At 48.4% G+C, this 135150-nt stretch overlaps 4 protein-coding genes and 1 pseudogene across 5 annotated transcripts; 1 reads left to right on the top strand and 4 right to left on the bottom strand.

Annotated features, from left to right (window-relative positions):
• Positions 1 to 53400: 53400 nt before the first annotated feature.
• LOC117066909 lies at positions 53401 to 56405 on the bottom strand (annotated as a pseudogene).
• LOC117066910 (glycine cleavage system H protein, mitochondrial-like) lies at positions 55137 to 55757 on the bottom strand. The gene has a single exon (XM_033182839.1). The coding sequence runs from the start codon at positions 55689 to 55691 to the stop codon at positions 55170 to 55172; it is 522 nt and encodes a 173-aa protein (XP_033038730.1). The 5' UTR covers positions 55692 to 55757; the 3' UTR covers positions 55137 to 55169.
• Positions 56406 to 90045: 33640 nt separating the features above from the next.
• Positions 90046 to 94756, bottom strand: SOST (sclerostin). Its single transcript, XM_033182838.1, has 2 exons — positions 94537 to 94756; positions 90046 to 91807 (listed from the first exon to the last, which is right to left on the bottom strand). Exons 1-2 carry the CDS (start codon positions 94754 to 94756, stop codon positions 91386 to 91388), a joined length of 642 nt encoding a protein of 213 aa, XP_033038729.1. The 3' UTR covers positions 90046 to 91385.
• A 7929-nt stretch (positions 94757 to 102685) lies between these two features.
• Positions 102686 to 117223, bottom strand: DUSP3 (dual specificity phosphatase 3). The gene is made up of 3 exons (XM_033182835.1): positions 116977 to 117223; positions 112910 to 113136; positions 102686 to 106362 (listed from the first exon to the last, which is right to left on the bottom strand). The coding sequence occupies exons 1-3, from the start codon at positions 117099 to 117101 to the stop codon at positions 106157 to 106159; spliced, it is 558 nt and encodes a 185-aa protein (XP_033038726.1). The 5' UTR covers positions 117102 to 117223; the 3' UTR covers positions 102686 to 106156.
• Positions 117224 to 117566: 343 nt separating this feature from the next.
• Positions 117567 to 122816, top strand: CFAP97D1 (CFAP97 domain containing 1). Of its 2 annotated transcripts, XM_033182836.1 has the most exons (6): positions 118214 to 118518; positions 119058 to 119128; positions 119726 to 119844; positions 121139 to 121262; positions 121796 to 121852; positions 122306 to 122748. In XM_033182836.1, exons 1-5 carry the CDS (start codon positions 118395 to 118397, stop codon positions 121850 to 121852), a joined length of 495 nt encoding a protein of 164 aa, XP_033038727.1. In that variant the 5' UTR covers positions 118214 to 118394; the 3' UTR covers positions 122306 to 122748. The 2 variants fall into 2 exon arrangements, with proteins under 2 accessions (XP_033038728.1, XP_033038727.1); XM_033182837.1 differs by lacking the exon at positions 121139 to 121262 and having other exon boundaries at positions 117567 to 118518; positions 122306 to 122816.
• Positions 122817 to 135150: the final 12334 nt, after the last annotated feature.

The following is a 135150-nucleotide window of genomic DNA, read 5'->3' as shown; positions in this document are numbered from 1 at the left end:
CCTCCCGAGTAGCTGGGACTACAGGCGCCCGCCACCTCGCCCAGCTAGTTTTTGTATTTTTAGTAGAGACGGGGTTCACTGTGTTAGCCAGGATGGTCTCGATCTCCTGACCTCGTGATCCGCCCGTCTCGGCCTCCCAAAGTGCTGGGATTACAGGCTTGAGCCACCGCGCCCGGCCTATTTGTATTTGTATTTATTTATTTATTTATTTATTTATTGAGACGGAGTCTTGCTCTTTCGCCCGGGCTGGAGTGCAGTGGCCGGATCTCAGCTCACTGCAAGCTCCGCCTCCCGGGTTTACGCCATTCTCCTGCCTCAGCCTCCGGAGTAGCTGGGACTACAGGCGCCCGCCACCTCGCCCGGCTAGTTTTTTGTATTTTTAGTAGAGACGGGGTTTCACCCTGTTAGCCAGGATGGTCTCGATCTCCTGACCTCGTGATCCGCCCGTCTCAGCCTCCCAAAGTGCTGGGATTACAGGCTTGAGCCACCGCGCCCGGCCTATTTATTTTTTTGAGATGGAGTCTCACTCTGTCACCAGGCTGGAGTGCAGTGGCGCAATCTCGGCTCACTGCAACCTCCGCCTCCCGAGTTCAAGTGATTCTCTTGCCTCAGCCTCCCAAGTAGCCGGGACTATAGGCACGCACCACCATGCCCAGCCAATTTTTAACATTTTTAATAGAGACGAGTTTTCACCATATTGACCAGGCTGGTCTTGAACTCCTGACCTCAGGTGATCTGCCTGCCTTAACCTCCCAAAGTGCTGGGATTACAGGCATGAGCCACCATGCCCGGCCCTGACAGGGCTTTTGTAATGCTCAAATAATATGATCCAAGGGTCAGAGTTGAGTAAACTACAGAACACAGTCCTTGCATTCCACCCCAGGGGCCCAATAATGAGGTCTTTCTCTAAATCTCAGAAAACACTAAGCTAAGGGAGGTAAGTTCTGCAGATGGGTTTTCTCGTGTGTGTGTGTGTGTGTGTGTGTGTGTGTGTGTATACACATATATATATATTTAAACCTTTGGTGCTCTACTTGTCTGCTACCAAGATTGTAGGCAGATGACTGAAAAATGTAATACACAGAATGACCTGCATAGAAACCTGGCTTTTGGAGGTCACATGACTCAGTTTCCTCAATTGTAAAGTAGTGGCTCACTGTACAGACACTCAGTAAGCACCCGGCAAATGAACACCTTCCAGGGGTTCTGGATTGGAGTCAGCTGTATAGAATGAAAACAAATGGCAAAAGGGGAAACACAGAGTTTATTATTCTCCCCCATAAAAAAGGCCGGAGGTGACAGTCCAAGCTGCAATGGCCTCTCCTCCAGGCACTGTCTCTCTACTTTGCCCCCCTGCGGCACCTTGTTCAACTGGCATGTCAGCATTCCAAATAGCATGAAGGAGGAAGGACAAATGGACTCTCCCCATCTCTCTGTCCACCACCACCCACCCTCCCCTGTTTAAAAAATAGACATGGGGGCTGGGCGTGGTGACTCACGCCTGTAATCCTAGCACTTTGGGAGGCCGAGGCGGGCAGATCACGAGGTCAGGAGTTCGAGGCCAACCTGGCTAGCATGGTAAAACTCCGTCTCTCCTAAAAATATAAATATTAGCCGGGCATGGTGGTGCGTGGCTGTAATCCCAGCTACTCAGGAGGCTGAGGCAGGCGAATCACTTGAACCTGGGAGGCGGAGGCTGCAGTGAGTCGAGATCATACCACTGCACTCCAGCTTGAGTGACAGAGTGAGACTCCGTCTCAAAAAAAAAAAAAAGAAAAAGACATGGGGTCTTGCTATGTTGCCCAGGCTGGCCTCAAACTCCTTTCCTTGAGCGATCCTCCCGCCTTGGCTTCCCAAAGTGCTGGGATTTATAGGAGCGAGACACAGTGCCCAGCCTCTCTACATTTTTTTATTTGTTTGTTTGTTTGTTTGTTTTTTGAGACAGAATCTCACTCAGTCCCTCAGGTTGAAGTGCAGTGGCATGATCTCAGCTCACTGCAATCTCCACCTCCCAGGTTCAATTGATTCTCCTGCCTCAGCCTCCCAAGTAGCTGGGACTATAGGTGCATGTCACCACGCCTGTCTAATTTTTGAATTTTTAGTAGAGACAAGGTTTCGTCATGTTGGCCAGGCTGGTCTCAAACTCCTGACCTCAAATGATCCACCGGCCTCAGCCTTCCAAAGTGCTGGCATTACAGGTATAAGCCATTGTGCCCAACCCTCCCTGCCCTGTTTTAAGGAGGGTCCTGTTCAGCAATTACTCTATAGACCAATTGCCCAGAACTAGATACTTGGCAGTGAGGAACTGCTGGGGAGGCTGGGAGATTCAGGCTATAGGCACCTTGGTGGCCCTGATAACTCTTTTATCGTCTTCTTCTTCCCCATCGGAACCTGTTCTCAAGGAAAAGAGCTAAGGTAGGGCTGCCAGATAAAATGCAGGGTGCCCAGGTAAGTCTGTTCCAGGAAATATTTGGGACATAGACTAAAACATTGTTGTTTGTTTATCTGAAACGCAAATTTAACTGAGTGTCTTTTTTCCCCCTAAATCTGGCAATCCTAATCCAAGGCTAAACTCACTTTCAGGACACAGAAGGCTCTGGCCTTACCTTTTGAGTCAGGACATTGCACTTTGACAGAAGGCTCTGGAAGGAAACTTTAAAGGGAGCCTTCCAGAGGGAAATGCGGTGTTGGGTAGGTCTGCCTTTGGTTATGGGCTTTCTGGCTGCTGCTGGAGGAGCCCAGGGTCCCCCAGGAAAGCCTTCTTTGGAGGTCTTTGGAGAGAGACAAAGCAGAGGGGTGGAGGAAGGGCGGCCCAGGTGGAAGGAGTGAGGACAAAGGTGAGTGCCCCTGGGCAGGAAGTGCTGAAAGAGAGAAGGAGGGAGGCCACCAGGCCTGGGCCTGGAGCCAGCCTGGGAGACTCCCAGCCGCCCACTTCTCTGGGCCTCCCTTTTCCAGCCCCTTGCTTTCAAGGCAGCAGTGCCATTATTTGGGGAAACCAGCTAACCAGATAGGACAGCAAACCGGGGATTTATGTGGTGTGGGAACAGCTCAGGTTTCCCTCGCTGTTTACCCAGCAGTATTTTTTAAAACAGAAATCAGCGTGCGGGTAACCGCAGCTGTGACTTACTAGCTCTGGCTGTGAGGGCTGAGGTGGGGGGAGTCTCTTCAGAGCCCTCTGCCCACTGACCTGGGAGCTGCTGAAGGAATGTGCCTCTCCCCAACCCAGGCCAGGTGGAGAAGGTGGCCCTGGGGAAGGTCCCAGATCACTGCCCACCTCACCCTTCCCCTCGCAATGAAGGCCAGCATCTCTGGGGCAGGTGTGATGATGGTTCAAGGTCTAAAGCTTTAGAGATCAGTCAGTTTAGGGGTCAGAACCCATGGAGCCAGGCAAGTAAACACAGGTTCCCCAAGCCAGCTGGGAGACACCTGGGTGCCTTTGATGGGAGAAAGAGGGGGCCGACAGCTACTTGGCACTGGCCAATTTTCCCTTGCATGAACATGGGCCCAGTGTAACCAACCGTATCTGTCCATTTGTCAAAAAAAGCCGTATTTCCAGATTTTTTTTATAGACAACCTGTCAACTTTTAAATGTTGGCAATGAATTTAAAACACTGCCGATCCATTAAAAGCAGCCCAGAAGCAGCCCAGTGGCACGACTGGTTCTTGGAATGCCAATCTGCAATCTCTGATCTTGCCCAACTCTCTCTGCTCCCCATTTTACAGATCAGGACGCTGAGGCCCAGAGAGGCCTCGGGACTTAGCCATGGCTGCATCAGTTGTTACTGGGAATGCCATGAGGCCAGGACGCCTGCTATGTATTCTTTGCCCAGCCTAGCAGTTTGGCTGGCTTGGCTACGCCAGGGGTCTCACCAAGCAGTTCTCAAGTGTTTCCTGAGCGTCTCTCATTTGCATAGACATGACATTTACAAATACATCCATCATCTACTTGATTCTGGCAATGACCCTGAGGGAGCAGAACTGGCATTAATCCATTTTTTTAAACTGGTGAGAACACTGAGGTTTGGAGAGGCTGGTGACCTGCCAAAGTCACAGTCCTAGAAAGGGCTGGAGCCAGGGCCTCCAATTACAGATCAAGGGTTTTTCCACCCCCAAACTCAGTCATCTCATAAAAATGTCAGGCTCCTTGGGGAATACAGCTTGAGATGAATAATCAACTCCTCCTAAAAGGGAACCATAAATGGATGAGATACTTGGGTAAACTGAATATTCTTTGTAACTTAAAGTTAATTGAAAATCCATAGGTTATCAATTTTCCAAGCAGGAGAATAAAATAGAAGGTATTTCAAAGAGCAATTATAGTAGGCATGGCTTAATCTTTCTTTGATGATTCTGAAGGCATTTCAGGGGAATGTAATGCCTTAGGGCATCATTATGAACACCAATAATTACTGTGTAGGGCTGTGACGCAAATGCTCATCAATCCCCTCCTGGCTGTCGGGGTGTTTTGAGAGAGGATCACACAGGGAGTGTGAGCGTGTGCCTGTCTGTATTCCTCGCTGCTCTCTCTGCCTTTGTCCATTTCAGGGTGCTGTTGTGGAAAATGCAGTGTCCCTGGAAGGGGGAGGTCACTTGACCTTAATGAGCTTCTGCTTCTTTAGTAAAATGGGGATAATGCCGACTCCTATACTCACTGTCAAGGTTTTGTGGGGCTCAGATGTCAGTATCAGAGCAGGAAGAAATTTTAGATCACGATGTGCACCAGCTTCATTCTGCCATGGAAAAATCTGAGGCCCAGAGAGGTTAGGGGCCTCGTCCAAGGTCACCCAGCGAGGGAGGGGGTGCTAGAACCTGGGTTTTCTGCTTCCTAACCTTTTTCCTGAGTACAACACTAAGGAAGAAAAAGATCTGGAGGAACGGAAAGAGGAACACATGATTACACATGCAAACAATACTGGGGTCTCTCCGGTCAGAGAAGAAAAGGTCTGATCTCCCAGCCTTGGGAGAGGGGCCATCCAAGTCCTGGAGGAGGTGAGCCCCTTAGTTCAGGGCTGGGAGGAGCCTGGGGGCAGCAGAGACCCCGCTGTGAGGTTTATAGTTCCATGAATGTCAGGGCTTTTTAAAATGTGGCAATTTTAAGTGTGCAGCCTCCCAGGGTCTTTCTTCTTTTAATTGAAGAAATAAACCATGTCCCCTAAGGCCTGAGGAGAAAGGCAGGTGCAAGGCTCACAGGGGAGAGCAGCAGCCTAGAAGGGCTCTGTGTCATGGAGAAGTAAAACATCCCAGAAACAGAGAGCAGAAGGCCTTGGCTGAGTCCCAGGAGAGGCAGGACACCAAGGATGCACACCCATAAACACACACGTACACATATGTATGTCTCCTCCCTGGAGGCTGAGAGTCCCTAAATACAGCAGGTGCCTGTGGGCCACACATCACACAAAACTGAATACAGGCAGGCTCAGGGCACCAGCACACACGTATGTCCTTGACAGATGCCCTTAGAGATGCTACTAAGCATGTGTGTACCTTCTCACCCACATGGCAGAGCCCCTGGATCTGGGCAGAAATGCCAAAGCAGGGGCAGGCGCGCGCGCACACACGCGCACACACGCACACACGCGCGCACACGCGCACACACACCAGCACAGCCACAAAAGCTCAGTCCACATCCAGCATTCCTAACACACACACACAGCTAGACACACTAGGAGACACATCAGGACAATGTTTCCACTCCCGCTCCCATACACATATGCATGTCCACATTCAACAGTGGGGTAGAGTCTCATCAGTCCAGACTCGCAGACAGCTGGACACAGAGGTGATCTCTGAAACTCAATGTCTACACACCCTGGTCTTTGTTACCCACACACACACATTGAACTGATGTCTTCAGCCTTTGGTTATTTTTGGTTTCTTCTGAGCTGGAGTTTCACTCTTGTTGCCCAGCTAGAGTGCAGTGGCATGATCTCAGCTCACTGCAACCTCTACCGCCTGGGTTCAAGTGATTCTCCTGCCTCAGCCTCCCAAGTGGTTAGGACTACAGGCGCCCAGCACCACACCCTACTAATTTTTGTATTTTTAGTGGACGGGGTTTCACCATGTTGGCCAGGCTGGCCTTGAACTCCTGACCTCAGATGATCCTCCTGCCTTGGCCTCCCAAAGTGCTGGGATTACAAGCGTGAGCCACCGCACTCGGCCAAGCCTTTGGTTATTTTGAAAGATAAATGTGTGGTTACATTTTCTTTGTTTTTTTCTTTTTCCTTTTTTTTTTTTTGAGACGGAGTCTCTCTCTGTTGCCAGGCTGGAGTGCAGTGGCACGATCCTGGCTCACTGCGACCTCTGACTCCCCAGTTCAAGTGATTCTCCGGCCTCAGCCTCCCGAGTAGCTAGGATTACAGGCATGCGCCACCACGTCCAGCTGATTTTTGTATTTTTAGTACAGCCGGAGTTTCACCATGTTGGCCAGGATGGTCTCGATCTCCTTAAATCATGATCTGCCCGCCTCGGCCTCCCAAAGTGCTGGGATTACAGGTGTGAGCCACCACGCCCAGCCTACATTTTCAAACAGCAATAGCATTAGCCTCCTCTGTCAGTTTAACCCACATCACAACTCCCACTGTTGGCACCTAAACAGTTAATTTCCCAGTTTATGGGCCTTCAAAGTCCTGCTCTAGTCTCTGGAGGAACTTTCGCCTACAGAGGAAGGTGTAAGGGAAACTAGTTCATGGATTTAGGTAGAAACATTTGCGGTGTAGCTTTCACATAAAGAGGAGTGAGAAAAACTGATTCATGGATTTAGATGGAAACATTGTAGTATGAACCCGACGGAGGGTCTGGGATCGCCATCTGGTGGTGAGAATTAGAACTGCGGCACTTTCTGCAATGTGCCCTGGCCAGAAAGCTCTACCTTCCCATAGGACCCACTTCTAACCCTAGAATGGGAGAACTGATGGAGGTGTCAAGACACTGTGGTTCCACAGCTGCATGCAGGCACAGGGGATAGGAAGAGAGCTACCTACAGGTTACTAAACCATTCCCTTTTAAAACAGCACCAGGTTTATCTCTACTCTGTGCTACCATTTTCTAGGTTTTAAGTAGAAGATATGTGAGCACCCAGTGGGCTGGATGGCTGTCCCTGCTACAAGTCTGTGATGTCTCCGTCCAGTGGCAGAGCTGGAAGGCAGATGCTATCGGGGCTGCATCTGCCTTGTTCACCAGCATAGGCCTAAAACCATGGAGGAGGTGCTTCGGCTTAGATCCCCACTTGGCCTGTGTGTGCAAGAGGCTTTCAGGCACCTTAACACTACATTTCCAACCAAACCTCCTGATGATTCTTTCAGGTTCTCCGTTTCCAGGTAGATTCACTTCTGTAGATTTATTTATTTATTTATTTATTTATTTATTTATTTATTTTTGAGGCAGGGTCTGGCTCTGTCTCCCAGGCCAGAGTACAGTGATGAAATCTCGGCTCACTGCAGCCTTGACCTCAACTTCAAGTGATTCTCCAACCTCAGCCTCCCAGTATCAGGGGCCACAGGTGGGCACCATCACACCTGGCTAATTTTTGTACTTTTTGTAGAGACGGGGTCTCACCATGTTACCCAGCTGGTCTCAAACTCCTAGGCTCAAGCAATCCACCAACTTTGGCCTCCGAAGTGCTGGGATTCCAGGTGTGAACCACCATGCCCAGTCCCTGACTTCTGTAGAAGTTTGTATTGTTTACATCTACTGTATGCAATGTACAAGATGCAGTCAGGTGTCTGGATGCACCGGGGGTTCTGGCATCTTATAGACTTGGGTTTGAACCCCAACTGAGCCATTGACTGGCTGGGTGACTTTGGGTGAGTTTCTAAACCTCTCTGATCCTTAAGGTGGTAACAGTATCACCAGTGAAGTTGGTGCACACAGCAATGCCCACACTGACATCTCACAGCACCCAGTAGGTCACTGTGGGCATGATAGGATGATGGTTCACTGTGCCAGCCCTGAAGGAGTTCAAGTGCAGAGAGGAGACAGTGGTGGGCCCAGACAGAGATTCTGAGTCGCTACTGAGACTGGGTGAGGGTAGTGGGTGCGTGGGAGGACATATCGCCTGGCAGCCCAGGGCTGGAGTCCACACTCATGATGGGGCAGCCTGGTCTGCCTCTCCTGCAGGAGGCTTTCAGGCAGGCTTTTCCCTCCAGAATGCACGAATCAAGTCCTCTCAGGACCAATCTCAATTTCCTTGTGCTGCGGGAGCAGGCTACTCCCAGAAGATGTTGTTGCAAATGTAAGAATCACACGTCAATCCACAAACTGGCATTGAGCGGCTACCTAGGAGATCAAAGAAACTCTTACCTCGGGAGCTCCTGCCAGGGCTCTTTGGGAGGTCTGGCCAGCTCTGGAGGAAGAGAATGAACTTGGGGAAGGCGTGGAACAGATGAGGACGCAGGCACTGCGGTTCAGAGAAGAGAGGTCTCCGGACAGGGCTGGCCTGGGCAGGCCCAGGGAGGGTGGGGCTGGAGCAGGGACTTGAAAAAGGGAGAGGGCTCAGGAGACTCAAAGGAGGAGAAAAGTGTGTGAGCAGTAGGCAGGGTGTCTCTCTCTGTTTGCGTGTGTGTGTGTTTGAGTGTGTGCGTGCATGCCTGTGAAGGGCTGGGAAAGAACAAAGCAAGAGAGTACCCAAGGCATCCTGAAGCCAGGGCAATGCAGAACAGGAACAAAGCAGTTTGGCTCAAGGGGAGAGTTCTGACGGAAAGCAAGGAGAGAGAATGTTAGAAGGGCTGAGAGCCAGAATGCCCGGTATGGGGTCCAGAAGGCAACAGAGGGGCTGATGTTGGTGGCGGGGTGGGGAGGAGTGTTCATGGGGAACTGGGCAGCTCCAAGGATGGGCCGGAGGAGGGAAGGTCCTAGAGGGGGTGGTGGGAGACAGGCAGTTAGGGATGGGGGGGGTGGGGGAAAGAAATGCTCTGGGAGGGCTGCTGCAGGCGGGGAGGGGCAGGCAGCAGGAGGCAGAGGGTTGAGCCTGCAGAAGCCTGGAGCAGTCTGTAGCTTTCTAATGCTTCCTAGGGAATTCTGCTGCTAAGTAGCCATGGGTTCAACAGGTCTCTAAGATTTGCCTTGAATTACTGCCCGGAGGCCCCGAGGTCTGGGGTCTCATAAATTCAGTTGGGAAGGCACACCTGTGTCTGAGTCCGAGCAGCCCAAAGCCCCCAGTATTGTCACTGAACAGCTCACTGAACTTGCAAAGCAATCACATCCCAGCGCAGAAGAAAGAGCAGGAGGGCAGGGTGGCCCCCAGCTCCCTCCCATCCCGGGGCTGGGGAGAGACACCTCTGGCCTGAAACTCCTCGTGGCCTCTAACAAGTCTTGCTCTCTCTCTCTCTGTCTCTCTCTCTTTTAATTACTGTCTCCCTCCTTCCTTCCTTCCTTCTTTCTTGGGAATCAGAAAAGAAACCTCAATGCCTGGCTTTGCCCCTCCCTGGCTGTAGTCAAACCATGTGACATTTAGACATTTCAGAGCCTGCTGACTCCTGAGGCTGGAGACAGCATGAAGTCAAATGGGCTTGGCAAACAGAAGAGAGGGGCAGTTAACATTCTCTGCAATGCTCTCTTACTTCCCCTGTTTGAACACCCCTCCTACTCGGACACAGACCCCCAACCCCTGTGCCACTGCGCTCACTCCCACCTTGGAGGGGTCAGACTGTGGTGAAAGGTCAAGGTGAAAGGTCATGGTGATCCTATTGCTGCCACCTCCCTGGGGTGAGCAAGATTCTGTGGTGGCTCCAGCTCTCATGGGAGACCCCATGGCAGTCCACAGAGAGGCTGTTCCAGGTTCCAGAGAGGTCACTTGGTGTGACCTGGGAATCTGCATCTTTTCTCTGCCAAAGCAGGGCATTGTAGCAACTGCAACTGGGTCCCAGTCCTCAACAAAGTCCCTCCAGTTCCTGCCGCTGTCTGCAAGGTTTGGTCATCTGTCCCTGCACTGGGGAAGAGTTTGCATTGTGAATCTTGCCTCCACCAGGGAAGGCTGCCCTGGGGGCCCTCCTTGCTCCAGAGTGCATCTGGGGGCCAGACCTGTGGACCCTCACCCTTGAGCCTCATTTTATTCCTCTTCAAACAAAGCCATTTCTGGTAAATAGGTTTGATGGGTTTGGCAGCAGGGAAGGCACAGAACCTTTCAGGATTAGCAGGCTCATGACAATTTCTCTTTAGGCAAGAGAGAAAGTTGAGGAGGAAAGACTGGCAGGGCTTGGAGAGCTGGAAAGGAAGAAAGGCCCTACAGGCCTGGGGATCCCATATCTGACCACCGACTCCAGCCCCCAACTCTCAGGGACTCTGATTTGATATTCTTATTACCACAGAAGCTGCATGTATTTGTATATCAATTCCCTTTCCCATATCGACACGCAGGGAGGCTTCTTAGTTTTGGATCAACCAGAGATCACCAGTGTCTGCAGGGTGCTCAACCCCTGGTACCTTGGTCACTCTAGGCAGCCTCCTAGATGTGCCCCTTAGGATAGGTTTTTGTTTGTTTGTTTGTTTGTTTTGAGATAGAGTCTCGCTCTGCTGCCCGGGCTGGAGTGCAGTGGCCGGATCTCAGCTCACTTCAGCTCACTGCAAGCTCCGCCTCCCGGGTTCACGCCATTCTCCTGCCTCAGCCTCCCGAGTAGCTGGGACTACAGGCGCCCGCCACCTTGCCCGGCTAGTTTTTTTGTACTTTTTGGTAGAGACGGGGTTTCACCGTGTTAGCCAGGATGGTCTCGATCTCCTGACCTTGTGATCCGCCCGTCTCGGCCTCCCAAAGTGCTGGGATTACAGGCTTGAGCCACCGCGCCCGGCGAGGACAGGTTTTCTGAAATGGCGGAGGACGACGCCCCCGCCCCCGACCATGGACTCAGGAGTCTGGGGCATACAAATCCTGCGATTTTACAGATGGGGAAACAGAGGCACGGAGAAAGTCTCAGCTTTCCCATGGCCCACTGGGGCCAGAACCCAGGTCGCAGTACAGGGACAACCACCTCCTTTTTCTCTCCTGGCAACCAGCCTGAGCTCGCTCAGCGGGTGTGGGCTGCTGCTATCCAGAGCACCCTGTTTCTGGATGCAAAAGAAAGGCCCAGGCAGTGTTTGGCCCTCATCTGCCCACAGACTTCGGCTCCAGGGCAGCCTCCGAGAGAGAAGTCTTAGGTCCCAATGGTCCGAGCTCTGCGTGCTGAGAGTCTAGAGGCTGCAGTCTCTTAAGCCGAAACCAGCCCAGGCCACACAGCCGCCTTCCCGTCGGTCTCTCACTGCCTTGGCGGGGCGCTGGCGCCCTCTCCTGGTCAAGTCTCGCTCTGCGTGCAAACGCCCGAGAAATCAGCCGGAAGCTCCCTGGGACCCCACAGGAGTGAGGACCCACCTGGATTCACTTTGTCATTTTTTAGCTGCATGACCTTGAGAAAGCTAATGAACCTCAGAGCCCTACCTGTGAAGTAGAAATAATGGCGCCTACATTTCAGGGTCGGTGTAAGGATTGCATAGAATACCACATAGAAAACACCCAGCGCATTGTAGGTGTTTTTAATGGTAGCGATTTATTTTTATTATTATTTTTTTGAGACGGAGTCTCGCTCTGTCGCCCAGGCTGGAGTGCAGTGGCGCGATCTCGGCTCACTGCAAGCTCTACCTCCCGGGTTCAAGCCATTCTCCTGCCTCAGCCTCCCGAGTAGCTGGGACTACAGGCACCCGCCACCACACCTGGCTAATTTTTTGTATTTTCAGTAGAGACAGGTTTCACCGTGTTAGCCAGGATGGTCTCGATCTGCTGATCTCGTGATCCGCCCGCCTCGGCCTCCCAAAGTGCTGGGATTACAGGCATGAGCCACCGCACCTGGCCGGTAGCGATTATTAATAATGCCCAACTCACATGGTGAGATAAGATCTGAGAAGCCTCCTTATAAAGGTAAATGATAACCAAGTCTTGTTGCAAGACAGCTGGTGTATTACTAATACATCCCAAGGTGGTAGGCCCTCTGGGGACTGTCAGGAGACAGCCTCTGTTTTAATAGGAAATAAAACAGAATCTGCTCTGCTTCCCTTTTCTTCCTTTTATTTACTGCATTAGAAAACTTTCATTTTATTTATTGCCTATTCTGGGGGTTGAGAGTGAGGGGAAGGCATGACTCCAGCCAGGTAGGATACAAAAGTATCTCACCTCCCAGGAAGGGTTTGAGGACCGCCCTTCTGGCTTTTAGAGAAGGGCAGCTGGCTTCTGCTGCTAATGATTTGGATTTGGCTTTTAACAGAACATCAAGGTGAAAGTGAAAGGAGCTTTTCACTCCTTGGAGAGTCAAGAGGGTGTGGGGTGGGACCTCCAGGAGGAGTGAGCGAGGGTGCTGGTGGGATCCCAGACCTAGGAATCAGATCTGGGGAAGGGGTCTGCAGGGCCCCTCCATGAGTCAAGAAAAGCTGGTGGGTGGACAGTGAGAAGGACACTGTTTGCTGGAGTTGTCCCAGCCAGTGGCTATGACTTAGACTGTCCCATGGTGTGTTCCCAGGGTCCTGTCATTGGATGGTGGGATGTTCTTTTTTCTTTTTCTTTTTTTTGAGACAGAGTCTTACTCTGTCATCCAGAGCTGGAGTGCAGTGGCACAATCTCAACTCACTGCAGCCTCCACCTCCTGGGTTCAAGCAATTATCGTGCCTCAGCCTCCCAAGTAGCCGGGATTACAGGCGTGGGCTACCACGCCTGGCTAATTTTTGTATTTTTAGTGGAGATGGAGTTTCTACTCCATCGGGCTGGTTTCCAACTTCTGGCCTCAAGTGATCCGCTGCCTCAGCCTCCTAAAGTGCTGGGATTACAGACGTGAGTCACTGTGCCTGTCTGGATGGAACATTCTGCTCTTTCTGCATCCACTGCCTACCCATGATGTCTTGGGACTCCTAGAGCCCTAAAGGAAGACCCTGGACACGCCGGAAGGTGTGGAGAGGAGTTCTCACACTTGCACTTGGGAGGAGAGCTCAGGAGAAACAGAGGCTGGCAACACCCCTCACACACTGGTCCTCTGGAGGGTCTTATTCAAGGACTGAGTCCACAGAGAGGAAAGGGTCCTGTCTTCATCTGAACTGCCCAGCAAGCAGTCCCACCCCAGGGGGGGTTCTGCAAGGTAAGGGAGGGGCAGCTAGCTAGGTGAGGGGCTGAGAGAGTAGGGAGGGGTTAGAGGGAAGAAGAGAGCGAGAGGGAGAGGGAGGGACTGAGCCGATTCTCAGCTCTTTGACCGTTTGCTGAGCTCTGTCTGAGTGGACAGATGGTCCCAAGTCAGGCCACACCAGAGTGGCCTTTCTGCTCCCCCACACCCTGCATTCCTCAACATTGCTGGCCCCAGAGAGACTTTCCTTCAGAGAAGAAACGGCTGGCGAATGGTGAAAGACGCTGCAGAGAAAAGAAAGCACAGCTCACTGCCCTAGGAATTAACATGATTTAGGAGACCTGCAGGTCACCCCCTCATGACTAAAAGCCATCCTAGAATGAAGGTTTGTGGCTATTTCTAGGCAAAACTGTCTGATAAGATGAAATAGCTCAAGTCCTGACCATTAAGTCATGAAGGCCATGGCCATCGTAAATTTCATCTTTCCAGCCCTCTGGCCTGCATGCAGTGCAGCCCAGCCAGTCGGTGGCAGCCACCTTGGTAGGAAGGGCCCTCATCCTCCTGGCTGTGCCCCAAGGACTGGGCAGGCTTCAGTGCCAAGGATAGTGTGAACACTTGAAAGCCGCCCTGTGTGTTTATTGTTTTCCCTGGGTGATCTAGAATTACTCCCGCTCTCTACCAGCTCAAATCCTCCTCAACTTACATCAGACAAGATGGCCCTGCCACGTACCTGTCAGATCACTTTGGGCAGGTCAGTTCATTTTCCTGAATCTTTACTTCTACACCTTAAAATGTGAGCAATACTATCTCCCTGGCAAGAATGTTTGTGAGGGTAAAATGAAACTTCAATAATCACGGGTGCATCCTGGAGTTCTTTCTTACAAGGCGTGCCCCCAAATCTGTCCCCTCTTCCTGAGGATGCCCTTCCCCTATTGTGTCCCTGGCCATTTCCTACCCATCCTCAAGGGCCATGTCCCCAGGGGGGTTCTCCTGACTCACTCAGGCACATTGGATCTCCTGCTTACCGATATGACTGCACACAGGTGCAGGAAATGGCTGTTTGCTTTGCATTTGAGGAAATCGGAAAGGGAGATGTGGTAGGGAAAGTAGTGGTTAGGGGCACTTTCAGACTGAAAGATGTGGATTGGAGAATATGGGATTATTGGAGTTGAGGACACAGCTTCTCTCCTCTCCAGCAAATGGGGAAAAGACCCTTCTGGACGCTAAGCCTGCAATTCCACTGGGGGCCACCAGGTGTCCGTGGTGTTCTGGGGCAGTTGTAATGAGAGCGGGAGCCCATGAAACCAAAAGCATTGCTTTTTAAAATTCAGCACTCTTCAATCACTGTTAATAAGGTTAGCAGCGCAGTTCTTGCATCTCCTGTCCTGCCTCACCTTGCAATGATATTCATTGGCATTCCTTTCTTCCAAGAAACCACCTAGGAGGCTTGCAGGAGATATCTCTGGTGCTGGCTGTTCCTGCAGTCTGAAAAGCCAGTTAAGATACAAACATGTGAGAGGAGGACACTGCTTGAATCTGCTTTCATTTTTAAAAAAGTTTAATTATTCACAGACTTTGCTTCTTTCTAACTAGTAATGTGACACCTGTGATGCAGTTCAAGATTGTGTGTGGTGACCTTGTAGTTGAGAAGCACTGAGCTAGTCATGCCAAGAAGGTTGCCCTCCTGGGACTGGCAAAAATTCCAGCCAGGAGGCCATCTCTGTCAGGCTTCTCCTGACTATCTTTTTGGAGAAGCAGCAGAGTGGAGTGGTTAAAAGCATGATTCTGGAGCCCAGCTACCTGGGAGCAAAGCTCGTCTCTACCACTTACCAGCTCTGAGAGCTTAGGCAAGTGACCTATTCTCTCTGTGCCTCTGAGTTTTCATCTGTGAAATGGGAGTAACAATAGTCCTGTCTCATAGGGTTGCTGGGAGGCTTGAATGAGTTAATATCCGTGGGGTGCTGAATCAGTGCCTGGCATACAGTGAAGTCCATGTGAGCAGTAAATCTTATTATTATTAGAAAAGGTTGGCTGGGCATGGTGGCTCACGCCTGTGATCCCAGCACTTTGGGAGGCTGCTGAGGCAGGCTGATCATGAGGTCAAGAGTTAGAGATCAGCCTGGCCAACGTGGTGAAGCCCCATTTCTACTAAAAATACAAAAAACATTAGCTGGGCATGGTGGTGCATGCTTGCAGTCCCAGCTACTCTGGAGGCTGAGGCAGGAGGATTTCTTGAACCCGGGAGACAGAGGTTTCAGTGAGCTGAGATCATGCCACTGCACTCCAGCCTGGGCAACAGAGTGAGATTCCATCTCAAAAAAAAAAGAAAAAAGAAAAGGTCCCAACCTACTCACTTATTATTCACTTGCATCAAATGCTAGGTTCAGTGTATTGTTCTGGTAAGATTAGAAATGGAGAGATGGGTCAGAAGGGGTTGGTCAAAATAGACCTCTCAACCCAAGGAGACAGGGCTGGCTTCATGGCCAGGCAACCAGTGCAGGAGCCAGGGCTCTGAGATAAGAAGGGCACGATAGTTTAATGTTCTGCTGTCCCCATTTTGATATCTTTTTTTTTTTGAAATTCAGTTTCACTCTTGTCACCCAAGATAAACTACAATGGCGTGATCTCGGCTCACTGCAACCTCCACCTCCCAGATTCAAGCGATTCTCCTGCCTCAGCTTCCTGAGTAGCTGGGATTACAGGCATGCATCACCACACTCAGCTAATTTTTATATTTTTAGTAGAGATAGAGTTTCATCATGTTGGCCAGGCTGGTCTCGAACTCCTGACCGCAGGTGATCCACTCATCTTGGCCTCCCAAAGTGCTGGGATTATAGGCATGATCCACTGTGCCTGGCTGATATTCTATTCTTTTTTTTTTTTTTTTTGAGACGGAGTCTCGCTCTGTCACCCAGGCTGGAGTGCAGTGGCGCGATCTCAGCTCACTGCAAGCTCCGCCGCCCAGGTTCACCCCATTCTCCTGCCTCAGACTCCTGAGTAGCTGGGACTACAGGCGCCCGCCACCACACCCAGCTAATTTTTTGTATTTTTAGTAGAGATGGGTTTTCACCGTGTTAGCCAGGATGGTCTTGATCTCCTGACCTCGTGATCCGCACACCTCGGCCTCCCAAAGTGCTGGGATTACAGGCGTGAGCCACCGCGCCTGGCTGATATTCTTAATTTATGAAGGAAGGGCCTCAAATTTTCATTTTACACAGGGCCCACAAATAACGTAGCAGGTCCCACAAACAAATTCATCTAGATTCAGAGGGCCCCTTGCCTTCCTCCTCTGCTCACATTGGTTCCCTTCTCCCATCACAGGCAGGTACCCTACCTTGGGGCATTTGCCCCAGACTAAGCCTTTTTCACCCTTCCAACATTTTAATGAGAAATTTCAAGTGTATAGCAATGTAGAAAGGATTTTATAGTGAGTATCCATACACCTGTCACCCAAAGTCTGCCATTAATGTCTTCTGGACTTACTTTTGCCGTCTTATTCATACTCTCCCTGGACTCCGTCCTCAGCTACGGGAATCACATCTCTTGACGACAGCTCTGAGGCTTCCAGTCCTGCTGTCTGGACCAAGAAAGGCTTCCTGGGCTCTGACTGTCAAATGATGGCCTTCAAGGAAGGGGGATGGTGGAAAAGGCTGCAGGGGGTCTTGGAGAAACAGCTAGGGAAAGACTGGCACTAAAGTTCTACCAGCCCAGGCGATGGGGGTGCAAAACCAATAAGATGAGTTCTAGAAAAGCAAGGAAGGTTTTGTTCTAGAGTGGACTGAGGTTTCCATTTGTGACCAGGATTCTCACTGGTTCCTTATGTAGTTTCTTACACCCTGCATGGTCTTCTAAGCATTTCTCACAGACGTGGTCTGGGGGCAAACCCTGGCAGCCCTGGGAGGTGGCCAAAGAGGAGATTCTCTCCCCGCTTCACATCTTACAAAACTGAGTCTCAGAGGTTCCTTCCCTGGCCTGCCCACAACTCCAGGGCTAAAAGAGGCAGACCAAGCCCAGGGCCTTGAACCCCAACAATGGGCCTCTTTCTTTTGATCCCATGACAGGGGTGCAAAAGCGTTGCATTCCCCTGGGTAATTTGAAGAAAAAAACCAAAAAACTCCAGCTTTGTCTCCAGGAAAAAGAGGGTGTCTGGGCTGTGACTTGCCTCTGAGGGTGTGGTTGCGCTGAGCGTGACCACATTTCAAAGGATTACATCTCATTTCTCTCCCTTTCTAGCTTGGGCCTAGGGCTCAGAAATGTGTAGATTCCCCCACAGCCCCTCCCAGCCTCCCTGCCCCCTCCCAACTGCCTTGGGCAGGTGACACCTGTATTATTGCTAAGGGTTAAAAAGCCCCCGAATCAATAAAACCCATTAATGAGTGTTGGTACCTCGAAGGCTACAGATAAATCCCTTCTACTCAGTGAGTTCAATCCCATAAAACAGCTCTCCCCTTTCAATCCTAGCATTCATTTGATAGAAAATGTGGAGAAATTTTAAAAAGGTGACTTACTAATTGCCTGTAAAATAAAAGGCAGATGGAAGCTTTATTACAGTTGAAGGAAGTCGGGAATATTAAGGTAAAATGTCAAATAACAATTGATTTTCCTTAGACATAAAGGGGCGATTTATGGCTTCCTAGTTACTACAAACGAGAAATTATTTGAAGTTCTAAAAAGTATGAGGAGAAATAAAGATTAAATAGAAGATGAAATCATAGGGATTTCTGTGGGAGGTGACTTCAATGCCCCTGGGGCTAGAATTCATGTGACCAGCAGCCTAGCCAGCTGGGGCTTGGCAGTTTCAAGATTTAGAGGCAAGGTGTCTCTGAGGAGCAGGGAAGCGGCTGTTTGCTTTGTGTCTGAGGAACTAGGAAAGAAAGATGAAGATAGGGAAAGTTGTGGTTAGGGCCAATTTCAGACTGAGGGATGTGGGATTAGGGGATTCGTGTGGATGGGCCTATAGCTCTGCTCCCTGACTAGCAGATATTGGGGATCTGGGGAAGGGAAGGGTGAGCTGCCTTCCCTGATACTTTGATGGCGTCCTTACAGTCAGGGGACACTGTCCTTGCTGGGTCCTGGACATCAGTGTCTACGTACATACCCCTGCAAGCCACAGCACTACCCAGGCCTGTGGTGGCTTTGCTTGGTCTGGGCCAACCTAGTCTCCACACTGACAGCCAAAGAAGAGAGGAAAAAAGAACTCATGGCCAGATGTGGTGGCTCCCGCCTGTAATTCCAGCACTTTGAGAGGCCGAGGGGGGGCAGATCTCTTGAGCCCAGGAGTTTGAGACCAGCCTAGGCAACATGGCGAAATCCCCTTCTCTACAAAAAAATAAGGAAAAATTACCCAGGAATGGTGGTACACACCTATAGTCCCAGCTACTCTGGAGGCTGAGGTGGGAGGATGGCTTGAGCTCGGGAGGTTGAGGCTACAGTGAGCTGTGATTGTGCCACTGCACTCCAGCACGGGCAACAGAGCAAGACATTGTCTCAAAAAAAAAAAAAAAAAAAAAGGGGGCTCATTTCTAGGCTGCCAGGCTCATGTTAGCCTGAGGTCCTGCAGGAGCTGACCTGAGACAAGTACTCAAGGGCAAGTTGTTTGTCTGAGGGATGCTCACGGGAAGCCCCAGGAGGAGGGTAGGGAGGTGACCCAGGGAAGGAAGGCAGCTTATAGGGCCGCGTTGTCAGGAAGGGCACCCCAGCAGGTGACGGGAGCTTAATTTTGCCGGGAAACTCGGGAGCCAGCGTGGAACCCACACCTCAGAGTTATCCCACCGGAAGGATGAGGGAGTGGGTATTTATACACCAACTCCATCCCGTCCTTGGTTAAGGCTCCTGGATGGAGTGGATGGGACACTCATTCTTCAGCGCTCCCAGGGGCCCTCAGGCAGTCAGAAGTTAGGTCCATTGGGCTCCAGGATGAGGGGACTCCTGGAAGATGCAGGAGGGCGTCTGCAGCATCTGCCTCTGTGTTTTCCCTGTTTATGTGAATCCTCATAATTCCCACCACATGCAGATCAGAGCCCCCAGCTTTATGGAAAAGAACACAGGCTTGTTGAAGATAAAGAGTGGCGTTCCCACAACTAGGAGGGGAAAGCTAGGAGTTCGGCCCAGAGCTCCCTGACTTCAAAGCCCATGCTCTTTCTACTTCCTGATTTTTTTTTTTTTTTTTTTTTGAGACAGAGTTTCACTCTGTTGTCTAGGCTGGAGTGCAGTGGCACAATCTCAGCTCACTGCAGTCTCTGCCTCCTGGGTTCAGGCAATTCTCCTGCCTCAGCCTCTTGAGTAGCTGGGACTACAGGCGCCCGCCACCATGCCTGGCTAATTTTTTGTATTTTTAGTAGAGATGGGGTTTCACCACGTTGGCCAGGCTGGTCTCAAACTCCTGACCTCAAGTGATCTGCCCGCTTGGGTTTCCCAAAGTGCTAGGGTTACAAGCCTGAGCCACTGCGCTTGGCCTACTTCCTGATTTTTGTGTGAGACACCTCCCAGGAGCGTGGTAGACTGCAGACTCCTGGGCCCACCCTCAGAGATTCTGCTCTGGCAAGGACGTGTTTATCAGTGAGAGGGATGTCCAGGAGTACGTGCCTTTTTTTCCTAGAGACAGGGTCTCATTGTTGTCCAAGCTGGAGTGCAGTGGTGCAATCACAGCTCACTGTAGTCTCAAACTTCTGGGTTCAAGCAATCCTCCTATCTCAGCCTCCTAAGTAGCTGGGACTACAGGTGCATGCCACCATGTCTGGCTAATTTTTAATTTTTTTTCTGGAGTTGGAGTCTTGTGATGTTGCCCAGGCTGATCTTTAACTTCAGGTCTCAAGAGATCCTCCCACCTTGGCCTCTTGAATTTTTGTGATTACAGCCGTGAGCCACTATACCCAACTAGAATACGCACTTTTTTTTTTTTTTTTTTTTTTTGAGACGGAGTTTCGCTCTTGTTGCCCAGGCTGGAGTGCAATTGTGGGATCTCAGCTCACCACAACCTACCCCTCCTGGGTTCAAGTGATTCTTCTGCCTCAGCCTCCTGAGTAGCTGGGATTACAGGCGGGCGCCACCACGCCTGGCTGATTTTGTATTTTTAGTAGAGATGGGGTTTCTCCATGTTGGTCAGGCTGGTCTTGAACTCTTGACCTCAGGTGATCTGCCTGCTTTAGCCTCCTGAAGTGCTGGGATTACAGGCATGAGCTACCGAGCCTGACTTTTTTTTTTTTTTTTTTTTTTTTTTTGTGACAGGATCTTGCTTGGCTGCCCAGGCTGGAGTGCAGTGGCCTGATTACAGCTCACTGCAGCCTCAACCTCCTGGACTCAAGCAATCCTCTCACCTCAGCCTCTTGAATAGCTGGGACCACAGGTGTGTGCTACCACACCCAGATAATTTTTGTGCTTTTTGTAGAGACAGGGTTCTGACATGTTGCCCAGGCTCAAATTCCTGGGCTCAAGTGATCCTCCTGCCTCAGCCTCCCAAAGTGCTGGGATTACAGGTATGTGCCATCGTCACCAGCTAGAATGTGCATTTTTTTTTTCCAGATAGGGTCTCACTCTGTTGCCCAGGCTGGAGTGCAGCGGTGTGATCTTGACTCACTGCAACCTCTGCCTCCTGAGTTCAAGCGATTCTCCTGCCTCAGCCTCCCAAGCAGCTAGGATTACTGGTGTCTGCCATGACACCTGGCTAATTTTTGCATTTTTAGTAGAGATGGGGCTTCACCATGTTGGTCAGGCCGATCACAAACTCCTGACCTCAAGTGATCCACTCACCTCGGCCTCCCAAAGTGTTAGGATTACAAGCATGAGCCATTGCACTGGCTGAATATGCACTTTTTTTTTTTTTTTTTTTGAGACGGAGTCTCGCTCTGTCGCCCAGGCTGGAGTGCAGTGGCGGGATCTCAGCTCACTGCAAGCTCCGCCTTCCGGGTTCCCGCCATTCTCCTGCCTCAGCCTCCCGAGTAGCTGGGACTACAGGCGCCCGCCACCTCGCCCGGCTAGTTTTTTGTAATTTTTAGTAGAGACGGGGTTTCACCGTGTTAGCCAGGATGGTCTCGATCTCCTGACCTCGTGATCCGCCCGTCTCGGCCTCCCAAAGTGCTGGGATTACAGGCTTGAGCCACCGCGCCCGGCCTGAATATGCACTTTTAATAAGCCATCAGCCAGGCTAGGCAGGCTGGGGGCCAGGCTCAAGAACATTTGCACCACAGCCACTGGCTACCTGCCCCTTTTTCCACAAGCTTCCACCACCCTCTCTCCCCTCCATCTGGGTCTGTTCCTCAGGTGCTTCCCTGGGAGCTCTCTGAGCCACATAACTGTCCCCAGGTGCTGAGAGATGGAGAGAGGAATCACCAGACTGGAGCAGGCCCCTAGAGCAGAGATGGGAAGGGAGGCCAGTGTTCTGAGACTCCCGAGGCAGTAAGAGGTGACCGAAGACAGTGGCTGAGAACCAAGAAGGGGCTGCAGGGAAAAGCCCTGGGCGCAGGTGGCTCTTTCCTTAGTGTCTTTGAGAGAGGGGATGGGGAAAGGTAAGGTACTAGGGAAAACCATTTGGAAGGGGGTCAGGCTGCAGAAAAGCTGCAGGAGTCTGGGGGACCCAGAAGACAGTGGAAGACCCCACTGCAGCCCAGCATGTAAAGGTGAGAACGTCATGAACGAGGAAAGAGCAGGCAGGAAGTGGTGGCCTTGTGGCCTCTGGAGAGGAGGAGCTGCATGACTCTGGGGTGATCTGAGGTGATCCTCAGGGTAGGGGTCCCTCCCTAGCACTGCATACAGAGGGAAGCCCACGCTGCCAGGTGCAGTTTGCCTGAATTGCTTCTCCCTCTAACACTATGTGAGTTTCCTATCACTGCTGTAACAAATTGCCACAAACAAAGTGGCTTCAGAGAACACAGACTATGACAGTTGTGGAGGGAGGAAGTTTGAAAAGTGGGGCGCCGGCAAGCTGCAGTCCTTCTGCAGGCTCCAGGGAGAATCTGGTCCTTGCCTCTTCCAGCCTCTAGAGGCTGCCGCACTCCTTGGCTCATGGCCCCATGTCATTGTAGCCTCTGCTTCTGCTGTCACATCTCTTCCTCTGCCTCTCCTGCCTCCCTCTGTGCTTTACAAGAACGCTTTTGATTATATTGGACCCATCTGGGTAGTCCAGGATAAATCCCTCCATCCTCATATTCTTCATTTAATCACATCTGGAAGGTTCCTTTTGCCACATAAGGTAACATATTCACATTGGGACAGTTAGGGGATTAGGATGTGGACATCTTTTGAGGTGGGAAGAAGGACCTGGGGTTCTTTTAAAAATTTTTTTGAGATACGGTCTCTGTCACCCAGGCTGGAATACAGTGGTGTGATCGAGGCTTACTGCAGCAGCTTCAACCTCCTGGGCTCAAGTGATCCTCCCACCTCAGCTTCCTGAGTAGCTGGGACTACAGATATGCACCACCATGCCCAGCTGATTTTTGTATTATTTTAATATTTTGCACACATGGAGGTCTTGTAATGCTGCCCAGGCTGAACTCAAACTCCTGGGCTCAAGCAATACTCCTGTCTTAGCCTGGCAAAGTGCTGGGATTACAGGTGTGTGCCACCACACCCAGCCTGGACCTGGGGTTCTTGTCTCATGTCAGCTTTAGCAATCTGGGTGACTCTGGGCAAGTCCTGTCCCCTCTCTGGGCCTTGGTTTCTCCACCTGTGCAATGAAGCTGGCCCCTCTGGCTCCTTCACTCTGAGTTTTTCAGTTGGGAGAATATCTTGGCAGGGAACAGAGGTGGAGGTGGTCATCATTCCATTTCAGGGCCTCTCAGCGTTCCGCCATGGTATGCACTGTGTGTGTGTTTAATTTTCTACATTTGGATGTGATCCTAATCCAATAAATGCTTAGGAGATTTCTATAGAATAGATTAATTTTTACTAGAAAAAAATATAATTGGCTGATGTTAAGGCTACTGCCCTGACAAATCTGCCTTGGCCATATATCTGAGAAAGTAAAAGACCCGCTACACTTGCACATAAATATGCCATCTTCCCCACAGGCCCTGGAGAAGCACCCTGGGGAGGTTTCCCTCGGTGATTTATTCTTCATTAATAAGCTCTATGCTATATTAGGATCAGATTTATGAGCCTGCCTTTCTAATATTTCTGACATTTCATCTGAAAAGAATTACAAATGAAATCTTGAAACTTTGCCTCTTCTCCCTGCTGGTGCTCTGGCACTCTGTGTCCAAGGGGAGCTGGTGGGCTGGGGAGACACCAAGAAGCTGGGACAGAGGCACGTTTCTCAGGGAAAGGAGCAATCAGCTTGACTTTGGGAGGGCTTTATTCGGTTTGCAAGCAGCTTGGGGGAGGTGAGTGGTTCAGGCGAGAAGGCTGCAGACCACAACCCCAGCAGCAGTAGTGATGCCTGTAACATGTATTATATGGTGCCAGGCCCATTCATTCATTCAACAACTATTTGTTAAGCACTTACTATGTGCCAAACGCTGTGTTGCTTGGTGCTTGGGATACAGGAAGGAATAAAAGTGAAGCAATGACGAAGATCTTGGCCTTCATGCACATGGTGTTCTAGCGGAGGGAGGGGAGTGTCAAGCACTAAAGTATGAAAATCCTAAATAGGTAAAATATATCATACGTTCACACATGGTAAGGGCTATGGCAAAACAGAAACAAACCCCTCACACAGGGAAAAGGGAAACAAGAGTGCTGGGTGGTCAAGTTGCAATGTTAATTAAGAAAACACTTCAACTCATCCACTCAGGGAACCGTATTATCCCCCTTTTACAGATGAGGACAGAGGCTTGGGGTGGATTAGGAGCTACACAAAGAAATGAAGGGACCTTTGCACAACTGGAAAGTTTGCAACGTGCCGTCTGAGCCATTAGTCTCCCTTCTCCCCACTGAGTGCACTGCCACAATCACATGGGGACCATAAAAATACTGTTGCCTGGGTCCTGCTCCCCAGAGGGTTGCATTCAATGGGTTTGGATGCAGCCTGGGACTTGGCATGTGACTCTTGTGGTGCCAGGACTAAGAATCTTGTGTGAACTCCCAGCACAGCCTCTAAGGCCTCCGTTTTCTCACCTGCAAGATGTGGGTAAAAATATTCACCCTGCACTGCAAGAGGATGGCAGCAGTGAAGGCAGAAACACGACACCAGCCCTCCAGGACCGCCAGCCCCTCTCCCACCCCAATCCTTTACCCCTGTTGTACCTTCTGACCCCAAAGTGGTTCTGATTATTTCATTCCCACAGGCCACTGGCTCAGAGGTACAGAACTCACACGCGGCAGAGAGACATGCAGATCTGAGGCTCCTGATGCTGCCACACGCAGCGGCGTCCCTCAAATTCCAGGCTCCTGGATGACATCTGGACTGTTCCTGCAGCATCAGAGCACGATAGAGCCAGCCACCAGTCCCAGCCCTGCCTGCATCCCATCCATGCCTGGGTGCCTAATTCCGAGGATCCACTGACAGTGTAATGCGGACCTGTCTTGGAGCAGTTACAGTTTACCCAGGGATATGCTGGCCACGGGGAGGAGCTGGAAACCAACCTTTGTGTCACTGTTTAGTGACAAGTGCCTTTGGAAGGCACAATAGCTGGTGGTGATTTCTACCACTGCCCCCAGCACCCAAGGTGGCAGAGGGGCCCTGTCAGTCACCCCCATTCTCTTCATGGTCTCATGGTGGGCTCCACATGGGGGTGGCCGCCCTCTCCCCCACCCCACCCCATTCGACAGATAGGGCAATACAAATACAAATAGCACCAAAAGATTGAGGTGCTGGGCAGAAAAGGGACCAAAGGCCTGAGTGTGTGTGAGGGGTGGGGGCAGGGCAGGAGAGGAGCAGCAAGAGGCTGTGACTGCCTGGCTGAGCACTGGATGCTTACTGAAGGGCAGGGAGGCTTCCTGGAGAAGGAGGCCTGGCAAGGGCTGAGGGAGTGAGGCCAGGCATGGGGGTTTGGAGGGACCCCAGGCAGGGGTATGCCTCCATTCCTCCCCGTGTTACCCACTCTCTCTAGGGGGTGCTCTGGAGGGAAACAACTTGCATCCAAGCAGGGAGGAAGGGAGGATGAGAGGCAGAGAGGAGCCCAGCTGGGTTGGTGGAAAGGCTGGGAAATGTAGGAAATCCAGGAGGGGGAGAATGGTTCCAAGCTGTGGCCTGTGATGGGCCTAGAATCCAGGTGTAGGCACTCAGACCTGATCACTGGGGAGCCAGAGCCGCTTCCTGAGCAGCAGAAGGGCGGCAGGATGCGAATCAGACTGGGGCAGTGGAAGGAACTGAGAGGCCTCAGGTCACAGGAGAAAATGCACAGGGCCGGGAGGCAGAGACGCTCCTGTTTACTTGCTCTGGGGCTCAGGACGGTCAGTCACCCTGAGCCTCAAACTCAGCTCGCTCATTTTGCAGAGATCCTGACAGCAACGCTTCTGGATGATCGGGAAGTCAATGAGGTAAAATATGTGAAATGTGCCTTGAAAACTACAAACTACAACAACACGTTCTGTTGTTGCTTCTGCTCGACGGACTCACTAAGCTGGTGGGGACAAGAGTTAGAGAAGCCCATGAGGAGGCCAGGGGGCGCCAAATAGACCCACTGAGGCCCAGTGGGGACTGAGAGAAAGGATGAGTCAGAGAGAAATGACAGGAGCAGGAGGCAGGCCTTGTATGGAGGATGCAGGTGAAGATCATACACCATTAAGCTTGAGAAAGAGGCGGGAGGAGGTGCCATTTCTTGAGTCTACTGGATGCCAGCAGTAGTGCTGGTCAAGGGCTTAACAGGTGGGGAAATCGAGGCACAGAGAGGTTAAGTAGCTTGCCTAAGATCACCCAGTTAGTAAGCAGCAGAGCCTGGCAGCTTAACTCCAAAGTATTTGTACTAAAGCCAGATTTTCCAAATTTGCCCAACTGTAAGAATCACCTGGGCCTGTAATCCCAGCACTTTGGGAGGCCAAGGCGGGTAGATCACCTGAGGTCAGGAGTTTGAGACCAGCCTGGCCAACATGGTGAAACCCTGTCTCTACTAAAAATACAAAGTATTAGTCAGGCATGGTGGTGGGTACCTGTAATCCCAGCTACTTGGGAGGCTGAGGCAGGAGAATTGCTTGAACCCCAAAGGTGGAGGTTGCAGTGAGCCGAGATTGTGCCATTGTACTCCAGCTGGGTAACAAGAGAGAAACTCCATCTCAAAAAAAAAAAAAAAAAAAGCCCAGGAGTTTATTACGATGCATATTCCCAGGCCCCTCCCACAGAGGTTTTGAGTTAGTGAGTCCGAGGCCTTCTACCTCTACCCAATGTATTCATTATGTACCATCATTACTCTTGTTTAGATACAATGTGAGTGATAGCTTGTCTCTGGCAGCGCAACAGCCACACCCAATCAGTCCAGACCTCAGTCATGAGGGCACCAATCACAGCTAACTTTTTTTTTTTTTTTTGAGATGGGGTCTTGCTCTGTCGCCCAGGCTGGAATGCAGTGGTGCGATCTTGGTTCACTGTAGCCTCTGCCTCCCAGGTTCAAGTGATTCTTCTGCCTCAGCCTCTCGAGTAGCTGGGATTACAGGTGCCCACCACCATGTCCAGCTAATTTTTGTATTTTTTAGTAGAGATGGGGATTTCACCATGTTGGCCAGGCTGGTCTTGAACTCCTGACCTTGTGATCCACCTGCCTCGGGTTCCCAAAGTGCTGGGATTACAGATGTGAGCCACCGTGCCTGGCCCACATGGCTAACATTTAATCAGCACATACAGGGCCATGCTCAGCAGTTTTTGTGCACAATGCCATTTAACCTTCACAACAGCCTGTGAGAAGGTGTGTTAGCCTCATTTTACAGAGGAAGAAACTAAGGCCCAGAGAAGTTATGCAACTTGCCCAAGGACACACAGCTTGAAGGAGCTGAGGTTTAACCCGTTTCTACGGGGTCTGAATCCTCCTTACTACCCCTCTCTCCCCTGACTCCCAGGTTGTGTTTGGTGTACTTGGGTAGTGTCCAACCGACAAATGAGATTTTTTAGTTTCAGACACTTTATGCCATGTAGAGATGCACCCAGGACTCTGCATATTAGGGAGATTTGCAGATGTGTCCGCATTAGATAATTTTTCTCAAAATGCCCCTCACTGCACTTCTGTCAAGCAGTATGTACTGAGCTCCTGCCTCTTGCCAGGTCCTGGTAGAGAGGATGAAGAGGGCAGAGTCCCCACCTTCAGGAGACCTGAAAAATGGGAGTCCTTTGTGCTCATGGAAGCAGGGCCTTGGGGCCTCAGCACTATGGACATTTGGGGCTGGGTAATTCTTTGTTGTGGGGGGCTGTCCTGTAGACTGTAGGATGCTCTGCTGCATCCTTGGCCCCTGCCCTCTAGCCACTAGCACCCTCCAGTTGTGACAGCCATAAAATGTCTCCAGACATTGCTCCCAGTTGAGAGCCACTTCATTAAAGAAAGAAAGAAAAAAAAAAAAAACTTCTGTATCCTCTACACATGGACTGAATTTCACTGACATTTCTCTAAAATAACTGAATCTATTTCTATACTCTTTTTTTTTTTTTTTTTTTACCAGCGGCCATTTTATTTATTTTTCTTTCTTTTTTTAAGAAACAGGGTCTCACTCTGTCACCCAGTCTGGAGTGCAGTGATGCAATTATGGCTCACTGCAGCCTCAACCTCCTGGGATCAAGCAATCTTCCCACTTCAGCCTCCCCAGTAGCTGGGACTACAGGTGCACACCACCGTGCCCGGCTATTAATTTTTTTTTTTTCGTGGAGACAGGGTCTCCCAATGTTGTTCAGGCTGGTCTCAAACTCCTGGGTTCAAGCAGTCCTTCTGCCTTCATTTCCCAGAGTGTTAGGATCACAGGCACGAGCCACTGCACCCAGCCATTTTATTTCTTAATAAAGCACAAATAAAAGGTACGGTGCAGTTAGATTTTCCTTTATAAATAATGTCTAATGGATTTCTTTCTGTCAGCTGCCTAGAACGTTCTGGTATCCCAGACAGAAGTGCAACACCAGGTAGAGGTGTTGCAGCTGAGAAGTTCTGACCAGCACACTAGCACCCCCTTAAAAGCTGTCTACACTTGTGGTTCTCAGCTAGGCTGCCACAGAATCGCCCAAGTCTTAAAAAGACAGATCTCTGTCCTACTGCTTGAGATGCTGGTTCTCTGGGTCAGAGGCTCTGGCACCTGTGTGTTTTTAAAACTTAACAAATAATTTAAAAGAACCTTCAAGTCCATAACAACAGAATATTTCCCTCCTCTTCCTCATTGTCCTGGAGTTCTCCCACAGTGCAGTTCTACAACTGGACACGAGATGTCGCTTTTCAGCCACAGTTCTCACTAAGAGGCCGCAAAGGGCGGCAGGTGCCTTCTGCAAAGAGAGATGGCCTTGGCTGGTGGGCCAAGACCGGGCATCCTGGCTCCTCCTCTGCACAGACTCTTCACAGATGTGAACTCTCCCTACTCCCTATCTTCTCCTGCCCCCAAATGAAGCCTCTCAGCTGCCAAGAGCTGAGAGCTACCAAGCGAACCATTGCTAGTTTCCATTGTGTTTGAAACCACAAAAGGCAGAATTATTAAGGCTGTAACGGACCTCAGAGCATCTGGTGCAGTGAGTTTCCAACTTGTAAAAATATGGTGTGATCTTGGACAAGTCACTTAACCCCCTGCCTCAATTTCTTCATCTGTAAAATAGGATAGGAATATATCTTGCCTGTCCGATTGTTATGAAGACAAAGAGAACAAATGCACATAAAGCCCGTGACCATGTGCTTTGTGAATGGAAGCTTTTATTTATTTATTTATTTTTATTTATTTATTTATTTTTGAGACATAGTCTCGCTCTGTTGCCCAGGCTGGAGTGCAATGGCGCGATCTCAGCTCACTGCAACCTCTACCTCCCGGGTTCAAATGATTCTCCTGCCTCAGCCTTCTGAGTAGCTGAGATTACAGGTGCTTGCCACCATGGCCAGCTAGTTTTTGTATTTTTAGTAGAGACGGCGTTTCACCATGTTGGCCAGGTGGTCTTGAACCCCTGACCTCGTGATCTGTCCGCTTTGGCCTCCCAAAGGAAGCTTCTATTTTTATTATAGTTTTATATAAGGATAAATTCAGTCTTAGTGGAGGGAAGTGACTTGCCCAAGATTATACAGTGAGACTGCTGGATCTGTGGCTCTGCCTCAGAATTTTTTTTTAGACAGAATTTCACTCTTGCCCAGGCTGGAGTGCAGTGGCACAGTCTCGGCTCACTGCACCCCCACCTCCTGGGTTCAAACGATTCTCCTGGCTCAGCATCCCTGAGAGCTGGGACTACAGGCTCCTACCACCATGCCTGGCTAATTTTTATATTTTGAGTAGAGACGGGGTTTCACCATGTTGGCCAGGCTGGTCTCAAACTGCTGACCTCAGCTGATCCACCTGCCTCAGCCTCCCAAGAGTGCTGAAATTACAGGTGTAAGCCATCACGCCAGGCCCTCAGAATTCTTAAGACCCAGTCTACTGCCATTGTCCATGATTTTTCCTACAGGGAAAATCACAATCCCAGAAGATAAGACAAAGAACAATAAAAGGTGGCTTTTGAGGCAGTGAGTTCTACCTGAAAGTGGGAAAAGCCCAGAGTGTCTGGGGACAGAGTGGTGAATTCTACTCAAGCCTTCCTCTGGCTTTGTGGGTGAGGATGAGTTGCCACCCTGAAGCTCAGCCTGTTCAGCCATAAAATCAAGATAATGGTGGCTGTGCCTCCTTGGAGTGGAATGAGAATCAGAGCAGAACAGGAGAAACCTGCAGGGACTTGTCAGGTGTCAACCTTCAGCATGATGGGAGAGCCATGGGACCCTTCTCCTTTCCCTAAGAGAGCCGGCCCTCACAGCAGGCCTGGGATCCAATGCCCGGCACCCAACTGGGAGCCCAGGGACCTTGGCCAAAATCTGGTTCTGCTTCAACTTGGTGCTCGGCCTTTGTCAAGTCACTTCCTCATTTGCAAACTGGGAGAGTTTGGATGAAACTATTGAATGAAATTATTTTGGGGGTTTCCTTCTGGCTGTCACAGTCCTCGCATGCTCACCATGTCCTCTTCAATTTCATTAGCATAGCCCAATAAAGGGTTAAGCAGTGGCAGTTCCTCTCGTTCTTTGGTTAGGACAGGAAGGTCAGGGGTGAGGACAATACAAGAGGTAGCCGCGCAGCTGATGCTGGAAATGACAATATTTCCTTCCTAGACTCACGTTTGTCCCCCTCCCTGAAGCTTTGCCTGCAGTGCCCTTGTAAAGAAGTTGGCAAGAGGCAGGAGAGAGGCTCAGCCTTTCTCTGAAATGGATACGCCGGTTGCTCCCCCTCATGGCTGGTCTCATTTGCCTTCTTCATTTTTAGACACATTCCAAACTTTTCAGCAAATTATAGTGTTTGCCAACTGGCCGTCTGGGGCCCAGGAGAGATGCTATTTATAGCGGTGCTGGGACGCTGCCATCCCAGAGCAGCCTGGTAAGAAATGGGGCCAGAGTGCCTGGGAGTGGCGTCCTGCACCCTGGGGAGAGGCCAGGGCCCTGGAGCAGGGTGGCAAAGCTGGCCGGTGGCAAGGACCACCAGCACATCCCCTGCCTGCCTGGGCCCTGGAGTCTGTGCCCATATGCCACACAGGGGGCTGCCTCCGTGCTCCTTGAAGAGACGGTGGTGCTGCGGGGCCACTGAGCACAGTCAAGGCTAAGACCCACCATAGATGAGCCCTTGCTCATGCTGACTGTCGCCCCATTTCACTTCATTCTCTCACTCACTCATTCCTCAAAATCTGCGTCCTGGTTTTGTCACTACCTGGAGGTGTCAAGATACCACCAAGCCTTGAGGCGTGAGCCTTGATTTTCCCCATCTGTGTAAAGGGTGGATCTGAGCTCCAAAGTTCCTTCTAGTCATATGCAGGGTGCATAATAAATGTGTTCGTATTCCCACTGCGCTCAGTGGTGGGCACTGGGGCATGCAGAATAGAAATTGGAATAAATGTGACCCTTGTCCTCCAGAGGCTCAGTACCAGACTAGAACCAGGATCCAGATGAGGGACTTACCCAGGGAGGGCAACAGGCTCTCCCATTTGTGTCAGGCATTCCCGTTTACAAAGGGCTTTAGGCTTTGAAGGTCCCCACAACACCGTGAGGAGGTGAAGTGTGGCAATGCCCGTTCACTCGGGAAAATACTGCATCTCAGAGAGACCAGGGACTCGCTCAAGGTCACACAGATACAGCCAGTAAGTAGGGAAAGAGCTGGGGCCTCTGGGCTCCTTTTCCAGGGCTCTGGCCTCGGTTTTAAGCTGTTCTCCTAGACCTCTCGGTCTCTGGTCCTCCCCTCCGTGTCCCCCACCCCCACTTTCCATCAAGAGCTCAATTCTCTTAAGTTCTATGTTCTCTCTTCCCCACCCCTAGAAATCTCTGCCTGCTTCCAGAAAAGGCTTTGATTCCATCATTTTTGGCATTTCCCACCCAGGAATCAAGGCTGCCTCCTCTGCGAGGAAGGCGTGTGGAAGGCGGGCAGCTGAGGACACCTCTTTTTAAGAGAAGCTTCTCTATGTTCTTAGCCAGGTTATATAACTTCTTTTGCTTCTTTCTTTTCCACATTCTCCATATTTTTCACAATGAGGATGTGTCACTTCTATAGTTAAAAATGGAAATCTTCATTTAAAAGAACAATCAGACACAAGGCAAGGTATGCTTACCTGCCCAATGACCAAGGAGCAGGGAGACATTGGTCATGGAGGCCATAGGTGACCAGCCTTGAGGGAAGGGAAGGAAAGGGAGGTGCAGAGAGGTGCAGCGGAGGCACCCGAGTGTGCTCTATGAATGTAAGTCTGACAGCTGCCCCTCTGTGCCCAGCATCCTGGAAAGCACCCGCACACAGTAGGCCCTCAGCAAACTCCCACTGAGCAAAAGGCCCTGTGAGTGAGGACCTAGAAGCAGAGTGTGCTTGAGGCATGGGGTGGGAGGGCATCCAGCTTGGCTGGTGGTGGGAGCTGGTACAAAGGTGAGCTGAGACCAGATGGTAGAAGACCTTCGGTACTAGGCTGAGGAGGGTTCCTTAATCCCATAGAGAAGAGCTGCCATCCAAGACAGGAGGCTGGGGAGTGACATGTTGAAATCAGTATCTTAGGAAAATAAAGCCACTGGCTGGGCCACTAGCTCCCCTTTGTAGAGGGGTCTATGAAGCTCCCGAGGTTTCAGATAGTCCCTGAGAGCCCTTCCCCTGGTGATGGGCTCCGTTTGTGGCATGTCCAATGTGAAAGGAGCACAGACCACCTGGGGGACAGGACCAAGCAGAGAGCTAGTGACAGAATGCCCAGGGCTCCCGAACAGGGCTGGAGAGGTGGGAGTGGTCCCCACCTTGAGAGCCAAAGGGGCTGAGGGCTGAGGGTTGAGGGCTGAGAACCAGGAAGGTCCAGGGGAGCAAGAGGGGGAGCAGAGGGGGAGCTGGAGGTGTTGGGGCAGTGGGTAGAGAGCCAAGATAGGGAGGGGACAAGAGAGGGGAGAATCTCAAGGAAAAGCAGGAGCATGAGACTGAGAGAAGGCCCCTGGAACACTGGCTTCAATGTGGCCAACATTGGCACTGCCAGTACTAATCCCAAACCAGGGAGCTCAGCCAGTGTCCTTTCTGCATGTCCGCTCTTTCATCAGACAGCTAGGAACAAGTTATACGAGATGATGTAGATACATGTCCAAGTCCTTCCCACTGGATCTGGCCCCAACCTCCTCTCTGAACCATCTCCTATCACCCCACCCTACCCCCGCTGGTTCCTTCTGCTCCAGCCATACAGGCTTGCTCCTGGGCTCAGCTGTGCCTGCCTGGGGAGCTTCGCGCTTGCTGTTTCCTCCTTGAGAAATTCCTGCCCTGGATAACTCCTTCCCCCACTTCCTTCAGATCTCTGCTCCCTTATCAAGGGGCTTCCCCTGGCTGCCCTATCTATAACAGCACTCACCACACTTTTCCTCTTCTCCTGCTTTCTTTGTCTTCCTATTCTTATCACTACCTGACATCACACATGTCTTAGTTGGCTTGTTTATATTCTGTCTCCACCCATCTTAGTCAGCCACTGCTGAAATGATGCTGTGTAACAAACCACCCCGATACTCAGAGGCTCCAAACAAGTGCTCATCTTTCTTATTTGTGAGTCTGTGTGTCAGCCCGAGCAGGGCAGCTCCAGGCTGTGGCTTGGGTTTGGGTGGACTCCATGTTTCTCTCCATTCTCCTTGGACAGGCAGCTCCCTGGGGCACATGCTTCTCTTGGAGAATGGCAGGAACTTAAAAGCCAAGCCAAACCTCACAGCACAGTTAAGGGTGATCATGACACACCGCTAACATTCTAGTGGCCAAAGAAGTCTCATGGCCAAGTGTAATAGTGGAGTGGGCAAGTTTACTCTCTTACACCTGTTGTGAAGGGGAGCAGGAGGGGGTGGGGAATGACTGTTTTCACAACAATGCAAACTATCTCATCTCCCAATAGAACATAAACATCTTAAGGCTGGGACTGGGTTTGTATCCCCAGCACTTAAAATAGTTCTTGGCATACAGTAAGGGAGCAATAGACATTTGTTAAATAAATATACAGACTAACCAATTAGCATAATACAGATGACAAAGCTATCTCTCTTCTGCCAGCTTCTGTGCCTGAAATGTTGGTGATCTCCTCCCTATCTTCCTAACATCTCTCCTGTCCCCACCGGTCCATGCCCAGGGTTTCGCTGCTGTGACAGAAGTGTGAGAGCCTCCTGTCTCCCTTGGGCTCCCAGTAAGAGCTTCCGTGCCTCTCTCCCTGCTCACCTGGGCTCCTATTCCTGGGAACAGCTTCCAGGCCTCCCAGAGCTTACTTAGCAGATTCTACATCTGGCTCCAGCTGTTATCCTAAGCTTGGCCTTGTTTTCTGACCTGACCACAGCTTCATCACTCCTACCTGACTGTGGGATTCTAGCCCCCAGTGGGATGGGGGACCAAGGGTGACAATTACCTGGGACCTTGACTATTGAAAGGCTAATCAGGCTTGATTAGGAAAAAAGAGTTGCTAAAAAGGGTAGTATTGGATAATTGGTGAGATTTGAACATGGACTTTATATTAGTATTGTGTTCTTACATTTTCTGATGTTAGTCTTTTTTTTTTTTTTTTAAGACAGAGACGGCCGGGCGCGGTGGCTCAAGCCTGTAATCCCAGCACTTTGGGAGGCCGAGACGGGCGGATCACGAGGTCAGGAGATCGAGACCATCCTGGCTAACACGGTGAAACCCCGTCTCTACTAAAAAAAAAAATACAAAAACTAGCCGGGCGAGATGGCGGGCGCCTGTAGTCCCAGCTACTCGGGAGGCCGAGGCAGGAGAATGGCGTAAACCCGGGAGGCGGAGCTTGCAGTGAGCTGAGATCCGGCCACTGCACTCCAGTCCGGGCAACAGAGCGAGACTCCGCCTCAAAAAAAAAAAAAAAAAAAAGACAGAGACTTACTTTGTCACCAGGCTGGAGTGCAGTGGCGTGATCTCAGCTCACTGCAACCTCTGCCACCCAGGTTCAAGCGATTCCCCTGCTTCAGCCTCCTGAGTAGCTGGGACTATGGGTGTGCACCACTACACCCAGCTAATTTTTGTACTTTTAGTAGAGACAGGGATTCAACATGTTGGCCAGGATGGTCTCAATCTCTTGACCTCGTGATCTGCCTGCCTCAGCCTCCCAAAGTGCTGGGATTACAGGCATGAGCCACCGCGCCTGGCCATGAGTCATTCTTATAGGTATGTAAGAAAATGTCCTTGAAGTATTTAGCAGGGAAGGTCATGATCTCTGCAGCTTACTCACAAATGGTTCAACAGAATGAGACTAAGAATAAGAAGACTAAGAATAGACTAATAAGAAAAGACTGAAGAATATAATTGTTAGGCCAGGTGCAGTGACTCACACCTGTAAATCCCAACATTTTGGGAAGCTGAGACAGGAGGATCACTTGAGGCCAGGTGTTCGAGACCAGCCTGGGCAACATAGTGAGACCCCCATCTCTAAAAAAAAAAAAAAAGTAAACATTAGGTGGGCGTGGTGGTGCGTACCTGTAGTTCCGGCTTCTTGGGAGGCTGAAGTGGGACGATCAGAGGACCTCAGGAGTTCGAGGCTGTGGTGAGCTACAATTGAGGCACTGCACTCCAGCCAGGGAGACAGACTGAGGCCCGGTCTCTAAAAAAAAAAAAAAGAATCTATGTGAGTCTATATATTCTTGCAACTTTTCTATAGGATGGAAACTCTTTAAAATAAGTTTAATAATAAAAACAAAATCTGGTGGGTGAGACCTTTCATGTACTCTCCAGGGGAGTTGGGCACCCCCACATTCCTGTCCTCTTGTTTACTCTCAAGCATCCCCTCCCCCACCCAAGGACCAGGGCTTTGTTTACTGAGCATCTCAGCGATGAGCTCTCACCCCCTGATTTCATCAATTATAAATGTGCTCGCTACTCACCACACGGCAATTTGTGACGGACTGTGGTTTGCGGTGAGAGTAGCACCATCCAAGTTCACCGCAGCCTCGAGTAGAGATGAGAGTTGGGGCCAGACACAGGACTGTGGGGGCGGCAGGGGCAGGCAGGCAGCCCTGCCACCTTCCTGTTTGTCAGCCAAGTGAGGCTTCCGAGGGCAGCCGGCAAGCAGGTCACTACTCAGGGCCAGCTACTGCGGCCAGGCCAGGCTAGTCAGGTCTGTGCAGCCAGAGCCAGAGACTCCGCCAGGACGTGAGGTCTCCCAGCTCCTGGAAACTGAAGCCAACACTCTGACTACCCCTTCTGGAAGTGCCTTACGGTGTATAAATTCATTTAATCTGCACAACAAACCTAGGACCAGTTATTGTTACTGTCCCCATTTTGCAGATGAGGAAACGGAGGCAAAGAGAAGTTAAGTAACTTCTTCAAAGTCTGGTGACAGAACCAGATTTTACCCTCTTACTCAATGCCCATATTGCCAAGTAACTTACATTAATAGATACTATGCATCTTTATTTTATTTATTTTTTTTTTTAGAGATGGGGGTCTCATTCTTTTTTTCTTTTTTCTTTCTTTCTTTTTTTTTTGAGACGGAGTCTGGCTCTGTCTCCCAGGCTGGAGTGCAGTGGCGCAATCTCGGCTCACTGCAAGCTCCGCCTCCCTGGTTCAGGCCATTCTCCTGCCTCAGCCTTCCGAGTAGCTGGGACTACAGGCGCCCGCCAAAATGCCTGGCTAATTTTTTGTATATTTAGTAGAGTCGGGGTTTCACCATGTTAGCCAGTATGGTCTCAATCTCCTGACCTCATGACCCACCCGCCTCGGCTTCCCAAAGTGCTGGGATTACAGGCGTGAGCCACTGCGTCCGGCCGTCATTCTTTCACTCAGACTGGAGTGCCGTGGTGCAATCTGGGCTCACTGCTGCCTCAACCTTGGAGCTCAAGCAATCCTCCCACCTCGGCCTCCCGAGGAGTTGGGACAGGCAGAGCCACCACACCCAGCTAATTTTTGCATTTTTTGTAGAGACGGACTTTTGCCATGTTGCCCAGGCTGGTCTCCAACTCCTGAGCTCAGACAATCCACTTGCCTCGGCCTCCAAAAGTGCTGGGATTACAGCACCATGACCAGCCGATACTATGCATGTTTAATTGACACCGAATGATTAGGCAGCAGCAATTTCTTGGCTGCCTGATTCACCTTCCTGAACCCCAACATTGAAAATGTATTTCCCCATGTGAAAGCATTTGTGGGCTCCTACTGCTAATCTATAAAGTAGAAATACTTCTGCGGTACAAAGCCCTCTTTCTTATCTAATTTCCCATTTGCCCTTTCTCCTTCCCCCTTCTGCTAAGAGCTCTTCCCTACCCACATTATAAGTAGAGCAAGGGAACTAACCCCACCTTGCATACTCCAAATCAACCACGTGACCCAGGCCTGGCCAATCAGGGTTCCAAATCCTCTAGCTGTAGTGATTGGTTTAGGGTGGGACATGTGACCCACCTGAGCCAATGAGAATCTATTCTGGGACTTCTGTCTGAACACTTGGGAAGATAAACTCCGAATGTTGGGTGGCTGAGAGGATGAATGTGAGCTGGGAGCTGCCAACAGGCATCATGCTATTCCCTTCAGCTTTCAAGTAGTGTTTTCACTGCTGCTAACAATTCCAAATCTTAAGTGTTCCTTGCATCTTCCTTTCACCAAAAATATCACAGCACTGGAGGGCTTACTTACATGGTGTCTTAAATGTCTGGAGTTTAAATCTGCCTTGCAGCTTCCCTGGTCACAGTGAGTGTCTGAGCCCTGGCCGCTTTCTGCTGATCCCGGGGAGAATTTAGCCTGCCTGCCCTTCCTCCCTGGTTCGTTCTCATGTACTCAGATCCCTGCCTCACTCTTCTCTCACACAGACAACAAAAGAGAGTCAGATTGTGGTCTTAAAGGCACAGGACTCTGAAGTTAGGACCAGAAGACCTTGGTTAGAGTCTAAACCTTGTCAGTTACCAAATATCATTAGGCACATTAGTTAATCTCTCTGAGGCTCATCTCCCCATCAGTAAAGTGGATACTGCTGAAGATGTGGTCTTTAGAAGCGTTCTCTAGACTGTAAGCCCTGTGCTTCCTGGTTATTGCCTAAACAGAGATAAAATGGAGTTCTCATCACCTGGGTGTCATTGAGCTTCTGGTCATTGTGAGACGGGTGACCAAGCCAAGGGCATCAAACATCCCAATGAGGCTCAGTTTTCTGCATCTCCAGGGCTATCCCAGCATTAACCACATATGGACCTTTAATCAGAGTTTGCAGAATAAGAGAAAATTGTACCAGAGTACGAATGTAGATATTATCTTGTTTTAGTCTTTGTTACTCTAAGGGACTATTCTTGCTACAGGAAAATTGCACAAAACCCAGAAATTCATTGACTCTTTCTCCTAACCAAGGCCTAAAGAGCTGTTGTTAGGCATATGTCAAGGCCAGCCAAAGGCCCAAAGCCTGTTTCCCAGTGTAGGACTGCCCTGACCTCCCCCTCCTTCTCCCCAGGCTCCACCCCAGGGAGCTGAAGACCAGATTGGGTATAGCACTGCCGAGAAACTGAGGAAAAACCCACTGGCCTCCTCTCCCACTGCAGGCTGCCCACCCGGGAGGGAGAAAGCTTGTCAGTAAATCAGGTTCAGTGTTGGTCACTATCTTGGACTGGACATTCCAGCATCAGAATTGAGATGTTTCTTGTGACTTAAAGTGACTTCAGGACTCTATTCTACCTAGGATTGGGCAGAAAAGTTACGGGCCTGTGGGAGTTCCAATTCAGAAACAGGGGAGATTACTCTCTCACTGAAGAAAGTCTGAAGGAAGGTAGGAGAGTAAAATAAAGTTGTGTTTCGATGATCCTAGGAGCTCTGCTTGTTTGACATGCCAGTTATACCTGCTGTCACCGTAGTTATGCGTTAGGGGACCCAGATGTCTGAAGTTATATCCAGAAGGCTTCTGAGGGGGGTCCCTTGGCTAAAAGTGTGAATTAAACCCTAAGAGCCTGCCCAGCCTATCAGTCCCAGTTTCTAGGTTCACTGTCCCTGAATCTCGCTGCTTCTTCCTTAGGCTGCTGGGAGTCTGAACACTTCCCCCCGCTGACACCCCTCCCCCATGCCTCAACCGTGGGAAGGGGGGGCCCTTAAGCAGTAGGGCCAAGCCCTGTTCAGCCTGGAACCAAGTTCCCATCAACAAGGTGGTCTGGGCAGTGGCCAGCCAGAAAGCAGTAATTACTGTCGAGGTGCAGGGACCCCAGGTGGGGCCCCCACCTCCCACCTCTGTGTGGACAGTGAATGAGCCTGCCCCTGGGTAAGACGGTGTCAGCAGGCGCCTGCCCACCCCTTGCTGGGTTCCCAGGCCCCTAGAGCCCTCTCGTAATAGGAGCCATTTGCCCTGTAACCAGTGGGTGACCAGATTTTTAATCTTGGAGACCCCTTGGATCCCAGGCGGGAAGTGGGATTTGTCAAATGGGGAGGGGAGGGGCTGTCTGGGAATGCCAAAGGGGGTTGTTCTGGGGAAATATGTCTTCTTTCCATACAGTCCCCCTCCCATACCTCCAGCCTCCCCTACCCTGCAAGTCAGCTCTGTAGCTCCTAGGAGGTGTCTCCAACATGCTTAGCTGTTGAAAGTAAATGAATGCCCGAAGCTGAAATCTGAATGGCTTGTTTTGCACTAACTCAGGTGCATGCCAAATAGGGGTGTCTCTTTGCTTGATCCTAATCCTTCCTCCTCTGAAATCCTTTCTGGCCTGCTGCCTGTCAGCAATTGCCCTGCAAAGACCCTCTAGCTGGCCACGGGAGATGCTGTGTTCTTGGCTGTCAGGGGTGAGAACACTGCACGTTGCCTACTCTCTGTCACAACTCACTGTGTGATCTTGGACAAGTCACTTCCCTTCTTTCAGCCTCAGCTTTAGGAGACTTGGCACTTGCTGGGTGCCCAATGTATGCCATGTTCTTGACATGTATGGTCCCACACAACCTTGCCAATGACCCTGTGACCTATGTCTGCTCGTTCCCAGTTTACAGGAGAGAAGATGCAGCCTGGGAGAGATGTAGCAGGTGTCTAAGGCCGCACAGCAAGTCACCCAGGGCCAGGATCTGAAGCTCAGTCTCTCCAGTTCCACTGCCTGGGTGCTTTCTCCTCCACAGCGACCTTCAGGTCATTGTGAGGAGCCTTTCAGACTAAAGCTAGAGAGCTGGGATTCCAACAGTTCAGCAACCCATGTCTTCTCCTCAGCAGCCGCTGCCTGACCACCTAGAGCCTTTCCACTAAGGTCGCTCCTTCCCTCTCCTGAAGATTATCCTCCTGCCCCTCTCTCCCAAACATCTGTGGTGTGCGCCTGCTGCCCAGAGTTGAACTTTTTTTTTTGTTAGAGACAAGGTCTCACTGTGTCATCCAGGCTGGAGTGCACTAGTGTGTTCATAGCTCACTGCAGCCTCCAACTCCTGGGCCCAAGTGACCCTCTCACCTCAGCTTTCTGAGTAGCTGGGACTACAGGCATACACCACCATGCCTGGCTAATTTTTAAATTTTTTGCAGAGACAGGGTCTAGCTATGTTGCCCAGGCTGGTCTTGAAATCCTGGGCTCAAGCAATCTGTCTACCTTGGTTTCCCAGTGCACTGGGATTACAGGCATGAACCACCATGCCTGGTCCTCCAAAGTTGAACTTTTGAGACTCAGTTTCCTTCTTGGTAAATTCAGGCTCCTAGGGTTGATAAGCTCGGGTGCCACCTCCTCAAAGATATCCTCCTTGGCCACATCACATGACCTTTCCCAGGGGCCAGATTCTTTAACGTATTCATTTGTCTTTTATCGTGTTTCCCCGCTAGAAGTTCCATAAAGGGCAGGGGTTTCATCTCTTCTGTTTGCCGTTATATCCTTAGCACCCAAAATTGTGCCTGGCACATATAGTACTCAGTATGTATTTGCTGAGTCAATGAGTGAGTGAATTTATACTAATAACAGTAGCTGCCATTTCTAGAGTTTTTACCACATGTTGAGCACTGTGTCAGTCTTAACCCACAGGGGAAGATCAATTATTACACCCATTGTACAGATCAGGAAACCGAGTCAGGGTAAGTAACTTGCCCTAAATCCTATAGTCTCACTTGGAACTTCTGACTCCAGTGCTCATCAGAATGCATTGGCAACCCAAAGGTCATTTCCAGCTCAGGTGGCTTCTATCGACAGAGCTCATCCTGGCCTTTCCAAGAGCCAGACCTCCAACGTTGGTGGAGACCTGTGTGTAGCTGGCCTCTCCTGGGTGTCTTGTCCCAAGTACAGAGACCTGGATCCTTTCCCGCTCATGGGCAACAGCCCAAAATTAAAAACAAAAGCCATATTAAAAAACAAAACCAACTTTCTGCCTTAAAATATTGTGAGCCAGGGGGCAATTAGCAATTATGCTGTAGTTTATTATGAGAAGATAGAATTCTAATTGGACTGATTTGAATTCCACACACCTCCACAGATTGTTTTGGGAATTAAGGTATCAGTTGTATCGGTAATTATGGTTTACCATTCAATTACCCCCCCACAGAAAACTGTTAAATTGTCTGTGACGGGGTCTAAATTTAGCTCAGACCTATGTCCTATGAAGACTGCGCGAGTCAATACAAGCCATCCGGAAACCACTGGGTGCCCTGTGCCAGGCGGTAATTAGGGGTTGAGGTTTCCAAAGTTTTACCTGAGACAGCAGGGACAAGTGCCTGGGCTGGGAGTGCTCACGTGGGGGGCTTGGACACTCCCCCAGCACAGTGCTCTTGGCTCCTGCCCTGCGTTGCTGGCGCAATAGCTGATCATCTGGAAGACAATGTGGTTTCAGCCGCAAGTGCCATTTGGCAAGGTGCACCAGCATAGAAGCCCTGGGGCAGCAAGGAACCATGTAAAACTCAGGCACATTGTAATCGGACACATCTGGGATTGAATTCCCGCTCTTCCACTTAGGGAGTGAACTTGAGAGGGCCACTTAATATCTTTGAGCCTCTGTTTCCCCACCTGTCAAATGGGTACACCTCCTGCCTCACACACGGGTTATTGTGAAGATGGATGGAGAATAATAATGGTGACAACAACCATCTCTGGTGCCCTTGTAATGTGCTGGTCTTTCATTTGTATTTAATTGCTACTACAAGCCTATGAATTGGGGAGGAGATCTGTATTGGGAGGATTGTTTGATTGGAGCCCGTAGACCCTGACTCCAAGCTGGGAGTTTACTGGAAGGGTGAGGAGGTGCTCACAGAATGGAAGGGGAGGCTGGAGAAGGGGCTCAATACAAACAGGCTCCAGCGAGTACATGCAGACCCCAGGAGCTTCACCATCATGTTCTCCCAGACACCCCCAGTGAGACAAACATGCTCTGAGAGTCTCTCCTACCCCCCGACCTCTCCACTCACAACCCTGGTTACATTACAGGCCTGCCTCTTGGCTCTACGATGGGGGTGGCAAAAGGAAGTTCTGTCCAAAGAAGAGGGACCTGGATTTTCTATTCTTCAAGACACTATGAACAGTCGCAAGAGGAAATTGGGGTGCTAGAGAATGGATACTCAGCATAATTTTTATTATACCCATCTATAAGGCCAGGAAATCAAGGGTCAGAGCTGGTAAGCCATTTGCCAGCAAGTGGCAGAGATGGGATTGAAATCCACACTTCAGGCTGGGCGTGGTGGCTCACGCCTGTAATCCCAGTACGTTGGAAGACTGAGATGGGTAGATCACGAGGTCAGGAGTTCGAGACCAGCCTGGTCAACATGGTGAAACCCCGTTTCTACTAAAAATACAAAAAGTTAGCTGGGCGTGGTGGCGGGCACCTACAATCCCAGCTACTCGGGAGGCTGAGGCAGGAGAATCGCTTGGACCTGGGAGGCGGAGGTTGCAGTGAGCCAAGATCGCGCCATTGCACTCCAGCCTGGGCGACAAAAGTAAAACTCCGCCTCCAAAAAGAAATTCACACTTATAGGAATTATATTCCTTCTTTCAGCCCCAATCTGGGCTTTTCCGGGTCAGAACAGAGGTTGTATTCTGGGGTCTCACAGAGATGCCTGGCTCCAGGGCACCCAGACAGGGTGGAAAAGCCTCAGGAGAGAGAAGCAGCTACCCTCACCCAGCTCCCAGAATGAGCCAAACAATGTAGGAACATCTCTGACCTTACTGTGTGCGAAATGCAGCTGTCAGAACAAGATGGCAGGGAAGGCTTGTTGTCATGACATTGAAGAGTTGTCGAAGTTGTCAGATGGTTGGGGCTGGTTCTGAGGCTGTGAAACGGTTTCCCCCTTTCTTACATCCACACCTTGGCTTCTGCTGTTTCTTCCAACTGCAATGATGTTTCTCTTATCAAGGTTTTTCAACTCTACACATTCTTGAAAGCTGGAATCAAAGTCCACTTTAAGAAGCTTTCCTGAGTCCTGACCAGGGCAGGCATCTTCCTTCCTCTGGCCTTACAGGGTTTACTCTCCTAACCCTGGCTGCCTTCTGCATGGCTGGGAGCTTATTTTCCCACCTGCCACCACAGCACAATGCTGGGTCCAGACATCTATGTTAATACAGGTCCTGTGTTAAACAGAACAAAACTTTTCCCTACCCCCACCCCAAGAAATTGCATTTTTCTTTTTTTCTTTTTCTTTTCTTTCTTTCTTTCTTTTTTTTTTTTTTTTTTTTTTTTTTTTGAGATGGAGTCTTGCTTTGTCACCCAGACTGGAGTGCAATGGCATGATCTCAGCTCACTGCAACCTCTGCCTCCCAAGTTCAAGTGATTCTCCCGCCTCAGCCTCCCCAGTAGCTGGGATTACAGGCACCCACCATCATGCCCGGCTAATTTTTGTATTTTTGTAGAGAGAGGGTTTCACTCTGTTGGCCAGGCTGGTCTTGAACTCCTGACCTCAAGCAATCTGCCCACCTCAGCCTCCTAAAGTGCTGGGGTTACAGGTGTAAGCCACTGCGTCTGACCCAAATTGCAGTTTTTTTTTTTTCTTTTTTTAGTGTTCACTACATGCCAGATACCCTACAAGCATCTTCTGTAAACCTCCTAAACCCTATGGGGCGGGCACTGTGGTTATTCTCTGTTTTATAGATGGGAAAACTGAGTCCCAGAGAGGTTAAATAACATGCCGAAAGTCCCATGACTATGAAATGGGGCAGCTGGGATCCAAACCCAGGTGACCTAGGGCCAAACCCTAAGCATGAAGCTGCCCTGCTGGGTGCCCTCTGCACCTGTCCCTCTAAATGGAAGTGTCTAGAAATGACCCAGCCAAAAGCAGGAGACCGTATTTTATCATTTCAACAATTCTCTCTGTCCATAAAAAGTTCTATGCAGCTTGGCCAGTTCCTTTTTCCTGAATACAAAACTAAAAATACAAAAATTAGCCAGGTGGCCGGGCGCGGTGGCTCAAGCCTGTAATCCCAGCACTTTGGGAGGCCGAGACGGGCGGATCACGAGGTCAGGAGATCGAGACCATTCTGACTAACACAGTGAAACCCCGTCTCTACTAAAAAATACAAAAAAACTAGCCGGGCGAGGTGGCGGGCGCCTGTAGTCCCAGCTACTCGGGAGGCTGAGGCAGGAGAATGGCGTGAACCCGGGAGGCGGAGCTTGCAGTGAGCTGAGATCCGGCCACTGCACTCCAGCCTGGGCGACAGAGCGAGACTCCGTCTCAAAAAAAAAAAAAAAAAAAAAAAAAAAAATTAGCCAGGTGTGGTGGCTGTAATACCAGCTACTCGGGTGGCTGAGGCAGGAGAATCGCTTGAACTCAGGGGGCGGAGGTTGCAGTGAGCTGAGATCATGCCACTGCACTCCAGCCTAGGCGACAGAGTGAGACTCTGTCTCAAAAAAAAAACAAAACCAAACCAAACAAACAATAAAAAACAAATTAGATGGACATGGTCGTGCACAGCTGTAGTCCCAGCTACTCAGGAGGCTGAGGTGAAGGGATTCCTTGACCCAGGAGATCGAGGCTGTAGTAAGCTGTGATCACCCCACTGCACTCCAGCCTGGGTGACAGAGTGAGATCTTGTCTCCAAAAAAAAAAAAAAAATTTTTTTTTTAAAGGATCAGGGTAGGGACAGGGACTCCTCCTGTTCCTTCTGGCACCATCAGTGGTTGAACACACAAGCTTTGGTTCAAATCCAGACTCTTCCAATTTGCTAGCTATGTGATCTTGAACAAGTTACTTAACCCCTCTTATCCTTAGTTTCCTCATCTTCAAAATAAAAAATAGTGCTTGCCTGATGGGGGGAGACGATGGATATAAAGGGGCTCATAGAGGGCTTGGCATTTACCAAGTGTTTGAGAAATATTGGCTGTTTTTATTGCCTGCTCATTGCTAGCAAGAGCTACCTGCAACAGCCACCTCTAGGCCTCTTTTGCTCCCTATATTCCAGCCACACCAAGAAACCATGATGGCCTGAACCCTCTCTGACTTTGTCAGGCCTCCATGCCTTTATCATGCTGTTCCTTCTGCCTACAAGGCCTTTCTCTTTTTTCAACCTCCTTGAGTCCATGTTAGTCCCTGCTAGATGGTTACTTCTCTGTGATGCTGCTCTAACTCCTTAGCAGCCATGCTGTTCTCTTGACCATTCACTAGAGCCTTTAATTCAGCCCCAGCCACAGTAAGGATTAAATGGGATGATGTCTGAGAAAGCCCATGGGCAAGAACCTGGCATGGAGTGGTGCCCCATAAGTGATGAATGGAGCTGGGGTTGCTTTCTCAGCCAGCTGCTTGGCAGGGGCCTGGCTTCCTCATCTTCACACATCAGTGCCTAGGGTAACACCTGGCATACAGTGAACACACTCTCAGTAGCTGTTAGACATTTGTCTTTTGAGGGGCTGCTCAGCCTCCCACACTGAGTGTGGGATTTTTTTTTTTTTTCTTTTTGAGACAGAGTTTCACTCTTGTTGCCCAGGCTGGAGTGCAATGGCGCAATCTTGGCTCGCTGTAATCTCCGCCTCCCGGGTTCAAGTGATTCTCCTGCCTCAGCTTCCCGAGTAGCTGGGATTACAGGCGCCTGCCACCACGCCTGGCTAATGTTTTATATTTTTAGAAGAGACAGGGTTTCACCATGTTGGCCAGGCTGATCTTGAACTCCTGACCTCAGGTGATGCACCTGCCTCGGCTTCCCAAAGTGCTGGGATTACAGGCGTGAGCCACCATGCCTGGCCTAGGGGTGTGGGGTCTTTTACTGAGTAGGCCTGGTGGGGGAAGTCAGGGACCCCACCACAAAAGCTGGAGAGGCCACATCCTCCCACCTCCGTCTGGGGTTAGACATGTGACCCAGGCTTGGCCAATCAGATGTTCCTCCAACTTGCCCAGAATTCACACTCAGCAATGGTCTTCATGAGGGGTGGTAGTGATGGCCAGCAGGAGCCAGGTTGGGCAGTCTCCCTAACCCACCTTCATGAGACTTGAAACTGATTGGTGTCCTGTCCCCTGACCTCCCTTGCCCGTTCCCATCCTGGTGCTCCAGCCTCCCTATGGACATCTTTTGCTCATAAATATCCTTCCAATTAACTGCTTTGCTGCTTCTTAGCTAGTGTTAGTTTCTGTCACTTGCAACCAAGAGCCTATTCAGGTGCAGGAAGGGTAGAATTAACAATGGAAATGGATCAGCACGTGTTTCTGAGCATGTGCTAAGAGGCAGGCCCTGGGCTGGGTACCATGACGTTCAAATGATGTGTAAGATGTGGGCAGTGCCCCGGGGGGATCCATGGGGAGACAGACCATGCATGACACATGAACAAGACCACATCATGAAGTAAGGCTTAGCTGGACCTTGCAGACACCCAGAGAAGATGCTTTGAGCCCTCATTGGGTGGTGCCATCACAAAGTACAAAATGAATTGGGTTGTAGGAACTGGAGGCACTGGGACAATATTCCAGATTAGGGATTGAGCTGAAGGGGTTGGAAATGGCTGAGTGGGGTGGTGGAAAGGAATGCCTGCTAGTAGTCAGTTGTCTTAGTCTGCTTTGTGCTGCTGTAACAGATTACCACAGACTGGGTAATTTATAACAAACAGAAATTTATTTGGTTCATTGTTCTGAAGGATGGGAAATCCAAAATCAGGGAGCCGGCATCTGGTGAGGGCCTTCTTGTTGCATCCTAACATGCCAGAGGGTGTCACATGGTGGAAGGGCAAAGAGAGGGAGAAAGGGAAAGAGAGGGAGCAGGAAAGGGCAAACCCACTCCCGTGATAATGAGCTCACTCATATCATGCAGCATTCGTCCATCATGAGGGCGGGGTCCACCTCCCAATACCATCACAATGGCAACTAAACCTCAACATGACTTTTGGAGAGGACAAACATTCAAACCATGGCAGCAGCGTTTGTGGGAAAACATAAGCCAAAGCAAGAAAAGACCAACCTAAGAGTGACTGGCTTGGCCCTCATTCTACATTTATTTTCATCCAATGGGGCCCAAGGGCACATACCCATTACCCATCTGGGCAGTTCTCTTGAATGTGAATGTGGGCTTCTGTTTGCACATGGAGCTAAGGAACTTCAGGGAAGAAACCATGAAGGACCTCTTGAGGCTGAGGGCTGGCACCAGCACCGAGATCTCCCGGCAGCTGGAACAGTGATGACTCCTCTGTCCTTGCAGGCAGGGCACCCAACAGGGTATGACTGTCACCTGAGGGGAGAAAGTCAAAGGCACAGGCCCAATCCTGGGCCTGAGGTTGGCGGTTTGGGTGGAGAAGTGATTCTGAGTGTGACACCCTCCAGTGATAAAGCAGGGGGCTTCCCAGTAGCCCCTGGGGAAGCAGGCTGCATCTCTGGAGACAGGAGATGTGTGGAGGCCTGAGGGGCAGTGGAAAGCCCTGTGTGTCTGGGTCAGGGCTCTCCTTGGCAGGTAATGGTTTGTCCCAGTAGTTTTCAGACTCCCCATCCTGCTCTGTCCTTCTCTTGTCTGATGCTCAAAACTGTCACTCCCAGGTCAGCCCCCACCTTACTGTCTACCCCGCAGAGTTCCTCCTGCCAAGGGCACCTTCTGTCCCACATCTCCATGGTACAGCCGTGGGAGGAGGACTTGGGAGCATAAAAAACTCCACCACGTTGGGGCCAGGCGTGGTGGCTCACGCCTGTAATTCCAGCACTTTGGGAGGCTGAGGCGGGTGGGTCACAAGGTCAGCAGTTTGAGACCAGCCTGGCCAACATAGTGAAATCCCGTCTCTACTAAAAATACAAAAAATTAGCTGGGCATGGTGGCAGGTGCCTGTAATCCCAGCTACTCAGGAGGCTGAGGCAGGAGAATCGCTTGAACCCAGGAGGCAGAGGATGCATGAGCCAAGATCACGCCATTGCACTCCAGCCTGGGCAACAGTGAAAGACTCGGTCTCAAAAAAAAAAGAAAAAAAAAAACAACAAAAAACTCCACCAAGGGCTTTTGGGTCCTAGGGACAGCAATGATGTGGCTGCTCCAGCCAGAACCTCAACTTGTCAGTAAAGTTGGGATCCATCTTCCCTAAGAGATTTGTCCCAAGAACACACGAGTTGCTACAGCAGAGGAGAAATCAAGTGTGTTTTCCTTCTGGTCAATTGTCCCCTGAATGTGCTTTCTTCCTACAGTGTTGTCAGAAAAGTAAAAAAAAAAAAAAAAAAAAAAAAGTCCACGATGTCAGCTGGGGTGATACCAAAACAATTGTGGGAGGAACAACACCCGCAAATTGAATAGTGTGAAGAGTGTGGACAGAAGATGTTTTGTCTTTGGCTTCATCTCCCAGACTTGATCTTTGTAAATAAAGCAGGTTCCACCAGAGCCGAACCTGGCAATGACTTGAGGAGCAGCTGCAAGGAAGACAGCCTCTCCCAGGGTATCACCTGGGGGCACACACCAGCTTCCCCTCCTGAGCTTCATCGAGGGGTTAGTGCTGCCTCTCGGGAAAACACAAAGATGACAAGAAGCCAAAGGTGTCAATAGTTCCCATTTAGTATGAAAGCTGGCTCAGCAAATCACGCTATTTCAGGGCCTAGGGTGGGCCACTTCCCAGGCAGCCCTGGCAGGAAGGACTCCGAGAGGTGGACAGTAAGGTGGGGGCTTGGGAGTGATAGGTCTAAACATCTGATGGAAGCAAAAGAGAGGACAAGGGAGGGAGTCAAAAAATCCAGGAAGCCTATCCTTCCAGAAAGTACTGACACCAGGGTGACGTGGATCCCAGCACCCACACCTCTGAATGCCCTTTCCCTTGCACCCCTATCCTGCCACCACTCAGAGCTGCCCCAAGCACCTGTTCCTCTGGGCCCCAAGGTGACGCCCTTTGTGTGTGTATAGGAAAGTACAGTGTACACATTTGGTTAGTTCCTTCTTTTACACCCATAAATTATCAGAGACAACCCTTTTGGAAAGCAATTTGGCAATAATATCAAGTGACATAAAGATGTTCGTAGCCTTTGGCCCAATAATCTTCCTCCTGGGAATTAATCCTAAGAAAATAATTCACAAGGAAGAAAGGACCATTTTGTATCTACAAAGACATTTATTGGGGTGTTATTTATGATAGGGAAAAACTGGAGACACCCTCCCCAGCCAACATAGAGGGATGGTCCTATAAATTATGATACACACATCCAATGAAATGTTACCCTGCCAGTAAAAATGGTAAATTGAAAATTGTGTAGCAACAGGAAAGAGTGTTTAGAAAATAAAAGCGTGTGAAAAAAAGGAGCACAGGATTGTCCATATACTGTGATCATGGCAATGCTGACAAATCCATGTATGTGTAGATAGTTGTAATGTTACCTGTAAGGCACGGTAAGGCGGATGTAACTGTGCTTCAAATGTTCTTTTCCATGGCTGTGGAGTCCTTCTACCATGAAATCATTTTTGTAAAATCGCAATTTGTCACCAGGGGTTTTGACTTTCCTTATTGCCTTGAGGGAGGTGGCAGAGGCAGCACATCTCAGACCGAGCCTCGGTTCCTCCCCCTACCACCCACCGCTGCCCCTAAAGGAAGATGCTGCAGCCTCCCCAGTCCCCATGCCAGCGTCTCCCACTTTTCTCTGAGCTTTCGGTGGCAGACAGCGCCTTGGGCACTTTTTCATGCTCATAATTCAAATTACCTGTTTAAGTCGGTCAAATGAAAAAATAGCAGCTCTGCCCCCACGCGGGCTGGCCGGGGCGCCTGGAGCGCCAGGGCGGCTGCAGCGCGCTCTCCGCGGCCGTCGGCCCTGAGCTCATTTCCTGGGGCGCGCGCGCCGGGCTATTTCAGCCTGGCGCTGTGCAAACAGGACAATTTACTGCGGCCAAGAGGGGCCCAAATTACAATCGTATCACAGACAAATATCCGCCACGCCAGGTCTCCAGGGGCCAGGAGGGGCCTCTCTCCCAGCGCGGGGGGCGGGCGCGGGGTCAGGCGGGTCCGCAGGGCTCGGCTGGGCCCCTCAGTGCCCTGATCGGCGTTTGCCAGCGAGCTGTGCCTGCTCCCTGCAACAGGAACGGGCCCAGCTCCCCCGGGCGACCGTTCCTATCTGGGTTCTCGTGCAGAAAAACCTCATATCTTCCTGGGGATTTTCCCTTGATTTGGGGTCCCCTTTTATTTGGTTGCTTTTCTGCATTTGGGATGAAAACATTCCTTCATCCAACCACTTCAGGGCACAAAGTCATATCTCCTCGTTTGGAAACCTCATTGCCTGTCCATCACTCTTTGGGAAAAGTCAGAATCCTTAGTCTGATGGTCAAAGACCCGTCTTGGTCCAGTCCACCTGTCCAGAGCCAGCCCCTGTACCCAGATGCTCTAACTGCGGAGAGCACATCAGACTTTCACAATTTTATCCTTGACAGTTGCCTTTTCATCCTGCCTGAATGTTCCCTTGTTTTTTTCTGCCTAGTGAGCTCTTATTCCTTCTTCAAGACCCAGATACATATCACCTCTTCCATGAAGCTTTCCCTGACTTCCCCTTTCCCTGCCTGACATCTGCCTTCCAAGCAAAGTCAGCCCCTTTCCCTTCCTAGCACCGTGCAGAGGTAGATGGTACTTCTCACATCCTATAATTATTTGCTTGCATGCCTATGGTACACTGTACCATTGCTCACAAATATTTCCTCTTCCTCTCTGGAGAAGGATTCCACTTCCCTGACCCATTGACCTCACTCAGGCTTGGCCACTTGACTGGTGCTGGCCATTGAAGTGGGACATGTGAGTTACTGGGGAGCAGAAACTTTCAAAGCCAAGCATGGCTCACCTTGTTCTCTTCCCTCTGCTACAAGGATGGCACTGCCCCAGCCAGAAACCATGCTGCCAGCCTGGTATAGGAGTGGAGCAGGACACACATAAGTGTGAGAGAGAAATGAACTTGACCTCAGTGCTCCAGGCCCCTGGGACCATGGACTCATTTGTTACTGCAGCATAAACTAGCTGATCTTGACTTCAGCTTCTGCCTCTCTTTCCTGGCTTTACCTTCACAAAATCAAGAATCTGATCTTACTGATAGTATACAGCTGGTCTTCAGTCATGGTTTTTTGTTTTGTTTTGTTTTGTTTTTTTTGAGACGGAGTTTCACTCTTGTAGCCCAGGCTGGAGTGCAATGGTGCGATCCGGGCTTACTGCAACCTCTGTCTCCCTGGTTCAAGCGATTCTCCTGCCTCAGCCTCCCGAATGGCTGGGATTACAGGTGTCTGCCACCACACCTAGCTAATTTTTGTATTTTTAGTAGAGACGGGATTTTACCATGTTGGCCAGGCTGTCTCGAACTCCTGACCTCAGGAGATCTGCCTGCTTCAGCCTCCCAAAGTGCTGGGATTACAGGTGGGAGCCACCGTGCCCGGCCCCGAAGACAGATCTTAATCATCTGATTTCCCATCCATTAATTCAGTCTTTCACCAAGGATGTATTGAGTGCCAATCATGTGCCAGGCACCATCTGATGTGCTGGGGACAGAGAAATAAAACAGATAAAAATCCCTGCTGTTAATTCTAGCCTATGGTGACAAGAGGCAGATCCGTGGCTGCCTGGGGTGGGTGTGGGGTGGGAAATGGGAGAAATGGGGATGACTACTACTTTGGGGGTAGTGGAAAATGTTCAGTATCATGGTAGTGTTGGTGGCTGTACAGGTATATATATATATCCGTATACATCCCACAGTTCAGAATTGTACACTTTAAATGGTAAATGGATATAGTTTATTATATGTAAATGATCCCTCAATTAAGTTGATTTAAAAGAACCTGGCCGGGCCCAGTGGCTCGTGCCTGTACTCCCAGCACTTTGGGAGGCCGAGGTGGGAGGATCACTAGGTCAGGAGATAGAGACCAGCCTGCCTAACATGGTGAAACCCCGTCTCTACTAAAAATACGAAAACAAAAAATTAGCCGGGCGTGGTGGTGGGCGCCTGTAGTCCCAGGTACTCGAGAGGCTGAGGCAGGAGAATGGCCTGAACCTGGGAAGTGGAGCTGGCAGTGAGCCAAGATTGCACCAATGCACTCCGGCCTGGGCAACAGAGCGAGACTCCGTCTCAAAAAGAAAAAAACAAAAACAAAAACAAAAACAACTTGCCCTTGTGGAGAAGCATTCTACTGGGGAAAACAGACAATAAACACGTTGATAAATAAAACATATGTCAGAAAGGGGTAAGTGGTGCTCAGAAAAATAGGACAAAGGATCAGAAGTGCTGGTTGTTGCAATTTAAAATAATGGGGTCTAGAAAACCACCCTGAGAAGGGCCAGTGGAGCTATGCCCAGCCTGTGGTATCCTTCCTCAGGCAGGGGACTATACCCCCAGCTTACAAGCCTTTTCAAGGCACCTTCAGGGTTTGAGCCCAGAATGTACTGCACATTAAGTGTTATTGATGGGTTTGTGGAAATCTGCTCTCCCTCAGGCTCTGATGAAACTTTTCTAACAGGAGACTGAACTCAGGACTGGGCATGGCTCCCTGCACATAGTAAGTCCACAGCAAATGTGTGTGGGGTGAGTACTGTCTTCTTTATCCTCCCCTTTTCTACTCCAGTCCAGGTAGACTGTGTATCTACCCACCCAATTTTGCTGTTTCTGGCACCCTTAGTGGGTCTTGCCTGCTGCTCCTGCTTGAAATCATTACCCAGAGGTCTGTGTGTCAGCTCCAGAGAGATGTGCCTGGTGCTCCTTTATCTCAATACAATTCCCCCACCTCCAGGCTCTAGGGGAAATCCTGAGCTAACTTTGGTCTTTCCTAAACTCCACACTTCCCTTTGGGCACCTCTTTCCCCATCCTCTTTCCCCATTGCAGGGCTCTCTTTCAGAATTTGCTTTTTGTTGTTGTTTTTTGGCAGATGTGCACTAATCATGCTTTATTTAAAAACAAAAAAATTGGCCGGGGGCGGTGGCTCATGCCTGTAATCCCAGCACTTTGGGAGGCCGAGGTGGGCAGATCACGAGGTCAGGAGTTCGAGACTAGCCTGACCAACATGGTGAAACCCAGTCTCTACTAAAAATACAAAAAATAAAATAAAATGAGCCGGGCGTGGCACGTGCCTGTAATTCCAGCTACTCAGGAGCCTGAGGCAGGAGAATTGCTTGAACCTGGGAGGCAGAGGTTGCAGTGAGCTGAGATTGCGCCACTGCACTCCAGCTTGGGTAACAGAGCAAGACTCCGTCTCAAAAAAAAAAAAAATTAAAATAAATAAAAACAAAAAACAAAATACAATCCATGTTGAAATTGATGAGTGTAAGTTAAATGGTGGTTTTTAGGCTGGACCCATGATTTAAGCTGTACCCATCCAGCTCAAACTGAAAAAAAAAAATCATTTGAATGTTAAAGCAATTGTCCAGAGTCTTGAAGAAGAAACCAGGCAGGAAAATGCCAATAATGATGATTGGCAAAATCAAAATCGAAAACAAAGAAACTGTTTATCAAGCTGCCAACAGACAAAGAAATCTTGCGTGGAGACTACAAGTCTGGAGTTTCTGGGATGAAATTGTACAGGAATCTCAGTCTACAGTTTCCTCAACCGCTGTGGAGACGGAGCTGTCACTGAATCTGACAGAGCCCTGCACTCCCCAGTCTGCTGACCCTTCCTGTAATCCGGTCTTTACTGCAGCCTGAGGAACTGTTTCAACCTGCTCCTTTTTTATCTTCTTCTTTGGCACAACCTCAGTGGACTTCTCTGATTCAGAACGAGTTCTAATTGATCTTGTCTGTTGCTTCTTTTCTGCTGAGCCTGTAGAACCAGATGTTGCTTCAAGAGATGATATATTCTGCGTTGGCTTTTCATTTCTCTGATTTGGTCTAGAAATTATAAGCCTCTCTTGCCCCCTGACGCTTATTTCTGTTTTGTTACCAATTCCCTTTGTTGAATAAACAAATTGATTAATTTCCCTTCCTCTGTAGCTTTCTGAAGAGCAAACACTTGTTCAATTTTCACAGCAGGAGACATGTTACAATTCTGCAAATCCAGGCTCCCTTTGTGCATTGTAATGGAAGCTGGTAGGATTTCCTTGCTGCCACAGTTTTCCAGGCTATTTTAACAGGAGGTGGCTCTTCCTCGTCCACACTTGTGTGCTGCCTCTGGCTGTGTCTCCGAATGTCAGTACTTGAGAGTGAGGAGGCCATCTCCCCTGCATTGGTCTGTTCTGGCTGAGTACAAAGCACAGATCTTGGTCATCAGGTTTTTTTTAACTTCGGCTTTGGAGACAGCATTCTTTTTTTTTTTTTTTTTTTGAGAGGGCGTCTCACTCTTTTGCCCAGGCTGGAGTGCAGTGGTGCGATCTCCGCTCACTGCAAGCTCCGCCTCCTGGGTTCATGCCATTCTCCTGCCTCAGCCTCAGGAGTAGCTGGGACTACAGGCGCACACCACTAGGTCCGGCTAATTTTTTTGCATTTTTTTTTTTAGTAGAGACGGGGTTTCACTGTGTTAGCTGGGATCTCCTGACCTCGTGATCCACCCTCCTCGGCCTCCCAAAGTGTTGGGATTACCGGCGTGAGCCACCGCGCCCGGCCCCAACATTCTTTTTTGCTTGGGATAAACCCTCTTCAGGTTGTTTATCAATATAGATAAAAGTATGCTATTCTATTCTTTCTTCTCAAGTCATTTTCAATGCTTTCTCTGCATGGGCAATGCCAAAATCCCATTGAGCATGTTCTCTCTGAGGTCAGGGTTTCCGAATCTTTTGTTTCTCAGAGTGATTGCTGGCTTGTTTGGTTGCCTCAGCCAGTAATTCTTCATACTGCTTTTATGATCTTTATACTCCTGTACCCATTTTTTATGAACCCACGCCCTCTCTGGCTGTTTGCTAAAACACTGGACATGATATTCTCCGGCACCTCTTGTGTTAATTTTGGTATGAACCTCAAGCTGGGGATCACTTGAATCCATACAAGGTCACCACGGATAGGTTCCCACCCTGGACCACACAAGATCACCAACCTGAAATTTAACACCAGTAGACACTTCTGTTGTTGGAACAGAAGATAGTATTGGCTGAACTGGGGCTTCCTCTTTTAGTACTGGATCTTCCCTTGGTTTTTCTGATATGGTGTCAACCCTCTCATTTGGTCTATTTTGTTCCTCTGGTTCTAATTTGGGGATTTTGTGTGACTTGCGCTCTTCAGATCTTGATGAGTCATGTTTTTTGGGTTTTTTCCTCTTTTCTTTTCTGCTTTCATGCTTTGACTTCGTGTACTTCATTTGCCTGTACTTCATTTATTTATTTATTTATTTTTGCGGTATTTCATACTAGTTTATTTAGGGGTTCCATTTTCACTCCTCAATAGATTTGATGTGTTTCTCATATGCTTCTTCACTCATAAGTTCATCTAGTTCTGAAGGGTTACTCAGTGTCATCTTGATCAGCCAACCATCTTCATAACAAGATTTGTTTACAAGTCCTGGATTTTCTGCAAGAGCTTCATTAATTTCAGTTACTTCTCCTGATAAAGGAGAATAGAGTTCACTAGCAGCTTTCACACTTTCCAAAGCACCAAACTCATCTTGTTTGTTCAATTTTGTCCCAACTTCAGGTAGACTACAGTAAACAACATCTCCCAATGCTTCCTGTGCAAAATTGCTGATTCCCACTGTTCCAATACCATTTTCTATTGTTATCCATTCATGTTTCTCTGTGAATTTACGCACCGAAAGCAGAGCGGGTCGCGTGCGCAGTGTCCGGACGGCGCCCGCCCCCAACTGCCAGGGCCTCAGAGGGCAGGGCGCTGCGGGGGACGGGACCGCGCGCAGGGTGCAGAGCAGGTCCCGCACGCTCCGCACCACTCGCAGCGCCATGTTCGCAGGGACGGGGGTCGCAGCGCTACGCCTCGGCCACCCGCGCCGGGAGGCGGGGCGGGGAGGGGCCGCCTGTACTTCATTTAAAAGGTCTCCACAAAGGGAAGATTTGAACAATTTCCTGCCATTCTGGATAGTTTTGGTTATTTTTAGTTTAACTTCAGGTGAGCCAGTCTTCTTTGGAATCACAGTTTGTGGTACTGAAGGAGGGGAGTGGTGGCTGTGGAGGGGAAGGTTTTTCTAGAATTTCATGTGGTCTTGTGTTTAGAATTTCTGAATGGTAATAGTTAGTGGGGCTAAAAGTTTCTAACTGCACCAAAGCCATTGGCTGACCCATTAGGATATCGATTATACGACTGGTATTTGGTTTGAGTTTCATACATGCTGATTGATGGTAGGTAGCCATTTGTGAGTGAAGGAAGATGTGTTGTAGGTGAGTACTGAAAGCTTTGCTGCAAGGTAGCTTCATATGGTGTCTGGCCACCATTTTCAGCAATGTCACTGTTGTTATCAAAGGCATCCTCCTGATGGATGCTGGTGGAGTCAATGAGTTGAGGTGGTTGTTGAACTGTGTTTCCCATGATCCCTTGCATGAAAGAGAAACAGAAATCCATTGTTCTGCTCCAGCATTCTTAACTTTCCCTTTCTCTCATCGGGCCTTCAGCTTGTCCCGTTCTAACGCCCCGGCCGTGTCAATGCAATCACAGGAGGGACACGGAGATCGAGGACGGCCACAGCCGGGTCAGGCCAGGCGTGCTGCAGCAGGAGGAAGCCTCGGGAGGTGGGGTGGGAAGGGGAGGCCGAGAGACTGGGGTCGCCGCGCCCCCGCTGCCGCCAGAGAGGAGCCTACGTCTGGCAGCCCGGCCTGGGCAGCAGGGTCCTCGACGCTCGGCTGGGAAATGGCACGCCTCTTCGCGGCGACCTGTGCACAGTCCCTGGGCCTCCGCCACCGTGCTGGCAGCCACCGCAGCGCACAAAGCCCCCTCACCCGGACTCTCGGGGTGCCGCCGCCAAATCCTTAGCCGCGGCGCCTGCCGGGAAGCGCAGTCCCGCGTTCGGGGCGATGGGGCCCAGGAGGAAGCGGCGAGTCAGCAGGGCGGAGGAAGCGGGGGCGCGAACCACGAACGCCGGCGGCCGCGAGGGTCTGGAGGACAAAGGAGAAACTAGGCGAGAGGGCTTAATTGCTTTTTTTTTTTTTTTTTAAGACAGAGCCTTGCACTGTCGCCAGGCTGGAGTGCAATGGCGCGATCTGGGCTCACTGCAACCTCTGCCTCCCGGGTTCAAGTGATTCTCCTGCCTCAGCCTCGGAGTAGCTGGGATTACAGGCGCGTGCCACCACGCCCAGCTAATTTTTTGTATTTTTAGTAGAGATGGGGTTTCACCATGTTGGCCAGGCTGGTATCGAACTCCTGACCTCGTGATCCACCCGCCTTGGTGTTGCTCTTTTATAACTCTTTTTACCCTGGCACCAAACTAGCATTTAGGGGAAAAAAGGAAAAATCAACAAAAACAAAACAACAACAAAAAAACCTCTATCAGTCATTTGCACATTAGTTGGAAATAATTTAGACCAGTGTGTCTCTTTTTTTCAGAACACATTCAGTCCTCTCTGATTATTAGAAGGAAGGTTCACCTTTTGATCTTGGTTAAAGAAATTTCAGGCTAAATTTCTGGGGAGGGGATGTATTTCAGGTTCCAGGATCCCAGAATTGCTCTGCAGAGTCACAGCCATCCTTCTTCCCTGCAGCCTCTGTTGGCTGCACTGTGTCTGCTATTCCTTTAAAAGTGGTTTTGGCAGAGGCCAGGCTGAGCTCTTACTAGCTCCTTACAACAGAACAAGCGAATGTGAAAAGTCTTAAACATTCAGCCTTCTGGTCAGAGGAAATCCCAAAATCAGCATGGCTCAGGATTTTAAGTGCCCCATAGAGTGTCCAACAGAAGAAACCTAGGAGTCTAGGGTCTTTCAAAACCCCAAAGTTAAAATCTTTCATTAACCCTTCCTGGCTTGGGATTTTAGGCAGCCTTTTGGAGGCCTCCCTTGCCTGGCACATTTGGCCATAAACCCATTCATTCAGCCCTACTGATTTAGTGCCCATTATGTGCCAGGCAGAGGAAAAGTAGAAATGGTACAATCTATCTTCAAGGGGCTCAAAGTCTGCCGGAAACAGACTAACAAATTAGAGCACAAGGGTGTGCTGGGTGTTATAATAGCAGTCTGGGTTGCTGTTGAGAAAATACAGAGGAGGGTACCACCAGGGAGCTTCTATGAGTTGAGCTGAGCCTTGAAGGTTGAAGAGGCATCTCTCATATAGAGAAGATGAAATAGTGCCCTGAATATATACTACGAATGAAAACACCAAGTACTTACCGAGCTCAGATTGGTAACATACATGAATAGAGTAGGTGAGTAAAGTAGCAGGGATTGTTGGCAGTCGTGGGAAAGTGGAAGGCCCTCGTCCTGCCTACAGGGCTTCTGCTGGAAAGACAAACTGGCCTAGATTCAGCCTCCATTTGCCCCTTCTGCTAGGTGCTTTTGTGCAGTGCACAACTCACACAACCTCACATGGCTGCCCTGCCCGGCCATCAGCTGCTTGTTGCCATACTGAAAAAGAGGGTTTGGTTTTGCCTCACTTTCCTTTTTCAATAGAAACCGGAAACCTGAATTTTTATGTAAAAATTTCCAATTTGTCAAATGCCATTGAAGCCAAACAAAAATCCAGCCTCAGGCTGGATCCACCATAGAGTTTCAGTTTGCAGCGCCGATGGGAACCAGTTCCCTGGGCACATGCTGCTCTCTCTCCTCCATACCACACAACACAGTCCTTTGCTGAGATTTGACAAGGGAGACACAATCATAGCTGAAACCCCCTACAGCTGCTGCAAAGCCCTTCAGAAAGATGAGACTGGCCTCTGAACCAGAGGAAAGCAACGTGGGGCTGTACAACAGCAGTCAGCCTGTGAGACTGATGGGTACAGCTTTAATTTATCGGTGCACCTTGTTTGGAGAAAGCTTCCCTGCCCTCTTGGCTGCCCCCACCTCCAACCCCTCCTGTTTTGCTAATGATAAATGACAAGCAGTAGACATTTATTAATTAAACCACCCGCTGTAGCCAGTGGTAAAACCCAAGGCCACATGCAGGGGAAGCATTCAAAGCATTCCTGCTGCCCCTGCCCAGGGCGCAGGCCCCAGGGTTATCCTTTGCTAGTGAGAGCAGGCCACAGCGACCACAGCCTCACACAACGGGCCTTCCTAGGATCTGTCTGGGTTCTGGCTGATAAATGGAAATCACCTCCATGGGCCACACAGTAATTAAACTCCTGGCATTCTTTTGACAAAAAAAAAAAAATGTTCCTCGTGGGACATTCCCACAAGCTGCTGAAGGTCTGGGACCTGCAAGCTCCCAGCTGATTACCAAGGAGTTTTTGAAGTTGGCCTTGACTGAGGATCAAAGGAGGATGGGAGTTCAGGGAATGAGGGTGGGGGTGGGAAATGCCTTAGAATTAGGTTGATCATGGCCTGTTGCGGTGGCTTATACCTCTAATCTCAGTGCTTTGGGAGGCAGAGGTGGGAAAATCACTTGAGCCCAGGAGTTTGAGACCAGCATGGGCAACATGGTGAGACCTTTTCTTAACAAAAAATTTAAAAATCAGCCTGGTGTAGTGGCACATGCCTGTGACCCCATCTACACGGGAGGCTGAAGTGCAAGGATTGCTTGAGTACAGGAGGTTGAGGATGCAGTGAGCTGTGTTTGCACCACTTCACTTCAGCCTGGACAACAGGAGACCCTGTCTCAAAAAAAAGGTGATCATTTGGTTGTTTAGCTTGAAGCACCCACATTTATTTCCCCAGGACTGAGATGGGCAGAGAGATAAAAGCAGGCCTTGAAGGCTCATTTATTTATATTTCTATTGTTTATTTGTTCACTGATGTACCCCAAATACCTAAAATAGAGCCTGGCACATAGTAGGTGCTCAGTAAATATTTGTTGACTGATTGGCTGGAGATGTGTTCATGTCAATTCTTAACAAAAGCAGTAATCAGGAGAAATTCCTAATTAAGGTCCTAGAACCAGTGGCTTCTAATTGTTTGTTGCCACAGGATTGTAAACACGTTGAAGATGAGGCCAGTGTCTTACTCAATTGACTGTCCCCAGAAGCAGGCACGATGCCCAGCCTAGGGCCTACACGCCGTGGTTTCTCAACAATATCAATTGTCTGAATGACTCAGGGGTAAACCATTTTTCAGTGCTGGTTCAGGCAGAGCTCCACTGGGATGTGACCTGCACACACTCTGGCAGTCCCCTGGGTTGCAGTGGTAGCAGCAGCAGAGTCATAAAGCCTGGGGATCAGAGCCACAGTGGATGTCACAGCTGGAAAGGCCTGAGATCTCAGCCAGTCCCTTGCTAAGCAGAAAGAAGAAATGAATTAGCTACAAATCTTGGGGTCTCTAAAAATGCAGCTTCATTTTTCTCTGTTTCTCCTAGAGACTCCCCATTCTGTCCAACTGCCAAAACCATTTATTTATAATCAATGTCAGCTGAAGTCAGTCATGTCAGACTTAAATTCAATCTATTCCAAATTGCCTCAACTTCCCTTGTCAGGGCATGTACTTAGTTCTAGTGGCTTCTGTGCCATAGGAGGGGAGCTGGAGGAGGGGGAGAGCTGAGCCATGGTCATCAGTATCTGTCTTCACTAGCCTCTTGGGCATGGTCACCCCATCTTGTTGGTGTCTGCTATATCCACATCTTTTGTTTTCTGTAGTAATTAGCCCACACACTCTGTGTGCTCCTGACCCTGCACCTGAGGCCCTCTCAGCCCAGCAGGCCCTGCCCAGCACCTTCTATTGGAAGCATTGGAAAACTAGCTGGACCCTCATACTGTAGGGACCCAGGAAGGCTCTGATTGACACTGAGTGCCATGATAGAACAGGGTTCCACCCACTCAGGGTTCCCGATGGACAGTGGACACAGTCTCCTTTGCACTCATATTTTCCCAATCGGTTGGGAGGATTCTGTTGGTGCCACCGCCAACCCCATTTTGATCTTTGTCACCCTGGTGAGCTATGTATGTGCATGATGGGGAGGGTCTCCCGCAACAAGGAAAGGAGTTACATTTGTCCATTTTCACACTGCTATAAAGAAATACCTGAGACTGGGTAATTTATAAAGAAAAGAGGTTTAATTGACTCATAGTTCCTCATGGCTGGGGAGGCCTCAGGAAACTTACAGTCATGGCGGAAGGGGAAAAGGCATGTCTTACATGGTGGCAGGTGAGAGAGAGTGTGTAGGAAGTGAAGGGGAAGAGCCGCTTATAAAACCATCAGATCTCATGAGAACTCACTCACTATCACCAGAACAGCATGGGGGAACCACCCTCATGATCCAGTCACCATCCAGCAGCTCTCTCCCTCAACACCTGGAAATTATAATTCAAGATGAGACTTGGGTGGGGACACAAAGCCTGACCATATCAGAGGTTGATCTTGCAGCATTTTATTCCCTGAATGTCACATGGGGAAATGGAGGTCAAGAAGGTGGAAAAGACTTGCCTAAGGCCACACAGCATGAGTGAGTGGCAACATTGGGCCAAGAGCCTGGGACTTGGTAAACCTCCCCTGAGCCCTCCTCCTGAACCAGGCCTTGTCTCGGGTTCTAGCACATGCAACTGCAACCAGCAGGGTATGTGTGATAGTCTTAAAACATGGTCACAAATTCTTTGATAGTCTTCCCATTGAGCGGTAGGGTCTGTCTCTCTCTTTTCTTTGAATATTGGCAGGTTTATTCTGCCAAGAGGCTGCTTCAATTAATTGAGTACCGAGAAGTGATGCTATATGACTTCCAAGCCTAAGTCATCTCAGGCCATCAGCTTCTGCCTTTGTTAATGGAACACTTGCCTTTGGAGTCCTGAGCCTCTGGGTAAAAAGTTCAACTATCCCAAGGCCACCATACTGTGAGGAAGCCCAAACTACATAGAGGGGCCATGTGAAGGCACTCTGGTTGACAGTCCCCACTGAGACGTCTCAGTCCAGGCACCAGGCATGTGAGGGAAGAAGCCCCCAGGTGATTTCAGCCCTCAGCCTTTCCAGCCACCTCCAGCCATTTGAGTCTTCACAACCCAGGCCCTAGACATTGGAGAGCAGAGAGAGACCACCCTATTGGGCCCTAGTCAAATTCTTAAACCTCTGAATCTGTGAGCCTAATAAAATGGTTGTTGTTTTATGCCACCAACTTTGGGGTGGCTTGCTACCCAGCCATCTTAACCTGCTGGATTGGTACCCCTTAAGTCTCTGATATCCATGCTTCTGCCCGGCCACTAATGAAGCCACATCTGTTCCCACCAGAAGACCACTGAGAAGGCCAGTGAGTGTGTGGTGGGTACCTTTGTTTGAAGGAAGTTGGGTGAAGGAAGTTGCTGACATGCATGACTGGTAACAAAAGAATGTACATCTGCGAAGGTTGTTCTGGAAGTATTTTAGGGAAGTAAAGGAAGGGGATTAAGACTCATTGACAACAGACTCCATTCCTCGCCTGGCCCGTCCTTATTCATTTATTCAACAAGGGGTCTATGAGCAACTACGAGGTGCCAGGCCCTGTGTTAAGATTCTGGGACATGGACACAGGCCTGGCCCTAGTGGTTCTCTTAGTCCAGCTAGAGACAAACATTAAACAGTGATTAATGTACATACTTTGAATGAAAAACTTAGGGCGTTCTGAGAGTGGGTAGAGACCTATTTAATCCTCATAATATCCTTCTGAGGTGGGCACCATCCTTTCTATTTTGCAGGGTAATACTAAGGCTCAGAGGGGTTAAGTGACCTTCCCAAGGTCACCCAGCAGGGGAGACACCAGAGTGCAAAGAAGCAGCCCCTACCCACCCAATGCAGCCAGGACAGCAGGGGCATAAATGGCCAGCTAAGCAGGAGACTCCTCAGGCCAACAGGGGCACGGTGGGGACAGCACCCTCAGACTGGCAACCTCTGAGGGAACGGCATTAACCCCTGGGAAGCCAGGGGTTAATCCCTGGCTTGTTAATCCATCAAGGCTTGTTAACAAGCTTGTTAATCCAGCAAACCTGCACTTCTCAAGAAAAAATGGCCCTCTACTGGGAGGGGATGATTGAGCTCCAATCACCTAGCAGTCCCTGGGCAGCCACACTCACCATCTATAAAATGAGGGCAGAAATAGAGGGTGGGAGGTATGGTAACCATCCAGAGGCAGTGGCTGGGACTCCTAACCCATTCCTTGATTCTGAGTCCCCAAGGGCCAGTGGAGGGGCATCAGGAGGTGAGATAGGACATGCAGACAACCCCCCTCCAAGAGATGTCATAGAGAAGTGGGTTTCAGACCTTGAGGTGTGGAAGCTCCTGGAGAATAGGTGAAAATGCTGATGCTTGGCCCCACCCTGAAGGATTTGGGTTCATCTGGTCTGGAGTGAAGCCCAGGCATCTGTGGGATTTTTTTTTTTTTTGAGACAGAGTCTTGCTCTATTGCCCAGGCTGGAGTGCAGTGGTGCGATCTCAGCTCACTGCAAACTCTGTCTCCTGGGTTCAAGCGATTCTCCTTCCTCAGCCTCCTAAGTAGCTAGGATTACAGGCACCTGCTACCACACCTGACTAATTTTTGTATTTTGAGTAGAGACGGGGTTTCACCATGTTGGCCAGGCTGGACTGGAACTCCGAGACTTAAGTGATCCGCCCGCCTTGGCCTCCCAAAGTGCTGGTACAGGCCTGAGCCACTGTACTCAGCCAAAAATGTTTATCTTTAGATGAGCTTTTAATAGAGTTCTTCAAATACCCAAAAGAGTAGGGAAAACTAGGATGCTGAAGATGAAATAAGTGACTAGGCAAATAAATCATTAGGGAAATTGGCTTCAGGCTCAAGGTATTGTTCCCCACTGTGCTGGGCAAGTTACTTGTCCATTCCCAGTTTCAGTTTCCTCCACTTGAAAAATGGAGCTAATAAATTTGATTTCGCCGGGCATGGTGGCTCATGCCTGTAATCCTAGCATTTGGGAGGCTGAGGTGGGTGGATCACATGAGGTCAGGAGTTCGAGACCAGCCTGGCCAATGTGGTGAAACCGCATTTCTACTAAAAAAAATACAAAAAATTAGCTGGGCGTGGTGGCGCATGCCTGTAGTCCCAGCTACTGTGGAGGCTGAGGCAGGAGAATTGCTTGAACTTGGGAGGTGGAGGTTGCAGTGAGCCGAGATCACACCACTGCACTGGGCTTGGGTGAGTGCAGAGTGAATGAGACTGCCTCAAAAAAAAAAAAAAGAAAAAAAAAAAAGATTTCACAGTGTAGTCGTGAGGACGTTGTAAGAGGGTGTGAGCTATGTGCCAGGTGGGTGGTAAACGTTCAATAGATGCTACTTTCCTTCCTTCCTGAGCATTTGGACCACACAGAGACCTCCCTGCTCTTGGCTTTGGCTTTAAGGAGCTTGTGGTCACTGAAAGGATTTCGCACTGGAAGTACATGCATTCGAAATGGATACCTAAGTGTATATTTTCTGGTGTAAACTATATGTCGACTCTAACTTTAGCCTGGGGGAGCTTTATTATTTGTCTCCCTTTCATGAAAGCTATAATAGAGGAAGAGAAAACCCTGCCTCTCACATTCCGATTCCTAAATGCATAATTTATAATTTTCTGGGATATTATTTAAGTTTATTTTAGTGCTGGATACACACCATCCCCGTGGGGTGCTTATTTAAGTTTCGGGTGGGCTCTGGAAAGGCCTGGAATGCCTCAAAAGGAGGGAAGAAGATTCTTTCCATTCATTAAACAGCAGGGCCTGGGGTCTTTGCAGGTTCTAGGGCTTAGAAGTTTCCTCAACACCAACTGAGGAGTCCCAGGGCGGGAGCTGAACTCACACCAAGCTCTACTTCACATGTCCTGAAGGTTTGACAGTTGGGCCTCTTTCTGGCTTTTGCATCCTCTGCTCATACTAAGGCCAGCAGAGGGACAGGTTGGACCACGGTCTGTCTGGGGGCTCCATCTTCCTCTTTTTCTCTCAGTAGGCATCAGGCCAGCTGCCCATACCTGGTGCCCAGGTATGAGAAGAGACCTTTGGCTTTCACCAGGTTCTTGAGCGGGTCAGGGACCTCCAAAAGGATAAATGCCATTGGTCAGATAGTCACTGTCTACCTCCCTCCCATCCATTTCCTGCCTTCAACCCCTGTTCTTGGGACAAGTCCTTCGCTAGCATTCAATGGCAGATCCCCGAGGAAGGCCCCAGGCTTGCTGAACATCCTTCAAGGAAGACTTCAGCTCCTGGCCCTGCAGTGAGTGTGTTGTTAGCAGCAGAGGGGCTGAGCGAGGCAGTGGGATGGGGCTCTTCTTTTTTTTTTTCTGGTTGCAAATTATAAACTCCCAAATGCTGGAGCTTCAGACTGAGGTTCACAAACTTTAGTGTGAAGAACAGTCAAGTGTGCTTTGAAAAGCACCCCAGGAGATGCTGATGCAGGTGGACACTTAAAGAAATACTGGTTGATAAAGTTTCTTTCTTTCTTTCTTTCTTTTTGAGACGGAGTCTCGCTCTGTGGCCCAGACTGGAGTGCAGTGGGGCCATCTCACTTAACCACAACCTCCACCTCTGGGGTTCAAGCGATTCTCCTGCCTCAGCCTCCTGAGTTGCTGGGATTATAGGCATGCGCCACCATGACCAGCTAATTTTTGTATTTTTAGTAGAGACGGGGTTTCGCTATGTTGGTCAGGCTGGTCTCAAACTCCTGACCTCAGGTGATCCGCCCATCTTGGCCTCCCAAAGTGCTGGGATTACAAGTGTGAACCACCACACCCGGCAGTAGTTGATAGTTTCTAGAAAGCTTTTCCAAGTTACTGGCTGTTTTTGAACTGTTCGAGCTTAAAAACAAGTAGGCACCCTTTAGGAAGGCCAATTGTGAAGCAGAAGTCCCATTCCCAAGGAGGGCATGCCTGTGAGCACGTTAACGGCAGCAGTGGCAGCTAGCAACCACTTTTGTAGCCCTACTGTGCACCAGACACTGTTCTAAGCACTCATAAACATTAATCTAAACCTCCCAACAGCCCCACATGCCAGGATACCCGTACCTCTATTTCAGGAAAGGCCATCTGGACCCTGCAGGAGGGCAACAGGGACAGAACAAACAGAGCCCTGTAGGTGAAAAGGAGGAACGGGAGGCTGGAGAAGAATGGGGAGCATTAGAGATCATAAAATGTGGTAGACAGAATAATGGTCCACAGATGTTGACATCCACATCCCTGAAACCTGTGAATGTTACCTTATCTTACCTTATGTGGCAAAAGGGACTTTGCAGGTGTGATTACATTAAGAATCCTGAGATGTGAAGATCATTCTGGATTATCCAGAATAATCCAAGTGGATTAGGGGAACCCAATATCATCACATTTAAGGGTCCTTAGATGTGGAAGAGAGGGGTAGAAGGGTGAGTCAAGGGGGTGCCATGAGAGAAGATGGAAGGGGTCACAAGCCAAGGAATGCAGGCCACTTCTAGGATCTGCAAAAGGCGAGAATACGTGGTCTCTCCAGATAGGAGCACAGCCCTGCTGGAACCTGGATTTTAGCCCCGTGAGACCCATTTTACACTTGTGACCTTTAGAGTTGTAAGGTCATTAATTTGTGTTGCTTTAAGCCTCTAAGTTTGTGGTAATTTGTTGCAGCAGCCGTAGAAAACTAGTGGAAGGAAGAAAAAGAGCATTAAGAGAGATTTCCCACTTTGCTTTGAAAAGTGGCTGGAAATAGATGGGGCAACAGGGAGAAGATGGCCTACAGCAGAACGGGGGAGAAAGTCTTCTTCTGTGACTGAGGAAGAGTGAGGCTTCTAAACGGCCTTCAGGAAAAAGTTTGTGCCATGATGCTTTTCAGAAGAGAGTAGAGATCAATCAATCTCTGTGCTGTGTTCTTACATGAAGTATTTGGGAGGGAAGGGTTGTGGTGAGTCACTTGTAATTTTTTTTTTTAAATCCCTGCCACTCCCAGTTTTCCAGATAGCTGAGGAAAGGCTGGGGTTCAAATCCCATAGAAACCAACATCATTCAATTGGTACATTTTCTAAAATGTACATAAAACATCTAGGAGGACTTCATAACAACTAAGAGCAATCAACTGCTAATGCACTGAGTGCTTATTTTTTCCAGGCACTGTATCAGGCATGCTGCTTCATTTAAATTTTGCAGGGACTTTTGAAGTAGGTCCTACCGTGATTTCCATTTTGCAGGTGAAAATCATCACATTGAGATGTGGCCCTTCAGCCTTCGCCCTTTGATATGGTTTGGCTCTGTGTCTCCACCCAAATCTCTTCTTGAATTGTACTCCCATAATCCCCATGTGTTGTGAGAGGGATCTGGTGGGAGATAATTGAATCATGAGGGCAGTCTCCCCCATACTGTTCTCGTGATAGTGAATAAGTCTCACGAGATCTTATGGTTTTATCAGGGGTTTCCACTTTTGCGTCTTCCTCATTCTCACTTTGCCTGCTGCCATCCATGTGAGACAGGACTTGCTCCTCCTTGCCTTCTGCCATGATTATGAGGCTTCCCCAGCCATGTGGAACCGTAAGTCCAATTAAACCTTTCTTTTGTAAATTGCCCAATGTCGGGCATGTCTTTATCAGCAGCGTGAAAATGGGCTAGGCCGGGCGTGGTGGCTCAAGCCTGTAATCCCAGCACTTTGGGAGGCCGAGACGGGCGGATCACGAGGTCAGGAGATCGAGACCATCCTGGCTAACCTGGTGAAACCCCATCTCTACTAAAAAATAAAAAAAAAAATTAGCCGGGCGAGGTGGTGGGCGCCTGTAGTCCCAGCTACTTGGGAGGCTGAGGCAGGAGAATGGCGTAAACCTGGGAGGCGGAGCTTGCAGTGAGCTGAGATCCGGCCACTGCACTCCAGCCTGGGCGACAGAGCAAGACTCCATCTCAAAAAAAAAAAAAAAAAAGAAAATGGGCTAATACACCCTTCTTCCTCTTTGCTAAAATACCCTTTTGATGGTGATCACGAATTGGCCTTTGTGTGCAGGAAGTTTTGACTGGTCTGCCAATGCCTTCCTTTCCTTTCCAGCTATGAATGGTTTTAAAAAATATCAATGCCAAGGCCCCACCTCATAACCATTAAATACAAAGCTCTGGTAGGGGCCTAGGTGTTTCTTTTTTTTTTTTTTTTTTTTTGAGATGGAGTCTCTCTCTGTTGCCAGGCTGGAGTGCAGTGATGCAATCTCAGCTCACTGCAATCTCCGCCGCCCCGATTCAAGAGATTCTCCTGCCTCAGCCTCCCGAGTAGCTGGGACTACAGGCACGTGCCACCACGCCTGATTAATTTTTTATATTTTTAGTAGAGACAGGGTTTTGCCGTGTTAGCCAGGATGGTCTCAATCTCCTGACCTCATAATCTGCCTGCCTCCACCTCCCACAAGTGCTGGGATTACAGGTGTGAGCCACCGCTCCCAGCTGGGCCCAGGTGTTTCTTAAAAGCTCTCAGGTGATTCTAATGTTGCAGTCAGGGATGAGACCATTTTTAAGGCAATCTGGATGACTCCTTTCCCCTTAGCTAGGGGTTTGCCTGTAAACTATTCTGACCAAGGAGGCATGAAGTTTTCTGTTTCTGGATGTTGTCATCTGCAAATGACAGGAAGGAACCTAGGATCTGAACATGCTGCTGAGCTGCCTGAGTAGCTCACCTGGATCCACCCTATTTCTTTTTTTTTTTTTTTTTTGGAGACGGAGTCTTGCTCTGCCACCCAGACTGGAGTGCAGTGGCTGGATCTCAGCTCACTGCAAGCTCCGCCTCCCGGGTTTACGCCATTCTCCTGCCTCAGCCTCCCGAGTAGCTGGGACTACAGGCGCCCGCCTCGTCGCCCGGCTAGTTTTTTGTATTTTTAAGTAGAGACGGGGTTTCACCGTATTAGCCAGGATGGTCTCGATCTCCTGACCTCGTGATTCGCCCGTCTCGGCCTCCCAAAGTGCTGGGATTACAGGCTTGAGCCACCGCGCCCGGCCGATCCACCCTATTTCTAGACTTCTTGTTATATGATGAATAAATGTCCTCCTGGTTTAAGACAGGAGTTGGCAAATATGACCCAAGAGCCAAATCTGGCCCACTGCTTGATTTTGTAAATAAAGTTTTATTGGAATACAGCCATGCCCATTTGTTTATGTATTGTCTACATATTGTTTAGTGCTACAGTGGCAGGGATGAGTAGTCATGACAGAGACCTTATGGCCTGCAAAGCCTCAAATATTTACTCTCTGGCCCTTGGCCCTTTACAGAAAAAGTTTGCCAACTTCTGGTCTAAGGGTCTTTTTGTGGGCCTTTCTATTACTTGCAGTCAAGGGTATCTGTTAGTTTGGGAGTTTAGCTTCCCCAAGGTGGCATTGTTAGTGATGGAAAATTTTGTCCTCTTTAAGCCATTTTTCATGAGAGAATAATTACAGACTGATCTTTCAGGGATTCCAATAATATCAGCCAATCCTACTGCCCACAGGGATATGGGATCACACAGGCTGGGGCTTCAGATAGGCCTGGATTTATGTCCTGGTTTTATCATATAGAACCAATTGTCTTTGAAAAGTGACTTAATCTTCTAGTCCTCAACTTTCTCATCTAAAATGAGGACAGTTATATCTACACAAAGGATGGGTACCCTCAGGGAAGCAATCCAGACAAAGGAATCAGTGCAAGCAAAGGAAGCAAGGTGAGAAGTCTCCAGCTACATATGGAGAGCAGGAAGCTGCTCTGCCTGACCTAAGCCAAGAGCATAGAAAAGAGGTCATGGGGCACACTGTGGTGAAGATAGGCTGGCATTTGTTGCATAATAATTTCTCCAGTTGTCTTGGGTTTCTGAGAAGGAGCTTCTAAACCCTTGGAATTTCCCAAGTGATAGGAATGTCTTTGTTATTCATAGTGACCCACTGGGACCATGCCTGAGTCTATACTAACAAGGTGACTCATGGTGGGCCCCTAGATAGTTTCAAGATGGGGACTAGTCATTAGGAACCAACCAAATGACTAGAGGGTTGGAGTTTTGAGCCAGATGATATCAGCCTGACCTCCAGGGAGGGAAGGAGGTTAGAGATTGAGTTCAATCACATGGCCAATTATTTGATCAGTCATGCCTTGTGATGAAACACCAGTAAAAACTCTGGACATCAAAGCTCAGTTGAGCCTCCTGGTGGGTGAACACCAATGTGCTATGAGGGTAATGCATCCTGACTCCATGGGGAAAAGATATGGAAGCTCTGTGTTTGGGATCCTCCCAGACCTCACCCTATGGATCTCTTCATTTGGCTGGTCCTGATTTGTACCCTTTATAATAAAACTGTAATGGTAAGTATAGCACTTTGCTGAGTTATGTGAGTCACTGTAGCAAATTATCAAATATGAGGGGTTGTGGGAATCCCCATATTTGTAGCCAGTTGATCAGAAGTGCAGATGGCCTGGGAAACCCCATATCATGTAGGGTCTCTGAAGTGAGGGCAGTCTTGTTGAAGACTATGTCCTTAACCTGTGGAGTCTGTACTAACTCCAGGTAGTTGACACTGCAAAAGTAGGTACTGCTGTATTGCAGAGCTGGATTCATGAATGCCTGTTTCCAGACTTGGATTTAATTTGGTTGGTGGTGGGGAGACATAGAAGGTTTATGAGCAGATGAATGACAGGATTGGTAACTGAGATTCTGGAGAATAATTGGGCAGCAATAAAGGTTATGTAGAGCTCTCCCTGAGTCACAGGATCCCTTGGTCATGCACTCTCAACTTTGACACGTGATACTGGTCACCAAAGATGCTTCCTTTCAAAAATGAACAGCAGCTATAAAGGAACTCACATATATTGGTAGGGTTGGAGCCATCCCGGGGCAAGCCAGGCCCAGGAGCTACAGGAAATCCTCACTTCTGGAAGCAGAAGGTCAGTTGCTTCTTCCTGGACCACACCCTCTGCAGACATGGGCTCATGGAGGAGTCCTGGAGGCATACACAGCCCAAGCCTTTGCTTTCCACCATAAGGGGATGGCAGCAGAATCTGGGTACAGCTTCCTCTTGGAGGTTTGGGGAACCTGGTGACATTCAGGAGCCCCCTTTTTTAAACCTTGTGTTCCCTCCAGCTTGCTTCTTTCCAGCAACAGCTAGCCATTGGGGCATTGTATTTCAGTCTTTCTGGGGCATCCCCTACAAGATACGCAATGGCACTGCTTGCTCTCTCTCCCTGGATCTGATTTAGCCTTCCCTGAAACCCTGCCCAAGGTGATGACATACACGTTCGGACTTAACCACATCCATGGTCATTCCAGTCACAAACACAAAGGGTGCTATGAATTCTTTCCATGAAAAATAATTTCCATTGTATTGTTTCTGTCATCACTCATTTCATGATAAGTCAGTTAAAATAGCCAGTCTGAGTCTGTCATTGATCCCAAGAGCCCCATAGTCACGTCCTTAACTTATTGATGGTTTTAGGTCTTAATTGTTAGCAGCAAAGTTTCTTTTCAGGAATTCTGTTTTCTCATTGACTTTGATGAGAAAGAAAATTTAGAGAGATGCTAGCGAAAAAATGTCATTGCCCTCAAAGAAGTAGCAGTCTTTTTTCTTTAATATACATTGTGCATCAAGCAAAATCATTTTCTGAGAACTAGTTCCAGATTGCATCCAGTGTCATGGGTTGTGTGTTTTATTTATTTATTTTCATATTGAGATATAATTCACATACCATAAAATTCACCATTTGAAAGTATACAATTCAGTGGTTTTAGTATATTCAAAAGACTGTACAACCATCACCACTAATTCCAGAACATTTTCATGACACAAAAAAGAAAATTCATCCTCATTAGCAGTCACTCTCCACTTCTGCTGTCTTACATTCCCTGACAACAACTAATCTCTCTTCCATCTCTATGTACTTGCCTATTCTGGACATTTCATGTAAGTGGAGTCATATAATATGTGGCCTTTTGGTCTGGCTTGTTTTACTTAGCATGTTTTCAAGGTTCATCCATGTCATGAGATATATCTGTGCTTCATTTCACTTCATAGTTGCATAATATTCTATTGTATGTGATGTAGGGCAGGTGAGCCCCAAATTGGGACTTAGCCCATGAGGGTTTTTGGCTTTGCCCAGGAAAGAATTCAAGGGCAAGCCAGGGGTAGAAAACAGCTTTATTGAAGCAGCAGTGTTAGAGCTCTGTGACTACTCCTGCAGAACAGGGCTACTCCATAGGCAGAGAGTAGCAGCTCAGGGCGTTTTGCAGTCATATTTATACCTACTTTTAATTATATATAGATTAAGGGGTAGTTTATGCAGAAATTTCTAGGGAAGGGGTGGTCACTTTTGGGTCAGCTGGTCATTGCCATGGAAAGAAGTGGTAACTCCTGGGTGTTGTCATGGCAATGGTAAACTGACATGGCACACTGGTGGGCATATCTTATGGAAAGCTGGTTCTGCCCCTTCCTTGTTTTAGCTAGTCCTCAGTTTGGTGTCTGACCTTCATCTCTGGAGTCGAGTCTCACTTCCTACCTCATATGGATATACCATAATGTGTATATCCATTCATCAATTGATGGATATTGTATTGTTTCCAATTTTTGGCTATTATGAATAGTGCTGCTATGAACATTCATGTGCAAGTTTCTGTACTGACATATATTTTCACATCTCTTGGCTATATACATAGGAGTGGAATTGACATGTCATATAGTAAACTCTATGTTTAACCTACTGAATTAGAGTATCTGGGACTAGGGCCCAGCAATCTGTTTTAACAGCTCTCCAGGTGATTCTATGATCACCACAATTTGAGAGGCACTGCCCTACAGTAAGGGGCAGTAAACAGCTAGGTAGTAAATATTGGGGTTTGCAGGCCAAGAATCAAAACTGAGGATGTTAGGTAGGCACTTATTTGATAAGAGTTTTTCTGTTTTGGAATTTGTTTCGAAATTTGATAACAAATTTCCAAAAATTTTTATTGACAAATTGAAAAATATAATCATAATCATTGGTAACAGGGTTGTTTCTGTTTGTTGGTTTTTGGTTTTTTGAGACAGGGTCTCGCTCTTCCTCCCAGGCTTGATTGCATAGCTCACTGCCACCTTGACCTCCTGGGCTCAAGTGATCCTCCCAAGTAACTTGGAGCTACAGGCATGCACCAGCACACTGGCTACTTTTAAAATTTTTGTAGAGACGAGATCTCCCTATGTCGCCCAGGTTGGTCTCAAACTCCTGGGCTCATGTGATCCTCCCACTTCAGCTTCCCAAAGTGCTGGGATTATAGGCGTGAGTCACTGCGTCCTGCCAGGAACAGTTTTTTGTAATGCAGGTTTGCTAATGAGAAGAATGTGTTTGGTTTTTTGTTTTGCTTTGTTTTGTTTTTTTGCAGGGTTGGGAGGGCAACATTTTACTTAATTGGGATTCAGAGTTGGTGTTCCCTGTCATCAAATCAATTGCAGATATTCATCTGTAAAAACTATTCTGCTGGTCGGCACGGTGGCTTATGCCTGTAATCCCAGCACTTTGGGAGGCCAAGGCGGGCGGATCATCTAAGGCAGGGAGTTCGAGACCAGCCTGACCAACAAGGAGAAACCCTGTTTCTAGTAAAATACAAAATTAGCTGGGCATTGTGGTGCATGCCTGTAATCCCAGCTACTCGGGAGCTGAGGCAGGAGAATCGTTTGAACCCGGGAGGTAGAGGTTGCAGTGAGCTGAGATTGCACCACTGCACTCCAGCCTGGGCAACAAGAACAAAACTCCGTCCCAAAACAACAACAACAACAACAACAACAACAAAAACCATTCTTCTCTCATGGGCTGTGAAGTAATAAGCCGTGGGCCAGACTTGGCCTGTGACTCTATGGTGTCAACTAGTTCTGGTGCATAGCAGCCCCCAAAGTTTTAGCAGCATAGTTAGTGGAGAGCTGTGGCTTTTGCCTCCATCTCAATTTTCCTTTGAGCAAATTACCTCTCCTGAGAGTCTGGTTGGGGTTGTCAGTTGTGGGGTTCTGGCACCTCCCATCCCGGCCCCAGCTAGAGCAGGTAGGCCCACAGGAATTTGAATCTGGAGGGAGTTATCAGTGGTGGAGAGTAGAGGCTGCAGGAATCTTCATATAAGTGGAGTCATATAATATGTGGTCTTTTGGTCTGGCTTCTTTCACTTAGCATGTTTTCAAGGTTCATCCATGTCGTGGGATATATTAGTGCTTCATTTCACTTTTGATGGCAGGGCCCTGAATTAAGTCCTGCCCTGAGGATTACACTGTTACTTCTAAGCCTTGTGGGATTCCTGAGAATTGCATCCCATCTGCCCCTGCTCTAAAATCTACACAGCCTTTGCCATATCCATTTATTGATCTGGCTCAGCAACATCGACTAATGATGCTTAAATCCTGGGCAGGTATACTTGAAGTGGCCCCAGAGATTAAAGATCTGGATGTTCTCCCTCCAGCAACAGCTCCACTGCCCCACAGCCTGGGGATTTTCTGTTCTGTTTGTTATTAATCACTTATTTATTGCATTATTATATGTGACCAAAATGGGATCCTCTCTTGCCCTATTTGGGTCATGATATTGTAAAGTGGTACCCATCTTCTAGAAAGCAATCCAGCAATATATGGGAAGAGCCACAGAAATGTCCCCCTTGGAGAAAAGAAATAATCCTAAGTAGAGAAAAATGTATTTGAGCAAAGTTGTTCATGGCTGCATTCTGCCCTTCCATGTCCAGAAATGGATAAAAGCTGAATCTACTGCCAGCAAGTACCACCTCCACTCATTCAGGATGCAGAGGGTCCCCACCACTGGGTTGCCCCACCATTGGGTTGCCTTCCAGAAAACAGCTTCCATGATGCCCAGTAATCTCTGTTTCCCTTGATCTCTCTCTTCTCCTTCCTTGTCTAAGTTTCTTCTCTTAGAAAAGGAGCTTCTTCATCCCTTTTGGTCAGTAGCCAGCAAATCTGGATTGCTCCCCATGGCCCTTGTGCACAAGGTAGATAGAACCACCTGCTCCACATCCTCCCATCCTCTGAGTGGAGGGGCCTTGAGATAATCCATTTCCCTTACAGTAGATTCTTGATGTATCACTCTAATGATTTATGAGGTTAAAAGGCCCCCTTCTCAGTAGGGGTGAGGTTAAAAGATTCCCTCCTCAGTAGGGATAAGCATAGAGAGGGAAAATGGGTTGTCAGGGCCAGAGAATCCCATCCACCACATTTACAATAGTGAAAATATTAGAAGCCATCAGATGTTCCAAACACCTCTTGTACCAGCCAAGGGGGCTGACCCAAGGCAGGATCCCAGGAGCTAGGGTTGAGTGGGTGGGGGAGGCACTCCAGGCAGCAAAGCATCAGATCTGAGTATGGGTGCCAGACTCAGCCTAAGAAGCTAGGCCAAAGCCCAGTTCTAGAGAAGCAGCCTGGATAAGCTGTTTTATTTTGTTTTTAATTGGTTGTAGACACAAGAGGAATATGGAGAGCCATTGGCTCAGGTCTCAATGGGTGTCAAATTTAGACTTCTGCTATTTTTTTCTTCAAGTGCAATTGCATATTTAGTCCCAGAGAGTGACTCTGACAAGACCCAAAGAGAACATTTGTCATTTGGCCTTGACCTTGTCTCCACCTCTGGAGAGTTGGTATCACCTGTGGTACCTTATTTGTACATTTCTCGTGAGTTTCATAACAATGTTATACCACATTACTGGTGAAAGGAATATTAATTTGTTCAGTGTAAACATTGAAATACTTGACAACCTTTTATTTTTAATTTTAATCTGTTTATTTGTTTTGAGACTGGATTATGAGACTGGCTAATATTTGTATTTTGGGTAGAGATGGGATTTTACCATGTTGCCAAGGTTGGTCCTGATCTCTTGAGCTCAAGAAATTGGCCGCCTGTAATCCCAGCGCTTTGGGAGGCCGAGGCGGGCAAATCACGAGGTCAGGAGATCGAGACCATCCTGGCTAACATGGGTAAACCCCATCTGTACTAAAAATACAAAAAATTATCCAGGCAAAGTGGCGGGTGCCTGTAATCCCAGTTACTTGGGAGGTTGAGGCAGGAGAATGGCGTGAACCCGGGAGGCAGAGCTTGCAGTGAGATGAGATTGCGCCATTGCACTCTAGCCTGGACGACAGAGCGAGACTCCGTCTCAAAAAAAATAAAATTAAAAAAAAAAAAGAAATCTACCCCCCTTGGCCTCCCAAAGTTCTGGGATTACAGGTGTGAGCCACCACACCCAGCCTAAAATAGCTGACAATCTTTATAACCCTCTTTAGGCATATTTACATTTTATTTTATTTTATTTTATTTTATTTTTTTTTTTTTTTGAGACGGAGTCTTCCTCTGTCGCCCAGGCTGGAGTGCAGTGGCCGGATCTCAGCTCACTGCAAGCTCCACCTCCCGGGTTCACTCCATTCTCCTGCCTCAGCCTCCTGAGTAGCTGGGACTACAGGCGCCCGCCACCATGCCCGGCTAGTTTTTTGTACTTTTTAGTAGAGACGGGGTTTCACCGTGTTAGCCAGGATGGTCTCGATCTCCTGACCTCATGATCCGCCCGTCTCGGCCTCCCAAAGTGCTGGGATTACAGGCTTGAGCCACCGCGCCCGGCCATATTTACATTTTATAGTATACTAGGAACCTCAAAAATTGATGGTAATTCAGGTTTTTCCAGTATTCAAGAAGGCATTATCTAAGTTGTCAGATCTAGGTTGGTGGTGAGTGTAATATATAAATTGGGAGGTAAATCGAAAAGTCTGGAGCAGGCAGAAGAATGTAGGAAGAGGTCAGGGAGTGAGGGACTGGATTGAGAGGGCCAAGATTTAGGGTCTGTAGAGGGCTGACTTTAGGGACCAGGAGTCTGGCCCCAAGTAAAACTTAATGTTATTGTGTGGGTCAGAGGACAATAGAGGATCCTTAAGGAAACTATGGCCCATCATCTCAGTAGACCAGGCAGCCTTTAGGAATGATGGTCACAAAGACTCTGTGGCAACATAGAAAATGCTAATGGTGTCATACAGAATACAGAACTTTATGGACCTATGGTACAAACACACATATGCATGTACCTGCACACACACACACAGAGGAAATAAGACTGGAAGGGGTTACACCTAAATATAAGCAGTGCTTGTGTTCAGGGGTGGAGTGATGTTGTGGGTTTATTTCCTCTGTATTTTTAAATAAAACAATGGCTCAACTCAGAAGATAACTGAGTCAGCGTCTCATCCAGCTGCCTCTGGGGCCCCTGGGAGAAGCCACCTCCCACCACCTGGCCAAGAAGATCTAGAGAGGCTGAGAGGCTCCCTCTCCCTCTTCTGGGGTCCCAAGCCACAAATCTAAAACCACATTCCCTGGGTGACCAGGCAGGGACTGGGGGCAGATGTCAAAATTGGCAAGGACCCGCTTTGTGGTACCGAGCCTGCTGTGGCTCCTGTCCTAGTGCCAGCTCCTCTGCTGTCATCCCATCCCCACCCCACTCATCCCCACCTCTCCAGCCAATTGGGCCCAAGGTACCCTCACTGATATGTTGGGGGAATAATCTGCTTCTCTCCATCTCCTCAGGAGACCTGCGTGGGAGGTCCTGCATCACGGGCTACTGTGGCACATGCTCTGAGTCCCCTCCCGTGGGCCTGAGCCCACCCACCGTGGCTTAGCTCTTCCCACCCAGGACCTCCTCAGGGCTTCTCAGCATTCCAGAAAGACAAGGAGATTTTCTTGGGGCCAAGGCGTTGCTGGGTCTCTCTGTCCTGGCCAGGCCCTCGGCAGGCTCCATGCCTCAACTCTACTGCCTTCTCTCTGGTCCTCTCTGTCACCCTTCAGAGACTTTTAAATCCCATAGTCTGGGCTTCAGGGCCTCCAATAAAAGCAGAATATGACCTATAGGGACTTAATAGAGCTTTTATCTATAAAAGAGACAGACCATCTAATCTAACTAGAAACTAAGGTAAAAACAATGAAAAGAGTTAGACTTAAACTCTTAAAACAAAATAAAAAAGATTCAGTACTGTCAGAGTCAGCCTGATGTGGTAGACAAATTGCTCATGAATTACTCATGGCATTTGCTAAAAAATGCAGGTTCCTGGGAGTCTCTGAGCCTACTCTGGCTCGAGAGGCTGCCCAATTTAAATAATAATAACAATAATAATAAAGCAAGTTCCTGAGCCTAGCTCCAGAACTACCAAATCAAAATCTTGGGGAGGTGAGGACTGGGAATCTGAATGTGTAACATGTTCCCTAGGTGATTCTGAAGCACACTGCACCGGTGGTTTAGTGGTTTCCATGCCAGGAGAGCATTGCGCCCTCCCTGGGAACCCTGCCTCCCTAGCACTAGCTGCTGGGAGGCCAGCCAGCACAGACACAGTCCTCCTTCCCAAGAGATTACTAGACCTGGCGAGGAGGAAGACTCGATGGGTAACAGGAGTTGCATTATGGATTTGTACCCAGTTCTTGGGGAGCACGGAGGAGAGGGGAGTTCTCGGAGAGGGAAGATGTCTCAGGGAATGAGTCTCTGGGGCTAGATCCTGAGGGCTCACTGTAGCATTGACTAGCTAAAGAAGAGAGCAAAGGTATCCCAAATTGAAGGCATAGCATGGGCAGAGGCACAAGGGGGAGCTGTAAAGAGTTTAGGGCCCGGGCACAGGTAGGGAGTAGAGGGGAGGAGGCCAGAGAGATGAGTGGGGCTGGTCCTCCTGCTGTTTTGTGTTTTGTCCATTTGGCTAATCTGGGAATAATACCTCCCAGAATCCCCTTCTCCAGAGTGGTCTAGGGTAGAGTTGGTCAAAAGAGGAGCTTGCATGAGATTTGGAAAATAAAAGTGAAGCAGCATCCTGACTCTCAGAGGGTTGTCATGGTCATGTGCTGTGATGATACTGAGGCAGAGATGCCTGGCCGATCCACCTCTCGGGCTGCTGGCTCCCTGTCTGGCCTGTGTTCTGGCCAGCTGGCCTTGCTGAGCCACAGCTGCCCGCAGACCTGTCCACTGGCTCCCTTCACGGCCTTACTCAGGCAGCCAATGTGCTTGGTTTCTTGGGCTTCCCTGCAAACTCTGACTTGTCACCCATATTAGGCCATTCTTGCATTGCTATAAAGAAATATCTGAGACCAGGTGCGGTGGCTCATGCCTGTGATCCCAGCAGTTTAGGAACCCAAATCAGGAGGATCACTTAAGCCTAGGAGGAGGAAGTTGCAGTGAGCCAAGATTGCACTACTACACTCCAGCCTGGGAAACAGAGCAAAACTCTGTCTCAAAATAAGAAAATGTTAAAAAAGGAAGGAAGGAAGAAAGGAAGGAAGGAAGGAAGGCAGGAAGGAAGGAAGGAAGGAAGGAAGGAAGGAAGGAAGGAAGGCAGGCAGGCAGGCAGGCAGGCTGACTGACCTGAGTCTGGGTAATTTATAAAGAAAAGAGGTTAAATTGGCTTGTGATCCTGCAGGCAGTAGAGGAAGCATGGTGCTGGGCATCTGCTGGGTTTCTGGGGAGGCCTCAGGAAGCTTCCAATCATGTCAAAAGGCGAAGGGGGAAGCCAGCACCTCACATGGAGAGGGGAGCAAGGGAGAGAATGGGGGAGAGGAGGGAGGTGCTACACACTTTTTTTTCTTAGACAGGGTCTTACTCTGTCACCCAGGCTGGAGTGCAGTGGTGCAACCACAGCTCACTGCAGCCTTGACCTCCCAGGCTCAGGTGATCCTCCCACCTCAGCCTCCCTAGTAGCTGGTGCTACAGGTACACACCACCATTCCTGGCTAATTTTTTTGTGTGTTTTTTGCCACATTGCTTGGGCTGGTCTTGAACTCCTGGGCTAAAGTAACCCAGCTACTCAGGAGGTTGAGGCAGAAGAATCGCTGGAACCTGGGAGGCAGAGGTTGCAGTGAGCCGAGATCGTGCCACTGCCCTCCAGCCTGGGCGACAGAGCAAGACTGAGATTATTATCATCTCAAAATAATAATAATAATAAATTGGCAATTAGAGGGCACTTTGCCAAGGCAATATGAGGGAAATTGCAGTCTGTCAGGAAAACACAGGGGAAGGCCCTAACTGGCCTGGAGGCTCAGCGGGACATCCAGGGGGATGTATGAGAGCCGAGGCAGGAGTAGCAGGTGGCACAGGAAAAGCACTTAGCTGAAAGACCCGCTGCCCAAAGGCCAGAGGTGGGAGAGAGTGCGGTACTTGCAGGAACTAAGAGGAGCCCAGAGAGACATCTGAGAAGAGAAGGGCCTGGAGAGCTGGGAGCATCAGATCGGTTTTAGCCTGGGGGCCTGGCTGAGGTAAGTGCTCTCCATCCTGAGGCCACAGGAAGCAGAGGAGGGACAGGATCAGATTCTGTGCCCAGAGGAAGACTGGCTTAGAGGAGGTGAGTCCAGAGGCCAGGAGAACATCAGAGGCTGGGACAAGGGAGACAGCGGCCAAACCAGGGAAGTGGCACTGGAGAGAAATGGATGGATTCAAGAGACATTAGGCAGATGGATAGAAAACAGAAACGGCACACGTGGTGGTTGGTGAGTTGAATGCATGCAGGAGATAGGGGAGCAAGGGAGAACCATGGGGGTTGATTCCAAGGGCCTGGTGGAGCCCCTGAGGGGTTGGAGACACCCAGCTGGTCAGCCACGCAGAAGCTAGGCAGTGTGAATGGGTCCTGTACCGACTTCAAAGTGTGCACCTCTGTCTCCCCAGACAGCAACAGAAGGACCAGGGAAAATTCAAAAGGGAGTCTGTGAATGATAATGTAATATAAAATCTCTAATGAAGATGTGACTATTAGAAAAAAGGGAAATAAAGTGATTGAGGAAAGGAAAACATCTTGCGCATAAAGAAGCAAAGAACAAGCAACCGAAAAGCTCAAAACATTTTTCCAGGCCTGGGGGATGAAGTGGAGAGAGTCTGTTACTCCCACTGCGGGAGGACTGCCTGGGACTAAAGCTGGTGTTTGTGATCTGATATATATATATATATATATTTTTTGAGATGGAGTCTCGCTCTGTCGCCTAGGCTGGAGTGCAGTGGCCGGATCTCAGCTCACTGCAAGCTCCGCCTCCCAGGTTCACACCATTCTCCTGCCTCAGCCTCCCTAGTAGCTGGGACTACAGGCGCCCGCCACCACGCCCAGCTAATTTTTTGTATTTTTTAGTAGAGACAGGGTTTCACCGTGTTAGCCAGGATGGTCTTGATCTCCTGACCTTGTGATCCACCCATCTTGGCCTCCCAAAGTGCTGGGATTACAGGCTTGAGCCACCACACCCGGCCTGTGATCCGATATTTAAATGACATTCTTAGTGGTGGTGGTAGTGGTAGCAGAGCAAGTGTGCCAGGGCCCATCGGCCCCTTGCTGGTTCACTCACTTGCCAACATATACGAAGCACCTGCTGCAGGCCAGGCTCTGTGGTCTCCGATCTCAAGAACAAGCCAGCTCAGTCCCTGCGTAATAGAGCTTACAACTGGGCAGCGGAGGCAGACCTGCCATGAGACAAATATAAAATGACAACTTATGACAAGGGTTAGGAAAAAAAATAGTGGGATCCTGTTTTAGATGGGATGGTCAGGGAAGGCCTCTGAGGAGGTGACATTTGAGCCGACATCGGATGGATGGCAGAGAATGCAAGAAGAGTGTCCCTGGCAGAGGGAACAGTGTCGTCACAATCAGGAGCCAGTGCTTTCGAGGAACTAACAGATAGGCAGGGTGGGTGGAGGGTGGGAGCCAGGGCCGGGCTGGGGGTGTGAGGACACTGACAAGAGACCAGCTGGAGAGGGGGGCAGGGGCTGACCATGCAGGAATTGGAATCTTTCAGTAAAGGCCAGACCAAATGATTCTTCAGGGTCCTTGTTCCCCCAGGTTTCAATGGCACCTGAAAGGAGCTGTCATAAAAGGCTGGGGAGTCTGTTTCTACCCCCCATCTCATTTAAGAAGGGGGGTATCCAGGCCATCATGGAACAATGACCTGGAAGATGCTCTTTGGTCCAGTTTCTGCAAACTGCCCCGCAGCATTTTTAGAAAATGTTCCCTTTTAGATTCGATTTGTCTTAGCCAAATTGACCAGGGAAAATAAGTGCCTACAAATAGTGATCACTGGCAAACAAGGAGAGTTATTATCTTAAATTGAGGCTGGTTTCTAAGAAAAAAAACAACAACAACACTAAATGCTACTGGGCCACCCCCCACAAGCCCCAATCCCCAGTGCATACGTGAGGACGATGGCTCCACCACCCTCCCTGTAAGTACCAGGCTCAATGCTGGGCTCTGTGCAAAGGGAAGGAAACAGACAGAGGAAGGAAGGCAAGAGATTAGAGAAGCTGACAGATGTAAATAGCCTCAGAGGGGCCACACTGTCCCGGCATTTCTCCCCCGGGAGCCTTTTGTACCAAGGAATCTGGATGCCTGAATGAAAAATGATATCATTTATTTCTTTAGTCAGAGCTGAGCTGTTTTCTTCAGACATAGAAATAACTTAACATCACAACACCAAATTGTTGGCCAAATGACAGAGATATCTGTAATGTGGGTGCTTAATAATGTCCAGGGTAAACAACCATGGACTTGGTTTCTTGGGAAGGGCCCTGTTCCCCGCTATGGTTGCAAAGCTACAGAGGGACTTGAATGAAAGAAATGCTTTGGAAAAGTTGTCCAAAGCTTTTGCCTGCTGCTGAGCTGGGAGGAAGCTGGGCTTTTCATTCCTGCTGCTCAAATCATGCTCCAGCAGCCAAACATCCATTAATTCAACAAATATTTATGAAGCCCAGATTCTGGCCAAGCCCTGTGCAAAAGCACTGAGGTACAAATGTGCAAAGGCCGGGGTCCTGTCCTCAATAGCCTCATAGTCCAGAGAAGAGTCCTCCATAGTCCAAGTTCAGCCTGTGTGGCAATCTTGTAACACAGCGTGGATGTGGTGTGGTCAGCTCTGTGGAGGAGGCAGTCTCCTCAAAAGGAGACTTGAAGGGGAATTTCCAGGCCAGAGGAGTTGGAGGATGGGATCCTAGGCAGACTAAGGAGAATGTGCAAAAGCAGAGGCTTGAAATCCCCTGGGCGATTTAGAAATTAAGAGAAATACGATATTGCAGAGAACAAAGTGCTAAGGAAGTCAGCAGTCAAATGCGTGGCTGGACAGGTAGGCAGATATCAGATCATGTACTCGTAAGCTAAGGAGTTTAGAGTTGACCTTTTAGGTAATAAATTCCATGGAGGAATTTGAGCAGGGAAATGGTATGATTAGATTTTTGTATTAGAACACTCACTCCTCTCTGTCTTGAGGAAACTCTAGCATATGTCACATCAGGAGACAAATTCAGGCATCTTCCTTAGTGCATTGGTTTTGATACTGAAAACACTGGAAACAAACTAAATCAGTAGAAAAATAGATAAGCAGGCCGGGCGCGGTGGCTCGTGCCTGTAATCTCAGCACTTTGGGAGGCCGAGGCAGGCAGATCACCTGAGACCAGGAGTTCGAGACTAGCCTGGCCAACATGGTGAAACCCCGTTTCTACTAAAAATACAAAAAATTAACTGGGCATGGTGATGCACACCTGTAGTTCCAGCTACTCGGGAGGCTGAGGCAGAAGAATTGCTTGAACTTGGGACTCAGAAGTTGCAGTGAGCCGACATCGCACCATTGCATTCCAGCCTGGGTGACAGAGCGAGACTGTCTCAAAAAAAAAAAAAAAAGAGAAAAGAAAAATAGATAAGCAAATAGTGGTATAGTCATAAAATATAATGCCATTCAAGATTTTAAAATAATCCAACATGGCTAGATCTTAAAAGCATAATTTTGAGTAAAAAAAAAAAAGATGAGTTTCAGAATATGTATGATATGATAAAATGTATGTGAAATTTAAAAATATGTTTGTATATTGATTATAAATAATATATGTAGGACTGTATAGAAACATGGATTATTGCCTTTGGAGCTCAGGAGTTCAAGACCAGCCTGGGAAACATAGTGAGCCTTCGCCTCTAATAAAAATAAAAAAACATTAGCTAGGTGTAGTGGTGCACACCTGCAGTCTCAGCTTCTTGGGAGGCTGAGGTGGGAGCATCACTTGAGCCCAGGAGATAGAGGCTGCAGTGAGCTATGATTGTGCCACTGCGTTGCAGTCTGGGCAACAGAGTGAAACCCTGTATAAAATGTAAAGAAGTATTGTAGATGGAGCTAAAATGCTAACATATTCAATTTCCTGTGTTTAAAATATTTTTTGAACTTTGCTTTTTTGAAAAACAGAGAAAGCAAAGTCCATCTGGCAGTGGCATAGCAGATGGAAGGGAGGGGATTGGGGAATGGGACCCCAAGCCAGTCTCTGTCTCCACACAGCTCCTCCTGGGTGGAGGACAGCTGGAGGCCAATCTTGGGGGACCTGGGGGTAATGCATACAGAGAACACCTCATCTTCTTGGGCTGCTTTTGGCCTCTGGGCAGAGTGGAGGTGTGGTCCTGGCATCTTGTCTGGTGTCCCTGGAAGATATGGGGCTCTGTCTTGATCGGAACTGGCTACGATTCTGACCTGGGATGTCAGCACCATTTTTGGACACCTGCCAACCAAGGGGCAGAAACAGGAGGATTTTAGAATACCTGGGAAAGCTTGACATTGTATATTCAGAGTAAAGATGGTGTGAATGTGTGTGTGCACATGCAAGCGAATGTGCACATCCAGAAGCACAGTGAAAGCAAGTCTTCCCCAAGGAGGTTTGCAGTGGATGCTGTGATGAATACATTCACCAATGAGGATGCTCTTACAGTTCAGACAAGTAAGAATGAATCATGAATCTTTCCAGAAAGAATTCATTTCTAGACTCCTTCTTACCCTTCAGATCTCCATCACTTGACCTAGAGTCTCAGCTGAGTAGCATAAACCTGTATCCATCCACATATATTTATACATCTGGCTTAGAGCCACAGCAGGTCAGAATTCACAGCAGGAAAGTGCTTGCACTTTCCCAGGCCAAGATAATCCTTTGCCTCCAGCCCAGCCTGGATCTTATAGGTATCCATTAATGAAAACTTCAGGCATTTCTGCAACTAAATATGAATTGTATCACATCTGCATGTTCTAGAAGGAGTTCAAGGGCATCAATATTCCTATTGTAATACATCTGCCCAGTGCTAGCAACATTACTTAAGCAAACCTATCAAGAGCCTAAAGAATAAAGATGTGGCTGGGCGTGGTGGCTCACACCTGTAATCCCAGCACTTTGGGAGGCCAAGGTGGGGGAATCACGTGGTTAGGAGACTGAGACCATCCTGGCTAACACAGTGAAACCCTGTCTCTACTAAAAATACAAAAACAAATTAGCCGGGCGTGGTGGCACATGCCTATAATCCCAGCTACTCAGGAGGTTGAGGCAGGAGAGTCACTTGAAGCCAGGAGACAGAGGTTGCAGTGAGCCGAGATTGCGCCACTGCACTCCAGCCTGGGTGACAGAGTGAGACTCTGTCTCAAAAAAAAAAAAAAAAAAAAAAAGAATAAAGATGTGCACCAGCGTGGGCAACAAGGTGAAGCCCCATCTCTACAAAAAATACAAAACTTAGCCGGATGTGGTGGCAACTGCCTATAGCCCAGTTACTCAGGAGGGTGAGAGAGGAGGATGGCTTGAGCCTGGGAGGCAGAGGCTGCAATGAGCCACGATCGCTGCCATTGTACTCCAGTCTGGGTGACAAAGCAAGACTTTGTCTCAAAAGAAAAATGTGTATAGCTACATAATTAATAATATGCAAATATTCTTCTTTAGGGTCACTGGTCTTCAACATATGGAGCCAAGAGAATGTACAGAGACTCATTCTCTCTCTCTTTCAATCACACACACACACACACACACACACACACACCCCTCTCCACTATAATTATAATTACTATGTTGGTTTCCAGATCAGGGGTTAGAGCCTTGGCATGGAGACGCCTGAAAGGCACCCAAGGCAATTAGTGGTGTCCCTTCTCCACCCCCTACATACCTTCAGGCCCTTTGCACTTGCTTCTCCCCCTCCCAGTGCACATCCCCCCATATCCTTGTGTGGCTCCCTCTCCCATCACGTTTTCGTCTTAGTTCAAATGCCCCCTCCTCAGAAATGCCTGACCTGGCCGCCTTCAGAGCTGTCTATATGCCCACCAACTTTATTTTTCTTTGGAAAACTTTCCATTCCCGGGCATTGTGCTAAACATTTATTTGTTATCCGTCCATTATCCATCTCCTTACAGCACTCACTGTGAGCTCCATGAGGCTCCAAGATCACAACCACACGCCCAGAGCTAGGGTGGTGCCTGGCTCACAGCTGGCATCCAGTCAAGTAGCAATGGAATGAATGATTGATCACCCTCTCTTCTCCATCCCCACCCTCTCCTTTTTCACTTCCTCTCCCGCCACATCTCCCCTGCCTCCGCCTTAAATCTGCTGGCAGAACCAGCCCTCAGGAAGTTGTCAGGCAGGGGAGGTGTGTGCTCTGCACCCCTCTCCTTCCATCTCTCTTTCCCGCCTCCCTCATGGGTACCTATCTCTCCTACCTGCAGCTGCTCACTGCCAGCTCTGCCTCTCTTGGTAGGCAGAAGCTTAGGCACCTCAGACAATTGTAGGGAAATTGGGCATTGGAGGGTGGCGATAAGAAAGGATTCAGTACATGCCGAGGAATGATGAATTGAGTGTCTCACCCATGATCAGGCATGCACTTGCAGGGCTCGGGTTTGGTCTCTAAAGCAGAAGGTCATTCAGGGCACCTTTCAGTACCCATGACCCAGTGTCTCGCCTTTCCTGCAGGAGTCGGTGCTGCCACTATGGAGACTCAGCCCCTCTCTTCTCCTGATTCGTTCCTGGGTTCTTCCTGTAGTAATTGACAGTATCTTTTTTTTTTTTTTTTGAGATGAAGTCTTGCTCTGTTGCCAGGGCTGGAGGGCAGTGGCATGATCTTGTCTCACTCCAACCTCTGCCTCCTGGGTTCAAGCCATTCTCCTGTCTCAGCCTCCCAAGTACCTGGGATTACAGGTGCATGCCACCATGCCCTGCTAATTTTTGTATTTTTAGTAAAGATGCGGTTTTGCCATGCTGGCCAGGCTGGTCTCTAACTCCTGACCTCAGGTGATCCACCCGCCTTGGCCTCCCAAAGTACTAGGATTACAGGTGTGAGCCTCCGCACCCAGCAAGTTGCAGCTCTTAATAGCATGGGCACCATATAATTGACTGCCCGAATCAGGTCATTTTTTAGAGTAAAAGTGGGAGCTGTTAATAATTACGCTCGGCCTACAGGTGTAAACGAGACCACCCTGGGCAAACCAGGCATGTGGTCGCATGGACTAAGAGGAATATTCCCCTGCCTCCTGCATCTCCAGCCACAAAAGGAACCTCCGCTGTTGGTCAAAGCTGCCCAATAACTGAGCCCTTGCCTGCCCTTGGACAAGGGAGAAGACAGAGGGCACGTTCCAAGAATGGGGTGGGGGTGTGGCAGGAAGGACGATGCAGGCCCCAGAGCTATAATCAATGATCTTGGAACCAGGTTGTGGAGCACAGAGCTGTGTCAAGGAGCAGGTGGGAGGTGGGCGGGTGTGGGACATGGCACCAGCATCTGGTGTCTGTGACTCTGAACTTGGCTTACTCACAGGTGGCTTCTGCAGGCTCTCCACCCTCCCAGCTGCGTAAGTCCTGCCTGATTCAAGGAAAACAGGGAATTTTGGGGTCCTGTGGCTTCTCCAAGTTTCTTTTCCTTTACCTCCTTGTGTAAACGTGGCCTGATTTGTACTTGGAGCCTAAGTAGACCCCTACAGAACCTGTGTGTGTGTGTGTGTGTGTGTGTGTGTGTGTGTGTGTGGTGTGAGAGAGAGAGAGAGAGAGAGAGAGTGAGAGAGACGTATTTCCTTCTATCCCTCTGTCTGTCTTACTCTCAGGCTATTAATACAAGCCCTGAGTCTGGCTGTACCCCCAGAACATGTGCCCCGCCCCCTACAACAAAATGGTGCCCCTCCCAGCTAGGTCTGTTGTTTGTTCCTTTTCTGATTGGCGCCAGGCTCATAGACCCCATGTAGGTAGAATATAACTTTCCATAAATAACCTCTAACCCGACCTACAATTTAGGCTTCAGGTTTTTTTTTTTCCCCTCGTGGTAATGGGATTGCAGCCTGGGCTGGTCCATCCTGTATCTTCAGGTCCCAGAAAGCAGACCCTAGGTTTGGGCATTGCTTGGAATTCCTGGTATCCCCATGTTGCCTTGCACATGGCAAGGACTCGGTACATGTTGAGGAATGGTGGATTCTCTTCTAACCATAAGCAGCCATGTACTTGCAGTCTTTGCTTAGGCTATGCCTTCTGCCTAGAAGCCCCCTTCTCCACCCGGAATATCTCTAAGCAGCACCCACTTCATGAAGCCTTCCCTAATCCCTATCCCTCATCCCCTCCACAGAGCAAATTACTCCTATCTTGGGTTCCCATAACACTTCGTACAGAACAGTGTGACCTGATTATTGCCCATGTGCCCACCAGGCTCTGAGCAGCTCAAGTGAGGGGTAGGGCCAGGAACTGAGCTCAGTATGGCTGTGGGCAAAACATTTAACCCCTTGGTGTTTCAGTCTCCTCAGATACAAACACCAACCTGGGGCTAGGTGCGGTGGCTCACGCCTGTAATCCCAGCGCTTTGGAAGGCCCAGGCGGGCAGATCACTTGAGGTCAGGAGTTCGAGACTAGCCTGGCCAACATGGTGAAACCCTGTCTCTACTAAAAATGCAAAAATTAGCCAGGCATGGTGGTGGGCACCTGTAATCCCAGCTACTCTGGAGGCTGAGGCAGGAATATCACTTGAACCCGGGAAGGCAGAAGTTGCAGTGAGCCAAGATCGTGACACTGCACTCCAGCCTGGGCAACAGAGCGAGATTCTGTCTCAAAACAAACAAACAAACAAACCAAAAACACAAACCTGGCCCAGAGCCCGTATCCCCACCCCCTGGACCACACTGCCTCTCAGGGATGGAAGACATCTCTGTTTCCTACCTGCTCTCACATTCCAGGCCCTGAGATACTCATGAAGCATGGGTTTCCTGCGGGGGCTCACTGAGGCCTCCACAGGGGCTGGAGCCACAGGAAGGGACCAGCCACTGATACCCACTCACACCTATCAAAGACTTGATGATAATGATTAATTCAAGTGGGTTATTGGTAGTTAAACTGACAAGTCATCAGGAGGGACCTCAGCTTTCTTTGTGGGGGTGGGTTCCCACAAGGTAGGCTGGACTTAATTTAAAGCTTTCCAGTTGACCATCACACGTTAGGGCCACTAAAGAGTAACTTTAGGGCTACTCTTCATCTGAAGATGCTAACTCAGCTAGCATCCAGCACTATTAGACATCCTGGGGAGGTGAGACTTTGAGAAAAGTGCAGGAGGCTAGCCTGCTTTTGAAGATCCTACATTTCTACTCGGGAGACATAAAATCCCCACTTCGAAGAAGACCAAGTTTCCTGTGAACTGGTCCTGAATTGTACTTGGCTTTGTGTTGTCTATGCCAGTACTAAGCAGAGCTTCGCCAGGCTGGTCCTCCATGAATGACTGTCAAATGGAAAACAGAATTAGGAACCAAACTAGAGGTGTGGACTAAAGGGGCTGGAACCTCAGAGGAGAGAGGGATCATGGGAGATTGGAACATCTCTGCAAGGCTGGGGGAAGAGGTGACAAGTAACGTGAATCCTAAAGAAAGAAGATAAGTTATTGGGTGGGCTAAGTGTGGATGGCAAACTAAGGAAGCAGGGATCTGCGTGACCATTTGGAGTCAGTAGGAAGCTTGGCGGAGTGGGAGGTGGGAGTCAAGAGGGAAGCCCTCCCATGTCAGATTGGGAAACCTGTACTTGATCCTGGGCAAGGGGGAGCTATGGAAGGCTCTTGAGCAGGTGAATGATACAATGAGAACAGCATTTTTGGAAGCCAGCATGGAGAGGAGGCTGCTAAAAGGATACGGGGTTGAGGTTATTACTATGCCCTGGGTGAAGAAATGTGGTCTGGGTTTGGAAAGGAAGGGACAGACATGACTTTTCAAAGGAAGACATAATTGCTGCAAGGGCCACCAGAGAGCAGTCAAAGGTGTGTCCAAGGTTTGAACTCTAGTGACCAAGAGAAGGGTGTCAACTTTGACAGAAATGACATCGTGTGTGGTTGGCAAAATGAGACCACATCCTTTCGGTCATGATTCATTGTCTTTATTAACAATGTCTCTGGACTCTGGAAGAACAGACTGTTAATTCATAAAGCAATATTAACATTGTCATTCTCTACAAGAAAAACTTTTGCATAAATAACTTAAGTGAGAAAATAAATATGTAACTTAACTCTTTAAAAACCAGTACTTTCATTCTTGTGGACAAGTCCCACGTGGAAGGATTGCAAAAAAACGACCAGTCCTGCAGGCTTTCATATGGCATGTGCTTCTGTTTAAAACACTTTTTTTTTAACAGTTAAAAACTACACAGAAAGTAAGAGGTTGTCTGGAAAAGATTTTCAAAAAGATTTTTGGATGGCAGCTATTATGCTCTGCAGCTTCTCAGCATATGTACAGCACTTGTCGTTTTCCCCCAATAATATTCTTTTCGTGTAAGATATGCCATCACATGTAAGAGCAGTAAGAAGCAATTTTCTAGGCAGAAATGTGTCTGTGAGTGGTGGGCAGAAGGCGGTGTCTCAAAAGGGATGTGCTGGTCTGTGAGTTCGTGATGGCTGCTCCCTTGAGCCTGGTGTCCTGGGACTTTGCACTTCTCTTCGGAAGCTGACTTTAACATATGGCTATGGGTCGGGGTAGGGATGCTGCTCTTTGGGAAGTTGGGGTGGATGTAATTTCTATCCCTTCCACCACCCTTGGACCCTCTCCTTTTCTACCCCAATGGGTGATGTTATTTCTTTGAGATGGAGAAGAGGTGGAGGTAGCCAAACATCTGGGGAAGCCAGGCTAGGAAGCAGCATAGCTTCTTCCAGGAGTTTGTCAGCCATAAATAGACTCTTTACTTTTGTTTTCCTGTTTGTTTTTCATCTTTGGCTGTCAGATGAGAGCATCACAACTCTGAATTCTGGAAGTGACCTTGGCACTGAGTCAATGCAACCTCATTCATTCTCTCTCTCTCTCTCTCTCTCTCTCTCTCTTCTCTCTCTCTCTCTCTCTCTCTCTCTCTCTCACTTTTGCCCATTCAAAAGGCACTGGAGTCCTTGGAATCATATGCCAGTAATCTCCTCGAGATCCTATTCCCACATCCATCCTCATTTTACAAAGTGGAAACTGAGATCCCGAAAAAAAATTGTGCAGTTCAAGGTTATATAGCAAGTTAGTGGCAGAACCAGGCCTAGAAACCACATCTACAGATGCCCCCAGTCTTGTGCTCTGGGCACGCCGCAGGCTTTCTGATGGGCAGTGAGGTGCAAGCGGTAATCTTATCCAGCTTTCTTAACCACTCCCTGGACTTTTCACATTCCCACACTGCTCCCTTAAAACCCCAGGACGGTGAAAATGCTTCCATTTCTGCCTCCTCTGAAGTGGGACCAGCAAAGGTCGGCGGCCCCAGAGGCGGGGCTGCGTGGCTCAGTGTCTGTGACTCTCAACTCCCTCCCCTGTCCCGCGGGACCCCTCAGCTGGCTGACTGAGGGGGGCCTTGCCAGCGCCCGGGATTCCTCAGGGCCTGGAAGGTCTCAGCCCCCTGCCCTGGGTTGCAGGCATTTACAATGAAATATAAACAATCAAACCACGCGCAGAGGACAGAAACGTGGGGCGCGGGGCCCCGCCGGTGGGGAGGGGCGCGGGAGGGCTCTAGTAGGCGTTCTCCAGCTCGGCCTGGTTGGCTTTGGCCCCCCGGGCGCGGGGCCGCGGCTTCCGGCCCTTCTGCGGCCGAGCGGCCTCGGGACCGAAGTCCTTGAGCTCCGACTGGTTGTGGAAGCGGGTGAGGCGCTTGCACTTGCACGAGGCCACCAGGCGCACCTTGCGCGCGCGCGGCGCGGCACCACCGGGACACAGCAGCTGCACACGCTGCGCGCGGTAGCGGTCGGGGATGCAGCGGAAGTCGGGCCCACTCGGGCGCCACCACTTGCCGCGGCCGATGGCGTTGGGCAGCAGGCGTGCCGGGCCGCACTGACCGGAGCACACCAACTCAGTGACTGGCTTGGCGCTGCGGCACGGCCCGTCGGTCACGTAGCGGGTGAAGTGCAGCTCTCGGCAGCTGTACTCGGACACGTCTGAGGAGAGAGGTGCGAGTGAGGGTGGCCGCCCGCCTGGCCACCCCTGCCCTGGCCCGGCCCGACTCCCTCCACCCCAGCCCTGCTTTTGCCAAGCCTGTCTCCAGAGGCTTGCAGGAAGGTCCCAGATGCTCTAGAGCTCGTGGAAAACTATCCTGCGCACCCTGTCCCCTCGGAGCCAAATGACTGCTGGGATTCGAACACCAGGGCTCCATCGCTCACCGCTGGTGTCATCTTGGGCAAGTTCCTTAATCTCTTCTTCCAGTCTGTAACATGGGCCGCCCCAAACATTGTGAGTTAATCCATTCCACACGCAATGCAGAGAATACCATTTGGCAGATATAGCTGAAAGCATTGGCTGTTATGTATTACTATTATCATTTCTCTCCTAGGGTCCTCTTATGATTTAAGCCACACTTGTGCCGCAGGGTCCCTGGCCTGGGCAGGGTAAGTACTCGGCACACCTTCTGCCTGGCTCTGGCTTCTCCCAAATTCCTTTTCCAGCCACTTGGGAGGGGTGGACAGGAGATGGAGAAAGGAGTAGAGGTTAATTGAAGGTAATAAATCAGGGCAGCTGCTGTGGTGGCGAGGGACCGAAGGGGAGGTGATCAGGACAGGAATTCATTAGACTTGAAAGGAATCAAAGGCAGTGTGTCCAACCCCCTCATTATCAATGAGAATACTGAGGCCCAGCCAGAGAAAAGAACTTGCCCAAAAGGCTGGGCTGCATCTCCAGACTCCACTTCCCTGGGTTCCCAGCACCTTTTGGCTCCCACAAGAGTGGAGGCTCTGTGTTCGAGCACCCATGGGAGGCTAGGCTGGGGGATGGAGCCGAGGGCTGTTTTTTACTCTAGTTACTTTCCTACCATAGGGGGACTGAGCTCTGACCCAAAACCTACAGGTTTGGCTGCCATAAACATTTACCTGGCTCTCTGCTGGGCACATTTCTCGTTCTGTGTTATCTGAATGGGCGTCTCATGGTGATACTCCCTGGGCAGGCAGAGATGGGGCTCCGAGGCCTGGCCTGATCCCCTGCACACACCTTGACCATGTCTCCTATGGTGGACTTAGATGGGTGGGAGCTTTTTAAATAGCTGGTCATGTGAGTACCAGTCCACCCCCCAAAGGTTTCATGGGGATAGTTCCAATGTGACACGAAAGAATGAAAAATAATCTTAAGACCAAACCAGAGAGGGGACAGAGAAGGCCGACCCCCACCCCCACTCTGGAGAGCAAGCACAGTGGGAGAGATGTGGCCACTGCCTTTGTCTAGGGCTGCTTTCTGGTTTGTGGTCTGGTTTGCATCCTCACCTCTGCAGGGCTGGGGTGTGTGTGGTCAGGGGGACATTTGCCCAGGGAAGGGGGCATTTAGGGGCTTTCCAAGAATAGTGCCCCAGGTCAGGCACTTCCTCTGCAGATTGTGACTTTGTTTTGAGCACGTGGCTTCCTCGGGGGCTGTGGCCTCTCATGGGAGTCCAGCAGGGTGGACATTTTGTGTTTGGGTTCCTTACAGCCCTTCAGGCGGTCACTGGAGCCCAGCTGACCTTGCCTAGAAGGGGAGCTGTGGGAGGAGGCACCCTTGTCCTCCATTTGGAAGACACAGGGTCCTGGCTGGCCTCTCATACAGTTGCCCTTTTTAGCACCCCATAGCCCCAACAGGTTATGAGGCAGGGAGGGCTGGGGTCCAGGAGCCTGGGCAGTGGACTTCTCTGCCACCTGGATAATGGCCAGAGGGCAGGGAAGCCCTTAGTCTGAAGTGTCATTCCAGCCCCCACCCACGGCCTCGTGATTCCTGCCAACCGTAGAGCCAGATGCACGCTGTCAACTGGGCTTCTCTGTGCAGGCCTGACCAGGAACCCAGGGTCCCTCTTCCTTCTGCTCCCCTGGAATGAGGCAAGGCTGGGAATGGGGTGGCCGCTGAGGACAGATGTGCCTACTCCTGAGCAGAGGATGCTGCCTCCCCTCCAGGGCCTGAACTCAGCTGCACCCATGTCAGGGGCTAAAACTGTGGAAAACTCTCATTCCTTCAAGTGCCAGCTCCCTGGGCAGGCCATGGGCAATGCACACTGCAGGGGTGTCTCTCTGGCCTTCCTCTCCCACTACTTTGTGGAGATCTATCCCCGACACCCCTCACACACACCAGGGCTATCTTGCAGTTGGATCAAACCAGATTCAAACCTCAGCTCTTCTCCTCACTACCAAGTTACTGAGTGCGTGGAGCCTGTTTCTTCCCCTTCGAGCTGGGGGTTCACCTCCTGGGGCTTCCATGATGTGGGTCTGTGTCATGGGGACAGCCACCGCCAGCATAGAGTGTCTGGCGCCCTGCAGGTGCTGTTCTGTGGATGGGAGGCTCCCTTACCTTGTTCCCTCCCCAATGGTACCAGCAGTTGGACGTGGCTCCTATGTTCCCAGGAGGAGATTCTTTGAAACCTTTTCTGAGTCCCGGAGCCTGTTCTGATAACCTGATGCCATACCCTCACCACCCCAGCCTCCTCCCTGCCCTGGGCTCTCACCAGTGTCTGTTGCCTCATGCCCCTGCACCTGAATTAGAAGGCTGCACCAGTGAGCCATCCTTCTCCCATCTCCAGGCAAGACTGTTCCTTGACCAGTGCTGGCAGAGGCCAACAATCTTCACTGGGTCTACCCCAGTCTTCCCAAAGCCTCCCAAAGAGAAGTTTCTAAAACCTCCCCAGGACCTTTTACTAAGAATTCTCTCCACCACCCCATACCTTTGGTCTCAAAGGGGTGGTGGGGAGGCCGCCCTCCGTTCTCCGCCCGGTTCATGGTCTTGTTGTTCTCCAGCTCCGGTGGAGGCTCGGGGTACTCTCCGAGCTCGGGGATGATTTCCGTGGCATCATTCTTGAAGGCCTGCCACCCCTGGCCCTCCACTACACGGAAGGCTGCGTGTACCAGCAGGCAGACAAGACACAGGGCTAGTGGGAGCTGCATGGTGCCAGCCAGAGGAGGGCACACAGCCTTCCAGTAGCACAGGCTCTGGTCTCCAGCGGAGACACGGTCGCCTTTTTAAAGCCCCCCTCTGCCTCATGCCAGCCAATGAGGACAGGCTGGGGCAGGGCTGGTCCCATGTTTCCCTCAGCCCCGGGGGGGGGGAGGGAAAGGGGTGTGCTCAGAGCAAACCCTCACCAAAGACTTCTCATCTAGCTCAGCAAACTTCCAAATTGCTGCTGGCACTCCCAGGTGACCCAGAGAGAGGGGGCGTATGAGGCAGGGCCCAAGCCTGCTCTCCGGCACCTCCCACGTGCTGGCGGCTGTGGTTTTCAGATATCAAAATGAGCTCCGGCTTTTAATTGTCTGTCTCCCTGGGCCCTCAGGCATTCTCAAAACAAACTGTGGACCCGCTCAACAAAGAAATTGTGCAGTTCTGAGTGCTTCGTGGGGCTGAGCCCAGCCTATTCCATTTCTCAGGCCAAGTTCATTTGTCACCCCACCAACAAATGGCCCAAGGGGTGTCTGACCCCCATAGACCCAGCTAGAGGCAAAATGATGCTTTTTAAAAAATCCCATTGGTCCTAACTCCACAAGTCTCAGCATTGATTGACCTGACTAAGAAAGCCTCTCTTGGCATTCTCCGGAAGGCAAGAGAGAGAACTAGAGGGCCAGAGCAAGGGTCACTTGGGAGATGGGGCAGGATTCTGGTTACAAATCGAGGATGCACTGGTCACTCAGGCTCCTGTGATGGAGAGCACAGAGGAAATCCCAGCTCGTGCTCCTCGGGGAGCCTGTGCACCGTGACAGGCACTTCTGAGCCAGGACACTCACTGTGGCTCGCAGGGTGATGTACTGAAGACAGTCATTTCCCCAACCAGGCTGTGCGTGCAAGTAGACAACACCAAATTCCTTTCCTTAGCAAAAGCCACATCCAGCGTTTTTAGTGCTGACATTTTATTTTCTTGTCTTCCAGCTGGTTACATTTTTCAAAAACATTTTTGAGTCCTGTATGGAGAGCTTCATTGGTGCACACCACAGGATGTGTTCCATGAAGCCATCCCAGGACCATGCCTTCTTGGCCCTGCATATAATAAGCGGGCACAGGGCCAGAGGCGGTGGGGAGGGGAGGGCCGGTAAAGGCATGGGGGAGAAAGGTTCACACCTGAGGTGCCAGAAGAGAAAGGAGGGCCAGAGGAAGCTTTCATTGAAGACAGATTGTTTGAGGACAAGCAGCTCCTGCGAACAGGCTGCCCATATCTTCCTGGTATTTTAACTGGGTAATGAATCAGTATGCCCCACCTGCAGAGCCTCTGCAAGCCCTTTGCCACCTGCCTCAACTTGCAAGTCGCTGTGTCCATCTGCAGCCCACTGTCCTCCTTTCCATCATCCATCATCCGACACATGAATGCAGCTGCTCTGACAGTTTTACAAGCCAGACAGAAGCCCCCTCAGGAAGGGCCCTCTCTGATACCTGCTTCCTAAGTCAGTTTCCTTCAGGGCAGATGAAAACAGCTGTGGCCATTGTTGGGGGTGATCTATCTCTCCCAGCAGAGCCGGTAGTGTTGTGAGAAGCTGGCCCTCCGCGCCCCGTCCCCTTGTCTATGACCCTCCAGCCTCCTTTTCCCTCGCTCTGGAATGTGGACTGTTAACCCTCTCATGCCCAGAAGACTGCCTTCTCACAATGGACTTGGGAGAGAGCAGTTCTGATGCTTGGGTTCCTTGAGCAGGTAGGATGGATGCTTATAGCCCCACCTGCTGTTGGGAGCGGCTGGACCATCTGCATTAAACAGAGGCAGCAGGGTTCATCCCTGGAACACGTCTGCCACCTGCGGGTGACTGCAGGATGGCAAGGCTCAGGACTGGACGTGATTTCCTGTCTTTTCCTTATTTGGAAGTGAAGTAATATTAAATGGAAAAAGAAGAATCCGGTGGACTTGAACCTCTAAATGATATCCACCCCTCCGAATGGCTCAGCAAGAACCTGCTGTGACATCTTCTGCCATTTCATTTAATGTTAAGTAATTGACAGCTCTTTATTTTTACTCAGTCCACAAACTTGTCATTGTTCACAGTATTCCCTGGAATTAAACCCCCAGGGTTTTAGCTGACTCCTATTGTGAGTAGTTTAGGCTATTTCCAGTTTTTTTCCTATTTTCAGCAAGGCTGCTGTGAACATCCTTGTACTACTGAATTTTTTTTTTTTTTTTCAGAGTCTCTCTGTGGCCCAGGCTGGAGTGCAATGGCGCAGTCTTGGCTCAATACAACCTCCACCTCCCAGGTTCAAGTAATTCTCCTGCCTCAGCCTCCCGAGTAGCTGGGATTACAGGCATGCACCACCACGCCCGGCTAATTTTGTATTTTTAGTAGAGACGGGTTTCTCCATGTTAGTCAGGCTGGTCTCAAACTTCTGACCTCAGGTGATCTGCCCAACTCAGCCTCCCAAGGTGCTGGGATTAGAGGCGTGAGCCACCATACCTGGCCTCGGAGTAATTTTTTAAATTAAAATTTTTAAATTAGGATATAATTATAAATTTAAATATACTTATAAGAAATAAATAAAAGCCTGGGCAACATGGTGAGACCTAGTCTCTACAAAAAATTTAAAAATTAGCTGGGCATATGGTGTCGCACGCCTGTGGTCTCAGCTACTCGGGAGGCTAAGGTGGGAGGATCACTTGAGGTTGAGGTTGAGGCTGCAGTGAGCCATACTTGTGCCACTGCACTCTAGCCTGGATGACGGAGTGAGACCCTGTCTCAAAAAATTAAAAAAAAAAAAAATACAGACTCCATGTATCCTTTATCCAGTTTCCCCCAACAATAACACCTTGAGAAACTATAGGACAATATCACAACTAGGATATTGATATTGACACAATTTACCAATCTTACCCACATCTCCCGTGGTTTAACCTGTACTCTCTGTGGGCACACACATTCACGTGTGTGTATACTTAGTTCTGTGCAATCTTGTCACATGTAAATTTGGGGATCCACCACAGTCAAGATAAAGCACAGCTCTGTGACCACAAGTCTTTCTCCTGTTGCCCACCTCCTTCCCTCCTTTGCTCTCCCTCCCATAACTAACCCCTGGCAACTACTCATTAATCTCCATTTCTGTCTTTTTTTTTTTTTTCACTTCAAAATTGTCACATAAATGCAGCCAGGTGCCGTGGCTCACTCATGTAATTCCAGCACTTTGGGAGGCCGAGGCAGGCAGATCACTTGAGGTTAGGAGTTCAAGACAAGCCTGGCCAACATGGCAAAACCCTGTTTCTACTGAAAATACAAAAATTAGCTGGGCATGGTGGCTCACACCTGTAATCCCGGCTGCTTGGGAAGCTAAGGCAAGAGAATCGCTTGAACCCAGGAGATGGAAGTTGCAATGAGCCGATCGCACCACTGTGCTCCAGCCTGGGGGACAGAGTGAGAGTGTCTAAAAAAAAAAAAAAAAAAAAAAAGTTATATAAATGGAATTGATTAGTTTTTAGCCTTTGGGGATTTTTCTTTTTTCACTCAGCATTATTTCCGTTATCAAAGTTGTACGTATCAGTAACATGTTCCTTTTTTTCCTTTTTTTTTTTTTTTTTTTTGGCTGAGTAGTATTCCACAAAGTTAAAAAAAACCAAACAAACTTCAGAGTTATTTCTAGAAGTGAATGCTGTGTCTGAGGGAGTGTGAAGAGGTTTGGTGGGTCTGATGAGGATATTACATGGCTGTTTTCCAGAAAACCCGGCCTGGTCCCTGCCCTCACCCACAAAATAGAGGCTCTCATAGACAGCACTTTGCTGAGGCTGCCGTAAATAAGTACCACAAACTGGGTGGCATAAACAACAGAAGTCATCTCACAGAGCTGGAGGTTAGGAGTGCAAGTTCAAGACGCTGGCAAAGTTGGTTCCTTCGAGGACAGTGACAAAGGCCTTTTACCTGCCTTCTGCTGACTGCTGACAAGCTTGGCATTCACTGGCTTGCAGAAGCGTCAGCCCCAGTCCCTGCCTTTATCTTCACATGATGTTCTCTCTGTGTTTGAGTCTTCCCCTTTTCCTGAGGATGTCAGGCATATTAGATTAGGCCCAGCCTAATGATCTCATCTTAATGAATTACATCTGTAATAGCCCTATTTCCAAATAAGGTCACATTCTCAGGTACTGCAACTTAGGACTTCAATATACGCATTTGGGAGAAATGCAGTTCAACCCATAAACAAGACTGTTGACACTGGGTTTGGGCGGTTGATTTTTTTTTTTTAGACAGAGTCTTGCTCTGTTGCCCAGGTGGGAGTGCAGTGGCGCGATCTCAGCTCATGTAACCTCCATCTCCTGGGTTCAAGCAATTCTCCTGCCTCAGCCTCCCAAGTAGCTGGGACTACAGGCTCCAGCCACCACACCCAGCTAATTTTTGTATTTTGTTTTTTTTTTTTTTTTGTAGAGATAGGGTTTCGCCATGTTGGCCAGGCCGGTCTTGAACTCCTAACCTCAGGTGTTCCCACAATCCCACTAAGTGCTGGGATTGCAGGCGGGAGCCACCAGTGGCACCCAGCCGATTTTTTAAAAAATTGAATAGTTGAACCTTAATTTCTAGAAAACCTGTTTTTCTGTGTAATGATTTACTAGCTTTTGTTTCTGCCGCGTTGCTTCTTCCAATGTCCACTTGCCAAACATTTAATAAAGCAAGGAGGACACGCACTCCCTCTCTAGGAGCTCACATACCATGGAAGAAATAATTTCTGCATCCAAACAACTCCACTACCAGATGGAAGGTGATCAGTGCCACTGAAAAAAGGTTTGGATGCTTTTTTCTAAAAAAAATACTTTATTTTTTTTTTTTCTGGAGCAGTTTTAGGTTCACAGTAAAACTGAGTGGATGGCACAGAGATTTATCATGTACTTCCTGTCCCACACATGTACAGCCGCCCCCGTTATCAACATCCCGCCACCAGAGTAGTGCATTTGCTATGATTGATGAGCCTACATGACACATCATTATTACCTGAAGTCTATGGTTTACATCACAGCATTAGTGTTGTACATCCTATGGCTTTGGACAAATGTATAATGACATACATCTACCATTATAGTATCACACAGATTAGCAGTATTTTCATTGTCCAAAAAAACTATGTGCTCTGCCTATTCATCCCTCCCCAACTTTCCCCAACCCCTGGCAATGACTGATCTTTTTACTGTACCTTTATTTTTGCCTTTTCCAGGATGTCCTATAGAGTTGGAATATACCCATACATAGTCTTTTCAGATTGGCCTCTTTCACTTATTTCACAAATATTCATTTGGGGTTCCTCCATGTTTTTTTTTTTTTTTTTTTTCCCAGGCTAGAGTGCAATGACACAATCTCAGCTCACCGCAACCTCCACCTCCCAGGTTCAGGCAATTCTCCTGCCTCAGCCTCCCAAGTAGCTGGGATTACAGGCATGCACCACCATGCCTGGCTAATTTTTTTTTTTTCTTTTCTTTTTTTTTTAGTAGAGACGGAGTTTCTCCATGTTGGTCAGGCTGGGCACAAACTCCTGACCTCAGATGATCTGCCCGCCTTGGCCTCCCAAAGTGCTGGGATTACAGGCGTGAGCCACCACACCCGGCCCTCCATGTCTTTTCATGGCATGAACAGCTTATTTCTTTTTAGCACTGAGTAATACTCCATCGTCTTGATTTACCACGGTTTGTCTAGTCACCTGTTGTCACCTACTGAAGGACATCTTGGTTGCTTTCAAGTTCTGGCAATTATTAATAAAGGTGGTATTAATATTTTGTACAGGTATTTTGTTTTAAGACGGAGTCTCACTCTGTCTCCCAGGCTGGAGAACAGTGCCGTGATCTCAGCTCACTGCAACTCCGCCTCCTGAGTTCAAGTGATTCTCCTGCCTCAGCCTCCCAAGTAGGTGGGATTACAGGTGAGCACCACCACACCTAGCTAATTTTTGTATTTTTAGTAGAGAAGGGGTTTCCCCACGTTGGCCTGGGTGTTCTCAAACTCCTAACCTCAAGTAATCTGCCCACCTCAGCCTCCCAAAGTGCTGGGATTACAGGCATGAGCCACCACATGCAGCTGTGCGCAGGTTTTTATATGAACATAAGTTTTCAAATCATTTGAATAAATACCAAGGAGCATGACTGCTGGATTGTGCAATAAAAGTATGTGTAGTTTTGCAAGAAACTAAACTGCAAACCGTCCTCCAAAGTGGCTGTACCATTTTGCATTCCCCATTGAAACAAAGAGTTCCTGTTGCTCCACATCCTCACCAGATGCATTTTTTTAAAAGGATAATTTTCTTATGGGCCTTCAAAGGAGAGAACAATCTCTTTCCCCTGGGGAGGGTCTGGGATCCTTATGGTAAGATGTGACATTTGGGCCGGGCACGGTGGCTCAAGCCTGTAATCCCAGCACTTTGGGAGGCCGAGGCGGGTGGATCACGAGGTCAGGAGATCGAGACCATCCTGGCTAACACAGTGAAACCCCGTCTCTACTAAAAAATACAAAAAACTAGCCAGGCGAGGTGGCGGGCACCTGTAGTCCCAGCTACTCGGGAGGCTGAGGCAGGAGAATGGCATAAACCCGGGAGGCAGAGCTTGCAGTGAGCTGAGATCCGGCCACTGCACTCCAGCCTGGGCGACAGAACGAGACTCCGTCTCAAAAAAAAAAAAAAAAAAAAAAGTGACATTTGGACCAGACTTTGAATGACAGGCCAAATTTGGAAAGTATATTATGTTCCTTTGACTCCTTGGGATCATAGAATCTTTGATCTGGAAGGAATCTCAAAGGTCATCTTGTTTAATTCTCCACTTGGTTCTGGAGGAGGCCCCTATCTCTAATTAATGGAAGCTGAGGATTCTCCTTATTAGCTGCATTTTAAAACAGATTTTGCTCCCACTGATAGGTGGTAAAAAGGAAATATCTGGATTGGGAAGGAAAACTTCTGCTTTTAGGCAGTAGCCTGCATTGAGGGATGTCCAAATCACCTTGTCTTTATTTGCACATCCATACACAATGGAGGCCATGTAGCTGTTAAGATGAATGGGGTAGAACGAAAAAACAATAACTAAAATGTAAGCTAAGCAAAACAACAAAGCAGAGATATCTCTGTATATACACATGTATGTACATGTGTGTGCTTATATATGCTTGAGATTTTCCTGTAAGGATATGCTTATGGGGAGAGAAATTGAAGGAGCAAGTGACTCACTTTTCCACATAAGCCTTTTGCATTGTTTAAGTGTATTACTATATACATATTATTTTTAATGAAAATTTTCTTAAATTATACTTAAAAACACTTTTACCTGTTTTATATTTTAGTGCTCTGCCTTTAGATTTTGTGTAGAACCATAAAGATTGTGTTGTCAGAGGTTTGACAAATAGTGAACGAGTCCAATTGCTTCATATGATAGAAGCAACAGGAACCTCAAGGGGCTTTCTCTGCCCAGACTTCTGTCTGGGAGAAAAGGCACCCACTTTCTCTAAGGTTTTTTATTCAAAGGAACATAACACCAATAGTGGAATTTAAGGCATCTGGGGGAAGGGGATATGTTTAGTAACCGTTCATTTGCAGGATCACTCAAATCCCAAAATGCCACCCAGTCATCATGTGAGGCTACCTTGAGATGAACACCCTAGTCCCCTACTGTCTTAGGAGTACAAATCTTACCTCCTTCATCCAGGTGGGCCATTCTACCTAAGAATATTCCTAACAGAACATTTCTGGTACTGGAGAGATGTTCATCAATATCTACTGCATAAACAGGACCATCATGGAACCTATAACTAGCTCAGAACAGCTATGTTTTAAAGATGATTATTTTTAAAAAGTTAGAAAAAGCAAATATAAAAGCTAAGCCCTCACGAAAAAAGCTAAGCATAAAAACACAAAAGAAAATCAACTGTGATAAGAGGGACAAAAAAAAAAAAAAAAAACAATACTTTTGTAATGTAAGACATTTATTTTGGCTACAGTTTTGGTGTTTTAACACTGATTTGTGATACAATGGACATTAAACTTCCTTTAAAAAAGAAAAAAACAATTTGGTAGCTCTCCCTTTTCTGTCCAGAAAATTCACTCTTTCACAATCAAATTACCCTAAAATCTGGCGGAGTTAAGAGGCAACAACAGTTAAGCTTCCAACCAATCTGTTCTCTCAACCTGAAATGTCTTCTATTTCCAATCAGGTTAAAACCTTGACTTGGAAGAACCATCACTGTTAGCCCTTCAGTGATTCCTGACACTAGTTCTGTGAAAAATAAAATTTCCTACGAGAAAAGCTCATGTCTTCATATTGAAGATCAGTGCTTTATTTATTTATTTTTATTAAAACAGTAGCATCTTAACTTGTGGCACAAAAGGCCCCAACATTCCCTTTCTGAACCATCCATCACGATGGGTGGAAGGCAGCGCCACCTGCTGGCCATCATATTATGAATCTCATACCCATAATTTCCTTGCGGTGCTTAATTCCAAGTGGAGATTATTAGAGACCCCTCAGAGCCAAAAGGGACCTGAGAGGTCTTCTAGATGAGTCCCCTCATTTGTAGGTGGTGGTTTCTGGATAACTCAGAGTGGCAGGGACACAGACCAGCCTGTGGAACGGTATACTGCTTTAAGATTGAAAAGAAAACCATTTGGCGCTCTAATTTTGCCTGGATGGTGCTCTGTCTGTCAAAGAAAGGGATCAGGTCTGGGGAGGGGGTAAGGGCACCCTGAGTTCCTGTTCCAACACTTCCCAGGTGGTAGAAGGCTGTCCAGGAACAGCTCCTATCCACAACTGGGCATGTGTTGGCTCTTACACAAGAGACTTTTATTTTACTTGAACTAGGAGCTAAATTTCATTAAGTAAATACGGGGTTTTGGGGGTGAAGGACTATCAAGAAATCCCAAGTTATCAGCATAAAAGTAGTTTCAAAGTAAAGGCAGTAATTCTCCCAGTGGCCTTTTCTCCCTCATGCCCCCACAGAGGCTTTCGAGAGGTCCTTGTTAGCCAGCCACACCAACCTGCTGTGTTCCCATAAGTAGCTGTGCCTGTCCCATGGGGTGACCACTGCCTGGGCATGGGAGGGGAGCCCCAGCCCCAGCTCCCTAGCCTCTTCCAGGAGCAGAGCAGAAAGCTCTACTTAGGGGTACTACAACCCACCTGGAGAAAGAGCTGCACATTCTAGGCTATGAGGGACCCACCCTTTTTACTTGCTTCTCCGGGGCTGGATCAAGGGCATGTGCAGTACACCTGGAAATCCCAGGGAGCCCTTTTCTTGCAAAAGAGTATCATATGAAAGAATCCAGCTTCAGGGAGCAGCAAACCCAAAATCTTACCCAGCTCTACCTTATAGAGCTGGACAACCCTGGGGGCCATGCCCTTAATCATTCTGAACCTCAATTCCTTTTTTAATAAAGGCCACAATACAAGAACAAGCTCTACTAACTTTACAGGGTTATTGTGAGGCTCAAGTTAGATTAAGTTGGAAGGCTACCTGGAAGCTGTGCAGTGAGGTACCCAGTTTAGAGGATGGCCATTTCACTTAGGTGGGTTTATCTGGACACCTTTTTCACTATCTGGAGAAGAAGACACATCCTAGTTGTTCAGGGCTGCTGTGCTCACAGAGAAAAGTGGACAGCAAATGACCAGGCTGGGCAGGACTGCTCCTGTGTGATCAGAGACCTTCATAGCCGGGAGTGAGGCCTTACACCACACCTGCTTCTCCGTGTCCCAGCCAGGAGCTCCTGGCCAACTCTGAAAAAGGCACATTCCCCACCTTGGCATATTAACACTGCCTGAATTTAAATGTAAAACTGGGTTGTAAATAGTCAACAAAAGTCCCTGATATTTCATTTTAGGTAAGATTCCTTCACAAGGCCTTGCAAGTGATCCTACCATGAATTCAGGCTTCTGGGAGCGTGAAACACCCACCAGAACAATGCCCTATATATATTTGGTGCTCAAAAAGCGTTTAATTTCTTAAACTTTTATCAGACAACTATGTGCAAGGTGCTGGGGGCATGGCTGAGGACCTTCTCTTTGCCCAGAGTGACCCTGAAGATAAATAGCATCACAATCACTTTCCATAATAACAATAATGTAAAATCCTAACAAGACTGTGTTTAAAACAAAACTCTTATATTCTGGCAAATTTGCATACACATGTGAGGGCTAGTGCATTCCAAAATCATCCTTAGAAAGTCTTTTGAAAGGTTGACTGTGTTTGGGTTTTTTTGCTCTACCACCAGTAAAGGATCCATTTGGATACTCCGCCATGTCTCGTGTCTGCCTGGCTGAGTCATTTCAGGAATCCCATGCTGGCACCAGAGAGCTCTAAGAGCCACCTGCAATGGGCAGGGTGTGTGCCTGGGACTCTTCACTTCCCTGCTCGTCTTCTGGCCGCATTTCTGAGAGGCACCCCCCACCCACACCCGTGCACACACGCTGTAATTGGCCAACTTCCTCCTTCTGTTCTTGGAATAGCAACCGAGAGAAAAAGCAGTTAGCACGAGTGGCTTGGGCTTGCCAATGCTGTAATTCAGGACAAAACCCTTGTAATTCTCCAAATGGTGGGGTTTTTAAATAGGTTAGACTTCAACACCCTGTTTTCTAAAAAAGAAAAAAAAAAAAAAAGCATGCCCAAGGCATCACTCTTCTCAAAAACGAAGTGACTGAGATAAGGTCAAAGCGAAATATTCCAGAGCAGCAGATTCTGAACTCAAGGCTTCCAAAGATTCACATTTTGAAAACTCTGTGGATTTAGGAGGGTTCTCCAGGTTTGCCTACACAAGGCCTCTTTGTGTGGGGACCATTCTTCCTAAGGCAATCATTCAATGCAGCCTTGCTATGGGAATCTCCATCCACTAATGACTGACAGACACCCCTGCCCCAGCTCCGGACCTCAAGACGTGAGAGCTCTGCCTATGTACAGGGTGTGGAAGGCTGTGGGGACAGTGGGGAGCACAGACGTGGTAGGGAGAGTGGCCTGCATTTGCATAGTTCCTTTACTAGGGCTCAAGGTGTTGAGGTCCCCACTCAAGAGAGGATTTGGGAGTAGGGGAAGGGAGGTCATGAGGGACCTCTATGAGCATCCTAGGCCTTATGCTTCCACACACCTCCTGCCCTGGGCCATCGGGAAGCATGCAGGCCACAGGCCTTCCCCCTCTGAGCCCCCATCCTAGGGAAAAGACATCATAAGTTACAGAAACAGGACAACTGGGGAGCAAGGACGCCCCCCTTGGCAAGCTTCTTTATGTACTCCCCAGCGTGGGGAAGGTGGCCCAGGACTGTGTTGAGACAGACTTGTAGACAAGTGCCTTGTGACGCTGGGAGCAGGGTACGGTGTGTTTCCTAAACATGGCAGCTCGGGACATCTTTGCCCACGGCCTCCCCCGCAGACCTCTCAAGCAGAGGCAGCGGGGATGCCCTAGGGTTTCAACTTCCCCTCCTTGGCTAGTCTGTCATTGAGCTGGCACAGCTGGGCCAGGAAGCCATCGTTGGGGCCAATCTCACGGTTCTGCCTCACGATGCTCAGGGCAGACTTGACATCCATCTTCTGCCGCATCATGAGGTAGGCAATAACTAGCGTTGGAGAGCGGCTGTAACCTTCCCGGCAGTGGACGAGCACCCGGCCTGTAAGAAACAGGGGAGATGCGGTGAGCTGGGGGCGTCCCATTACACCATGGCATCGGTCAAGACTCTTCCATGAAGTGCCACTTAAAAGCACAATGTCACGCCACGGTGTGCCCGCCAGAATTGCTAAAATGAAAAGGATGGAAAACCCAAAGTGACGAAAAAGGATGGAAGATACGGGGCAACTGGAACTCTTCTGCGTGGCTGGGGGAGGTGGGGTGTGAATTGGAACAACCACTTTGGAAAGTTGTATGGCAAGGCAGTATCTCCTCAAACTGAACATGTGCATCCCCTCTGGCCCAGCAATCCCACTCCCAGGCCCAGGTCCAATAGAGATATGCATTCACATTCACGAACATGGGTCAGAATGTTCATAGGCAGCACTGTACATCATGGACCCCAGCTAGACACCCCCAAAGGCCCATCTACAGTAGAAAGGATAAATACAAAGAATGATCAGCCCACCACTTAGCAGAAGCAACACGGAGGCAGCACACAGATATGAGGTGGACGAGCTCACAGAGTAGGAAAGTGGGTGAAACCCATCTGTGCTGTCAGAAGCCTGCAAGGGGCCGGGTGCGGTGGCTTATGCCTGTAATCCCAGCACTTTGGGAGGCCGAGGCAAGTGGATCACGAGGTCAGGAGTTCGAGACCAACCTGGCCAACATCGTGAAACCCCATCTCTACTAAAGATACAAAAAAATTAGCCAGGCATGGTGGCGTGCACTTGTAATCCCAGCTACTCGGAAGGATGAGGCAGGATAATTGCTTAAACCCAGGAGGCGGAGGTTGCAGTGAACTCAGATTGGGCTACTGCACTCCAGCCTGGGTGACAGGGCGAGACTCCGTCTCAAAAAAAAACAACAAAAAAAAGGCCAGGCATGGTGGCTCACGCCTGTAATCCCAACACTTTGGGAGGCTGAGGCAGGTGGATTGCCTGAACTCAGGAGTTCACGACCAGCCTAGGCAACACGGTGAAACCCCATCTTTACTGAAATACAAAAAATTGGCCAGGCATGGCAGTGTGCGCCTGTAGTCCCAGCTACTTGGGAGGCTGAGGCAGGAGAATTGCTTTAACCCAGGAGGCAGAGGTTGAGGTGAGCCAAGATCGCACCACTGCACTCCAGCCTGGGCAACAGAGTGAGACTCCGTCTCAAAAAAAAAAAAAAGAAGAAGAAAAACTCACATTGTTGAAGCCATATGAACCCAGGTTTAAATTTGACTGACTGATTGTAATGGTTAAACGCATCCATTTGGCTAATGCACAATGCCCAGTCACTTGATCAAACACTCATCTAGATATTGCTGTGAAGGTATCCTGTGGCTGTAATTAGCATCTACAGACAGCCGACTTTAAGTAAAAGGGGACCACCCTTGATAATGTGGGTGGGCCTCATCAAAACAGTTGAAGACCTAATGGACAAAGATTGAGGTTTCCTGGAGAAAACGTCATCACACCTCGACTGTTACACAGAAATCCTGCCAAAGTTTCCAGCCTGCTAGCTTGCCTCACTTCAGACTTCCCAGCTCTGAGAAGCACATGAGTCAATCCCTTAAAATAAATCATATATATATATATAAATCAATATAATAAAAATATATAAAATAATATATGGCCAGGTGCAGTGGCTCACACCTGTAATCCCAACGCTTTGGGAGGCAGAGGCTGGAGAATCACTTGAGGCCAGGAGTTCAAGACAAACCTGGTCAACATAGTAAGACGCCATCTCTCAAAAAAAAAAAGAAAAGAAATAGCCAGGGGCAGTGACGCATGCTTGTAGTCCCAGCTACCTGGAGGCCAAGGCAGGAGGATCCCTTGAGCCTGGGAAGTCAAGGCTGCAGTAAGCCAAGACTGCGCCACTACACTCCAGCCTGGGTGACAGAGCAAGACTCTATCTTAAAATATATATATATTAATATATATATAAACTATATATTATATAAATACATGTAATATATAGAGACTACATATAACATATATCTTATATGTAAATAATTATATAACATAACTATCTAATTATATATTATATCATATTATATAAAATTATGAATGATAAAATTATATCATATATTAGATATAATTATATTAAATAAAATAATATATTTAATATAATTATATATTTATATTATATAAAATATATTATATACAATTAAATTTAAATTTAAAACATATGTAAAATAGATTACATATAATTATGCATTTATATATTTATAATATATATTATGTATTTATATATAGGTTTATTTTATTAAATATATATATAACATTTTAATATAGTGTGTGTGTGTGTGTGTGTATATATATATATAAAATAGACACCATCTGTCAATATCCACAGGGGAGATTAGTTCCAGGACCTCCTGCAGATACCCAAATCTACAGATACTCAAGTCCCTGATTATAAAATGACATCATATATGCAAATAACCTCTGCACATCCTCCCCTATACTTTAAATCATCTCCAGATGACTTATGATACCCAAGACAATGTAAACGGTTATTAGACTATATCATCTAGAGAATAACAAGAAAAAAGTCTGTACATGTTCAGTACAGACATAACATTTTTTTATGTTGTTTTTAATATTTTCAGTCTGCAGTTGGTTGAATCCACAGATGTGGAACCCACATACACTGTGCACATACACTGCAAAAGTGTGTGTGTGCCCTTTTACCTGTTCTTTGTTTTGTGGTGTGTGTGTGGTGTAAGCGTGGTGTTTTGTCTCGAAGAAGCATGAGTCAGGCACAAATAAGCCCACCCTACTAGGAACTATGTTGAAAATTTTCAAGACAGGATTTAAGGGAGACTATGGAGTACTCTGACGCCAGGAAAACTTAAAACTTTGTGTAAAATAGACTGGCCAGCATTAAGGGTGGGTTGGCCATCAGAAGGCCCTTGTTTCACACGTATGGCACATGGTAACCTGTAAAGCCACAGCACCCAGACCAGTTCCCATACATAGATGCGGGGGACCGACTGTATATTCTATTGGTCCTATTTTTTCTAGAGAATCCTGACCAATACACTGGTTATTAACTCATGATCTACCTACCTCAAGGTGCCTCAGTTTTCTTATCTGGCCAATAGTACCCATTGCACAAGGTGGTTAGAAGATTAAAGGAGATGACACATGAATCCTCTAGGTTAGCACCTGGCATCCATGAGCACTCAATAAATGTTACCCAATACTGGGCATCCTTTGGTGGCACCTAGTACACCCTCAGCTACAGCAGCCCTGGTCCTGTGTCATTGCCAGACATGCACAGATCGACTTTTCTCTCCTAGAGGACAAATTCCTTAAGAGCAAGAAATGGCTGAGCACGGTGGCTCACACCTGTAATCCCAGCACTTTGGGAGGCTGAGGTGGGTGGATCACCTGAGGTCAGGAGTTCGAGACCATCCTGGCCAACAAGGCAAAACCCTGTCTCTACTAAAAATACAAAAATTAGCTGGGCATGGTGGCACATGCCTGTAATCCCAGTTACTCAGGAGGCTGAGGCAGGAGAATCACCTGAACCTGGGAGGTGGAGGTTGCAGTGAGCTTCGATCGCGCCACTGCACTCCAGCCTAGGTGACAAGAGCCAGACTCCATCTCAAAAAAAAAAAAAGGCTGGGCGCGGTGGCTCAAGCCTGTAATCCCAGCACTTTGGGAGGCCGAGACGGGCGGATCACGAGGTCAGGAGATTGAGACCATCCTGGCTAACACGGTGAAACCCCGTCTCTACTAAAAATACAAAAACTAGCCGGGCGAGGTGGCGGGCGCCTGTAGTCCCAGCTACTCGGGAGGCTGAGGCAGGAGAATGGCGTAAACCTGGGAGGCGGAGCTTGCAGTGAGCTGAGATCCGGCCACTGCACTCCGGTCCGGGCGACAGAGCGAGACTCCGCCTCAAAAAAAAAAAAAAAAAAAAAAACAAAGGCAAGAAATGTGGAGCATTGATTTTTGGATGTGTTACAATCTCTAGCATACACCATGTGCTCAATAAATATTTCCTGACTAGCTGAGTGAATTATTACCTACTAACACCTCTATAAGGGCATTGTTTGGCAAGGAATCTGCTAGCCCAGAGTCCAACAGAGTCTCTTCTGCTCCCATCACCCTACCCCCAAAACACCACTCTATTTTCTCAATGCCTTCCAAATCAGGAAGCAGGAGTCCTCCACTTTCTTGCCCATTCACCCTCTGGCCTGTATGCCCAAAATATTCAGAATGGGGCTTCCCCTGCCCCACCCTAGGAATGAGACCCTCTGCAGAGCAGCCACCTCACCATCTAGAACATACTCTGCATGCCCAGTGCACACAGAGCCTACTGGGAAAGGGGCCAGTTCAACCTCCCATTCCTCTAAGCTCAGCCCAGATACCACCTCCTCCATGAAGCCTCCCTTGGTTTTCCCAGCTGGAAGTGACTGCTCCCTCTTGAGCATCCTCAGCCATCCCACCCAGCTCTCAGTGATGGGTCCCTGTCCCCTATACCCTGTCAGAGGCCAGCATGTTTCTGTTGACTCACTTAGCCACTCATTCCTAGAAGCATTTATACTTGGCATTAGAGCCCATGGAGTTCTTCATCACTTGCTCATTAATCATTTGTGGTGTACCTACTATGTGCTAAGGAGACAGACAAGGAACAAAGTGGACCCAGCCTGAGGGCAGGCTTCATGGAAGAGAGGACACCATGCCAAGGACGAGGTGGAGTTTGCCAGAGGACCGGGTAGGGAGAGGCAAAGAGAACTTTTCAGACTGAAGACCCAGCACACCTGGACTGAGACAGGAGGTCAAAAAAAGAGAATGTTCCTAGGTTTTGGGAAGAGGAAACAAAGTCAGAGAGCTTGAAATTCCCTGAATGAATGACCAATTGGTATTACATGAGAACAACAAAATCCTTCCCCTTCACCCAGCCTATGTCTACACAGGGTGATGAGCTCAGTACAGCTGGAGTGGAGGGAGTGGGCAGGGTCGGGGGTGACAGTGACCGGGAAGGACCATGAGGGGCCTGTCAGCAAAGTCTGCAGATACTCCCACAGTAAAGCTTCTCTCTGAGCCCTGAGCGTGCGCTGTCCAGTGGTCTAGAAAATTGTGTTTACTGGAAATAATTCAGACGGTGAGGCTGCTGGGCCCAAGAATCATCAGAGTAGTAGAGCCAAGGCTGATCACACCTCATGGGGGTTCCCTCTGCTGGGAGGGTTTGGGGTGGGGAGGGAGGAAGAGGCTAAGGGAGGAGCTGAGAGAAATAGCTAAAAGCAGAAAGGGAGAAAGGGCAAGTGGCCCAGCCTGCTCAGCTGATGTCTGCTTTGTGGCCTTCTAGGGTTTCTTGCTGTAACGCCTTGGTGACTGCCAGCACCTTGGTAGTTCTCCTTCAGTCTTACCTTATCTTTGGGGGCTGCAGGAAGTGTTTTTTAAGTGGCTAGAAGATTTGGCCGGGGGGGCTGTGGTTTGCTGACTGCCAACCTAAGCCAACCACAGCTACCCCTTTTCCCCTTGCCAGGCAGTCACATGAATCTCTAGCCAATGAGATGTGAGGGGAATTTCTGGGAAATGTTTTACTTGTTCTTAAAAAAAGAGAGAGACCAGGCATGGTGGCACGGGCTTGTAGTCCCAGCTATTCTGGAGGCTGAGGTGAGAGGATTGCTTGAGGCCAGGAGTTGGAGACCAGTCTAGAAAACATAGCAAGACCCTGTCTCTTTAAAAAAAAGAGAAAGTGACTGGATGTGGTGGCTCATGCCTGTAATACCAGCACTTTGGGAGGCTGAGGTGGGCAGATCATCTCAGGTCAGGAGTTCGAGACCAGCCTGACCAACATGGTGAAACCCCATCTCTACTACAAATACAAAATTAGCCAGGCGTGGGGGCACATGCCTGTAATCCCAGCTACTCAAGAGGCTGAGGCAGGAGAATCACTTGAATCCAGGAGGTGGAGGTTGCGGTGAGCCGAGATCGCGCCATTGCACTCTAGCCTGTGCAACAAGAGTGTGACTCTGTCTCAGAAAAAAAAAAAAGAGAGAGAGAGAGAGAGAAGGTGGGAAGAGATGGCTGCAGTGCCTCATCTGCTGTACTTTGTCCTACTTGGATGTGGTGACCGGATCCCATCTTGGGACCACGATGGGAGCACCCAACACTGAGGTGGCAGAAGAGAGAAAGGGAAAGGGCCTGGTCCAGATGCCACCACGGAACTGCTGAATCAACCAGCCCCCATGCTCCTTCACCTCAGGACTTCCTGCCATGCACATTAACACACTAACACATCTTCCTCATCGTTACAGCTGTTTGAATGGGGGATGTGTAAGCAACTGGAAACCAACCTCCAGCCAAAGTGCAATCAAAGGCAAGGACCCTGGGGCTGCCATGGTGTGAATGAGTTGCACATCCTGTGACACATGGGGCCACTTGACAGGCAGCCAGGTGAGCAGAGAGAGACCTACAGCTCTGTCATTCACCCCAGAAGAAGGGAAACAAGGAGGTTTCCAAGAAGAGACCTGTTGTGGGCCTGTTTTCCAGAGGGACAGTCCAGTCAAAGCTGCCTCCCATCTTTTCCTGGCGGGAGTCCCTTACCATTCTTTTGAGCCAAAGCCTGGTCGATGAAGTCAGCAGCCCTTTCAAAGTAAGCGCTGAGGTTGAACTCCTGTGTGTCGTTGGCCTTGATGCCCAGGTATGTGATGCCGGAGTCCTTGTAGAAGTTGGCATTGGTGTTGACGTGCATGAAGGACCTGCCCTCAGCCGCGTTCAGAACATGGGTGATGCCTAGTTTCTGCAGCTTGGGGATATCCTGAGCCACAGACCTGGACGGGAGACAATGGTGGGGATGATTAACCAACCAAATGGCAGCCCCAGGGGGAGGAAGATGAAGAAGTATTTAAACCTCTTGGCAAAGCAAGGAACCCCTCCATGCTCTGGCCCCTGCTGGCTTCTCCTGCCTCAACTTATGACCTCCTCCCTGACTCTGGCCATATCGAATTGCCAGCAGCTTCCCCAAATAGACTGGTGGTTTCATAGCCATGCTGTTCCCTTTGGAATGCTCTTTCCCACCTTTTCTGGAGAAATGCTCCCTCTCATCTTTCACACCCTCTGCAGTGTTTGTCTCCCCTCCATTCCATTTGGCCCCATGCTCCCTAAGCTGTGGTGGGGATGTACATAGCCAACTGGTTACAAATGGGCTCTGGAACCAGACTAACTGGGTCTGCACCCAGCCCAGGTACTAGTCAGGCAACCTTAAGAAGCCATTTAACCTTTCTGTGCCTCAGTTTCCCTCTCTGTAAAATGAGGATAACAGTGCCTTCTCCCTGAGGTTGTTATGAGTATTAAATGGGCTATTCCATTGACAGAGCCAGACATGGTAGTGAGCACTACGATTCTAATGCTTGATTGTGCTTCTGTGTTTAGACATCCAGGCTTTGAGCTCCTTGAGAGAGGAACCATGTCTGCTTTAAGTCTGTTTCCCCACCATCTGTTATAGTACCTGCCACTTAGTAGGTGCTGAATAAATAAGCAGTGAATGAGTGCAGAAAAATAAATTTGTCATGCGCCAGGCAGCCGCCTCCCTGCCCCCAGAGGGATCCTACCTACCACATTCCACTAGCTACATTTCCAAAGCTCTTTTGGGTGATTTAGTACTTGGGGAGTAAGTGGCCCCAACAGAACTATGGGAGGTTACAAAATAATTGATCTAAGGCCGGGTGCAGTGGCTCACACTTGTAATCCCAGCACTCTGGGAGGCCGAGGCAGGTGGATCACCTGAGGTCGGGAGTTCGGGACCAGCCTGGCCAACATGGTGTAACCCTGTTTCTAATAAAAATACACAAATTAGCCAGGTGTGGTGGTACATGCCTGTAATCCCAGCTACTCGGGAGGCTGAGACAGGAGAATCACTTGAACCCGGCAGTTGGAGGTTGCAGTGAGCCGAGATTGTGCCATTGCACTCTAGCCTGGGTGACAGAGTGAGACTCTGTCTTGAAAAATAAAATAAAATAAAATAAAAATAAAAATCATAATTGGTTTGAATGGTGAAAAGGCCCTTTTATTCCATCTCACAAAACATCCCAGCCCAAATGGCAGTTTATACTTTACAAAATGCCGCCTCCTATGTGATCTTGTTTGCTCACTGAGCAGCCCTGTGAGGAACAAGGATGGCAATATCCCCGCTTAACAGAGCTTGAACTCAGGGCCAACAGGATGGGCAGAGGGATGAGCACAGGCCCCATGTGCTGCTGGTGGCAGAGCTGGGAGAAGACCTCCTTTCTCCCGACATCCAGCCCTGCTCTATCTTCCACCTCACTCTGCCCCTCATGCCCACATCTGCTGCAAAACCCCCAAGGCCTGGCAAATGTGGCTCACACAGGCTCTGTTTCTGCCTTGTGAGGACGTGGCTGCAGCCCTGATTTTGTTAAGGGGATGGAGCCCAAATCCTCTTGGTGCTTGGTGCTCATTGATCCTCCCTGTTGAGGAACCTCCACACCCCTGGCCAAGTCAAAGTCAGATGTGCTTAGAGGGCAAGGGATGTATTTTCTACAGGGGCCATCAGCAATTGCCACTCTGGCTACACCAGACGTGCACAACCTTGGTTTCCACTTGGGAAGTGATGACAGCTGAATGGCCAAGCTGCCCAAGCAAGCGGCGTTCCTGAGGCTAACAAGGCCTGCTTGCTGCTTGGGGCAAGAGGAAGGGTGTCTCTAGAACTTTGCAATTCCTGAAGCCTTTGGCTGACACTGTGGGACTCTGTTTATTCCTGCTTAGGACACTGCACAAGACTGTAAAGCAGTGGCTGAGAGAAAAAAATACTTTGAAGAGTCACTCCCATTCATCTCCCTTCTCTAATACTTTTTTTTTTTTTTAGATGGAGTTTCACTCTTGTTGCCCAGCTGGAGTGCAATGGCACAATCTTGGCTCACTGCAACCTCCACCTCCTGGGTTCAAACGATTCTCCTGCCTCAGCCTCCCGAGTAGCTGGGATTATAGGCGTCGGCCACCACGCCCAGCTAATTTTTGTATTTTCAGTAGAGACAGGGTTTCACCATGTTGGTCAGGCTGGTCTTGAACTGTTGACCTCAGGTGATCTGCCTGCCTCAGCCTCCCAAAGTGCTGGGATCACAGGTGTGAGCCACCGTGCCAGGCCTCTAATACTATTAATAATTCAATATTCAAAAAATTTACCATGATCATTATTACTATCTCTACTATGAATGAACATTGTACAGTGCCTGACATACAGTAGGTGCTCAGACTGGTGAATGAATGATGGAATGGATGAGAACTATCCCCTTGAGGCTAGGGCCTGATGGACCCCTTCTAGTTCCGCGATGAACCCCATTTCTGTGGCAGTCCTTGGCAGGCTGAACAGCAGGTCCTAGCAGAGGTCAGGAAATACATACATGAACAAGACATTGACCCTGTCCTTGTAGTCCCTCACACACTCTGAGACACCATTTCCTCCTCTGTAAAATGGGAGGAGGGTTAGTTTTGAATTTTCAACATGCCATCCTTGGGCTGAGCCATGGAGCTTAGGATTTTGGTAACTGGGTCCTCAGAGTGTCATGAAAATCCAACCTGAGCCTTTCCAAGGCTGTACAGGCATGCTAATCTATTCTTTCTTGTGGCTCCTATTTCACATCTCAGAATTCTGACACTGGTTCTCTCCTGCTGATTAGACATTCTTACTAGAAAAAATTTTTAAATTTAAATAAAAAAAAATTCTTACAGGTGGTGGCTGTAACAGGCAGTGGCTAACGCCTGTAATCCAAGCACTTTTGGAGTCCGAGGCGGGCAGGAGTTTGAGACCAGCCTGGCCAAGAGACCAGCCTGGCCAATATGGCGAAACCCCGTCTCTACTAAAAATACAAAAATTAGCCAGGCGTGGTGGTAGGCACCTGTAATCCCAGCTACTCGGGAGGCTGAGGCAGGAGAATTGCTTGAACCCAGGAGGCAGAGGTTGCAGTGAGCCGAGATCGCGCCCTCCAGCCAGGGTGACAGAGTCTGGGAGTGAAAGGTCAAGAGCCTTTTCTAGGTAGTGGCTCAGGTCCTTAGGGGGATTATCAGTAGACCGTTCTTCCTGTAAATCAAACCACATCTGGAAGGTGGGGGCCTGGAAATCCCGGCCCAGCTCCCCGGACTCGCTCGTTTGGGGTGTTTAGGTTCCCTGATCCGGGACTGCCGGGCCAGGAAAATTCCATGCCCGAATTGTGACGTCGGCCCGTTGCCATGGCGGCGAAGGCAGACATTCCGCGGTGACCTCACTGCAGAACCAGGCAGCTGTCACATGATGCGCTGGCAGGAGACCGGCCGGGCGACCGAGGGCCACCTGTTAAGTGAACATGGTAGCCCCGACCCCGCCCAAGGCCAAGCCCCAAGCGGGTGGCAGCAGAGGACCCGGGCAGGCGCCCCTCGGGCTCCGTGCGTCCCGCGACGGGGAATGGCCGCGCCCGGCCAGGCAGGGTTCCAGTTCCTTGGCCCCACGCGCGGGGGTAGGCGTTGACTCCAGCCACCTCCCAAGCCCCCGCTGTGGCTCCCGGAGGGGCGATGGCGCCCGGGCTCCCCCAACCCAAGACTCGCGACACCCCGACCCCGGCCTCGGGTGGGCGGGGCGTCCCGAGAGGGACGGCGGGGCCAGGCTCACTGGGGGGACTCACGCGTTGCCCACGTAGATCCGCGGGGTGACCTCGTTGCAGGGTTGGCTCGGGAGGCTGTAGCAGCCGCTGCCGTCCGAGAGCAGGTCGTTGAGATCCTGCACCGAGAGCTCGAACGAGCCCGACATGGCGGCGGCGGGGCCCAGCACGCCCGGCGGGAGCAAGCGAGGCGGAGAGCAGCGGGTCAGCTGGGCGGGGGCTCGCTCCAGGAGCCGCCCAGTCCCGCCCCAGGGGCGGGCCTGCCGGGCTCCGGGAGCTGCAGAGCGCGGGCGCCGTGACGCGGGGGCCCCGCGCGCCACTCCTGGGCCCGTCCCCGGGGGGAGACGCCACCGCCCTGGAGTCTCGGGAATCCTCGCCCCATCCCGGTCCAGGCCGTTTGTGTATCTTTGTGTATCTTTGTAAACTGGGAAGCGCGGTAACTTCCTTCCCTGAATTAAATGCAGGGCCCAATAAACGTTTCTGTGGCGGGGGTACACCTAGAGGTCCCTTCAGTCAGGATTACAGGGACCGCGGGGTTCGGCTCGTGAGCGGCTCCCTGCTGTGGAGGCATCACCCGGGCGCTTGACAGAATCAAGCGCCCGGGTGATTGCTGGAAGGGTTAAATGTGACATTCAAGGAAGGCACCCAGCACTGCATGGCGAGCACTCAATAAGTGTTGGTCCTTCATCAACAAATGCGTTGAACACCCAGTGCTGGGGTGGAGATCAATCAGACTCCTGCAGCCCTTCCTGGAGCAGATGCCAGCCCACCATAAGCCACTCAGCATTTCCTGAACTCCTACTAAGTACAAAAGATAGTCTACTGGAGGAAAGCCGCCCTCCCCTACTGCCATGAAAAACTGGCAGTTCCCTTCCTGCAAAAGAGCAAATTTGGCCTTGAATTCAGGAACCCCACATCCTGAGCCCAGCCCTGCCACCAGTTTGGTTCTTGAGTAACATTGCTGCTGCTGTGGTCTTCAGTTTCCTCATTTGCAAAAGGAATTGGATCAGATTATCATTAGGGTCAACTTTCTCCTTCCCCAAAACTTGTGGTCTTGCACCTTCAGGCAAACTATTGCAGTGGAGACTACTTAGCTGATAGCCCAAGATGTGCAACCAAGGCTGGAATTTCTGTATCCCTCACCCCATCCCATCCCTGGCCACCCCTCCCAGCGCACCACTCCTTTCCATCTGGTGTTGGCTGGCAGCATCTGCATTCTAAGCAGGGGAGAAAGCTTTCGAGTTCCTTGACTTGAGCCTAGGTTAGCATTAAAAACACAAGCCCAGAGGCAGCCCAGTCATCCTCCGCTGCTCCTACTCCCTTCCCGGGACCTGTCCCTGATGTCATAACTGGGTAACTATGACAGCTTGTCATGGGGACAGCTAGGCACCTCACAGAGGAGTCTGGGTACCTCATTTCTGAAGTGAGACTAGGAAGAGAAGATGAACAATTCCCTGGATTATCTGGCCTACCCTGTTATCGTCTCTAATCACAGGCAAAGCACAACCTTCAGAAAGAAACTGGACTTTGGCCACTACATATCTCACAAGAATCGAATACAAATAGGTATGTGGGCACTTTGGGCTGGACACCGCTATCAGGGGTTTTGGAATGGTACCCCATAAAGAGATCGACAGTAAACCAGACCAGGTCACAGCTTTGGGATGATATGGCCTTATCTGCTGATTTGGGCAAGAGGGCATTAGCACCAATAACAAAATGTATCTTCCACCAGGGAGTTCACTGGATGGAAATACTCCCTTAAACTCTTTAAAGCCAAAGTACGTTAGAAAGAGGATAGGACTTCAGAAGCCAATAGACAGGCTAAAAATATTGGAAAAGGATTGGAAGAGAGGCTCTTTCTTTGGATTAAAAGGATATTTATCTCTGTAAATTTTACTTTCACTATTCTTTTGTTTCTGCTCAAAAGTCTCCAGAGATGTGCATTTGATAAATTAAACCAAACCAAACTTCCTGAGTCGCATTAAGGTCCTAATTCAAAATTGTTCATTAGTCAAGTCAAGCACTGTCTAGTGCTGGTTTTCTGAGGCCGCTACTGGAATTCCTGTGATGTAACATTGTTCCCTTTTATCCCCCTTCTCTAGTGAAGCCTACTGTTGATACCAAACCTCCAGTGGCGCACACACATCACATTTTAAAATTGAGCAAACTACAGGTATTTGTTCTCGCTGTTTGCAGATGTGCAGATGTATTTTATTGACTTCCAGTCCATTTCCTAAAGAGGTTCAATTTCTCAGAGCCTTCTAAATACCCATCTACTCAAAGATTTGTTAACATTCCTCCTTCCCACACACGTCACCCCTAGTCTTTTTTTTCCCCCCCTGAGGCGGAGTCCGCTCTGTCACCCAGGCTGGAGTGCAGAGGCATGATTTCAGCTCACTGTAACCTCTGCCTCCCAGATTCAAGCGTTTCTCCTGCCTCAGCCTCCCGAGTAGCTGGGATTACAGGTGCATGCCACCATACCCAGCTAATTTTTCATATTTTTAGTAGACACAGGGTTTCACCATGTTGGCCAGGATGGTCTTAGTCTTCTGACCTCATGATCCGCCTGCCTCGGCCTCCCAAAGTGCTGGGATTACAGGCGTGAGCCACCGTGCCCAGCGCCCCAGTCTTTTAAGTTCTGCTCCCAGTCTCCCCTGTGGCCCTCAATGCACCCCTTTCCCACGATCTCAGAGGAGGGGGACACTAAGTCATTGTGTGTGGAAGCAGTGTACTGATGGTGTCACCACGGTGAGGTGTGGTTTCTTACCAGGGTGAACAAAAGAAAATCAACAAAATCGAGTATGAAAACAAGCAACTGTGTCAGAAAATCGCAAATGCCCACCGCGGCCCTGCCAAGGTGGATTGCTGGAATGAATATTTTTCCAAGAGGTAATGTTCTTTGTCTTCATTTCAGTTTTGAAAAGTCAAAATTGACTTTCCTCTTGGGTTTTAGTGTGAGGTTTTCCCAAGCCAGAGGAGTACTTAAGGGAAGTTATTTTGAGGGAGAACCAAACAGACCATGTTACACAGAATGAAAACTTTACAAATGGGGACCTTTCTCTAGCATTAAAGAGCTTTTATTTCATCTAAGAGACTTTTCAGAGTCCTATTCAGTTTGTCACAAGAATGCACTGCCCACTTTTATAAAATGGTGGCTGTGTGTCTTAGTCCATTATAGGGTGTTATAGCAAAATGGTATAAACTGGTGGCTTATAAACAACAAAAATTTATTTCTCATAGTTCTAGAGGTAAGAAAGTCCAAAGATCAAGGTGCCAGTAAATTCGGCATCTGATGAGGGCCTGCTTCACAGACAGCCATCTTTTCACTGTAACCTCACGTGGAAGAAGGAGCAAGGGGTTTCTCTCAGGTGTCTTTCATAAGCACACTAATTCCATTAGGGTGACCTAATCATCTCTCAAAGGTGCACCCCCTAACCATCACCTTAGTGGTTAGGATTTGAACATAAGAATTTTGGGGGACACAGACAACTGGACCATAACACCATGGCTGGGGCTATGATGTGACATTCTTAAAATTGGTTCCAGAAATCTTTCCTGAGCAACTACTATGTGCTAGGCACCAGGAATAACAGAGATGAAATGAGATGTATATTTCCTAACCTCAAAGAACTCAAGGTCTTGTAGGGGAGATATTTATGGAAATGATGACAATGCAGTGTGATTAGGATACAAAAGAAGCACATGCAAGAGAAAGAATTTGGTGTGGGGGGAGGAGATGGTCAAGATGCCATTCCTATATCCTGCTATATTCTGGTATGAGTTGAAAGCTGAGAGGAGTGAGGTGACCCAAAACTTGTCACCAGGGATTTATCCACAGGGAGACCTTCCCCCAACCAGAGGTTCTCAATCCTGGTTTTACATTATAATCCTTGGGGAATTGTAGCAAAATGCCAGTGTGCGTGGTTCACCTCAGATCAATGAAGTACAATCTTCTCATGGGCAACAGGGTTGAGGACCACTGATATAAACCTCCAAATGCTGTGTACATTTCCCGGAGTGCAGTGCGGATCAACAGGCTGCCCCAGTGGCCTGTGGGCTCAGCAGGACAGTTTACTCCCTGCACTTAGACAGCCTGGCATTTATGATCTCACGACTTCATCTCCCCCACTTGTTAAGATGAGCATTTTCTTCTTCACCCATCTCGGGGTTTTGTGTTTTTCAGCTTAAACAGAGAAACGAGGAACCGTGAGCTAGTGAGAATCACCATGGAAAACCAGGGCATTCTGAAGAGGCTTGTTGATCGCAAACCCCACTATGACCGCAGGGCATCTGAGATAGACTGGCAGGCACGTGGGCACTTATGTTATATTCCTAGACACACACAAGAGTTTGTCCCTGTTCAGCCTAGAGAGAGTCTCAGAAAGATCCCTAAACAGCTAGAGTCAGATCACCTGAAATGTAACAATCATTAAAGGAAAAACCATCCAAAGCAAACAAAACTAACAGGCACAAACCATCAAACAAACAGCTAAAACATCTTGGTAACAAAGCTATTATGTGTCAGTTTCATAACATAACAATTATGTGTCAGTTCCAGAAAAATAATCTAGTAGCATCTTCCCTCATCCCTTAATTCATTAAGAAAGCTGAATGTACAGGGATTAGGGTACAAGAATCAGTCAGTATGTGGTTGGTTTGCTTCATTTAGGAATGACCCTTAAAAAGGTCAGGGGAGGGGAAGCCATGTGTGGTGTTTTAAAAAACCTCCACTTACTGACTTTGGTCTTTAAATCTTTTCTAAGTCATCCCTAGGATTTAGAACTTCAGTAATAGCACCAATGCCCTGGCATTGACATAAACCAATTTTTTTTCCTTCAAGAATTCAAGGCGCTATATCAGAAATACCACGAGATATCTTCTCTCCCAAAATGAATAGGTATGTCTCTCTTACTATCAAGCATTGTGACCAGAGCTGATACCAAAGCCCTGAGAACCCCATAAATGGCGAATGAGGGGCCCAGTTAAGGAGACGGATTTTGCTCTTCTCATATAATGCTGACTAGTCATCCATTCGGGAAACATGGGGCTCTCTGACTTTATTTCTTCTCTCCATACAAGAAGGAAATGATATTGCTTTTTGTCATCATCTTTGAGGCTTTGTGGGAGTCTAAGGGGAAGTGATTTGTTCCAATAAGACATAAACTGGAGGACTTGTGGCTTTGAAGTTGTGCCAAAGTTACATTCCAGGTCTCTCAGTATTCAAAAGTACCTGCGTGTTGTCATTTTGTATTATTTAACATTATTAGTAATGACTAAATGGACACTCAGGTGTTCCAAAGAATAGTTCTGTGTAATCGATGTGTCTCCTCTCTTCTCCACTGAATGCAAGGTTACTCACCCTGGAAAAGGTACAAGAGAAGGCCCTGGGATTTCCTGGCTGCTTAGAATCTTAAGACACTCCTGGGTGGCTGAATGCTCAATCTTCAGATGCTTCAATAAAGCTTGGAGCATAAAATGTGTAAGTTACATTTAGGGGACCCAAAGGCTTTACGTTCTCATTCCCAAATGGGGCAGGCAGAAGGAAAGATGCAATGAGCATTTTTATTTGGGGCTATGAAAAGAAGTTTTAACGAGAGAAAGAGAGAGAAATCTGAGAGAACTCTTTAAAACATACACCATCATCACCATCCCACGGAAGAAGAAAAGCTGGGGTGAGATCATCCAGCCACAAGTATAGCACTGTCAAAATGGAAAACAAAATCACATGACAATATCAAGGTTCAGAAAACACAAGGAACAAGTGCTGTTAGTTCCTCTGTGAATATACACAATTGGAAAAGAATGCCTCATTGAAGTTTCCATGGACTCTGTTCATTTATAGGGAGCAGCAGCAGTGAAAATGTCTCAAAACATATGGTGTGACAATGTTGCAGGCCTGCTATGACTGGTCCTGCTGGTTTTTAGCCCAATTATATTAGTCAGCATTTTCCAAAGAGACAGACTCAATAGGAGAGAGACAGAGACAGAGACAGAGAGACAGACAGAGAGAGGATTTATTTGGGGAATTGGCTCACAAGATCATGGAAGCTGAAGAAGTCCCACCACAGGCCATCTGCAAGCTGCAGACCCTGATGCAGCAGGGCAGATAACCCCCAAAGTGGGACTTAGCCTGGAAGGGTTCTTGGCTTCACCCAGGAAAGAATTTACGGGTGAACCAGTGGTAGGGTAGAAGAAGACAGTTTTATTGAAGCAGCAGTGTTACAGCTCTGGCAGTGTTACAGCTCCATGACTGCTCCTGCAGAACAGGGCTACCCCATAGGCAGAGAGCTTTGCAGTCATAGTTATACTTACTTTTAATTACATGTAGATTAAGGGGCAGTTTGTGCAGAAATTCTAGGCAAGGGGTAGTGTTTTTTTGTTTTTTTTGTTTTTTTTTTGAGATGGAGTCTCATTCTGTTGCCCAGGCTGGAGTGCAATGGCACGATCTCAGCTCACTGCAACCTCCACCTCCCGGCTTCAAGTGATTTTCCTGCCTCAGCCTCCCAAGTAGCTGGAACTTCAGTCATATGCCACCACACCCAGCTAATTTTTGTATTTTTAGTCGAGACGGGGTTTCACCATATTGGTCAGGCTGGTCTCGAACTCCTGACCTCAGGTGATCCACCCCCCCTCGGCCTCCCAAAGTGCTGGGATTACAGGCGTGAGCCACCGTGTCCAGCCTATAGGAAGGGGTAGTAATTTTTGGGTCCTTAGATCATTGCTGTGGAAAGGGGTGGTAACGCCTAGGTGTTGCCATGGTAATGGTAAACTGACATGGACACACTAGTGGGAGTGTCTTATGGAAAGCTGCTTCCACCCCTTCCCTGTTTTAGCTAGTCCTCAATTGGATCCTGTGTCCAAGCCCCGCCTCTGGAGTCAAGTTCTGCCTCCCACCTCACTGGGATGCTGGTAGCATGGCTTGGTCCAAGCCCGAAAGACTCGGAACCAAGAAGAAGGTGGTGTAACTCTCAGTTCAAGGTCAAAGGCCTGAGAACCCACCAGGGGGGACAAGGGTACTGGTATGTGTCTTGGAGTCCAAAGGCCAAGGAGCCTGGAGTTATTGTTCCAGGACAGGAGAGGAAGAGTGTATTCTAGTTCCAGCAGATAGATTGACATATTCACCTCTTGTCTGTTTTTGTTCTCTCTGAACCCACAGCAAGTTGACTGATGCCTCTCCACATGGAGAGTGGATCTTCCCACATAGTTCACTCAGACTTACATGCTAATCTCCCCTGGAAACACTCTCGCAGACACACCCAAAAATAATGTTTTACCAGCTTTCTATTCAGTCAAGTTGGCACCTAAAATTAACCATCGCACTGACTTTTTAAACTTTCTATTTTGAAATTTTTAAACTTTCTATTTTGAAATAATGAAAATTCACGGGTAGTTGAAAATAAAGGAACAGGGAGGCCTCCTGCAACCTTCACCCAGTCTCCACCAATGTTAGCATCTTGCATAACTGGAGTACAATATCAAAACCAGGAAACTGACATTGGGATGATGCACAGAACCTATGCAGGCTTCATCAGTTATACATGCACTCATTTTTGTACATATGTGTATAGCTCTATGCAGTTTTTCTCACATGTATAGCTTTGTGTAACCACAACCACATTCAAGATACTTAAAAGCACTATTATCAAAAGACACTCTTGTGCCACCCTTTAGCCACAGTCACCTCAGACCCTCAAGCCTAACTCTTGGCAATCACAATCTATTTTCCACCTCTCTGTTAGTTCATGGTATTACATAAATGCAGTATATGTCCATCCTTTTGAGACTGGCTTTTTTCACTCAGGATGATTTCCTTGATGTTCATCCACGTTGTGTGTGCCTTTTTATTGCTGAGTAGTATTCCATGGTATGGACGTACTACAATTTATTTAACCACACATCCATCAGAGGACATTGGGGTAGTTTCTAGATTTTTAAACATTATTATTATTATTATTATTATTATTATTATTATTATTTTGAGATGGAGTCTTGTTCTGTTGCCCAGGCTGGAGTACAGTGGCACGATCCCGGCTCACTGCAACCTCCACCACCCAGGCTGAAGCAATTCTCCTGTCTCAGCCTCCCAAGTAGCTGGGACTACAGGCACGTGCCACCACACCTGGATAATTTTTGTATTTTTAGTAGAGAAGGGGTGTCACCATATTGGACAGGCTGGTCTTGAACTCCTGATCTCGTGATCCACCTGTCTCAGCCTCCTAAAGTGCTGGAATTACAGGCGTGAGCCACCATGCCCAGCCTGAATATTATATGTGAAACTGCTGTGAACATTTGTGTGCAAGTTTCTGCACAAAAATATATTTTCTCTGGAATAAATGCCAAAGAGTATAATTGCTGGATTGTATGGCAAGTCCAATTTTAGTTTTAAAAGGAATTATGAAACGATTTTCCAGCACAGCTATGATACCATTTTATATTCCCACCAACAATGGATGAGTGATCCAGTTTCTCCACATCCTCATCAACATTTGATGTTATCACTTTTTTTACTTTAGCCATTCTGATGTGTGTGTAGTGAAATCTCATCTGTATATCCTCTTCAGTGAAATGTCTGTGCATGTCTTTTGCTCATTTCCTAATCTGATTTTTTAATTTTTTTAATTTTTTATTTTTTTATTTTTTTGAGACAGAGTCTCGCTCTGTCGCCCAGGCTGGAGTGCAGTGGCACAATCTTGGCTCACTGCAACCTCCGCCTCCCAGGTTCACGCGATTGTCCTGAGTAACTGGGATTACAAGCATGTACCACCAAGCCCGGCTAATTTTTATATTTTTGGTAGAGATAGGGTTTCACCATGTTGGCCAGGCTGGTGTCAGGTGATCCTGAGACCAGCCTGACCTCAGGCGATCCACCCGCCTCGGCCTCCCAAAGTGCTGGGATTACAGGCATGAGCCACCACACCTGGCCTGATTTTTTAATAGCAAATTTTGAAAGTTATTTACATATTCTAGATATAAGTCCTTTGCCTGCTATGCACTTTGCACGTGTTTTTCTCCCAGTCTATAATTTGTCTTTTCATCCTCAGGGTCTTTGACAAAGCAAAATATTTTTGATGACATCCAATATATCAATGATGAAACTGTTCTATATCTTGACTGTATCAATGTCAATATCCTTGTTGTGATACTGTACCATATAGTTTTGCAATATGCTACCACTGGGGGAATCTGGTAAGGAGTTTACAGGATCTCTCTGTATTATTTCCTACATGCATGTGAATCTACAGTTATCTCAAAATAAAAAGCTTTAAAAAAACAACATGTCTAAATACAAATTCATTATTAACTGGTTCCAGTTAATCTCAGTTTGAGGAACAACCATTCTTCTAGACACCCAGGGTAAAAACCTGAGGTCATCTTTTACTTCATTCCTTCTCTTTCCTCCTAGCCCCCTCCCTACATATCTTTTCTTTTCTTTTTTCTTTTTTTTTTTAAGACAGAGTCACTCTGTTGCTCAGACTATGGTCTAAAAGCTACAAGGCTTATGTCTCAATCTCTATATGAGCTACTGCCCATATTTCAGGCATTTGTGATTTACAACTTGTATTACTAATGCAAAAATATGCCCATATCACTTTCTAGCTTAATGGCTTCAGTGATTTGCCATTCTTGCATAATGGGCTGGAGCTTTAAATAGAGCATACAAGGCTTTTCATGATCCAGCCCCTTAACTGCTCAGGTTATATTAGTTATAGTTTCAAAGGTTTGGAGATTTTCTGGTTATCTTTCTGTTATTAATTTTTAATTTGATCCCATTATGTCCAGAGAACATACTCTATCATTTCAATTCTTTTAAACTTGTTAAGGTTTTTTCTTTTTTTATCAAGGTGAATATTTTATGGACATTTGAAAAGAATGTGTATTGTGCTGTTAATGGGCGAAGTGTTCTATAAATATCAGTTAGGTCCCGTTGGTTGGTGGTGTTCAGTTCTTCTACATCCTGATGATTTTCTATCTAGTAGTTCTATCAATTGCTAAGGGTGGGGTGTTGAAATCCCCAACTGTAATTGTGGATTTGTCTATTTCTCTTTTTAACTCTGTTTTTGCTTCATATATTTCGAAACTCTGGTGTTTGGCACATACACATTAAAGGCTGATATATATTTTTGGTGGATTGATTTATTGATTTTTTTTTTTTTTTTTGAGACAGGGTCTCACTGTGTCACCCAAGCTGAAGTCCCCAGCGGTGTGATCTCAGTTCACTGCAACTTCCACCTCCTAGGCTCAAGCAATCATCCCACCTCAGTCTCCCGAGTGGCTGGGACTACAGGCATGCACCACCGTGCCCAGCTCATTTTTGTGTTTTTTGTTAGTAGAGATGGGGTTTCATCATATTGCCGAGGCTGGTCTCGAACTCCTGGGCTCAAGTGATCTGCCCATGTTGGCCTCCCAAAGTGCTGAGATTATAGACATGAGATCTCTTTATTATATAATGTCCCTCTTTGTCCCTAGTAATTTTCTTTCTCTGAACTTACTTATCTGATATTAACATACTCAGTACTGCATTCTTAAAATCAGTGTTTGCATGATCTATTACCTTTTATCATTTAACTTTCAGCCTACTTGTGTCATTATGTTTGAAGGAACATACACTTGCAGACAGCAGATACAGAGGGTCAGGGACTTAAATGATTTTTTTTTTTGAGACGGAGTCTTGCTCTGTCGCCCAGGTTGGAGTGCAGTGGCACGATCTTGGCTCACTGCAACCTCCGCCTCCTGGGTTCATGCCATTCTCCTGCCTCAGCCTCCTGAGTAGCTGGGACTACAGGTGCCCGCCACCACGCCAGCTAATTTTTTGTATTTTTAGTAGAGACGGGGTTTCACCATGTTAGCCAGGATGGTCTCAGTCTCCTGACCTCGTGATCCACCTGCCTCGGCCTCCCAAAGTGCTGGGATTACAGGCGTGAGCCACTGCGCCCAGCATGATTTTTTTTTTTTTTTAACCTTGTGACGGTTCAAAAGCAATACACATTCAGTAGAAATCATACTTTAAGTACCCATACAACTACTTCTGTTTTTCACTTTCAGTACCGTATTCAACAGATAACATGACATATTCAATACTTCATTATAAAATAGGCTTTATATTAGGGTAATTTTGCCCAACTATAGGCTAATGTAAGTGTTCTGAGCACATTTAAGTTAGGCCTGGCTAAGCTATAATGTTTGACAGGTTAAGTGTATTAAGTGTTTTTTCGACTTCGAATGTTTTTCAACTTACCAAGGATTTATTGGGAACATAACCCCATCATAAGTCAAGGAGTATCTGTACTTCTATTTTTATGTATTGTGTTGTTTCTTTCTTTTCCCTCCCTCCTTCTTCCCTTCCCTTCCCTCCCCTCCTCTCCTCCTCCCCACTCCGTCCCCTCTTCTCCTCTCCCCTCCCTTCCCCTCCTCTCCCCTTCCCTTCCTTCTACCTTCTTTCTCTTTCTTAGGTCCCAGCCTCCTTCTGTTGATTTATTTCTGTTTGGAGAGCTTCCTTTAGCCATTCTTTAAGGGTAGGTCTCAACAAACTGTTTCTCTTCATCTGAGAATGTCTTCATTCCTTTATTCCTGAAGGCTAGTTTCACCTGATACAGGATTCAAGGTTGACGGTTTTGTTTTCAGCACTTGATAAGTGTTGGACCACTTCTAGATGGCCTCTATCATTTCTTTTACAGGTACTGCAAAAATACAATTTGAATTAGCATTCCTTCCTGGTTGTTTCTCCCTGATTGTTTTAAAGATTTCTTTTTTCTTAATCTCCAGTTTTTAGAAGATTAGTTATGATGTGTCAGTATGGCTTTGGACTGTTTTCTCTATTTGGAGCTCAATCAACTTCTTGAATCTGTGTTTGTCTTTCACCAGATTTGGGAAGTTTTCAGCCATTATTTCTCTGAATACTTTTCAGTCTCACACTTTCTCCTTTCCTGCAAAGACTCTGATGATACAAATGTTAGTAGCTCTATCACGGGATCCTTAGGGTGTCACTTCGCCAGCCAGAAACCTCTGTGGCTAGTGGCACCTTCTGCCTGAGTATTGCTTGTGCCCGCTGGGCTTGTTCCACCCACTCAGCCCAGCAGGCTGCGCTCAGCTCACACTACAGGCCCAGATCCCACACCTGCCGGGCTGAGCCAGGCATGGAGTGGCAAGGCGTGTGTGGGCAAATGAGTTCAGGGTCTGGCCACTATGCACAGCCAGGCATGCTGGCTGCTGTGGTGGGGTGGGGAGCTCAGGTGCTGGCACAGGTGCCAGCTCCATGCGAGGCTGTGGCTGGACCAGATGTACTGCACACGGCTTCCACTGCAGGCATCCACGTCTGGATGAGGGGAATGCAGTGGCACTCAGAAGCTTGGAGATGCCAGAAATCGCAGAGCCCCAAAGAGGGTGTCACAGCCCTAGCTCAGGGAGCTGCAGCTCTTCTCTCCTTCTCATCACCCACAACATGGAGAGCAGGGGTGGTGGCGGGGCCGTGTGTCAGCCCTATTTGGGTTACGGCTCTTTTAGCCCTGCCATTTGGCAGACCCCCAAGTTCTTGTCCTGCGTCCAGGAAGAACAAGGTACATGCAAGGACAACTGAAAGATGAGCAAGACAAAGAGGTGCTTTATTGAGCGGCAGTATAGCTCGCAGGAGACCCGAAATGGGTAGCTTCTATCTGCAGGCAGGTCGTCCCAATGCCTGCAGCCCTCAGTGGAGAGGAGACCTAAATGGGCAGCTCCTATTCACAGGCAGGTCATCCTGCCGTCTCCATGAGTCTGGCTGAGTCTGGAGTTTTTATAGGCTTCAGAAGGGAGGAAGTATGTGCTGATTGGTCCATGGGTGGCCATAGGTGAGCCTGGAAAAAGCACCGTAAGTTCTCACTCTGTGCTGTGGACTCCACCTGGAACTAACAGCCCAGTCCCCATGCTTCAGGCTGTCCCTGGTCTTCAGTGCCCAAGGTATGGAGGGGGCCAAGGTGGCAGGGGGCTGGCATGTCAGCGCTGCCCCAAGTGTGCTCACACCTGGCCGGGTCACAACATCCAGGCTCAGTCACAACTTTGCTGCAAAATCAGAGCAGGCGCTGGAAGTGGGGAGAGGCCAGGCAGTGGGACTCAGCACTTCCAAGCCTGAAGGGGCAGGGGGGCCCCGGGCCCCTGAGAGCACAGGGATGCCCAGGTCTGCAGTTGCAGCTGGGCAGCTGGAAAAGCGACACCCTAGGAGCCTGAGACGGATATTTTGTTACTGTCTCACAGGTCTCTGAGGCTCTTTTTAAAAAATCAGTAAGATTGAGTAAACTATATTGATCTGTCCTCAAGTACACCGATTTTACCTTTTATTATCTTCACTCTACTACTGAGTTCATTTGAGTTTTTTCTTTTGCTTATTGTATTTTTCATTCCCATAATTTCCATTTGGTTCTTTTTCATATCTTCTATTTCATTGCTAAGATTTTCCATTTTTAAATTTGTTTCAAAAGAAGTTACAATTAATCATTGAAGCATTGTTATTACAACTACTTTAAAATCCTTGACAGATAAATTCCAGCATCTGAATCACATTGGTATTGCTCCCAGCTGACTGTCTTTTCTTGTTTAGACTGTGGTTCTCTATCGCTTCTTGGCCTTTTGCCTTAGATTATGTGTAGACTGTGATTCTTCTGGTTTTTGGTATAGTGATTTCCTATTGCATTCCAGATATTTGAGTTATGATGTTATTTTTCCTATTTAAACCTTCTATTTTAGGAAGCAGTAGTCCTGTTAAGGTGCAGTGTGGAGGTTCTTGCCTTTTGTTGTTTTTAGTTCCAATGAAAGTTATTTTCAGAGCCCTCACAGTGCTATTTTGGTCTGCTTTGTTCTTGGGGAGCTGCTGGGACTCCCACCCAATCCCTGCTGATGTCTTCTACTGATTCAGAAGGTGCTTCCTTGGGGTGCATGGTGTCACTTGGCCACCTTCTGCTGAACCTGGGTCTCCTTTTGCCACTGGGTTGGAGGGTAGAGAGACACAGGATCGCACTGCTGCTACTCATGAATTGAGAAACCTGCTAGTGACCCAGTATGGAGCTAGGGTTGGGAATCCCTATGTGGATCTCCATTGGGCTTCCTCCTTCCCACCCTTTGGCCAGAGAAAGCAAGCTTGTTTTTTTGCTTTGTTTTATTTGTTGTTTGTTTTTTCTGTCTAGGCCTGTTGGCAGAACCACCTCCATTGTCCAGTCTGGGGTATACAGAGATAAAGAAAACCCAGCAAACTCACGACATTGCTTTTCCTCAAGTCCTAAGGTCCCCAGTCAGCTCATCATCTTCTTTCCAGCTTTCAGAGTCCGTTTATCATTGTTTGTAGAATAGTTTCCAAGGTATTTTGTTGTATTTAGAGGAGAAGAGGAGGAAAAAGTGGTTCTATACCATCTTGTTCTGAAACCATAAGCCTGGCTTTTAAAGGAAGCAGTGGTTGGTGACTGTATTCAAAAGGCAGGAAAAATGGAGTAAGAAACTGATCAGTGGCTGGGCACGGTGGCCCACACCTGTAATCCCAGCACTTTGGGAGGCCAAAGCAGGTGGATTGCTTGGAAGTCGGTGTTCAAGACCAGCCTGACCAACGTGGTGAAACCCTGTCTCTACTAAAAATTAAAAAAAATTATCCAGGCGTGGTGGCAGGTGCCTGTAATCCTACTGTAATCCTAGCTACTCAGGAGGCTGAGGCAGGAGAATTGCTTGAACCTAGAAGGTGGAGGTTGCAGTCAGCTGAGATCATGCTATTGCACTCCAGCCTGGGCGACAGACACTCTGTCTCAAAAAAAAAAAAAAGAAAGAAAGAAAGAAATCGATCAATATTAACTCCACCAAATAGAGAAATGCTACTTATAGGTTCTTAACTATCTGATTAAAAATGGGCTTTGTGCATAATGCTGAACTCTGCAGTTATTAAAGAAATTATCAAGTGTTATTGTTTGGATGCATGGTCCTGTGATTGGTAGCATAAATGATATGATACTGGATAAGTGGATACACAATTTGATTGGCCACATGTTTTAAAGCATGTATTTGAACATACAATTGGGTAATCTATCTGAGCACTGCCTGTAAATGACAGATGGTTCTAACTTTCTTAAACCCATTCACAGGGAGTGAAGTGGATAGCAGGGAAGGTTACAAATCAGTGGATTGAGAATGGCAAACAGGAATAACTCACTAATTCTGCCCAACTGATACTGAACACTGTCCCAAAAGAGCCAAAGACATTACTAATTGATCACAGCACTCTCCTGTTGAATTTAGATTCTAAATTCAACAGGAGAGTGCTGTGATCACATTAGGAGAGTGCTGTGATCAATTAGTAATGTTTTCCATAGGTGCAGGAATGGGCATTGGCTGCACATATGCCACCTATTTAACACTTCTGACCTAGAAAATTCCTCTAGAGAGCACATCCTCTCTGGCTGTAGATACAGGCAGCCAACTTATCTGTTTGAAGACCCAAGGATTAAAAAAGATCCATTTTGAGGGGTTTGTAATAAGGAGATTTATTAGTGTTGGGCCCAGAGTGATGGACTTTTTCCAAAATTTTGCCCAGGGGCTCAGAACATATGGACTGCTAGTTGAAATGGGGCTTGGAATTACATTTACACACATTCCACCAATAAATATTTGAACACAGGTGCATTTTTTAACAACAGTTTTCTGCATGAACTGCAAAAATGCCTTCCAAATGACCTCTGTCTCTGGGGCCCTACCCTTCCTACTCCCATAAATCTGGTAGCCAACAAACAGCTGTAGACACAGCTTGTCTTGGGGATTAGGGGCTGCCTTGACAGGAAATAAAGCAAGGATCAGTGTTTTTTTTTTTTTTTTTTTTTTTGAGACAGGGTCTCACTTTGTTGCTCAGGCTGGAGTGCAGTGGTGCAATCAGAGCTCACTGAAGCCTCCATTGAGTGAGGACTCAAGCAATTCTCCCACCTCAGCTTCCTGAGTAGCTGGGACCACAGGGGCACGGCACCATGCCCAGCTAATTTTTTTTTTTTTTTTTTTTTTTTACTTTAAGTTCCAGGGTACATGTGCACAACGTGCAGGTTTGTTACATATGTACAAATGTGCCATGTTGGTATGCTCCACCCGTTAACTCATCATTTACATTAGGTATATCTCCTAATGCTATCCCTCCTCCCTCCCCCCACCCCATGACAGGCCCCAGTGTGTGATGTTCCCCACCCTGTGTCCAAGTGTTCTCATTGTTCAGTTCCCACCTATGAGTGAGAACATGTGGTGTTTGGTTTTCTGTCCTTGCGATAGTTTGCTCAGAATGATGGTTTCCAGCTTCATCCATGTCTCTACAAAGGACATGAACTCATCCTTTTTTTATGGCTGCATAGTATTCCATGGTGTATATGTGCCATATTTTCTTAATCCAGTCTATCATTGACGGACACCTGGGTTGGTTCCAAGTCTCTGCTATTGTGAATAGTGCCACAATAAACATATGTGTGCATGTGTCTTTATAGCAGCATGATTTATAATCCTTTGGGTATATGCCCAGTAATGGGATGGCTGGGTCAAATGATATTTCTAGTTCTAGATCCTTGAGGAATCGCCACACTGTCTTCCACAATGGTTGAACTAGTTTACAGTCCCCCCAACAGTGTAAAGTGTTCCTATTTCTCCACATCCTCTCCAGCACCTGTTGTTTTGTGACTTTTTAATGATCACCATTCTAACTGGTATGAGATGGTATCTCATTGTGATGTTGATTTGCATTTCTCTGATGGCCAGTGATGATGAGCATTTTTTCATGTGTCTGTTGGCTGCATAAATGTCTTGAGAAGTGTCTGTTCACATCCTTTGCCCAGTTTTTGATGTGGTTGTTTGATTTTTTTCTTGTAAATTTGTTTAAGTTCTTTGTAGATTCTGGATATTAGCCCTTTGTCAGATGGGTAGATTGCAAAAATTTTCTCCCATTCTGTAGGTTGCCCATTCACTCTGATGGTAGTTTCCTTTGCTGTGCTCTTTAGTTTAATTAGATCCCATTTGTCAAGTTTGGCTTTTGTTGCCACTGCTTTTGGTGTTTTAGTCATGAAGTCCTTGCCCATGCCTATGACCTGAATAGTATTGCCTAGGTTTTCTTCTAGGGTTTGTATGGTTTAAGGTCTAACATTTAAGTCTTTAATCCATCTTGAATTAATTTTTGTATAAGATATAAGGAAGGGATCCAGTTTCAGCTTTCTACATATGGCCAGCCAGTTTTCCCAGCACCATTTATTAAATAGGGAATCCTTTCCCCATTTCTTATTTTTGTCAGGTTTGTCAAGGATCAGATGGTTGTAGGTGTGTGATATTATTTCTGGGGGCTCTATTCTGTTTCATTGGTCTATATCTCTGTTTTGGTACCAGTACCATGCTGTTTTGGTTACTGTAGCCTTGTAGTATAGTTCAAAGTCAGGTAGCATGATGCCTCCAGCTTTGTTCTTTTGGCTTAGGATTGTCTTGGCAATGCGGGCTCTTTTTTGGTTCCATATGAACTTTAAAGTAGCTTTTTCCAATTCTGTGAAGAAAGTCATTGGTAGCTTGATGGGGATGGCATTGAATCTATAAATTACCTTGGGCAGTGTGGCCATTTTCACAATATTGATTCTTCCTATCCATGAGCATGGAATGTTTTTCCATTTGTTTGTGTCCTCTTTTATTTCGTTGAGCAGTGGTTTGTAGTTCTCCTTGAAGAGGTCCTTCACATCCCTTGTAAGTTGGATTCCTAGGTATTTTATTCTCTTTGAAGCAATTGTGAATGGGAGTTCACTCATGATTTGGCTCTCTGTCTGTTATTGGTGTATAGGAATGCTTTGTGATTTTTGCACATTGATTTTGTATCCTGAGACTTTGCTGAAGTTGCTTATCAGCTTTAGGAGATTTTGGGCTGAGAGAGTGGGGTTTTCTAAATATACAATCATGTCATCTGCAAATGGGGACAATTTGACTTCCTCTTTTCCTAATTGAATACCCTTTATTTCTTTCTCTTGCCTGATTGCCCTGGCCAGAACTTCCAACACTATGTTGAATAGGAGTGGTGAGAGAGGGCATCCTTGTCTTGTGCCAGTTTTCAAAGGGAATGCTTCCAGGTTTTGCCCATTCAGTATGATACTGGCTGTGGGTTTCTCATAAATAGCTCTTGTTATTTTGAGATATGCTGCATCAATACCTAATTTATTGAGAGTTTTTAGCATGAAGGGCTGAATTTTG

This window comes from Trachypithecus francoisi, unplaced genomic scaffold, assembly GCF_009764315.1.
Source record: "Trachypithecus francoisi isolate TF-2019V2 unplaced genomic scaffold, Tfra_2.0 Lachesis_group20, whole genome shotgun sequence".
In the NCBI taxonomy this organism is placed as follows: Eukaryota; Metazoa; Chordata; class Mammalia; order Primates; family Cercopithecidae; genus Trachypithecus; species Trachypithecus francoisi.
This window is presented reverse-complemented; position numbering and strand designations above follow the sequence as displayed.

Bases quoted from the DNA above. Each gene is read 5' to 3' on its own strand.
- LOC117066910 (XM_033182839.1), bottom strand. From the start codon at position 55,691: ATGGCGCTGCGAGTGGTGCGGAGCGTGCGGGACCTGCTCTGCACCCTG.
- SOST (XM_033182838.1), bottom strand. From the start codon at position 94,756: ATGCAGCTCCCACTAGCCCTGTGTCTTGTCTGCCTGCTGGTACACGCA. The intron at 91,808-94,536 runs GTATGGGGTGGT...CTCTCTCCTCAG, and splicing joins CCACCCCTTTGAGACCAAAG to ACGTGTCCGAGTACAGCTGC.
- DUSP3 (XM_033182835.1), bottom strand. From the start codon at position 117,101: ATGTCGGGCTCGTTCGAGCTCTCGGTGCAGGATCTCAACGACCTGCTC. The intron at 113,137-116,976 runs GTGAGTCCCCCC...TCTCCCGTCCAG, and splicing joins CGGATCTACGTGGGCAACGC to GTCTGTGGCTCAGGATATCC. The intron at 106,363-112,909 runs GTAAGGGACTCC...TGTTTCTTACAG, and splicing joins GGCTTTGGCTCAAAAGAATG to GCCGGGTGCTCGTCCACTGC.
- CFAP97D1 (XM_033182836.1), top strand. From the start codon at position 118,395: ATGAACAATTCCCTGGATTATCTGGCCTACCCTGTTATCGTCTCTAAT. The intron at 118,519-119,057 runs GTATGTGGGCAC...CCCCTTCTCTAG, and splicing joins CAAGAATCGAATACAAATAG to TGAAGCCTACTGTTGATACC. The intron at 119,129-119,725 runs GTATTTGTTCTC...GTTTCTTACCAG, and splicing joins TAAAATTGAGCAAACTACAG to GGTGAACAAAAGAAAATCAA.